This window comes from Ctenopharyngodon idella, chromosome 22 (assembly GCF_019924925.1).
Source record: "Ctenopharyngodon idella isolate HZGC_01 chromosome 22, HZGC01, whole genome shotgun sequence".
NCBI lineage: Eukaryota > Metazoa > Chordata > Actinopteri > Cypriniformes > Xenocyprididae > Ctenopharyngodon > Ctenopharyngodon idella.
Window position 1 is genome coordinate 13,387,501 of NC_067241.1, and position 107,500 is coordinate 13,495,000.

At 35.1% G+C, this 107,500-nt stretch overlaps 2 protein-coding genes and 1 long non-coding RNA gene across 3 annotated transcripts; all 3 read left to right on the plus strand.

Moving 5' to 3' along the window:
- Positions 1-13,767: 13,767 nt before the first annotated feature.
- On the plus strand, positions 13,768-27,576 carry LOC127504953 (uncharacterized). Its single transcript, XR_007927523.1, has 4 exons — positions 13,768-14,370; positions 24,692-24,726; positions 24,885-24,968; positions 26,016-27,576. It is a non-coding gene; the product is annotated as an uncharacterized LOC127504953 (long non-coding RNA).
- A 10,716-nt stretch (positions 27,577-38,292) lies between these two features.
- sall4 (spalt-like transcription factor 4) lies at positions 38,293-45,788 on the plus strand. The gene is made up of 4 exons (XM_051880647.1): positions 38,293-38,481; positions 40,486-42,957; positions 43,049-43,353; positions 43,461-45,788. Exons 1-4 carry the CDS (start codon positions 38,415-38,417, stop codon positions 43,881-43,883), a joined length of 3,267 nt encoding a protein of 1,088 aa, XP_051736607.1. The 5' UTR covers positions 38,293-38,414; the 3' UTR covers positions 43,884-45,788.
- A 695-nt stretch (positions 45,789-46,483) lies between these two features.
- LOC127504830 (probable phospholipid-transporting ATPase IIA) lies at positions 46,484-100,883 on the plus strand. The gene is made up of 28 exons (XM_051879884.1): positions 46,484-46,630; positions 47,627-47,771; positions 50,795-50,908; positions 50,990-51,098; positions 53,722-53,780; positions 56,734-56,785; positions 58,661-58,755; positions 59,409-59,489; positions 59,608-59,683; positions 60,747-60,823; positions 60,913-61,073; positions 61,406-61,548; positions 65,755-65,867; positions 67,337-67,546; positions 71,230-71,391; positions 73,828-73,920; positions 74,038-74,121; positions 78,264-78,434; positions 78,798-78,896; positions 81,522-81,611; positions 81,721-81,865; positions 83,584-83,648; positions 86,040-86,195; positions 88,476-88,540; positions 90,532-90,640; positions 90,742-90,799; positions 92,838-93,041; positions 97,741-100,883. Exons 1-28 carry the CDS (start codon positions 46,563-46,565, stop codon positions 97,875-97,877), a joined length of 3,141 nt encoding a protein of 1,046 aa, XP_051735844.1. The 5' UTR covers positions 46,484-46,562; the 3' UTR covers positions 97,878-100,883.
- Positions 100,884-107,500: the final 6,617 nt, after the last annotated feature.

The following is a 107,500-nucleotide window of genomic DNA, read 5'->3' on the forward strand; positions in this document are numbered from 1 at the left end:
GCCAATTAGTAACTCTGGGATTCAAGCCTCCCACTTCAGGGAATAAGCGAGTGCAGTTTGTAAGCATGGCCTACAGGTTTGTTCTAATGTCACAGTTTAACATTCAGACTTCACAGCTTCTGTTCTTTCCACAGACTCTCTCATGCCTGGACTGTTAGTCAGGATGTAATGAGCACTATAAACCGAGTCTAAACGGCCAGTCAAAGGGTCAGCATCTGAATAGGTAACATCAATTTTATGCCTGAGTTGCTGTGAGTCAGGATATGAAACCTCTAGGCATTGTGAAGCACAGCTTAAGTTAAAAGGGCAAGGCGGAAGTTGACGGAAGATTTGTCATCCGACTTTTTTCTTTTCAAAGTGGGCCTCTTTTTAAAGTTTTAAATTACAGGAGACTCAAGTCATTTTCATTTATTATTCTGTATTATAAATTATTTCTTTAAATGTGTATAACTTAATATGTATATGCTTATATAAAATGTAAATTATTATATATATTTTATATACAAATATTTATATATTAAATGTTTTATATATGTATGCACACCATTTAATATATGATTATTATATCTATCTATATATATATATATATAAAATTGCAATTTATATAATAATCATAAAAAAATAATCATACACACACACACACAGACTCAAGTCATTTTCGTTTATTATTCTGTATTATATTAAATTATTTATTAAATGTGTATTATAAATGTTTTATTATATATATATATATATATATATATATATATATATATATATATATGCTTATATAAAATGTAAATTAGATTTTTTTATATAATTTAATATATAATTATATACAAATATTTATATATTAAATATTTTATAAATACACAACATATAATATAATTTATATATATATATATATATATATATATATATATATATATATATCTTTATATAATTTAATATATATTAGTGCTGTCAAATGATTAATCATGATTAATCACATCCAAAATTAAAGTTTGTTTACATAATATATGTGTATTGTGTATATTTCTTTTGTATATATAAATACACACACAAACATGTATATATCTACAAAATATTTACATGTATATATATATATATATTTACATGTACATAATATATTTTGCTAAATATATACATGCATGTGTGTGTGTATATATACATAATAAATATACACAGTACACACATATTATGGAAACAAACTTTTATTTTGGATGCGATTAATTGCAGTTAATTGTTTGGCAGCACTAATATATATATATACAAATACTTATATATTGCATAGTATATTTCTATATTAAATTTAATGTAGTTTTTTTTAAGATGACAGTTATGATTATTGTGCTATTTATGTATGCATATTTTATTTTATGTTATTTAGTTGTACTTTTATTGTGAAGGATCAGTGTACATTTTAAGCATTTATTTGCCCTGGATTAGAAAATTGACCAAATGACTTTTAGAGAGACTAGCTCAAACGTCAGCCTGTATAATAGTTTCCATATGTAAGGCCTACGCACCTTTAACAAGGTGTTAATTGCACAGTTTGTGAAGGGAAGCATTAGTTATTTCCATCTCGCTTTCTATGTGGTGGGACACATTTTGTGCACAAGTTCACACAGGACCGGGCAGTAATTATACATGGCTCGTATGTGCAGTCAGCTATATCAAGAGAAGCACTGTTTCCCAACGCTTGAATGATGGGCGAATTCAAGTGCTACATTACAGTGTGGTCAGCCATGAAGCACACTCACCACTCCTCACGTCTTAAGTCACTCCAAAAAGAAAAGGTTAACAAGCTAATTTCCTAATTAGAATCCCAGATTAATGAGTTTCGAACTCTTCTACCTGTATTTTAAGAACTTGAGGAAATCACAACAAGTGGGTGATTTGTCGGTCTTGATCTTTCAGCAGTTTTTGGAGGGGGTCTAATCCAGAACAACTGTGCAGCTTTGGCAGGAAGGCAGCATTATGCAGTCGGGGGAGGAAGAGCCCATCTATTGTCCTTGAAATTGTTTAATTATCTCCTCAGCGGGGGTGTGAGCTCAGTCATAAGGCCAGTTTGTGGAGGAATCAGGATCATAAGCTTGACGCCAGTGCCGAGTCAAAGAGCGATTACTGAGAATCAGGAAGTAGGGCACTTTTGCTTTGGGGGCTAAAACTTCAAATTTCACACCTTGATCTTGGAGGTGAAATATTTTACCTTATAATAATATAAGTTGGAAACAAGATCTTTCTGCCTTGCCTTGTTGTGATTTGAAAATAAATTCTAAAGGAATATATATATTTTATATATAAATTTAAATATTATATATAAATATATATAATATATATACTATGTATGGGTCAATGACGTGACGGTTAATTTTTTTAATTTCATTTTAGCATGCATGCATGAAATCCAAAGTATGTAAGGTAGTACAACTAAATCTCTTTTATTGATTCCAAAAGATTTTGAAGTGTCAAAAGGTCATTCGGTTTAACCGTCCAAAGGCCAATACAGCCATTTCATTTGTGATTAAAATATCTTAAAATGTAATAAATGTATTTATTTTTATGTATTTATTCATGATTTTATAACATCATATATTAACATAGTGCAAAATGGTATTAAAATGATGTGTAGAAGTCGTTGCTTTGTTATGAGAAAGAATGTCCGGAAAAATGTATTTCATTGATGTCATTCGGAGTACCAATATAACCAATATAAAGGGGCCATTTTGGATTAAGTCATGCGGTCAATATCATGTGACAGGATGTGACATCATTCAGACACCTGCAAAGGACCACATGGTCATGAAGCAAAGTTACTAACTCTCTCTTAACTCTTTGAAAAATTAATGTTTTCACGTACGCATGTCCCGAAACATCAGGTCATTCGGTACAACCGCTATAAAACATGGAAAATGTTGTAATATTTTAAAAACTTGGAGTAAATATAAAATGTTTGATTGTTCTTTTGCTAGCTAGGTAGATATCAGCCTGTTAGCATTGTTTGAAAATATCGTCATTCGGTATAACCAAAAGTGTCATTCGGTAAAACCGAAATTTGGTTAAACAAATTTTGTCCATCTTGTAATAAATGACAAAAGCAGTTTTAATTGATTATAAAAAACCACATAATCTCATTGTTAACACTTCATAAAACTTCAAAATGTATTATATCTCCATTATATTTTTTGACACTTTTAAAAACCTTATTCGTCAATGACCCATATATATATATATATATATATATACTGGCCTAAGCTTTTTTTATCTATTTAAATATGTTTAATCACTTACAAAAGTGAGGCGATTTTCATTTTTTTCCTGTTATTTGTTTATTGATTCATTTGGCATTTTTTACTTTTTATTGATAGGACAGTGAAGGAGAAAGCGATGGGAGAGGAGAGATAAAACAGTTTCACTATGTGACAGCATGATATATGTGCCAATGAGTCCATGGATCCAAAGTGAGGCAATTTTCTCTAAAAGAACCACTACATAAGGTAACTGTGGTATATTGTTAGACACTCAGAAAGAAAAGCTGCATTATAATGCCGTGGAAGGTCAAACTCACAGCCTGCAGTTACACCAAGCAACCACTAGTAGTGCTGTGACAAAGCAAGAGAAGTTTAATCCACAACACTGACACATGGAGCTCCATGCTGCTCTGTATATATGAGCACATGCTACACCTCATGGACATATGATAGAATCCTACTGAGAAAAAAAATGACATATTATGTTTCATAATACAGCTATAGTTTAACACCATTTTATATGCAATTAAAATATTAAAGAGACATTTTGTTGCAGGTAATGACAACATTAGTCCACATTTACTCAAGAAATGACAAGAAACATTCAAAACATCATCTTTTGTGCTCCACAGAAGACAGTCATACAGGTTTGGGATGACATGAGGGTGAGTAAATGATGACAGAATGTTCATTTCTATATGAATTATGAGGTTATTCAAATTGTTGACTGTAGGATGTGTTCAGGCGATCGGGGCAAATGCAGGGGGGTCTGTCCTCAGAAAGAGTGTCTTCCTCTTCCAGCGTTCACCAGGGCGGGTCGCCAGACCTCCCACCATTCTACACAAATCCTGTGTGTGTGTGTGTGTGTGTGTGTGTGTGTGTGTGTGTGTGTGTGTGTGAGAGAGAGAGAGAGAGAGGTGACGAGATGCCAGACAGTTACAGAGAAACACTGCCTTATCAAACCATCAAGAGGCCAAATATAGAGCCACACAGTTACAAGTGGACACAGTCCAGATATAAACAACTGGTAAACAACTAGCCAAATGCCTAAATATCACCGCTCAAGCTGTTATCCTGTACTTCACCGGGATAGTTTGGAATGGGTAAAGAAACTAGATTAACATGTAAAAGGAATAGTTCACCCAAAATCATGATTTACTCATTAAAATCATTAAAACTGTATGAAATAATTGTTTCTTTCTAGTAAAGACAAAAATGTCTGGGCGTCAAAAGAAAAAAAGAAGCCATAAAGTATGGAGAGAAAAATTACTCAAAATTAAATCATTAAATAAATGTTATTATAAATGTTAATATATTGAAAAATTATATATATATATATATATATATATATATATATATATATATATATATATATATATATATATATCATTTATTTATTTTTATTTATTCATTTTATTACACTATTACACACACACAAATATATATATTATTTATATATATATGATTTTTATATATGACACACACACACACACATATACATGATTTTTTAATTTTATTACACATATCTATATATAATTATTTATTTTATTACAATATTACACACACACACACACACACATACATACATATATAGATATTTATAGATATATATTCTATAATAACCCTAGTAAGAAATGTCTTTAAGACAAATACAGTTTCTATATCCAAGGCTATTATTTTTATTTTTAAATTAAGTTATTTTTATGTTCATTTCTGGTACATTATGTGCAAATATATACTACTTTAGAAGAGAATGACTGGGTTGAACACTTCACAATTGGGCACTAAAATTTATCTTTAAATCAAATTGAAAAACGTCATGCTTTACTAGTAATATGAGTCTAGACAGTCTGATCGCCGCTGTAATAACGTCTAATCATGTGATGTGAAAAGTTAGGCTAACCCATGTGACCACTCTGAAAGATGACTCACAGCCAATGAACATGTCTGCATAGTTTTGCCATAATGCTGACCTTTGGGAACATGAACAGGCCAGTAGAGTTCAATCATTGATCAGCGTCCCTAAATTTTAGAAACTATAACAGAACCCTGCACTTTTTCAGACATGCTTTGATCGAACGATTGTAATTTGATTGTAAAGCATTAGACTAATCTCGTTTGTATTTTGCGGGTGTGTAGATGTCCCCACCCTCCACTGACCCATTAGCTCTCCCAAGTCAAACACACCCAGCCCCCCTCTCGCTCTTTCTTTCATAGGAGGAGGGGTGGTGAGGAGAGATTACAAACCATCTGAATCTCTTTTAACTGAGTGCCCAGAGAGGGATGAGGGCAATTATTCCTGCATGATGCATTCCTTCCCAAAAGAGCATTCCAGCTTTGTGCAACACGTGGAATGCAACTTAAAATGCATCTAAAGCAGATTGCATGTTTCCACGTCCTCAGTTTGGAAACGCAGATATAAACGCTTGTGTAACAGTCAAATGATTTGATTTGAACATTCCAATTAGTTTGCAAGTGTTTGAATCATGCAGTGTTTTCTCTTTTTCTCAATGTTTTCTATTTTAAAATATTTAAAATAATTTATTCCTGTGATCAAAGCTGAATAGTCAGCATACTCCAGTCTTCAGTGCTACATGATTTTTCAGAAATCATTCTAATATGTTGATTTTATATTTATATTATTATATATTCGTCATACAAAAAGTAGTAGCTACAGTGCACAAGTATGAACTACTTTTATGGTAATTTTAGTTTTTTCTTGGATCTTTTAGGAGCTTGGGTGCCGTCATTGAATGGCAAAGAAGGTTTGAAGCAACATGAGGGTGAGTAAATAATGAAATAATTCTTTTTTTTTTGTAATTTTTTGGGTCATTACTTCATAGACGTGGTATCACCAGAGCTGTAGATGGCCAGCTGGACTCGAAACACATGATAAATGATAAAAATCCAGCTGCCGCAGTTTGAGAAACAGAAACCTGCAATTAGAGAAGATTAATAACCACATGCTCTAATGAAGACCCCCACCCACCCCGAGCACACACCCCCCTCAGGCGGGTCTCTGTGAGAAAAACTGTTTGTTTGTTTTCCCTCTCTTGGATCATGTTGATTATGAGAAAATGGTTCTTTAGTTGTAACCGTCACATGGAATTTCCCGCCCATTTTTTAATCAGAATGTTCATTTTGCTTTATTTTAACAAGCCAAAACCTTGGGAATGCTAAATACTCATGGGCATTTGTTTTAATGCTCTAAAGGAAATTTCCATTCTCATAATTTCAGTGAGAAAGCTGGTTTCATAAGAGTCTGTTATTTTTCTTTAAACTAACTTTATCTATCTATCTATCTATCTATGATCTGTTTTATCCATCTTTATTTATTAAATATATAATTTTTTGTATTGTTTTTCTCTTCAGAAATATTTCATTTTATTTTAATTTTTGTTGTCTGCGCAGTTTTCCTCTTCAGAGATATTTCAAAATCCATAATTCTGACTTTATATCACACAATTCTGACTTTATAACTTGCAATTCAGACTTTATATCTCCTAATTCTGACTTTATAACTCGCAATTCAGACTTTATATCTCACAATTCTGACTTTATATCTCGCAATTCTGACTTTATAACTCACAATTCAGACTTTATAACTCGCAGTTCTTACTTTATGTCACGTAATTCTGACTTTATAACTCACAATTCTGACTTTATAAATCGCAATTCAGACTTTATAACTCACAATTCTTACTTTATATCTCGCAATTCAGACTTTATAACTCGCAATTCAGACTTTATATCTCACAATTCTGACTTTATATCACGTAATTCTGACTTTATAACTCGCAATTCTGACTATATAAATCGCAATTCTGACTTTATAAATCGCAATTCAGACTTTATAACTCACAATTCTTACTTTATATCTCGCAATTCAGACTTTATAACTCGCAATTCAGACTTTATATCTCACAATTCTGACTTTATATCACGTAATTCTGACTTTATAACTCACAATTCTTACTTTATATCTCACAATTCTGACTTTATATCACGTAATTCTGACTTTATAACTCGCAATTCTGACTTTATAACTCACAATTCTTACTTTATAAATCGCAATTCAGACTTTATAACTCACAATTCTGACTTTATATCTCGCAATTCAGACTTTATAACTCACAATTCTGACTTTATAACTCGCAATTCTGACTTTATAACTCGCAATTCTGACTTTATATCTCGCAATTCTGACTTTATATCACGCAATTCTGACTTTATAACTCGCAACCCTGACTTTATAACTCACAATTCTGACTTTATCACGCAATTCTGACTTTATATCACACAATTGTGAGATAAAAAGTCGCAATTACCTTTTTTATTTTTTATTTAATGGCAGAAACAAGCTTCCATTGTGTAGTCTGTGTTGTTTTTCTCTTCAGAATTATTTCTGAATATTTCAAAATCCATAACCCAAATCAACTGACTGTCATTCCTTTTTTATTTTATTATTATTATTATAAGTCCAACTCTTAACTTTCTATATCAATCCCACAGTACTCAAAGTATATACTTCATCCAACCTTCAATCTTGCCTAACTTTTCTCTTCTAGTTAACCATAAATCTATCTAGTTTGCGATGCCGCCCACAGTGTGTGTGTTCTCACAGGTAACCCAAGAGCATCATAGTTCACGGTTGATGTTTTGCTATGAGTGCTCTCTTGTATGTATGTGTATAGTTTTGGTCAGTCATGTCTATCCGTGGTGTTAAATGGAGCACATCGTATCCCAGAACCCTCACTGTTCCCCTAGAAACATGACACCCCTGCGAGTATCATTTGCTATTGCCTCTATTGGTTTTAACTGAGGCGTAGAGTCAATCGCTGCCATTCTGAACTGAGTAGCAATAAGCAGCAGAGGTAAATATATCTAATGAGGTGAAGAGACTGCGTTTGTCTCACGGCTCATCCTAATGGACGCATCTGTTTTATATTGTTCTGTGATGACGAGTAGGCCAGGGCTAAACATGTGTTTGTATTTTTTGTGACATGAGGAACAGGAACTTGACTGATAGAGGGATCTCAGGGAAATGTTTATGCTGTGTCTTCTCATAACTAACTTGTTTTTGCTTGGGAACAGAAACTGTAGGACAGCTAGGAAACGTGACCAATACAGAATTCTTATTATATTGAACTGTTCTTTTACAAAAAACTTACTTTGGCATTACAGTGATGGTATTAGATGGACATACAATGATGGTACCAAAATACATACTATACTTTTACTCTGTTTTGTGGGTTTCTTTATTATATAAGAGCTAAACCATCCCGAAACCCATGTCAAAGTAAAAGGTGCCATTTTCCATGAACTCCCAAATGCTGTGGTGAAGTCTTAACAGACTGTTTCCAGTGTCTGCCTTTCATCTGCAGTCATTTTGTAATGACAAGCCCTGGATAGGTCAGGGTTAACCACAGGCACCATCAATGTTCTGTAGATGATAAGAATGCAAACCAAAGTTTACGAGTTTCTAAGCCAGGCCATATTTTTGAAACTGCAGTCGTTCAGAATTAACTTATAGTTCAAGAGATTGAAAACTTTGAGGCTTTACGTTTACAAATATGAATCTTGTAATTTGTTACTTACATTAATACTTGCATTTACATTTACAAATGTTTATTATTTGAGTTGTAAAGTTGAATCACAATTTTTGTGCTGAGACTACAGTTCTAGGTGAAAGAACTTTTTAGTAATTCGTCACCAATGTAATTTTTTTTTTCTACAATTCTGGTAGCAATGTGTTAAATCATATTAGCAAAATGGTAAATCATGCAAGCAATGTGCTAGCAATGTGTTAAATTATACTAGCAATGTAGTAAATCATGCTAGCAATGTGTTAAATCATGCTAGCAAAATGGTAAATCATGCTAGCAATGTGCTAGTTTCGCGTAGCCAAACCTTCAGACTGACGGCAGAAGGTCTGGACTCTATGGCAGCTTTCATTGGCCAAGGACCGCCCAAGAGGACGTTTCACTGACATGTAACATGTAATCTAATAAATTATCCATTCAAGAACGTTGTGCAGGTTTACTGCAGCAATGGAGCCACGAGGGGGTTTGGCGTCACGGCGGAATGCGACACACTTGTCACCCGGACATCCTGTAGAATTCAACCAACCAGATGACGACTTCGAAAATCCTGAAGTGTTTCCAGTTAAGTGTGTCATATGCATCAGACGTTCAGCCAACAGTCCGTGGGCGTGACGTCTGAGGCTGAGACTAGCAACGTGCTAAATCATGCTAGCAAGATGTTAATCATGCTACCATGCTAAATCATGCAAGCAATATGTTCAATCATGCTAGCAACATAATGTGTTAATCAAGCTAACAATGTGCTAAATCATGTTAGCAACTTGCTAAATTCTGTTAAACTATTCTGTTAAACATGTTAAACTATGCTAGCAGAGTGCTAAATCATGCTAGCAAGATGTTAAATCATGGTAGCAATATGCTGGCAACGTGCTCAATCATGTTAGCAACAATGTATTAATCAAGCTAGCAATTGTCTAAATCATGCTAGCAACTTGCTAAATCCTGTTAGCAACATGTTAAACCATGCTAGCAATGTGTTAAATCATGCTAGAAACAAGCTAGCAGTGGGTTCAATCATGTTAACAACATGCTAGCAATGTTGCTAAATCCTGCTAGCAACATGTTTAACCGTGCTAGCAATGTGTTTAATAATGCTAGCAACATGATATATCATGTTAGCAAAATGCTAAATCATGCTAGCAATTTGCTAATTCATGCTAGCAACGTGCTGATCAAGCTAGCAATGTGCTAAATCATGTTAGCCATTTGTTAGTCATGTTAATCATAAGCCATGATGTTAGCTATCTACCTACTAAACTAAAACTTAAACTATTTCAAACTGAAAACCTTTAAACTTTCTGGTCCGGCTTTCTCAAGCCAACTTAAAGTTTGTCTTGACAAACTTTTTTTATCTAGTTATTATTATTATTATATTGAACCCAGAACATTCCTTTAAACTAAATATACCCAAATGTGATTTTTTTTGTGAACTTTTGTGAACACACAAAAGTTATTTTGAAGAGTATTACCAACCAAACAGTTTTGGTGACCTTTGACATTAGCTGTATGGACAAAAACACTGAGACATTTCTCAAATCTCTTTTTTTATGTTTCACATAAGAATGAAAGTCAATCAGGGTTGGAATGGCATGAGGGTGCATTTCATTTTGGAGTGAACTGTCCTAAAAATGTAAAAATGTATTAACCTTCAGTCCTACCAGCAGAGTCTGGTTATCTGAGGACGTTTTATTTGCTGATGCGTGTCTCTTACCAGATCTCCTAGATTAACCAGTCTTAAACTGCAGCTATGCCTGGAATGTGTATAGTCACTGCACTGGTTGGTAAATGACAGCGTATACCTAAACAAATATGTCAAATCATGATCTATTACCTCACATTGTCACATTACTTCATTGACATTTGCATTGTGTTGCAAGGGAACATATCATTAACATTCAGTCTAATGTCTTATTCCTCAGAAGGACACATCAAATCAATGTTTTCGCTGATTATATGTGATATGTTTGTACTAATCTCATTTTCCTCACAGCCACAGATCAATTTTGTTACCGATCTGCCATTTCAAACCAGAGAACTTGAGCCACATCTTTTGTTAACTGTAATGAAATACATGTTTAAAAAGGAGGACGCACATTAATTTTTCATGTGGATTGTGGTTGACAACTTCAGCAAGGTCCACTATAACAACCTTCAAGGGCCTCCTGACCCTGGGAGGGGGTGACCTCTGACCTTATTTGGGCCTCTTTTATGAGGATTTTTTCAAGGCTCTGACCAGATGGCTAAACTATCAAAGGCTTTTTTATGAGAAAAATCTGCAGGCAAGAGTAGAGTAGTATATTTCTCTCATTGTGCGCTCCTGCCTCTGAGATGCCCACTGGAATTTTCAGCGGAAATTGGAACATTGATTGAACATTTGTGCAACATATTAACGTTAAACCTCTTTACACCTTGTTCAGGAAACTGTTTTGGTCTAATATATATTTATATATATATATATATATATATATTTATTTATATATATAATGTATATAATGTATATAAATATAATATAAAATATATTAATTTTATTTTAAAATGTATATATTAGTTATATATTAGTACTTTACATGTTTATTTATATTTTAAACAAATTTTCATTTTTTATATTAATTTATTCTATTTTTTATAATTATATCTGACAATTATATGTAAAATTAATATATATATATATATATATATATATAATTATTAGTGCTGTCAAATCGATTAATCACGATTAAAAAGTTTGTAAATATATATATATATATATATATATATATATATACAGTATACTATGTGTGTATACTATACATACTATATATATATATATATATATATATATATATATTTATATATATAAACTTTTGTTAGATGCAATTATATACATATATATATTCATTTTATATATAATTGTACATATATAATTATTTATATACAGTATATACACAGTATAATATATATATATATATATATATATATACGAACTTATGTTAGATGCAATTAATTGTGATTAATCGATTTGACAGCATTAATAATTATTTATATATATATATATATATTCATTTTATATATAACTGAACATATAAATATATATATAGAATCATAATTTTATCATTACAAAGTCTTATATTTAAAACAAAATATAAAATTAATATATATATATATATAATATTAATAATTATTAGTGCAGTCAAATCGATTAATCACAATTAAAAAAGTTTGTAAATATATACAGTATGTGTATACATACTATATATATATATATATATATGTATGTATTTACATATACAAACTTTTGTTAGATTAATCATGATTAATCGATTTGACAGCACTAATAATTATTTATATATATATATATTAATTTTATATATAATTGTACATATATAATTATTTATATATATTTATATATACACACAAACTTTTATGTTAGACGTGAGTAATTGTGATTAATCGATTTGACAGCACTAATAATTATTAATAATATATATATAATCATTTTATCTTTAGAAAGTCTTATATTTAAAACAAAATATTCTTGTTAGCCACAAGTACGCTCAAATTATTTCTCAAATTTTATTCTTATAAAAACTAATATAAAAATAAAAAAACATACATCATGTGTGTTCTGGAAAAGTTGTGTCTTCACTCTTACACCTGTGTATTGATATATTTTTAAAGGACGGCATTAAAAGATATTAACGCATGTGGAAACGTACATGATAGTCCACAGAAATCCACAGCGAGAGGATAACTGGTGTTTTTAGGAAGGGGAAAGAGTTGTGTGTCCCCGGGTCGCTATAACTTCCTCGCTCCACATCACTCATGAGGCTCTTTTATGAGAGATGAACTATGTGGATGGATTGGGTTTCTGAGGGACCACTAGTTTCGCTCAGGCTCCCTTCACTGTCAGCAAACAGCCTGGCTTCAATAAATATGATAATGTTCAAGAACAGGGCTCAGATTTGATCATTATGGATTTATAAACATCGCAGCTAAACAACAGTAAAGACCCCAAGCTGTAATAAAACAACTAGATTCTGAAAAATGTGATGCTGTGGCATTGCTAGGGTATTCTGGGCATTCTGTGTGTTCTGTGAGGTTGCTAGGGTGTCGTTAAATTATTCTGAGTGGTTGCTAGGGTGTCGCTAGGTTGTTCTGGGTGGTCGCTAGGGTGTTCTGTGCTAAAAAATGGTCGGAAGTATAGTGGAAGTTTGTGAATTGTCAGTAGCCAGTAGTCTCTGGCTTTCATTAATAACACTGCTGCAGATTGGTGGATGGCTCTCTCGTCAGGAAGTAGTGCACTCGGTTAATGACAGCTGCTGTAAACATTACCAGTTGGGCACCCTCACCACCCCTTGTCTCCTCCTTCCCCAGAGCATGCTTCACTTTTTCCATGTAAAAACTTCAGGAAGAAAAACAACACATGTAAGTCTTGAGAGAACATCTAGAGCCGTGTACAGGGCTCATGTTCATTCACTAATGCTCCTGTACAGTGTTCATGTTGTTGATTATTTCAGCCCCATTATTTTTTGTTTGTTTGTTTTGTTTTGTTTTGTTTTTAAAGTGAAAACACATTTATCATATATAATTTATTTAATTTGATATAATTTTTTCTTGCAAAGTGAAGATTACAATAAATTGTCAATAAATAATAAAAGTAGAGATGAAATTAATTACATAAAAATAATAAATAAATTGATTAAATGTTATTTTGTCATATTTTTTCTATGATTCTGATCAGATAATTTGTACTAGGATTACGGTTGGTCTCACTACTGTTTTTAACATTTTTCTTTCCTTTATATATATATATATATATATATATATATATAAATGTTTTTAAAAATGTCATATTTTTTCTATGATTGTGATATGATTTTATACTAGGATTATGGTTGGGTTTAGGTCTCATTACTGTTCTAGCTTGTTTGTTTTCTCTTTTTTGGCTTTTTTAATTAAAATGTAACTTTTAAAAAATGTAAATAATTAATCACATTTTCCTTTCCTTAATGTATTATGATTTCTATAGAAGTGGACATTACACCGAAACATTTAATAACACAAAACCACAATTAATTAATCAACCTGATTTTGTTCAAATATTTAGATGACTTTGTTTTATTTATAAGAGTGGAATTGCAATGGGAGTAAATGCATTTCTAAAATGTTGTTTTGTCTTTGTTCTTCATAGGGTAGTAACCTAAGCTGTCCTGCGCTTGGCGTTTTAATGTGTCCATTCCTGTTCTTGATTGCACTCCGAGGTCACCAGGATCTAAAGTCACTGGAAGCAGTTAAAATAATAGGAGCTGACCACATGTTGGAGGTTATGAGATGCGGCCCCCCGACATACAGAGGAGCCGCTGTTGGGAACACTGCTGTTGTGTCTCGCTGACCTGTTTGTTTAAAACTTATACAAATATTTGTGTAAACTGATTTACAGCAAACATTTGATGCAAGTTATTGCTGATATTTGAATACAAATACACAAAAACCCACATAAACTAAGCTCTTTTTCTTTCCATTTTTTAGATGACTCTGCTTCTTTTCGTGTAATGGTGAGTAAACATGTGCATGTAAATATAAATCAAAATTTTGGTGTGTGTGATTGTGTGTGTGTTGTGGGGAGACTGCACACTTCCTGTTTACCTTTCCTCACTGACACTTTACCTTTCCATCACTAATGCATTTAGACAAATATACACATACTTCCACACAACTTCATTACAGGAGAGAGGGGGAGACGGGGGTTTGGGGGGTTTATTTGAGTTAAGGCCTGGTGCAACTGTTCTGCAAATTGCACCATCTTCCCTATAAATTATAATTTGACACATGTGGTGGCGATTTCCTGTTCATTTATTTCACACATGTGAACATATCAGTCACAATATACACTTGCATGAACTTACAATGAAATAAGTAAGGAATAATTGATGACAGGCTCGGGTGTGCATTATTTTCTGATAATTCAACAGACCGGAGTCAATTATTCTGCTTATACTACGGTTACCACACCTCAAGACATTGTTCAGATGTTGTTTTTCAAGACATTTGTCAGGTTTTTGTGCTTAAAATGCTCTTGTGTAAGACTAATTTCTTACGCATCTCATCTCACGCCTCCATTGCTAATTCCAAAACGTCATTTTAGAGCTAGTAACGGAAGCTTCAGCCATTTATAGCATTAGTTATTAATGCAGTTATTAGAGAGATAGAGAGAGAGAGAGAGATTAAATGTGTGAATTACCCTAGTCTGTGCGTCTCGGCAGCAGAGACTCTACTAATAGCGAAACTGTAAGTTTATCTGCTTCAAGAACAGTGCTGTTATTAACTCACCAGTGAGAAATGTCATGTAGCTTTTAAGTTGCTGAACTATTTTACTGATAAAATCGTCAGAGCAGCGCTGACAACACGTTTCTGTGCGAGTGTGTGTCTGTACTGTGTGTTTGTGCGTTTCAGTGGGAGAGAGAGCAGGAGAAAGATAGGATGTGCTTTCAGGACATAATATGCTGCTGCTGTTGGTTATTATTGCTGCTGCTGCTTCTGGTGTTGGTTATTATTGCTGCTGCTGCTGTTATTGCTGCTGCTGCTGTTAGTTATTATTGCTGCTGCCGCTGCTGTTGGTTATTATTGCTGCTGCTGTTGGTTATTATTGCTGCTGCTGCTGTTATTGCTGCTGCTGTTGGTTATTATTTCTGCTTATGCTGTTGTTATTGCTGCTGCTGCTGTTGGTTATTGCTACTGCTGCTGCTTCTGCTGTTGGTTATCATTGCTGCTGCTGCTGTTGGTTATTGCTGCTGCTGCTTCTGCTGTTCGTTATTATTGCTGCTGCTGCTGTTATTGCTGCTGCTGTTAGTTATTATTGCTGCTGCTGCTTCTGCTGTTGGTTATTATTGCTGCTGCTGTTGGTTATTATTGCTGCTGCTACTGCTGCTGCTGTTTATTATTGTTGCTGCTGATGTTATTGCTGCTGCTGCTGCTGCTGATGTTGGTTAGTGCTGCTGCTGCAGAGCAAGTATGAGACTTGCTACTGCCAATACATACTGAGCTGCTATGAGCAAGTACGACATGCTGCTGAACAATATTGCGTACATGAATTACCTGTAGCAGATCGATACAGGTGGAGCTGGGGAAGGTGGAGGTTTTCTGAAAGCACGCTGCAGCTGCTACAGCAAATGCTAAACAAGTATTTGAAGGGTGAGCAGCAAGCAATTTGGTTACTAATAGAGCATGAACCAATCAGCTGTGCCCTATAGAGAATGATGTTATTGCAAGCAGATTGAGTAAAGAACCTATCAGCCTGTGCCATCTAGAGTTTCATGACAGAACTTTGTATTTAAAACACCAGAACAATGACATAGCAACATATCAAAATCCACCTAGAACATCTTAGCAACAGAATTGTAACATACTAAAAAACACGTAGAACATCATAGCCAAAGCATAGCAATGTCCTAAAAACCACCCAGAACACCTTGGCAATAGCATAGTTACATTCTAAAATAAAAAGAAAACCCTAGAACACCTTAACAACTGCATAGCAACATTCTGGCAACCACCAACAACACCTTAGCATTATGGTAGCAAGTTTTACAGGGGCAAATATCACTTTTTTTTCTGAATATGTATAAATCTAGTTTCATTAGTAATTCCTCTTTTCCCTCAGTAAAAGAAGACTGCATGTCATCCCTCCCGTCTACTGGCAACTGTGAACGGCTGTGCACTGGGAACAATTAAAATTAATGAATAATCAGACCCTTCTGAAACCAACTGGCCAAATCAGCTAACTGTTTTCCATCTCTTTCCAAAAGCAGCGGCCACCAGCCGGGCCGGTCATGACAGTGACCCTCAGCTCTGCGGCAGCGCACATCTGCGGCCCACGAGTGTCTCCAGCTGCCTACGTCTCTATGTGTGGACGCTACACCTGTCCAATCCCAGCATTTCATTTGAGCTTGTTCAAAGGACCGCCTCTAGCGAAAGCGCATCCCAAATGACTTCCGATTAGTCTCTTGGCTTTGAACTACACAGCTGGTTTGTGATAACTTCTTCATCCGTTTGCTAAGTAGCATACAGTGAAGTCAAGGGTCTGAAACGTTGACCATTTAGGGTGTATTCCAAAATGTGTATTTCATTAGTCGCTTCTTCAACTTTTTCCTAACAATCTTTAATGGTGTCAGGAGTCGCAAAACCATCAGGATGGCTTTTCCGTTCTTACACGCAGTTCGCTCGTCTCTTTACGCTAATCTTCTGAATGGCCCATGATTGAACTGTGGGTGTCTGCCAGCTCCTTTCTTTGCTGCTCTTTCTGCTTTCTAATTTTTAGTTACTGTTGAATTCACCAAGCTTCAGAGGACACAAAGGGCTCCTGAACGCAGGCCAGCCCACCCCACAGATGGTCGGGGGATCAGAGCCTGTCAGCACACTCCAACATGCCAGGCACCGGGGTTCAGTCTCCACAGGAGCATAGCGAGTCTGAATGGGAGCATTTCCACTCGCTTCTATAGCCCCCCGCCAGGCATTTGTAAAATGATTTGTGGCAAATTTGTTGGATCAATATGGATGCCCGGAGGTGAGGCTCCTTCTGTGTAGAAGCACCGCTTGGTTCCTTGTGACTAAGCTAAAGCGGATCCGTTTGAAGCGCTGCGGCGGTAAAGACATCTGGAGCTCGGAGGTGATGACACGTTGACCGTGACAGAACTCGCTAAGCCGTCAAAAACCTGCTAAAGAATTGTAATTAGTTGTGATAGGCTTGGGACAGAGCGATTGTATTTGAGATGACTTGCATTTGCTAAGTGAGTTTGTGAACATCTGGAAGCGTGTCGAGGAAGAAAGTATAGGTTAGGCTAGTTGGTAAAGGAACATTCTGGGTTAAATACAACTTAAAAGTGAAGTGTGGCGCCATTTTTTGTCTCCAAATTAATGTTTTGCCCATTCTCTTCTGCCCCAAAAAAATGTACACCTGAAAGAGTGTTCTTACTTACTTACCACCTAATAATAATTCAAAAATATATATATAAATATATATATAGTTATCATTATTATTATAGGATATTATTTATTACATTTAAATATTTAAGTATTTTAATTTTATTTTTGTATTTTTTTTATTTTACTAACCAACTAATAATATATATTATTATAATATTTATATATTATTATAATATTATAATATTTTATATATATATAAAATAGTTACCATTATTATTATTATTATTATTATTATTATTATGGGATAATATTTGTATTATATTTTAATATTTAATTATTTTAATTTCATAATTAGAGTTAATAATAAATAATACATATTTATTAAGACATATATTTCATATTTTAAAATAAAGTATTATTATTATTATAAGATATCATATTTTATTTTTCAGTACAATAACAATATTACAATGCTAATTTGTCTTAATTTCTTATAATTAGACTAATAATATAATAATTATATATAATATATATAATATACTAATAAATAATTAATATTATAAAATACATTTATTTTATAAACATTTTTATTATATTATTATTACGATTTTTAATATAAACTTTATTGTTTGTTGTTGTTTTTGTTGTTGTACACATTCTTTCAAAGCAGTAATAATAATGATGACAATATTTATAATAATGATAATGAAAATAATTATTGTAGGTTATTATATTTTATTTATTATATTTTATTTTACAATAAAATAGTAATATTACAATAGTAATTTGTCAATTTTCATAAATAGTTCACAAAAAATAAATATTATTAGTACACATTATTAGTTGTACTGTAAAATAAAATATTTATATAATGTAAAATAAATATTATATATATATATATATATATATATATATTGCAGTACAGTTCTTCTGATAGCAAATATCAACTACAATATACAGCAATATAGAGAATTAGCAATAATATTAGAGTTGTAAAGTAGAAATGCAAAGCTTGTATTTTTGTGGACCAGCCTAAAAGATGGTCAACCAGCATGCTGCTTCATGTGATTCATGTTTTCCTGAACTTTATTGCACTATTCAATTGAAGTAAAGCAGTATAGAAAAACTTTGAATCTGCATAGTAGCGTAAGAAGCATAAGCAGGTGGCAAATGCACTTTTTGCGGTTGCCTGCTGCTTCACAAGAGTGAACATTCACATCTGATAGAACCTACATCTGATTTCCCCTCCCATTTCATCTTTGTGTATCTCTTTCTCTTAGACTTTTTGTATCTCCCTTTTTTCAGTGTCTCTCTCTTATATAAGCCGTCGTCCAGCTGGATAGCACAAGGACAAAAGCTTCAGTCACTGCTGTTGAATTGACCGTGGCTACAGGTCATTGTTGCAGTGTTTCTCGTCTCATATGGTCACATCAAAAACCTGTTGCTAGAAAAGTCACATTCACATTTCATTTACACATGAAAACCGGCAGATAATGCGTAGACACCTAATCCATTCGAACGCGTTTCCATGCATCACATCGACATCTGCCCGTCAACTGGCTTGCGTCCAAAAAACAATATAGTGTTAGAGGTCTAAAAGCCTTCGATATGATGTTGAGGTCAGTGTGATTGCTTAAACCCTGCTGACCGCTGAAGTGGGTTGGATTTCCTGTGGTACATAAACATCCCCAGTGATACACTAGCAGGTAAACTGAGGTTAGACACACAGCCACAAACCACAGCCACACTGTTTGCATATTGTAATTTTACCCTGTTCACAACCCCCATGGTTGCCTAGTGCTGCTACCATTTATAACTTCGGTTAGGGCTGATGGAGATGCTGCATTAGGCAGAACATCCCAGAGGAACAATTTAGTGCTCAGAGGTTGCTCTTTCATTGATCAGGTGACATAGAGGTCACAGTTATGATCTGTTTAAAGGGGTCCTATTATGCTTTTTTACACTTTCAACTTTCGTTAGTGTGTAATGTTGCTGTTTGGGCATGAAAAAGGCCTGCAAAGTTACTATATCTGCTGTATCAGTGCGCACTGTTTCTAAACTCCCTGAAACGCCTGATTGTAGTCTTGAGTTTTCTTCTGGGAACGAACATGTCACAATATTCCTCATTTAAATAATTCCCGCCCAAGGCATATGCCAAATAAAGGGGCGGAGCCTGATTGAGTTAATTAGTAGTGTGTTGAAACTTCACGGTTATGGTAAGAGGCGGGACATTTCCCAAACCCCAATCACAACACAATGGTCCAACCAACCAATCAGAGCACATTGCACTTTTTGGAAGGAGGGGCTTCAAAGAGACCGGAACTAAACAGAGTGTTACTGACAGACTGGGAAAAGAGGTGCTGCAATAATGGAAAATATGGGAAAAAATAATATGTTTTTTGAAAATTCAAGCATGAAAACCCATTCTAGTAGAGCCCAAAAACAAAATCAAGAGTTTGAAAAAGGACATAATAGGTCCCCTTTAAGTAAAATTATCTCGTTTCTCCTAAAATTCCCAAAATAATATAGAATATAGAGTTATAAAATGTTTAGATAATTTGGTCTTGGATAAATGAAATGTTTGAGTTCATGTTGTAATCTCTGCCTTTGGATTTCAGATTTTGGAGCACAGATTGAGACATTGAGTTCTCTTCTGAAGCTCTACAGGAGACACAAGTGAGTCTTTTAAATAAAACTCCAACATGTTCTAACAAGAAAGTGTAAGTACTTAGTTGCAATTTCAAATTTGTATGATATGATTCATAGGAAAATGTACGATTTGTATTTTTAATAAATAAATAGATAAATAAGCATGAACCTGCACCCCCTAAACCAATTTGGTTCAACAGTTTGCTAAAACATAAAATAATTTCAAATTGTCATAAGACTGTGTTAAAAAGTCAGTTTACTTTCCACTTAATGTCACTGCTGTCAGGGAGAAGCAAATGAGATATTAAAGAGACTTCCTTTTGGGATTTTTTTTTTTTTCGTATGAGACTTTCCTATAGAACGTTATTTGCAGGATATATTTTGCGAATAACTTTTAGGAAAATAAAAAGGACATTTTTGTCCAGATTTATTAAATGCATTAAAATGTAATTCACTTAAAATACACATTTTTATGATGAACACTTTCAAATTCAATGCTAAACTTCTAGAAAGAAACCTCTGCATAATTTTTCATTATTTTAGTATTCATATATATATTTTTTTTTTACGTAAAAAAGCTGTTTTGTTTTAAAATTATTTCATTATGGCGTAACATGCTAGAAGCCATTTTGAAACAGGAAATATATGTGTATATATATATATATATATATATATATATATATACAGTCAAACCAAAAATTATTCAGACATTTTTTATATATTTTTACTAGTGGGTGCAGGACACTATAGTTTGTGACACTATCATTTATGTAAGTGAGGATAGCAAAATAAAGTAAACTGTGACATATTATACCCAAAAATTCTTCATACAGTGGACTACCAGTAAAACTGATAAAAATTTGGGACCAAAAATTATTCAGACACTTTGACCTGACCATGTTTTGCTTAAGTGTTATCTGACATAATTAAGATAAATTTTTTCTGACACAGTTTAACTCTGAGATCTTGTCATATTTTATTACCATTTTTTTTTTAAACTAAAGTGAATAAACTGAATTAATGAATGAAATGTTAAAGGTTTCTGGATACATTTTGGTTTGACTGTGTGTGTGTATATATATATGTATATATATATATATATATGTATGGGGGGGGGGGGGGTTGTAATGTATAATTTGAATGTAAATTTTTGCCTTGATAGTATGTCTGAAAACTTTTTTGAAATAGATTTTTTTTTATTCATCTTTTTCAGTTGTTTTTTCGGTGGTCTCACTGACCTGAATGATACTGATGATATATTTACTAAACAGCCCAAAATATATGAGCCACGGCTGTTTTTTGTAAAACAGAAGTTGGCTGATATCCACAGCAGACTCGTGTGTTCCGCCGTCTGCCGGTTTTCAAAGAGGGTGGCGGCACAAAAAAAAATAATCGGCAGAACATCCCATAATTCTGAATGTGAGGCAACAGATGTTGATGGTGAAGAAAGGGGCTCTCAGGACTCGGGCCTGTAGAGCTGTCCATTGTTCGGCCTCAGAGCCATTTATGTGGTCGCCATGGCAACGCTACGCCACTTTTATCCATTTCCCTTCGCCGGACGCATGCTAATGCGAGATCATAGCTCTTATTGACAAAGATGATAGAAGCTGAACAACAAACAGAACGACGTGGATGAAAGCCAACAGGGCTCCGAGCTTTCATGTACAAGGTGCAAAACAGAGTTTTATTTAGCAGCGCGCAGTTTGTTTGATTATCATTATGAGCATAAAGCGAGCAGAATATTTTATGATGTTCTCGTTCAGGAGAAAGCGATGTTCTAAGTTGTTTACAGCTTATAAAATGTCTCAGCGGTGGCACTTGTTATTGGAATCCAGGAGTGATTTTAGGTAAAATGTCAGAATGACCATGTTGTCCATCATATCCTAGAACAGTCTGCACGTGTCTGGAGGAGGTCAGTGGTTGAGCTTGTAATGGACGCACATTTTCTTTTTATGTGACAAAAAGACTATTGTCCCTGAGACCAAAGCTGTACGTGTCAAAGGCAGTTGTAAAGTGTCCAGCCAGGTGTCGATCTGTCTTTGAGCTGCTGGACAATGGTGGGACTCATTGTCAAGTGCCCTGTGCCGTCTCTCTAGTCCTTCACTCGCAGATTATGTTCATTCACTCGTAGATTTAGTCAATTTTACGTAAGATTTGTAAGAAATGTGGTTTTGGTACTTGAGGTTTCCAATTGTTTGAAATACTGTGAAAAATATTTCTGTCATGACAACTCTCAGAGAGTTTGGTGCTTGGACAGCTATTGCTGCTGCTGCTGTTATTGTTGCTGCTGTTATTGATGCTGCAGTTATTGCTGCTGCTGCTGTTGCTGTTATTGCTGCTGCTGCTGCTGCTGTTATTGCTGCTGCAGTTATTGATGCCGGTGCTGCCTTTATTGCTGCTGCTGTTATTGCTGCTGCTGCTGTTATTGTTGCTGCAGTTATTGCTGCTGCTGCTGCTGCTCCTGTTATTGCTGCTGCAGTTATTACTGCTGCTGTTATTGATGCTGGTGCTGCCTTTATTGCTGCTGCTGTTATTGCTTCTGCTGCAGTTATTGATGCTGGTGCTGCCTTTATTGCTGCTGCTGCTGCTGCTGTTAGTGTTGCTGCAGCTATTGCTGCTGCTGTTGCTGTTATTGCTGCTGCAGTTATTGCTGCTGCTGATGCTGTTATTGCTGCTGCAGTTATTACTGCTGCTGTTATTGATGCTGGTGCTGCCTTTATTGCTGCTGCAGTTATTGCTGCTGCTGCAGTTATTGCTGCTTGCTGATGCTGCAGAGCAAGTACAGAACTTGACACTGCCAGTACACACAACATCCTTTTATGAGCAAGACATGCTGCTGCTGAACAAGCATGCATGAATCACCCCCATAGCAGATCTATTCAAGTGGAGCTGGGGAAGGTGGAGCGTTTCTGAAAGCTGTTGTAAGAAACATTTCTGATCATTATCAATGTTGAAAACAGTTGTGGCGCATAATATTTTTTGTGGAAAAGAAACAGCAATTATTTGAAACAGAAGTCTTTACTGTCATTTTTGATCAATTTAATGCTTCTTTGCTGAATCAAAGTATTAATTTAAAAAGAAGTTGCCAAATACAACTTTTACTTAACATTTGGCACTTGGCAAATGTTAATTATGGTTTCTGCTAACCGGTGAGACATTATACACCCAGTTTGAGGCCATTTGAAGTAATTTCATTGGCCTTCAATATGACTAACAAATTCTAATGTTAAAGAATCTGGATATCCAAACAAGTTTTAGTCCTCAGAAGGGCTGAAGCCAGAACCGTGGAGCTACTGAGGTCAAAATCTCGTTGTGCCCTTGGGCAAGATACGTAATCCTGGGTTACTTCAGACGGACTGTCCCTAAAATTAGTGCACTGCAGTGTACAGTTGAAAAGCTTCAGCTTAAGGGCAAGTAACTTGTAATATCAGCAGAAACAATTAAAGGTTGAGCTCTCTTTAAACTATGTGCATGTTTTCCACCTCTTTGCCAGTGGCATTGCACTGTATTGGTCAAAAAGTCAAATCCACTCTTGCTTTGGCGGAAACTACAGTGTGCTTGAGAATTACATCAGTGCATTTACAGGTTAGCTTTCGTTCTTGTGTTTGTGAGTTCAAACAAAAGAAGTAATGATATATCCATTCTCAAGCAGAGCTTAATGAGAGGCTTGAGCCATCTGTAGAGCCCATGGACAAATGTGTTGATTATTTGTATATTTTAATAAATCAGATTCATCAAAAGTGTTTGCAAGTGTAAATTATTTTGATCAAAAGACTGCACTTCTTGTTGACAATCAGTCTTGTTTGTAATTGATTTTACAGTATATGTATCAACTTCAAAGGCTTCCAGTATGCATGCAAGCAGCTGATAGTAATATAACGTTTTCATAATGATCTGTTTTCTAATTTCTCCTTTTGTTTACAGAAGCATCAAAGAAGCTGCTTTTGATACAGAACGCAGTATTTGAACAATTTCAGAGACACATTGTGTAATTTTTTTATAAAATGCAAGCAAACAACTAAAGCATCATGAAGTTGTTTGAAATGCAACACAATGTTGCTACTTGTATTGACAAATCAAGTCGCCAGCAATGATCAAAATAACACAACCATGCTAAAAACCACACGTAAATGTTTGTCTGCATGCGCAAACGAACACTAAACATGTGTATTCCATCTGGTTGTTGTCTTCTTTTAACCCTAAACTTTTCTGATAGTAGTCAAATCACATGTCAGTGATATGTTTTAAGGTTCACAAACACATTTGCATATTTAACTCATTTTCAAATGTTTTGTGTTCATTTAGGTCAAACAGCAGAGCGTGGAGCCGGCAACACTAAGGTAATGGGTTTGATTCCCAGGGAAAATCCAGCAACACTGGCTTTAGCAGATGTATTGATTCTTGTTCATATTGGTTTAGTCTTATTATTGAACATGTGTCTTTTATAATCTGCTTAATTAATAGTTACACAACAGCTTCTTATAACTCACTTTGACAGCATGCTCTGCCGGTGACATAGATGTCAGGTCATTGTCAGGAAACGGGGCCATTTCTGCACTGCATATCCCATGACATACTACAGGTATTGAACAGAATATTGATAAGTGATCGTTTTTCATTTGAATATATACACAGTTAAGCGAGGCATAAAGACACATTCAATCATATGATATATATATGTGTATATATATATATATGGGTCAATGACATGACGGGTCGTTTTTTGTCCAAAGGCCTTAATAATAATAAAAAAACAAAGATATGACATCCAAAGTATGTAAGGTAGTTCAACTTGATCTCTTTTATTGAATCCAAAAGGTTTTAATTATATTTTGCTACATATAAAAGTATTTTAAAGATTTTGTAGTGTCAAAAGGTCATTCGGTTTAACCGTCCAAAGGCCAATACAGTTGCTCATACGCATGTCCCGAAACATCAGGTCATTCGGTATAACCACTATAAAACATGGAAAATGTTGTAATATTTTAAAAACCGAAATTTTGGTTAAACAGAATAACTTTTTTGGTGACAAATTTTGTCCATCTTGTAATAAATGACAAAAGCAGTGTTAATTGATTATAAAAACCACATAATCTCATTGTTAACACTTAATAAAACTTCAAAATTAATTATATCTCCTTTATGTTTCTTGACACTTTTAAAAACCTTATTCGTCAATGACCAATAATATATATATATGTATACGTGTGTGTAATTAAAAAATAATAATTTTCAAATCAATCAAATATATTTTGCTTAAATTTATTATTGAATTAAAATTAAATTATATTAAATATTATATTATATTATCAAGGATGAAAACGGTCTTTTTCCCATACACACATATATATATATATATATATACACACACACACACATGCACAAACACACATATATATATATATATATATATATACAGGATATAAGATTTTTGCAGTTTGTGTGTTTCAATGGCCTATATAGTATCTCAAGCTGCTTTATCTGTCTCTGTATGCAGTATTCAGTGAAGGTGTGTATGGCCATTAGCATATAAGTTTAGACACAGGGTGCCTCCCACCTGGTAAATGTTTATAGCCGTTCTTGAGATTGCATCTGAGATTTGAAGAATTGACCTCCTGTTGTTTCACAGCATGGCGGTGACGGCAGGACCCTTGTGTATCTCAATCACTTTTTATTCGCCCCCTTCTCCCATATCTATCTCATAACTCCAGACACCAGCACACAGCGGCTGTTTGCTCTGGTCTGTGGAGCAGCGATGAAGAAGCATCACAGATGAGATCACGTATCTCAAAAAGATTCAGTTGAGACTGCTTGCTTGTGAGAAAAGACTCCAGTAATCCTGCGTTTGAAGTATGCAATCAAAAGTAAAAGATCTCAGTATGAAGTCAAATACTTCTCATCAAATTATCTGATAATGCTATTAGCATTCATTTTATAGCTATGTGTGTCAACAATGGTCTCATGTATTTATTTTTTGTTTCTTAAGGAATCGTACTAGAAACTTCTAAGACATACATAAATTAAACATAAATGAGATTCAAGTAGTTTTTATATACTGCAAAATGCTTTGTTTTATGCACTTTCTGTAAAAATGTCTTTTATGTGTATTATACAGTATACATGCATATATTAATTGTCTGGAAATGCGTTATGTTCTTCCAGCGAGTGTTTTCCTTCATTAGGATGGTGTGACAGACAGGCATACAGCTGATGGGGGAGTTTATGGTGAGAAGTGTCCTCGGCAGGGGTCTCCGTTGACTGTGTGGCCCTTTCTCCCCCTCACACTTTTATTGTTTGTTGATGGAAGCAGTTGTCATACTCTGGCAATAACAAAAGCAGGCCCATCACTCTGTTTACCTCTGCACAGGAACCAATGGGCAATTCTCCATTAAATTACAGCCATGTGTGGAATCCAGATGCGTCTCCCCCCTCCATCTCCTCACACACGCATTTAAAAGTTGGTGTGAGATTCAGTAGCTTATTTTGCCTTCCTTCCTTCTTTCTTTTTCTTTCTTTGTGAATTTTCAAGAAACATTTCTTATTATTATTAATGTTGAAAACAGTTGTGCTCCTTAATATTTTTATAGAGACAGTGAGACTTTTTTTTCAGGATTCTTTGATAAATAGAAAGTTCAAAAGAACAGTGTTTATTTAAAATAGAAATCTTTTGTAACATTATAATGTTTACTGTGACTTCTAATCAATTTAATGTGTCCTTGCTAAAAACAAAATATGCATTTCTTAAAAAAAAAAAAAAAACATCTTACTGGCCCCAAACTTTGAATGTTAGGTAATACTGTAAGAGAAAAAATATCAAAAATATGTATTTCTTATATATTAAACTACATTTCTTTCATTTTTTCTATATTTCATGTTAAAAAATCCTTTCACAGTACAAAAATGTTGACTGTATGTGATGTGGTGCAGTATTTTCCTGCTGAAAAACATTCTTTTATCTTCTTCATCCTCACAACAATAAACTTCAGAACACTTTAAATGTAACAGGGTTAGATTTTCAAAAACACATTTTGAAAGAAATGTTTCATTTAAGTATCCATTTGTGTCTCAGATGTTTATTCTAAAATTCTTTAGGAGTATAGACACAAATGAGATGATGCTGACATACAGTATAATCATTTAGAGCTATAAAATTTATATGGATAACAGCTCAGATCATTTAATACACTCTTAAAAATAAAGGGTGTTTTTCAGCAATGTCATAGAACCATTTAATCTGTTCATCTTTCAGTGAACATTCTTAGTGTGGAAAAGAAAATATTAATATTCTAAATAGAATATAGAAAATAAAGAATCTTTTGTGCATTCTAAAGTTTCCATGAATGTAAAGGTTCCTCATGGAACCATCAATGGCAACAAAGAACCTTTATTTTTAAGTGTATTGTTATTTTGAAATAATTCTCAAAAAGTTTCATATTGAGATCTCTGAATTTTGTTCACACTTTTGTATCTTGGTAAAATTTTAATACATTGAGATCTCTTCTGAAACTTCATGTGTGAGATTTTTGGGATATTTTTCCTAATAAGAAAAGCATGGAAACCAAAAGTTGAAAATCTCTATTTGCTCTCCATTTAATCTCATTCCTGAAACAATTTAATTGAGATATTATAATAAATACAGCATGTTTAGAATCACCTCTTTTCTTGTCATTAACTGCACTCAAGCATTACAAACAACAAGCCAAAGTAAACTTGTTTGTGACATGCTGTTGAGTGTAATTTGTCCCCACCCCCACCTCCCCTGTGATCATCTCAGACCAATAAGCAGTTTACTTGTTATCTTAAAAGGGTCGCATCTCTCTGAGGACTTCCTGTGAGACATTCATGTGCATATTGCAGCATTGTCTTAGTGTTATTGCCAGTCATATACACAGCATTTCATTACTCTGGGGAAGTCACTTGTCAATAAAATAAGAAAAAAACATTGTTGCATATAAAAACAATAACCTGTATAATAACTTTTATGTGAGTTTTATATAAAAACAATAACATGTATATAATATCTTGTAATATGTTCCTCTAATCAAAAGCCAGTACAGGCAGATATTGTTAAAGCTTTAAAGTCAAAATGCACTTTTTAGAAATGTCACTGTTGTCCAATATAATATGTAGTTTCTATTTGGGGTCAATTTGACCTCAGCAAAAACACACTGTATAAAGATATAATAAAACAAATCTAATTGGACAATAGGCAGGACTCTGTGACCCCAAACAGAAGTAATATAACATTTTTCATGGAGGACGTTTGATGGATGTTATTAAGTTGAAATATGAGTTCTCATTTCAATATCAGTTCTCATAAGGTCAGGAAAAGTCAGGAGGTATCTTCAATGTCAAGTATGTTTTTGAAGGATTAATGTGCTTTGGGGTCTATATAAATATATATCCGTTTGTGTGCTAAAAAAAATTAGGGGATTTATTTATTTATTGTTGGTCTTGTTATACTTGTATTATCTGTCTATATCTATCTATGTCTGTATCTTTCTATATAAGTGACAATTGCAAATAAGTTCAGGAAGAATCATTTTTACAAGTTATTACATCAATATAAACAAATATTTACTTACCAAATTTGACGATGGTGAAAGGCTGACGAACGTTTTCTGTCTGCTTCTTCGCACTTCACGAGATATCACAATAAATGCTGAGAACATGATATTGATATTGAATTGAGTCAACATATGTTTTTAAGTTGAGGTGGCAAATACTGTCGTTAAGTCAACTTAAAAACTAGTTGATACAGTGAAAACCTAACGTTAAGTTGAATGAACAAATTCAGAAACTTGAAGTTGTGCCAACTTAAAAAATTACATTTTTTTTACTGTGTGATACTTCAATGTCAAGTATGTTTTTGAAGGTTTAATGTGCTTTGGGGTCTAAATACTGTATATATCAGTTTGTGTTCCAAAAAATTAAGAGCTTTATTTATTTATTGTTGGTCTTGTTGTTATACTTGTATTATGTGTCTATCTATCTATGTCTATATCTATCTATATAAGTGAAAATTGCAAATAAGTTCAGGAAGAGTCATAAGGTATCAATCTATCATTTTTACAAGTTATTACATCACTATAAACAAATATTTACTTACCAAATTTGACGATGGTGAAAGGGTTCAATCCATCATGGCCGCAAACATTCGTCTGCTTCTTCGCGTTTCACGAGATCTTGTGCTTTTGAATTACTTGAAATATGAAATCACTTCAAAAAGGAAAATACAGTTAAGTGCAACGTATAGCGCATGTCTTTCATATAGGCTACATAATATTGTAATGACAACATTATAACTGTGTGCTTGGGACATGGCTTTTAATGGCGAGACTTTTGTTTTTGTAATCAGGATCTGAAAAATTATATACAAATTTTGATTTAGATTTATCGGCCAATATATCGGTTATCAGCTTTCAAATATAAAGAATTATCGGTGCATCCCTAATATATATATATATATATATATATATATATATATATAGTGAAGTGCTTTGTTTATCGTTCATTAGGTCTTGTTATAGGCTTGTATGTAAGGTGAAAATTTTAAAAAAATATTGGGGGAAAAATCATTCTGAAGTGTTGAGTATTGGGCATTATAGAACGCTTTATCAATGTTTTCAAGGGAAATTCAAAAGAAAAGGATCTTTTTATTATTTTTTTTAATCTGTGGGATGAGCAATATATCAATCAATAATAATTAAGTAGATGGGTACTGTATGAAAAGCTCGTGCAGAGAAATACATGTTAATTGGCCACCTAAAAGCTATTTTGTAAACATATTCATCTCTCCCTCCACATATGCTTTCATCCATTATGTTATGTCTGCAATTATCTAAACATATAAATATGAGGTTTGAGTCCTTCCTTTCATAATCTCTTGCACAAAGAGAGTTTAGTTACAAAACAGATGAAGATGAATGCCGAATGAAGTCTGAAGTCACAACATAAAGAAACAAGGTTCACTCCTTGATGAAATTGTTTACAGAAACAAAACCCATGTTCTCAGAGAGAGCAACAAATGATCGTACAAGCCATTTATTTAAATCAATCTATTTTCCATTTCTTTATTTGTATGTTTAATCCTTTGAGGAGAGCAGTCGCTGAGCTAAACAAATTATTTTTAGAGTCGAATCATTCCAGTGTGTAGAAACTTGAGCACTTTGCACATTAAGAGTTGCTTAAAGCGCTTGTTTGATTTTGTGATTTTTTTGCCTTATGATTCATTTTAATCTGGCGAAGCGATATGGCCGAGCGTTTTGAGTGATGAGATGTTCCTGTTGGTTTGATGTTGATCACCAGCTGGCACGCCAACCATCAGCTCAAAGACACAGTCTTGCCAACAGCTGCTTTGCCACAGTTGTTTTGGAGGTGCCAAGAGAAACACGCATGCAAAACTGTAATATTTTAAAAGAATTTCTGGTAACACTTTAGGCCTACTTAAAGCCTCTATAGGTAGGCCTATTCATAATGTACATTATAATGCATTTCATAAATAATCGTAAGCAGTCGCATTATAATATTTTAAGATTCCTTGTTACATCTAAAATTGGTTGTTTGTCATGTATTTTAATGCAATATACTGTCTAAAGGTGTGTTCAATGAATGGATAAGTATTTTAATTGTGGATACAACTTATTCATGAGAGGTCCATTACAAGGCATAATTAATGCATTCAAAATACTTTCACAATGCATTATACATAAAGGCTTGCTGACGTTCTTTCTCTCTTTTTGAAAAACATCCAGGTTGATTGTCTTTTCTCAGTGACTTTTTGGTTTTGTTCACTTTCCAGTGTGCCACGATGACAAACAAACATTGAGAGTGGCACGCTGTCGCTGATGTGAGAAATTACTTCAGCATCTGATTGGTCTTTGTCTTTCATGTTTTACGCAGACGCAGGGAACATGTGTTCAATTTACAAGTGTACTTCAAGCGTCACCCTGCTGCTGTCCCGTAGCTATTAGCCCTGATACCATCACAAGACCTTTTATAGAGGCCATCTGAAAAAACATACGATGCTCAGCATCAGAAATATCAAACGGGTGCTTTTTCCATTATGAAAAGGTTTCTCAAGCTATAATAAACTGTAACAAATTGACAGTTTTACAGTATAACTTGACATTACAAATTTCAAGCCCAAGGTCAAAAACTATACAAGCTACTTATTGGAAAGAACCTTTAATAATGAAAGAAGAACCTTTAATGACATTTTAAGATGTTCCCTCTTGACAAATATTAAAAAAGATGAAAGTGATAAAGGCATTAGCTTGCCTTCGAATTCACTTCTCAAAAAAACGATTCCATTATGCCGTTTTTTAAAAAATATTTAATAACTTTAAATATGATGGGTGTATGTATATATATATATATATATCACAGTTCATCACTAAACATAAATAAATAAAAAACTTAAAAATGACTATATGCAAAATTACTAACTACAAAACTGCGTTTTAAACTAATATATATATATATATACACTACCAGTCAAAAGTTTGGAAACATTACTATTTTTAATGTTTTTGAACGAAAGTCTCTTATGCTCATTAAGGCTGCATTTATTTCATAATAAATACAGAAAAAACAATAATATTGTGAAATATTATTACAATTTAAAATTATGGTTTTCTATTTTAATATACTTTAAAATATAATTTATTCCTGTGATCAAAGCTGAATTTTCAGCATCATTACTCCAGTCTTCAGTGTCACATGATTCTTCAGAAATCATTCTAAAATGCTGATTTGATACTCAGTTATTATCAATGTTGGAAACAGTTGTGTTGCTTAATAATTTTTTGGAACCTGTGATACTTTTTTCAAGATTCATTGATGAACAAAAGGTTAAAAAGAACAGCATTTATTCAAAATATAAATCTTTTCCAACAATATAAATCTTTACTATCACTTTTTATCAATTTAACACATCCATGCTGAATAAAAGTATTAATTTCTTTCAAAAAAAAGAAAGAAAAAAAATTACTGACCCCAAACTTTTGAACGGTAGTGTATATTGTTACAAAAGATTTCTATTTTAAATAAATGCTGATATTTTTTAGCTTTTCATTCATCAAAGAATCCTGAAAAAGTATCACAGGTTATAAAATAATATTAAGCAGCACAACTGTTTCCAACATTGATAATAAATCAGCATATTACAATGATTTCTGAAGGATCATGTGACACTGAATACTGGAGTAATGATGCTGACAATTCAGCTTTGCATCACAGAAATAAATTATATTTTAAAGTATATTAAAATAGAAAACCATAATTTTAAATTGTAATAATATTTCACAATATTATTGTTTTTTTCTGTATTTATTATGAAATAAATGCAGCCTTAATGAGCATAATTGACTTCGTTCAAAAACATTAAAAATAATAATGTTTCCAAACTTTCCAGACTGGTAGTGTGTATATATATATAAAATGAATGCTGAAAGGTTAATCTTAGGTAATAAAAAATGAAAATAGAATTACCCAGGTGAAAAAAAAAGTACACTTCTATAATATACTTAAAGTGCTCTATTTTCGCGCACTAATTTTGTACTTAATATACTATATTAAAAGCACATTTTAGTTCATATTTCATGGTGTCTCAAGATTATCTTAAGAAATACTAAAGAAGAATTTTTAGTATATTAAGTACAAAATTAGTGCACGAAAATAGAGCACTTTAAGTACATTATAGAGATGTACTTTTTTTTCACTTCATGATGTGTCATCTTATAGAAGTTGGCTGCATACAAATAAGATCATAACCATTCATCATTCAATCACATTATTGACATTGTGTTTCTGCCAGCTTCATCCCAGAATCATAACCATCAGTCCACCACGTATCATTAATCAATTCAGAGCATCGGTGTGAATCTTCAGACAACACGGGTGAAATTGACGTTTTAAACACTGATGTGCATGGCTTCGTTCATGCAAACTGATGGAGGTTTCTTTGTTTCGTGCATTACCTTAATGTCAGCTTTTTAAATGCAGCTATTGAGCACTATTGCCCAAATGTCCACTGTCAGAGGTTAATTCTTTTCAGAGGAAACATCACCAGATATCCACAAACAAATATCTCATCGCCTCTCTAAACAAAGGACAGGGAGAGGTCGAGGTCAAGACCTGTACACAAGTGTACAACAACATACAACAATAGTGTATGGCAAAAGGACTTCACACTTTTCATTTGGAAAATGTCTATACTACTTAAAATAAAGGTTCCAAAAACGGGGGTTTTTCACAGCGATGTCAGCGAAGTACATTTATTAATAGAAACATTTCTTAATAGAACCATTTTTCTTAGTGTGAAGAACATTTTAACAATCAGAAGAACCTTTTCCACTATAAAGAACCTTCTACGGAAAGGTTTCACGGATGTTAAGTCAACAATATATAACAATCCATGGAATCTTTCCATTCACTATAAATAATTATTTTTATGATTTGTTATCACAACATTTTCTTCTTTTGTCAAATCAACTTAGATAATGTGATTCAGATAACATAATATTTTGAGTTTTTGTTGATTAAACCAATCGCCTTCATTGTATTAACTCAAATTTTTTAATTTAAATGAACTCAAAATTTTGAAGCAAACAACACTTTAAAAACACAGGGTTAGAAACAACCCAAGGGCTGGGTAAACATAGGACAGAACACATTTTACCCAGCTAATGGATTGATTCATTTTTACTATAATACTAGCGTTTTTTGTTTTTACTTCATACATGAATTAATGTTTACGGATTAACTTAAATCCTCTAAATACTCCACACAACCACTGGTTTGCATAATTCCTTTATTTTCGATCATATTTTATAGTATTGCATAATTTATATCGTTTTTAATACATATTGCCTACATTCAAGCTCGTTTAACAAATATTATAAGTAAAAATTAAGCATTTAGAAGTAATTCAAGTGTAATCGACCAGACTATGTTGTCTTGTTTCCACCGTAACGGCGCTGGATCTCGTGCCGGAGATGGCTCGCGTTCGGCGGGGAAGTTCTAACTTTAGACCGCCGCCTGCGTTTCACTCGTAGCTGGAAAATGCTGTGACTGACTCCATAATCGGTCCATAAATAATCAGTGTACAATTCTGAAACACATTCTAAAACATATTTTAACTTCCTAAGTATTTATATTCTGTATCTTTTTGAATAAAATCATAAAATTGTATGCAAGGGATCAGGCGTTTCCATCGCGCGAAAAGACCGACGCAGCACTCGTTTAGGTAACTCACATCGCGCCCCTGTATGCTGCTTTGCATAAAATTAAACGATATACAGAACAATAACGAATTTTTAGATAAAATAAAACGTACACAAACCTGTATTTTACCGAAGACATGCACCAATTTGACGGAGCTGCACTGCTCTCTCCTGAAGAGGTCGCAAATAGCCCGCGATAAATAACTCAACCCCTGGGTTGTTATGTCTGACCCAGGATCTTGGTAACACAAAAACTACCCAAACACTGAGTTATTACGTCTGATCCAGGAGCTGGGTAACACAAAAACTACACAAACACTGGAAAAATAACCACAAAAAAGACCCAAAAGGCTCAACCCAAGACTAGGGTAGAGAAATAAACCCAATATTTTTTAGAGTGCAGGACAGGTAACTTACTTTTTTAAGTTAAACCAAAAATTATTTTTTACAGTGCATTGAAGGTTCTTTATAGTGGAAAAGGTTCTTCTGATTGTTAAAATTTTCTTCACACGAAGAAAAAAAATGGTGCCAATAAAGAACCTTTATTTTTAAGAGTGTTTTCTGTTCGAACTAATATTACTTTCTCTAGCCTACTTCCTTTTGCTAAATACCAACGTTTTTCATGAGTTCTCCAGTCATTTTTGATAAATGTTTAAGTATTTTTGTAGCATTGATGCCATTATGTTTTATAGCTTGCCCTCGCAAAAAGCACTTTCTAACAATAACTAGAAATATGCATGACTTTTTAAGGTTTTATTACTTTCCATAACTTTTTCAGGCATGGAAATTGGAAAAAAGTGTTTCTGAGTGTTGTCACATATAACTCATAACTGCTTGAATTACAGCTAGGCCTACATTAATGCAGTAAAACGCCATTTTTTTGTCTTCAAAACCCCATCATAAGCACCTCAAAAAGAAACAAAAACCCCATCTGTCCATCCTAAGGGGGGTAGAAATATAAGATGAGAGTTTTCTCATTCCCACCGTCCTGGATTTATGACTCAGTTCTTACAAAGTGAGAATTGTTTAGTTTGAACACAACAGGAACACTGAACCCAAACGAAGTTTCTTATTGCCGTCATAAAGCGTCTAGACTGCACACCCCTCCTTTCTGCACCTTCAGTCCGTGCGTGATAGACGTTTGTTTTTACAAAATATATAGAGTCCTCTTTGTGTCCTGATGGACAGACGGTCCGTTTTAAAGGCTTGTCTTTATCTAGAAACAGTGCTGTTGGTGGAATGTCACGGCTGGTTGTAATTAGTAAAACTTGATGTGAAACTCTAATTGAATAATATTGTGTTAGGCCGTTTCTAAACTCTCCAAACCATCAAGGTGTTCCAGTATTTTCAAGACACTGTATTCCTGTAAGATGAGTGAGTCACAGTGCTTGCTTTAACCTCAGCCCTCGGTTGGTTTTAATGGATACAACATTTACATGTCTGGATTGGGAAAATGGATTGAAAATATTCCTTCTTCCTGTTCTCCTAAGTCACTGAGGCCCTCCATTAAGTTTAGAAGCATCAATCTCCTCTGGTGTAAGGCACACAGGGCTGACAGTGAGACGGGGTGGGGGGTGACGGCCTATCTTCTTTTGAGAAAAGCTATAAATTCTTTCACACCCTCAAAGCACTTGCCGTTCTCACATTGCCTTATGAAAAAAGGGGGCGGGAGGGGAGCGGGGGTTTAAAAAATCTCTGTCCATTCTGAGCTGGGAAATTTACAAAACCATAGCTGGCCGTGGCAGAACAGGATGTGCCAATTGGTGCGTGCTTTAACAGCAGTTACTGACACATCTGATGTACTGAGATTATACAGTGAAAAGCAGTGCATAATGCACGTTGTTAGCTCTAAAAGGCTGTGGCTGTATGTGTTAAATAAGATGGAAGCCGGTCCATTTGCATTAAAATCTAAGTGAAAAATTTATAGGCAAATGTATCCAGTGTGTGCAAACAAAGCAAATGACTCCTGTGCTGCCTTATCTAATAAACATCTATGGCATCCATGACACATCCTGACTAAAACCAACAGACCCAAACAAAAGACTGCTGACCAGTGCTTATTTTCATACACAGTGAGTGACATCATTAAAAAAATAATAATGAAGCTTTCAGTACATTGTGTCTTACATTAAAATATTTTGGCCAGTTTGCCTTCATACTTGTTTAAGCAACCCTTACAGATCATAAAAAGCAACTAAAACTGAACTGTTGAACTATTACACAAGCACATATATATATATATATATATACACACACACACACACACACACATATATATGTATATATATATTTTATATATATACATATTATTTAATTATATGAATAGTGATGACAAAATGCATTTTAAACTATATATATATATATATATATATATATATATATATATACAGAGAGAGAGAGAGGGTTTAAAATACAATTTTGTCCAAAGTTTATTTATTTATTTATATAATAAATATATAAATTATTATATAATTATTTATTTATATAAACTATACTCTCTCTCTCTCTCTCTCTATAGTTTAAATGCATTTTTGTCCACAGTTTGTTTATTTATTTATCTAATAAATATATAAATTATTATATAACAATCTCTATATATACTGTATATATACATAGTAATTTTTATTTTTTATATTTAGTTATATGTATAGTGATGACTTGAACTGTGAACAAAAATTTTAAACTATATATATATATATATATGCTTCATTTGGACAACTTTAAAGGCGATTTTCTCAATATTTAAATTTTTTGCACCCTCAGATTCCAGATTTTCAAATAGTTGTATCTTGGCCAAATACATCAATGAAAAGCTTATTTATTCAGCTTTCAGATGATGTATAAATCTCATTTTAAAAAAATTACCCTTATGACTGGTTTTGTGGTTCAGGGTCACATATACATAATCACATATATATAATATATAATATTCACAAAATATATTCTTTCTTAACTAATATACCCATATCCATGTGTTTTGACGTAAGGTAGACAATTGCTTTACATACTGCATTTGAATGAACTAAACAACTGCAGTTTTTTTGCTCATTTCTCCTTCAACATTTGCATATATTTACTTGTCTGCTCTTTATTTCTACATTACACATATCAGTACAGTGATGATCTTTGTGTTTAATGTGACGAGGGGTTAATGTCAGTTGCAATTTCCATATTTAAATCACAGAGTGAAGAGACACGACCAGATTTGTCTTTATGTACACTGTAAATAAATGTTCATGTTGGCTTCATTTAGAAGAGAGGACATCCATCTACATTATAAAGTGTAAAACAACACATCCTATTGGATGTAGTTACATAAGATATTGTAAAAACTGAAAATATAATAATTTTATGATCTAATAATACATATAAACTATATATAATACAAGATAAATATAGATAAAGATGTAAATACATCAAGATCCATATAATACTTGTAGCCTATAAAAAACAGATTGTGATAATAAAATTGTTCTAAAATAATTACAGTTTTTTCTCCCCGCCTGAGCATTTGCTTCCCTCCCTCTCTCTCCCTCTCTCTCTCTCTTTCGCATCTCCTCCCCCTTTCTCTCGACTCTGCATTTCTCATCAATGAAGCCTCATTTGAATAATGCGCGAGCACTTTGGACCGGAGCCAATCAGCTGTCAGAAGAGCATGATAAATCGCAATGCATTATTGATAATAATAATTACTTTGACATGCGCATTTCTACTCGAGGGGCTAATTTCCCCCATCCTGGAGAATTTCTAAAGGAGAGGGACTAAATAGTCTTACTATTCGCCCCTGATGGTTGTAGGTTACCATGTCGCGGCGCAAGCAATCCAAACCACAACATATCAATTCAGACGAGCCCGCTTCGACAGAAAATGGTAAGTTTGAAGCGACAAAAACTAATAGGAACTTTGTTTATATTTTTGTGTTCGTGTACTGTACGAGATATGTTTAATTTCATATCTGAATTATGTAGGCTAATTGGGAGTAAATGGAATCACAAGCCTTTAAATTGACTGGTTTTATGAATTGCTAAATCAACTAAAAAGTTGCTGTATGTATCAAATTCGTTATAAATGTGTTGAAACTTCGGTGAATGTTTATCGTTAACTTCAGTACACGCAGTTTGATTTATTTTTGTTTGGTTTGTTGGTTGATAGTCTAATGTTTACGTATACGAAATCGTTAATATTTATTGACGTTTTGCATTTTACATTCTTCGAGTCAGCGTTTTCTCACTTAGGCTATACTAGTGTTGCGTTTTGATGGTTGTCTTTATTATAGTTTGATTTAAGTTATTTCTTTTTGAGAGAATATGCTATTTGAACTTTGAATGATAAAAATATACCCTATATCTTATGTTTCTGATTCGACTAGTTGTATGACTGGCTGATAAATGTACACGTATATTCTAGGCTATGCTCATGTGTTAATATTTGATGTGGCGTACTGGTATCACTGACCACTGTTAAACAAAGGTGCTCAACAGGTCGGCATGAAATGTGAGTCGCGAACAAGCTTGACCACAAAGCAATAAATCCCCCACAGTTTCTTTTGGTCGCATATGGAGATGTAGATGGGGGGATGGAAATGAAGTTGTGTGCAATGGGGGTGTAAATGTAAACCGCATCTACATGACTTTTATCCACGACACACCGAAATGTGGTTATTCTGAAAGTAAAGATATGTGTTTAAATATAAAGCCCTCGGTCAATCTATTTGTCCTGTTTGTTTAAAGTTGATTTTAATCTCAGCCAGTTGAGTTGTACAATATTGCATTTGGAATTCCCTCTCAGTTAAGGTACAATCAGTATAACACTGAAGGTATCAGTAAAGAGACATTGTATCTCTTGTACATTGATCAGACGCCCTCTTGTGGTTAACACGCAGTTTATCCGTCCAACCCTAAACGCATGGTTTGAAACCTGATTCATTTCAGGCACATTTTGTTTAAATCAAGTCTTTTTAGCGTTTGATTGCACTGCTTTTTAGAAGTTTAACATGCAATCAAGACTACGGCGTTTTTGTCTAGTTTTTGAAAGTGAATACTTTTTTTTTTTTTTTTTTTTTTTTTTTTTTTTTTCTTAAAACAAACTTATGTTGGTTTGCGTCGCTTCAAAAAGAGGTGCTGTTTGTTCTCAGAGCTAGCAGATAAACAATGCATTTTTTTTTTTGTAACTAAAGTTGTTTAGCGAACAATTAACACGTCCAGTTTTGCTGTCAGAATGTTAACAGGTGGTCTTTCCCATTCACAAGAGATGATGAAATTTGCATTTAACAATGGCCCTGTTAAAAGGACCTCCCTAATGGTGCTGCAGCCTAATTTAATTTGCCTTGCATTTTCTGCTATAATAAGAATTACCGACTGGTTCCTTTTAGGCTGTTATCAGCATTTTTTATTCATCATTACGGCTGCCCTTCAGCATTTGTATGTTAATTACTTGAACATCAGTTTAGCATATGCTGTTTTATGAGCTATATGCATATTGTTTGATTGCGAAATGCAAAACTGTTGGAGGAGGGAGAAGTTTTTAAGTGCAAGTTAATCTCTTTATGGTAAATGTTTTCTAGTGGGATATGGATTTCATTTTGTGCATACTGTAAATGCTGCCCTCATCTGGTGGGACTGCATAACTGAGAAGTTGTGTATGTGACGAATTATAAAAGCAACTTGAGTTTATCTAATATGTTTCCTCTTGTTAAATTTTATGTAAATTTAAAATATCCAAAAGTGCCACTTAATTCATGATTTCAGAATATAAATGCTAAGTAGAATTAGACTTCTCTGTAACTAATTAGAAGCCAGTATGTTATATTTGTGTTCCATATTTACAGCAAATTATTAAAAATAAGTCATGTCTTCAACTTTGTCTTTGCTGCAGGGATCTTGCACAGTGGTCAAAGTGAGGAGGATGGCAATGAGGCTAAGAGGCGACGATCAGAGGAGACGAGGGTGTGTGACAAATGTTGCGCTGAGTTCTTCGATGAGGCTGAGTTTCTGGAACATGAGAGGAATTGCACCAAGAGTCAGCAGGTACTGATCATGAAAGATGGCGACGGGAATGAAGTGCCCTCTGAGTTCTCCCAACATTCTCCGGGTGATTTCCTGGGTGATCAGTCTGCCAGTAATTTGCATTCAAAACACAGCACAGAGTCTGAGGAAATGATGGAAGGAGAGCTTATGCTGAACCAGGATGACCCCTCAAATCACGATCAAGATGTGTCTGGCAGTCCAGACATGGGGTACTCGGCATCTTCCAAAATGCAAGACTCTAACGTGACTCTTGAGTCCATGGCTGCTACCAAAGTCGCTGTAACACAACACTCGTCCAATTCATCCAGTCAGAAGTCTCCACCCCCGCAACCACACCAAGACACCCTTCTTGCAATCCCCATGATCTTGGAACAACTGGTCAGTCTCCAGCAGCAGCAACTGCAGCAGATTCAGCTAACTGAGCAGATCCGCATCCAAGTGGCCATGATGGCACCTCAGAGTCTCCACTCGGCAATGGGCGCCGCTGTGGATCCACTGAAAGCACTGGGTGCACATTTATCACAGCAGCTCTCAGCTGCAGCTGCCCTCATTGGCAAACGGACGGGCTCCCAGAACTTGTCCTTGGAAGCCTTGAAACAAGCAAAACTACCTCAATCCGTCACCATCCCCACATCCCTCGCTGGAGGTTTGGGCTCAATGCCCTTAAAAGCCGACATTAAAGGACTCCCTGATTTAGCTAGCCGACTTCCAGCCCTGCTTCCGCAATCTCCTGGGGTTATGGGATTACAGAGTCCCTTTAATACCCTTGCAGCAAGCTTGGATCCCTCTAAAAAGGCAAAAAATAAGGTCCCTGTGATGCCTGAGTCAAAAAATGGCTCTGGCGAACACATGCTCAAACACAAATGCAAGTTCTGTGGGAAGACATTTGGAAATGACAGCGCTCTACAAATCCACTTGCGCTCGCACACTGGCGAAAGGCCCTATAAATGTAACATCTGTGGAAACCGTTTCACAACTAAAGGAAACCTCAAAGTGCATTTCCAGAGGCACAAAGAAAAATACCCACACATTAAGATGAATCCACATCCTGTACCAGAACACCTGGACAATATGCCTACAAACAATGGCATCCCTTATGGCATGTCTTTGCCCCCCATGGAGGAAAATAATTTTGGTGACACCAAACCAGTGCTGGGGCTTCCTTCGGCAGGTCTCCATCCACCAGTGCTCCAAGCATTCAAGCCCTCATTTGATATTCCGGTAGGTGGGGACATCTACTCCCAGAGGCCTTCTTCTTCTGGCAGTGACGGTGCATCCATTACTTCCAGCATGTTCGGTCAGGAGATGGCGGGACTGGATCAGAGCAAAGATTCCTCGGATGCACTGGCTGGATTGCAACACATAAGTGGTAATGGTCTACCTGGTGAAAATGGCTCTGGTACTGCAAAACTTCAGCAAATGGTGGATGGCTTGGAGAAGAGGACAAATGACCCCAATGAATGTGTTATTTGCCACCGAGTGCTAAGCTGCCAAAGTTCCCTCAAAATGCATTACCGCACACACACTGGTGAGCGACCATACAAATGCAAAATCTGTGGCAGGGCTTTCTCCACCAAGGGCAACCTTAAAGCTCATTATGGCGTTCACAGGGCCAACACTCCTCTTAAAATGCAACACTCTTGCCCAATTTGTCATAAGAAGTTCACCAATGCAGTCGTCCTCCAGCAGCATATTCGTATGCACATGGGCGGCCAGATTCCCAACACCCCTCTGCCAGAGAATCAGTTTGAAGGTCCTGAAGCACTGGATGCTAGCATGACCGAGGATAAGAACATTGACTCCACTGGGCATGAAGAGAGTATGGAAGAACAAGACTTTGATTTGGACAATCAGGAGAAGCTGAACAACTCTACAGAGCCCCAGCCTAACACCAAAGAAGATCAGGCTTTCCAAGGTCCACCATCTGTGTTTACAGGCATCGCTGCCCTGGAGAACCACATGAAGAGCCTCACCTCTGCACTGAACCTTCAACGGCAAAGCAGCACTGCTTCAGAGAGCGACAGCGGGCTGAAAGATTCCCCTTCAGGGTCTGGGGAAATGGATTACAAGAATGGCCGTAGTCCGGCTGTGTCAGATTCTGTGTCCTTTCACTCTTCGTCCCCTATAGACGGTCCCTTGAGTAATGGTCAATCAAAATCCCCAGAATACACAAACCCAGACGATGGTGTTAAATCCAGACCAGACTCTGATGCACCTCAAGACTTTAGTGAAAACAATGGAGCACTGGACTTGACATCAAGTTTTGCTCCAAAACCCATCAAAGAGGAGCCAGGCTTGTCCTTCTCCAATGGCGACTATGGTACGTTTTGTTAATTTCAACATGCTTAACCTGGCACTGATGTTTCTTCTTGATGTTTTGCCAAAGTGTTCAATTTGTTCTTCTCTCTTAGGTTCTAGTCAGTTACCGTTCATGAGGGTGCCTCCAAGTCTGGTCAAACTGGAGATGCAGATCCCTCCCGAGACTCCCATGGGTGCCCACAGCCTGTACAGCTCCCAGCTGCCTCAAGGAGCTGCTACTCCTCCTGCTACTTCTAGTGCTCCTCGTCGGTCCACTAAGCAACATCTCTGCAACATGTGTGGGAAAAACTTTTCATCTGCCAGCGCCCTGCAAATCCATGAACGTACACACACGGGCGAGAAGCCTTTCGCTTGCACGATTTGTGGCAGGGCTTTCACAACAAAGGGAAATCTTAAGGTAATGCTGTCTTTGCTTTGACTTCAGGCTTTTTAAGTGAATTGATTGAAAATCGAATGCCCAATGTATTTCGCAGTAAGTCTCATGAACTCTTTTATGTTGTACAGGTGCATGTTGGGACGCACATGTGGAATAATACAGCAAGGCGAGGTCAGCGCCTCTCATTGGATAACCCAATGGCTTTGATGGCAATGGGCGCAGAGTCCAAGATGATCCCAGACATGCTGCCACCCCCAAAGGATTTGATTCCCCCACCAATTAACTTCGACCCATCAATGTGGAACCAGTACGCTGCTGCCTTCACAAATGGGCTGACCATGAAGACCAATGAGATTTCAGTCATCCAAAATGGCGGCATCCCTCTCCCAGGAAGTCTCGCTGGAGGTCCTTTAGTGGGCTCTACTGGGGGAATAACCAAGATGGAGTCCTCTCAGACAGGCATCCCTGGCACAGTTGCAGAAATGGAAAAGAATGGCTCTGAAAGCATAGCAAAGTTTCCACATTTTATGGAGGAGGGTAAAGTGAATTAGAAAGTGAAAGGACTACAGGAAAATGTTCCCAATTGACAGTCTGCATTGTGCTGATTGGCTTATAAGCCTGCTGAAATGTTAGGAACTGGGCTATTTATTAATTCAGTCCTTAGTTGGTACAATCAATTCATGTAAGATTGCTTTTAAGAAGTTGCAAATTTACATACCCTTGTTAAGTGAGCCTATACCCTAAAATGGGCCATGCCTTCCTTTTTGGACCCCTACATGCTAGCGATTACTTCTAATTGAATCTGATCTAACTACTGTAGTGTTGTTGTTGTTTTTTTGTTTTTGTTTTTTTTTTCTCTCTCTAATATATGCGGGTATTTTGTCAGTTTTGTTTCTAGAAGTTGAATGTAAGTCTTACTTGAAATAGCTTTATTCCAGAGCAGTCTCATTAGTGATAGGACACTCTTGAGTTGCATTGGGCTCAGCTCTATGACCCTCAGGAGGATCTCAGCCACAGGTGACCCGAGATCTCGATGTTTTAACAGTTAACATCTTGTTCATCTCTGCTTGACTTCTCATGGTCCTGTTCTTAGTTGCGTTCGATTTAAGTTCATTAGTCACAAAATGACATCCATGGCATAGATGCCATACAGCAAAGGTGTTTGTGGAATATGTGCCTAGAAAAATTGAATTAATTGACCATTCCACACAATCTACTGAATCTGCAGTTTCATTAATGGACATAGTGAGTAGTTATAGTATAGATGTTTGTATTGAAACTGGATTTCACTAAGTTATTATAAATTTTTGACTCTCAATATAGTTTCTATCTGCGCTTAATACCAAAAATTATTTCGCTAAGTGCCTGTCTTGGAGTTTTCTTTTCTTCTCTCCATCGTCTGTACTTTTCCCCCCTCACAAAAGACACCACAGGATTGTAATAAAGGCCTTTTGGATTTCCACTTTTATTCAGACCAAAATGTGCTATATTTTTGCATTTAGCTGTAGCTTTTTCAAGAAGTTATTTTGAAAGTTATTTAATTGGAGAACTGTTTTGCTTTCAGTAGTCCTTATCAAATATTGGATTGAGTCGCTTTCATTTGAGACCTTTGATAGGAGTTCATGAGGCCGGTATAATACTGAAATGCCTAATCATTCCTTGCACTTTATTTTTCCTCATTCTGCTAAGATCTGATATAAACCAAGCTTATGCCATTTATTCTGTGAACTTCTTGTTTCTAGGACTCCTCATTCAGAGATCATTTGCTTGCTTGCTGCCGTTTTAGGATCCACTGAGTTTTAGAATTCTGTAAATTTGCCATTTACCATGCATTTTATACCTATGTGCTAAGCAGGCATGCATATCTTGTCCCAAAAGGAGTCAGCAGTCATTCTTATTCCAGGAAAGTCATGGTTTACTACCCAAATGTGTATTGATTGTTGTGGGGACATGTTTTGAGATCGTAGCCATGCGTTCTTGAGTGAAAGGAATGAACTTTGTGTAGCCACACAGAGTTTCTAAACCATACAAACTTTATGCTGATCAAATTTCTACCTCATTTAGATGTCTGTCCCTTTTTTTTTTTTTTTTTTTTTTTTTTTTTTTTTTTGCATTGTGTTTGGAGTTATGGTTGCATTGTGCCCCCATAACCTGCTGATTTCTGTAATATATTGAATGTATCGCCAGACACTTTGCACAACACTTGTTCAGAATAGACAGACTCCTCCTGTAAATTCTCTTTCTAATATGCATTTACCAAGTTGTGCCTTTTTTCCTAGATGTAAAAAAGGTGGTGTCAGATCTTGGTTAAATGGGGTCATGTCTGTATGATTGTTCAAATGTTGAGTCTGTTTTAGGCTTGTTTACAGTGTAGACTTTTGTAAATGTTTGCTTTTTGTTTGTTCCCCTTCCGTTCTGATATTTTGAGAATAAAACCAAGGATGACTTTTCCAAAATGTTGTTCTGTGTTTAAATCAACATGCAGTCATTACAGTTTCAGATAAAAGACACTTGAGGACACCAAGGTGGAGAATGGAATATGATTGGTACTTGTGCTTGTAATGTAGGAAAATGCCACTGTCATTTCCTCTAAGGACATGTCTGTAAGTATCTTGTTTGCTAATAAGGTAAACTGAATTAAATGGATGTCATGGTATCAGATATTATTTAAATGGACAGTCTCAATAATCTGTTGGTATCATGGTGATTAAATATCATACACTTTGAAACCATATTGAACTTTAATGTGGTACTCATATTATTTCACTTTCAAAACAACTATTGTGATGATGGTACTATTGGCACTTTAAAATATAAAAAGGCAAAATACAGTGGAACTATCATAATAGTAGTACTTTTTGAATGTTTTTGTAAGGGACTATTAAGGTATTTTGAAGAATATCATGGTTTATGGATATTGTACTTCTGTGTTACACTTCTCTAACTTAAATTTTAGTCAAATTTGTCGGTTCATCTAAGCTGAAAACAGATTAGAATAGCATACTACCATACAACTAATATGATGAATCTACAAAAAAAGTATAGAAGCATCCGCACAAACGTATAGCCATAGTTTGAGTAATTTTAAATAAAAAAGAATGCATAATGATAAACAGAAACGCATGAGCCAGCGTGCTAAATTGGACGTTGTCCCATCATGTTGAACGTACAGCCCAACCCATCAGCCTCCGCCCAGCGTGCGGGCGACTGCTGCTCCACTGCGGACAACAATGACGGACAACATTCCGCTGCAGCCCGTCCGACACAAAAAACGACATGACAACAAACGAAGAGACGGGTAAGAGCATGAAACGACTTTAAATGAACGCGAAATCGCGTCGGCTGGAAAATGGAGGCTTGTTTATGGACGATGGATATGAGATAGCATGGTGGCTAACAGCCCAGCAACCATTAACACGCAACATTTAGGTTGATAACGACACTATATCGCACTATATGTCTTTGTTTATTTTGTATATCTTTGAATATTCGCCACGAAGATGTCGTCTAAACGAATTTAGCGTCTTGATATTATTGTATATAGGAGAGACAAGTGCACATCCTTGTTCCGGGACACAGGTGATTTGTTGTCAGTGATGTCACAATATTTCTCCTAAATAAATATTTCTCCTTGTGTATTCGGCAACACATATTTGGCATAATACATTTTAGGCCGCTTGTAAGGATGGTCGACACTAGACACCCAGATCAAGCTCTGTTTGCAATATAATGCTCGGTTATTTATGGCCCTTACAAATAAAATCACCAAAGTAACCGCAGTTTCCGTCAAAATGCCAGTTACGAGTTATTGATATATAACTGTGGGGTCTTTGCACTAAGCAAAAGGCACCATAGTACCAATATGTTGTTTGGACATGTACCATGGTATTCTGTTAAATATACCTAGGAGTACCATGTAAATACATTGCACATAACAGGTCTCTCTCTCTCTCTCTCTCTCTCTCTATATATAAATATATCTCTCTCTATATATATGTCTAATATATAATATTTATAATGTCTGTTTAATGCAAAACTGTCATCTATAAGGAAGTACATAACCCAATATATATGATTCTTGATAAGAGGTTGTTTGATGAAGGTGTTGGTAGGAGGCAGATCGTAAGAGCTAATATTTACTTACGCGGTTTCGTTGCTTGCTTGAAAATATTTCTGTGGCTGAAGTGAAATTCTAGTATCTGTATGTGAAATTTCTGAAGTAATTGTTATACATGTTCATATTAATTGAAGAGCTTTGTGAATAAAGCCACATGTATTGTTGTTGTATATTTAGGTGCTGCCCATGGTCCAGATGCTGCGGAGGGGGAGATTTCCGTCCGCGGACCGTGTGGTTGGGCCATCCGGAAAAGAGAGAGCAGAGATACCCAAGAAATGTCATAAACAACCAGAAATACAATTTCTTCACCTTCCTGCCAGGGGTAAGTGACAAATGCTCAGAGATAAGTTGGTGGTAACCACCAGAGCCATTTAAGAACGTGTTGAGCAATGGTTTAAGTTGCAAAACATGTCCTTTAATTACTCTGGTGGTTAACAGAGTTGCCCGTGACACATTTAAAACATTGAAGCTGATATTGTAGGATTTCCTGTGTTTTCTTCCATAAATTTCCTTTTGAAGAATACCTAAATCCAAGTGATAAACTTTCACAAATCTTGCGGCTTGTCGAGGAGAGGTTATTGCATTTGTGATCAGAGTTTTGAATTGAATCAATGCCACAAAGACTTTCATAAAAGTCTTTAGTTTTGACTTTGACCAGTAAGAAACCATTTAGTCACATCCTAGCAACCACCCAGAACTCCCTAGAAACCTTCACATCAGTGTAGCAATGCCTTGGCCACCACCCAAAACACCCTAGCATCTTGGCGACGAGTTTTGCACCACTTGCTTTTCACTGCAGAAAATGTAAAAACAGGCCTCCAGACTGTGAACAAATGGTTGCATTTTGCTACCCTTTTTCTTGCCGGTGCGACTAAATTTTGTTAGAGTTTGCACTGGTGCGACCATATTGCCCAACTGATAAGAGCTGCCATTTCTGTTGCATATGAGAAACATCAAACGACAAAATAAAACGTACGAAGCGTGGACAGTTTATCAGCTGGGACCAATAGTTTACAGCTCAGAACAGGTTTACATGTGACACTGTTAATACACGGTGCTGGGAGATCCAGTGAGAAAGCGTTTGAATTCGCCACAGTATTAATAACATGGCTGTGAGATCTAGTGAGAAGCGTTCAAATTCAGCACAGAATTCTCTGTTATAAACCATAGATTTCAGATCAAACAGTGCTGATGTGGAAACCAGGAGAAACATTGTTCCATGAATGAACAAGCTATAGAAGGATTTTCAGTTCACAAATCACCAACATTCACTATGGATTTAATGTAGTAACGTTAACTGTAACCATGGTATTGTGGCAGAAATAGTCAAATGTTTTTACATTATTCATTTCAGGGTTCGTACAACATTTTGAGAGTCAAATTCCAGCACTTTTCAGGGACTTTCAAGTAGATTAATTGTAAAAAGATCACAATCTCTATTCAAACACCTATGCGATCTTTCTTTGTTCTGTGTTTGTGCTGTCGCGTTGAGCCAGAGAGAGCAGTTTTGAACCACACAGTTATTTCTGTGTAACAAATATTCAAATTATCACAGAAGTACTGAGATAAAAGTTTATAGTTAGGATATAAACACTGATGTCTACAATAGCAATCAACAATCAAATCAAAATAGAGCAAATCACCTTTTGAAAATAACTTGGCGCTTCAAATAACCGTTGTATACATTGCATCTTATGCCACTAGGTGGTGACAAGTGACTGTTAAAAAAATGTATTGTCATTGAATCATTCATTCAAAAGATTCGTACAAAAACACTGATTCATCCAGTAATTAAACAAGTTATTAATGAGCCATTGAATTCATTCAAAATCTCTCTTTTTTTTTTTAAATAATTCATTCAAATTAATTAATCATTTTTCCAGCAATTAGAGTCCAGCAATTAATATTTTGTCAGAACCTCTAATAAATTATTTTGTTTAGTTGTATATTCAGAATCGTGGTCTCTATTTGAAACCAAAAAAATCATGATTCTCATTTTATTCAGAATCGTGCAGCTCTACTTTCAAGTGCATCACACTTTTTCCAGCACTTCAAAGCTCTAAATATTATCTAATTGAAGAATAAATTAGATAAATACTTTTTTTTTACATTTTCCCTATAAAAATTAGGGTTTTACATGTTACTGTTGTTAATAAAAGTTCATTTTATCTGCATCTCAACTCAAGCTCAGTGCTTTACTGTCAAATGTGCATTTCCAAGAAATAAACATGTAATTTTATGATTAAATTACCTTTATAATTAAAAATCCCCCCCACCCCCAAACGCTACCAGATCAGGTACTGGTGCCACTATCTGTAGAATCTAGTGGCACCACTGCTACTGCTCTCAAATGTAGTAAATCTATTCTGGATCCCTGAAAAATCTGGTTTCCTCATGCCATGCCGAGCAACACCACTTTAAAAACAACCTTGACCAGATTGCTTTATGGAAAAAAATATTTTTGCATTGCAAATGCCTTCTGGTTATTTTGAATGATTTGAAGGACAAATGATAATCAGAGTTCAATTCTGAATATTTTGTAAATGAGCAGAACTCAGAAACGCCATATAGCAAAAAGCAAACAACAAGGCGGTTTAATGTAAACACTTTAAGCTCTGTTTGACGTTGTGAAGACAAATGTCATTCTAGCTGAACAATGGTTGCTACTGTGGACTATATGTGTTTCATAGTTAATGAAAACATGTTGAAGTGAATCTGAAAATGTTTGCACAAAAACCCATAATATTAATAACAAATAAAAATTAATTAATTCTTTTATTCAACAAGGACACATTAAATTGATCAAGAGTGGCAGTAAAGACATTTATAATGTTACACAAGATTTCTATTTCAAATAAAAGCAGCACAGCTGTTTTCAACATTGATAATAATAAATGTTTCTTGAGCAGCAAATCAGCAGAATCATGATCTGAAGGATCATGTGACACTGAAGACTGAAGTAATCATGCTGAAATTTCAGCTTTGATCACAGGAATAAATTATATTTTAGCACTTATTCAAATAGAAAACAGTTATTTTGAATTGTAATATTATTTTACATTACAATATTACTGTTCTTACTGTATTTTTGATCAAATAAATGCTTTGGTGAGCATAAGAGACTACTTTCAAAAACATTTTAATAATATTACCGACCCCAAATTTTAGAACGATAGTGTATGAATCCTCAGTACCATGGTATATTTTGTAGTACAATCACTTTTACCAAGTTTTGTTCAAACTGTGAGCTGTAAAATAATGTCATATCTGGTTTAAAATGAAAAGATGTTTGTATCAGTTCACAATGCTGTTATTTTGCTCATCACCATGTGTTTGTGTTTATAGGTGTTGTTTAACCAGTTCAAATACTTCTTCAACCTGTACTTCCTGCTGCTGGCCTGCTCACAGTTTGTGAATGAGCTCAGATTAGGGGCTCTGTACACATACTGGGTTCCTCTGGTGAGTCAGAATACAGTTTTGTTATGATATATAGGTCTAATACTAATGTTACAAATTAATTTTCCTGCTTTTTTCCCTCAGGGGTTCGTTTTGATTATTACAATCGTGAGGGAAGCCGTTGAGGAGATGCGTTGTTTCTTACGAGACAAAGAGGTCAATTCACAGATCTACAGCAAACTCTCCACAAGAGGTGAGCCATTGTTTCCACTGATAAAGCATTTTTTGTGCCAGCGAGTTTTTATGTAGATTTTTTGGATAGTTTGATTTGATGATATTGAATGAAGCTGATTCCTTATGCATAGATTTGTTAGTAAAATGTGTGTGGTAAATGTTGTGAAGTGGGCAATCAGCTGGAGAGAATTATTTGCTGGTTTTGTACATTCAAGTTTTATTGTTTGGTGTAGATTTGAATGTGAATTGTTGATTCCTTATGCAAGTATTTCTTTTGTAAATGTCTTGCAATAAGCAATGAATTAAAGGTTTTTGTTGTTGCTTGTTGTAGACCTAAATGGCTTTTAGGTGGATTCAGTCTGCATGAATTTGTAACTTAGGTCTAAATGTGCAAATGTTTTACAGTTAGGGTTGTTGCAGTACCAAAATTTCAGTAGTCAGTACCAAATATCAGTAATATTTTGTGGTTCTCAGTACTAGTGTTGTCAAAAATAATGATATTTTTTATGTATCGATACTGAAATGGTTCCTATAGCCTACTCCTTTTCTGCAGGCCTTGGACAATGAAAGCTGCCATGGAGTGTGCGTTGTAAATGAAATACTAAAACATTTGCTCACTTGAAGGAATTGTGCAAATAGCTAAAGGGTTAGTTCACCCAATATATGCTTCGAAGCTTTACAAATCTTTTGTTTCGAATCAGTGGTTCGGAGCGCGTATCAAACTGCCAAAGTCACGTGAATTCAGTAAACGAGGCTTTGTTACATCATAAGTGTTTTGAAATTTCAGTGGTTCACCACTGGGGGGCGTGACTTTGGCAGTTTAATACACGCTCCGAACCACTGATTCGAAACAAAAGATTTGTAAAGCTTCGAAGCTTCATGAAGCAGTGTTTTGAAATCATCCATCACTAGATATTGTTGAATAAAGTCGTTATTTTGTTTGTTTTTTGCACACAAAAAGTATTCTCGTCGCTTCATAACATTAAGGTTGAACCACTGTAGTCACATGAACTGTTTTAAATACGTCTTTAGTAGCTTTCTGGGCACTGAAAATGTTAATTGTTAATTGTTGATGATCGAAAGTCTTACGGGTTTGGAAAAACATGAGGGTGAGTAATCAATGACAGAATTTTCATTTTTGGGTGAACTAACCCTTTAAAGATAGGGATTTTTCTGTTGAAAGTCAATTAGAAGAAGTCATTTGCAAACTTTTCCATATAATTGCTACGTCATTGAAGTTTCTATGAAATGGAAAATACAGCAACAATGTAGTGGCTTTTATTTATTTAGATAAGGCTTGCTAAAGTATGCAGATGCATCAGCCATAAAGCAGACTGCTGTTTGTCTTTAATTTGAAGAAGGGATGTAAATTGTATCATATACTGGGGGATGAAAAGCATCTGACAATAAAAAAGGAAGAGAACCTCCTGTCGTTTCCATCACACACTTTCCTTTGATCTGGCAGGCTCTCTTCTCTCATAAACTCAGTGTATGCACGCTCAGCACTAACGGCCTCCATATAAAGCTCATGGAGCAGAGCTGGGGCATTTGCTAGCTACCTGGGAGGGCTTCTGATTGCCCTGCCCAGACCAACAGGGACGAAAAACATCAAAGTTCATCATATTTAAACTGGCCCTCAACTCGTTTTTTTAATAGACTCACACCATTAAACATGGGTGTGGGATTTACGGTCGCAGGTCACACCTTCCGGAGCAGAACACTAGTTTTTCCTGGTTTCTGGAAGTTAAAAATGTAACCTGTAGGGGTGCGACCTAAGCCATACTTCGGTTTCTTTTAAAAAAGTAGATATATAGGTCTAATTGAAAGATTAATTAATCAAAATTCAAAACCAAAATAAATTGTGTAAAATAAATCTGAAAAAATAAAGCACTGAAACTTAAGTGCAATAAAAGTGTCCTTTCATTTCTAAAAAAAAATGCACATATACATATGTGCTAATGTCTTACATATGCATTGGTAAAGGTCTCCACAGGGGTTAAAGGTCCCTGACCTTTTCCAAACAATTTTAGCTGTGCATTTTCAATGGAATGAGAGATCGTTCTCACAGCACTCTTGTAAAGCCGCATAGGAGGAGGGTATTGTTTAAAAACAAATGGAAATCTCATATGCACTCAGAGCTTTTGAAAAATCTGAATGGGGACTTAAAGAAGGCTTACATATTTGAATCTTCACTGGAGGTTTGCAATGAAATATGCAGATTTACAACCACTGGTGAAACCTCCAATAGTTGAACAGATGGTTTTTTTTTTCTCTTCCTTTTAGATTGATTCCTATTATGCAAGTTTGTGTTGTAAATTAACTGGGGATAACTTTTCTGATGCACAATGTATGAGGGATCAATTGAATTCTCACAGTCATGGAAAACCTGGAAATATCAGGAGATCTTTGAAAGTTTTCTAATTGTGTTTTGCTCTGAAATATGCATATGCATTATAGTTTTCAGGGTTTTTTCAGAGTTTGGGCATTGCTGTTTGCTTATAAATAGTACAATATTGTTTTTAAATGTTTGAAATGTCATTGAAATGTGTTTGTAATACATCATTGTATGCATCAACCACAATTATCACACTTTTTTTTTTTGAAATGCATCAATCTGATTTTCTCTTTATCTCTCTCCGCAGGAACTGTGAAGGTGAAAAGTAGTGGCATCCAGGTTGGAGATCTTATCATTGTTGAAAAGGTTGGTTTGCTAATCAGCTTGGTCATTGTTAGGAATTGAGATCTTTTGACAAATGGCATCTCATACCTCTCAATGCTTTAGCTGTTTACCTTCCCTTGAGATTAGGGCAATTTGACCCCTGAGTGGGGCAGTAAGACATAACAAGCTTTATATGCATATGTAAAATGAAAATAGTGTTCATTTTCAAAAGGAAAATGTAAGGTTTTCTCCCATGTAAAACACAATGGATCTTTTTTTGGTAATAGATCGAAAGATCCAACATAGAACATTTGTATTGTATTTATTTGTTTATTAAACTAGCCAATGGATCAAAAAGGTCTATGATGTATTTAATGCTGAAAAGAGCTGTCAGTCATTTTGAATGACTGAAGCATGTGACCCGAGGCCAGTGGTTGCTTATTAGTAATCCTGCCTAATTCCACTCTGGTATTTAGTGTTGCCTTTTGTTCAACTGTTGCCTTTTTGCCGTGCGGACTGAAGCCTATTGTAAAGGAACTGCTCTGTTGGTTTCCCCCTACAAAGTCTGAGAACATGAAATTTGAGACACGTCTGCAGTCTCCAATTACCCACCAGGCCAATTTTCTTAAAAATGTTGATTTTACACAGAAAGACGACTCACACATGCTGCGCTCAATCTGGTTTTGTTAAAAAAAAAAAAAAAAAAAAAAAGCATTGTTAAAAAAAACATTATTAGTAGTAAAGTTAATGTGTGAATTTAATGAACGATCCAGATCACATTGTTTTTACCCCAAACCTAAGAAAAAAAACTTTGTAATAGAATTTGCCTCTTTTGCATAAAGAAAATGCATTATGGCATTATTTTTCCCCACCAAATTCTCATGAATGTTGCATAGCATCTGAAATTTTTTATTATTTATTATTCTAATTAAGTTACTGTTTCTATTAAAACAGTACTTTTACTAAATATTACATAAAAACTACTTTAATTCAATGACTTATTTAATTCAAAAATATAGTTGTTATAGCACGTGTAAAAAAAAGTATTATGTTTTAATTAGCAAGCCTGTAACCATCTTGATCATAGATGGAAAAGACCATTTACAGCAAATACAGGCAATTAACCATAGAAAACGTATAGTTTTTAAAGCTTTTTTACAGTTATGGAGGTTGAGCCAAAAACCTAGGACTAGTTCGCCAAAGTTGGTTTTTGAAATAATCTCCAATAATTAACGAACGATTCAGTGGACAGCTGCGGTCCTAGAGGCAAAGTTGCTCAGAATGAGGAGTTCTACCATGTGGTACGAATATCGTGGGCATGCGCGAAAAATAGCGTGATAGGCGCCCCCCGGTGGCCGATTTCTTTTGAATTTCTCACAGGCCTCTAGGACCGTGAGTTAAACAGGCCCAGTGAGTTTCATTCCGATCGGCCTCCGTTAACCTTGTCTGATAGCTGCTCTAAATTCATTGGCCGATGGCGGACATGTTTTTTGAGATATGTCAATATCCTCATAGACAGTCATGGTGCCTTGGACAAAGACACTGCATGTCAGTTGGACTAACAGTGAAGTAGTGATAGAAGAGTTGAGGCTGTTATAGCTGTAAAGGGTGGGCCAACTCCATATTAAACCCTACGGATTAAGAATGGGATGTCATTAAAGTTCATGTGCACGTAAAGGCAGGCATCCCAAAACTTTTGGCAATATAGTGTATGTGTGCTGGTTTTGGTGAAAATATCTTGTTCCGTTCACAAGATATAGCCATTTTAGTAAAAGTGGCTCCACCCACTTTAAATGTTTTGGCAGGCCCTTAGGGACCGTGAATTGAAATTTTTCCTTTTTTTTGATAGCTATTGACAGTCAGACTCCAGAGAATCTTGCTGCACTGGTTTGGTTCCGATCGGGTCAAAAACCTTGGACTAGTTTGCGAAAGAGAAAAAAAAATCCAAAATATCCGAAAATGACGAGCAAATCTGGGGCATGCATCTTGTCCATCTTGAGCCAAGGATTCCAACGATAAAAGACACTTGAGCCTACGCCTAACGGTTTGAAGTTATAAGCAATTTCGTACTTTTGACTACTGTAGCGCCCCCGTCAGGCCAATCGGGGCAAGCCTTGGTGAAGTTGTAGATGGTGTGAGTACTACCAGCCCTCAAAATTTTGAAGTCTCTACAACATACGGTTTGGTCTGCCCGATCACTTTTAGGGGAGAATGCTGATCCTTGGAAATTTTAACAATTACAATAGGACCCCCTCTAAAAATCTACAAATTAAACTTAGAATTTTTGCATTACTGCATTGAAAATTGGTGGGAGGATGTGCTTGATTGTCATGAACATAATACAAAAATTAATTTTCTTCAATATATTATATATCAATAGAATATAATATTTCTTTTTTTATTTCTGGAGCGAAATGTCACAGGTTTTGAAGTACTTAAATTATTCTGACTTGATAAATCAATTATGTCAGCAGCCTGGCAAGCGTTGTATTTCACCATAACCTTGCTGTAATATGTTTGATCTTCTAACACTAATCTGTGGAAAATCCAGTTGGGTTTAATATTTAGAGGTTGCATGTGGGTTATGGGTTACATACAAAAAAAGCCTAATTGATTAAAAGCGTAGCCCACGTTTGAGAAACCAGTGTCACGTCCGATGTTTTGAAACATATGCCGAGTTTAATAGCGTTGCGAATTCATCTTCTAATAACTACAAACAGAGCTGGGAGTGAAGCGAGGGTCAGGCCGAGTGGAACTGGCGGTCAGAGCTGCCACAGGGGCACCACCCAATGATTTGCTGCGGGCCGTACTCTTAAAACCAGCCAAATTCTGGTAATTGAGTAGATTAAAGCCAAACAGAACTTATACAACTAAACCAAGGTGACTGCTGCTGACGATATACTTGAGTTTGGGTCTTTACTTTTTATCTTTTACCTTGTTTTTCTCTTTCTCTTCCTCCCCCCAATCCCTATCTCTCCCTCCAAACTCTTTATAGAATCAGCGTGTTCCTGCTGACATGATCTTCCTAAGGACCTCTGAAAGAAATGGTAAACATCTGTCGGTCATTCATCCAAGCTTCCCAAACAAAAGCGCAGGGGAAATGACATGGCCGCGAGGGCAACTACATGTAGATGGAGGGATTAGCCTAAACCTCGGACATTTAATGAGCTACTCTGAAATTGCCCAGAAAGATGGCATGCATTGTGCTTTTTGAAATTCTCTTTAAAACACCGACTGCTTTAGATTAGGGTGACCAGACGTTTCTGTTTCTGGTGACATGTACATGCTTGTTTATAAAGCATATTGATACATACATTGGGTAAATTTGATTTCATCTTTATTTTTAGTTTTAGAAAAAACAGAAGACAGTTATAAAAAATCACAAACAAACTGAACAGAACATTTTATATATTACATTTAATATTTGTACAGTAAAAAAGACCCCATAGTTATTACTTGTCAGTAGGGCTGTCACGATTCCTCGATTAAATTCGAGTACTCGATTTAAAAAAAATCCTTGATTACAATTTACAGTGTATATTATGTATTTTAACATTGTTGTCCTATAAAACCATATGATTATGCTTTTCATACTTTATTGCCTCATTGTTATTAATTATATATGTATTTTAAGTCATTTTAAAAGGCGTAGGTCTTTGCTTAGGTCTATTTTATTACTACAAAAAAGATAACTCGATTAATCGTCAAAATAATCGACAGATTACTCGATTACCAAAATAATCATTAGTGACAGCCCTACCTACCAGTTTCTCTTTAATTTATTTCATTAAGTCCATGCAGTAATTATTTAGATGATCAATTTAATTTGACATAATTGTCGACAGACATTAGTTTCATAAGTGTGCTGTTGACTAAATATAATTTAGAATAGCATGAGAGTATGATGTTCCGTACTTCATCACTGTACTACATTTATCATGATCACAAAATTGGCAACTGTGTCTCTATTATTTCATTCATTTCACATTGATATGTTGAGTTTAAAACTAGGAATATCCCTGGTTGTCCTTTCAGAAATCTGATCACCTTACTGTAGGTCCTGTGTTGGGACAGATGCTATCTTGAATGACATTCTTTTTGTCTTTCAAATTTCACAGCATGCAAAGTAGCTCAGAAAATTGAAGAGATAGACACGGCAAACAAATTTAAAGTGCCATCAGGAGCGAAAAAGGACAGTGTTCATCTGAATAATAAGACTGAGTAAAGTATTAAGATGTAGTCGTATTCTAAATGGTTGCTAAATAGTTTTATATTGTTTATAATGCAAGTTTTTAGTCAACATTTTTTTTTAGGAATTTAGAAAAATTAGTAGATACTAATTGGTCTAAATAGATGAGATAAACATTTTTTGGTCACTGGTTGTGCTGGAATTCCGCCTGGCTAAGATTTCCTTTTTCGGGGGGTGGAAGTTGCCAGTAGTAGTTGATGTGTTATTTTTACGGGAAGGGAAGCATTGTTATCTGCCCTGCAGATGGACACCATTAGGCAATTATTAAGAGTCCAGGGTTGAATGGCAGAGCGACGTATCTTTAAATGAGTGGGGGTGGGTGGCATGTCCTAATGGCAGTACTAGCTTTAGGCTTACTGGAGTGGTTTGCCTGACTAGCAGTTTAATTTTGGAGGCAAATAGATTTCATTTAAGGTGTATGATCTTAGGTACTGCATGCGGTGGGTATTAAATAAGTTATTCAGTAAAACAGAAACATGGTAGGACAGAGTTAGAAATGTTACATCACACTGCCCTCCAGAGTTCACCACAAAGACATTACAATGCAGTGTTCTGTTTTAAAATGTTTCTAGGAACAATGTTTAGGAATATTCAACCAAAAACAGTCTTTTGGTCAGTCCTAAAAGAATTTGATGTATATTTAGACATTTTCCCCCGTTTTTTTGTCATAAAGGCTCCTGTTTTCTGAGGACTGATCAGTTGGATGGAGAAACTGATTGGAAACTGCGCCTCCCTGTGGCCTGTACGCAGAGACTCCCCACTGCTGGTGTGAGTGAAACATCATTTGTTTCAAATAAAAATTACACTATTTTGTTGCAGGGAAACGTATGTTAACCCTTTAAGTGGTATGAGTTCAACATACGATTTGATCTGATCTTCATCTTAGACTAAGATGAAGAATCGTTGATTTGCATAAAGCTGAAAAGGGATACATAAGTATCTCTAAAACCCTTGAAGTTCATCATATTGGTGATGTTCCTTGTATAATTGTGGAAGCTAATCATAGAAGGTTATCATTGAAAAATGAACTATATTATCGGCCAGCGATATATTAAAACCTGTATATACATCCAGATAGCAAATCTCAACTGCCTGATTTTTTTATTTTCTTGCAAAATGTAACTATATTATCACCCAGCTCTTTATATAAAGTTGAATATATAAGTATGTTCAACTTTATCCGCTTACATAAAGTAGAATACACTCATGTAAAGCAATATATAGCAAATTTAATCTGCCTGTGTCGTCGCAAAATTTATATTATTGCACAGCTCCAATCTGCTAAATGTGACTATAAGGCATGAAGATATTAAGATATTATAAATGTTAACATCATGGTTTTCTGTACAGCTGCTTCATTTTGAATGCTATTTCATGTTGTCATGAACCATTTCTTTAAGCTGTTTTATATGTTCCCTCAGGATCTACTGCAGATCAGGTCATTTATTTATGCTGAAGAACCGAACATTGACATCCATAACTTCATCGGTACCTTCACTAGAGTGAGTAGACTTGTCATCGCTCGAGTATAGTGGTGTCAGAGGGGTTGTGTTGTTTGATAACTGGCAAAACCCACATTGCTTATCAAGCTTACTCAGTTTTGTGTTTTCCACCTGACAGGAAGATGGAGACCCTCCAGTCAATGAAAGTCTGAGCATTGAAAACACTCTCTGGGCGAGCACTGTCATTGCTTCTGGTAACCGACAGCAAATCACTTCTAAATTATGTACTAGCATATCAAATAGGGGTGTGCGATATGTATCCGTTTACAGTAATTATTGTTTTAATGATGTGTCAGCTGATAGCAAGTATGTCACTCGCTTTGCAAAAAACTGTAAAACAATTCAATAATAAGTTTACTGTGACGAGCAGGGTGGGGCGAGAGCCGTGAAGGAACGGCAGCTGGCTCGCGCCGTTCCTTCACAGCTCTCGCCCCACCCTGCTCGTCACATTTACATTTTGAATTGCATTTTAGACACAATATTGTGTTTTCTGCTTTTGATTTATTTCCAACTTAAATATTATATTGTTTTCAACACAAATTTCAAATCAGTTTAATGAATGATTCAACTCAATGAATTTAATCATTTAACTTATGAGTAAAATTGGAATATCGCATAAAACATTCACAAATAAAGCACTGTTTCCATCCTGTGTGTTCAAGAGAACAAAATCACCACTTCCTGGGAAATTGGTGCAAAATATCTGTAATAAAAATGGAAGTTGCTACAATCGTAAAGCCACTGTGGCTCTTTTTTTCGTACACCATAAATGACTCAGAGTGTGCAGATGAAACGCAATAAATAACTTAATGAGCACATATGTTTTTAATACACCTATTTAGAATTTATATGCATCTTGGTGTTTCCATACAGCGTTTTTTTTTTTTTGTGCAATGACCCCATATTCGTATAAAAAAAAAGATGGATGGAAACTGTTCCTTAATCAGGTGTTTGAACTAATCATTTGAATGAATGATTCACTGTCAATGCTGTGAACTAACCACCGCACAGTTAGCTGACCATGACAGGCCTAAACCAGCAAAAGCACCAGCACAAAAACACACTCAGCAAATTATTGTCTAATTATCATTATCGACAGAATCCCAGAAAATTTCAAGATATAATATTTCTGTCAATATCGCACACCCCTAATCTCAAAGTGGCCTAATGATTCTCAGCCATCTTATAATGTGCAAAATGGCACCATTCCTTCTTTAAAGCTGAGAAAACAGATAATGTTTTGTTCTCTAATCCAAGGCACAGTGGTTGGGGTGGTGATTTACACCGGTAAAGAGCTGCGGAGTGTAATGAACACCTCCAACCCAAGACATAAGGTAAAGTTAGCAGTATCATAAAGTCAAACTTAGTAAAAGCAAGAAATTTGTGTTGTCACACTCATTCTGTATGTGATGTGCTGTTGCAGATTGGCCTGTTTGACCTGGAAGTGAACTGTCTGACGAAGATCCTGTTTGGCGCTCTGGTGGTGGTGTCACTGGTCATGGTGGCTCTGCAGCACTTCGCTGGTCGCTGGTATCTCCAGATCTTCCGCTTCCTTCTGCTCTTCTCCAACATCGTCCCTATCAGGTAAAAGTGTAATCTCACTGTCTGTAAAATCTAAAGCTGTTTCGTTCAGTTCTAGACATTTTGAAGGTTTTGTAAGCACATTTAGATATGCTTGTAATCATTGTTTTCTCATGTACCGAATGTCTTGTAATGCTTGATTTGATGATTATTAAGCGGTATCAACCAGAAATTTTAATGCATATTGGCATCATATCAACCTGTGCATTAGTCTATGAGCAGTCCTCATTTGGGTGACAGGTTCGAATCAGGTTTCCTTATCCCATTCCTCCATAATCTTCTGTCCTCTCTCCAAAAAGTGGCCATTAAAAGAACTCATTATGCTTTATTTCCAGTTTGCGTGTGAATTTGGACATGGGCAAAATGGTGTTCAGTTGGATGATCAAGAAAGACTCTAAAATCCCCGGGACGGTGGTTCGAGCCAGCACCATACCTGAGCAGCTGGGCCGGATCTCTTATCTGCTTACAGACAAAACTGGTATGATTTCCTTTTCTGCTCAGTGAACTAAAGCCTTGCAGTGCCCTGAGTCATATTACAAAGCCTGAATATCATATATGTAATTACAGTAGGGGTGTGACGAGATCTTGTGCCACAAGATCTCGCGAGATTAAAATGTGACAAGATTTCTCGTCGAGGTGAAAAGCAGTCTCGTGATATTGCCATGACGGTGTGTGAGGGTGAAATTAGGATAGAATATGTCACCACTACGTTTACATTACACCTCCACTGTCAATTTACTTTTTATAGAAATAAAAACCATTTCATTCAGTTGGATAATGATCACTTCAATTCCATCCAGCTAATCCAACACAAGCTGCAGCAGGAATCAGAGTTTACTGATCACATGACGAGTGTAAGTGATGAGATGACTGACAAGACCATGGCGGAGGATTTGTTGCACAACAGACTCTAAGCGTCTGACAAATGTCTTATCTTGTAGAATGTGCACTCAGCACCGCCACTCCCTATTCACGGAGTACACACGATCACGAAAGCGAAAGTAAAACGCGAGCGCGCATTCAAACGCGATTTCAGTACCCCCCATTTTGAAGCGGCTCCCTGATGCATGCAAATATCTCCCAATATGAAAGCTATCTTAGGCTGGGCTGTGTAGTTGTAACCATCTCTTAGCTCTGTATCATGCTTGAAGAAAAATTTGGTCTCTATTTGATAATTTTGATTATGGTTATTGTTTGCACTTAAGTCTAAGAGAAAACTGTGTTATTCATTTTTATTTTAATCCTTTTGTTTCTCTGATCAATTTGTGGAAAGGGGTTCAGTTAGAAGGTCAAAAGTTGTAAATCATGTACAGGTCTGAAGAGACTCATATGAAATCATACAGGAGAGAAGCCAGTCAGTTGAGTTTGTGGAAAAACCTTTTACAGTGCTTGAGTATTGTTGTCTTTTACTGCACATGATAATTCATACTCAGAAAGTAGAGCTGAAATGATATTCATTACAAGATGAATAGTTAAAACATATCAAATGCACCTGCAGACTATTATGAATTTCGTCATTGAGGATTTCTTAAAAATACTGTGTAAAAATCTCGTCTCATTCTCGTGAACTCAATCTCATGTCTCGTTTTGTCTCGTGAGCTACCTGTCTCATCACACCCCTAAATTACAGAGTCGGCATGAAACAGAAGTTGCGATAGTCTTTTCTTCCCTATTGTGATGTATATCAGAGTGAAATGACTACTTGAACAAGAAAAAGGGCAGGGTTTGATTTTGTCCATGGGGAATTTATTGGATGGTTGTGGTTTGCAATTGGTGGATCTCATGTGAGTGACAGGTTGTCCCGCCCTCGCGCCAGTAAACGCATCATCAGAAAAGAGATGTTGCTGCAAGAGGGAGGGGAAGTTATTTTGATTAAAGATTACAAAGGCACATGAATTTAAATAATGATGTGCACGGATAAATCATTTATAATAAATACTGCAATATTCCATAAAAAACAAGAATGATCAATTTTGATGTCATGATGACTTTAATTGAACTGTAAAAGCGTATGTAAAATCTGCATTTTTGGTGACAAAAGCTGACAGATTTCAGTGGGATTTTTGATGCATTTACCTTTATATTGTAGGAAAAATTGTAGGGTGAGATTTTGGTTGGGTTGTATTGGTTAATACTGTTTTTCCCCTCACACATTGAGACGGTGGATGGTTGAGACACATTGAGTTTCGCAGAGGCAAACATTTTCTTCAGAAAGTCAAGTTATCTTTATATAAGGGCAAGTTAATTGTAAGAATGAACATTTTTATGTGACTCGGGAGAAAAGGAAAAAGGAAGTTGTGAGTTTGACAGTTAAATTTATGTTCCTTAATGCAAAGGGCTTTTCCGAATGAACCAAAGCTGAAATGAGACCATTATGCTGGTGTTTGAGAGTTGATAGTGTTGAAGTGTTTTTAAAAGTTTCCCCCAGTAGCTCACAGGTAGCAGAGGCTCTTGCCATGGGGCTTAAACCTGTGTGCTGAGAGCACAGACATGCCACTTATTACGGCCACAAATCAGAGATGACCTGAAGCCTCTCATCCTCACACACTTACCACACAGAGTCAGTGAGCTCTACCCTTCAAATTTATGCTTTTGACCGCCTGTAAAATTACGGCCTCTTTCCCACACGGACACTGATGTAGCTTGACTGAGCCAGTGAATAAAGGGGGTCAGAGGTCATTGTAATGTAAGGGGTAGACCAGTGACGCCTGACTGAAATACTACCGAGAGGGTCTGTTTAAGAGTGGCCAACGCAAGAGGTGTCAGGAAACGAACCTGAGGCTCTTTGTCATTAACAAGCCATTAGTGTTAATATTGTTTGGTTTGAGGTTTTTGGCTACAGGAAGTGCATGTCGATCAGGGAAGGTTGTTAGAGGTTGACGTTTCCTTGCACAAATTTTTCTCTGTTATTGGTTATGTTTGAAATGGAATACTAGTGTACAGCATACTGTATAGTATATACTGTATACTGTCTACTATTTAAAATAAATAGTATACAGTATATATTTTTATAGCCAAAATGTGTTGTGTTGTAATTGTAAAAGATCGGGGCTGGTAACCGAAAGATTGTAAGCATTTGAATTAGTTTTTATTTTTAAGCTGCACAATTCTGGATAAATCAGTTTTTTGTTTAATATAGAGATCATGATTCTCCCATGATTCTGAACAGACAACTAAACAAAATAACATGTAATTTATTGGAGGTTCTGACAAAATGTTAATCGCTGCAGTCTATTTAAAAAAATATTTAATTAATTTGAATTATTTTTTTAAAAATCAGTTTAAATGAATGATTCAATGACTCACTCATAAAGACTTCACTTGTTTTATTACTGGATGAATCATCATTTTTTAACAAATCTCTTGTTGAATCAATGATTCAATGACAAATACATTTTTCAAACAGTCACTTGTCGCCACCTACTGGTGTAACAATGTATTTTGATACAGTATTTGAAGCATCAAGTTACTTTCAAAAGGTAACTTACTCTATTTTAATTGCTATTGTAGACATCGGTGTTTATATCTGAAAGATAAACTTTTATCCCAGTGCATAGGATGATACCTGTGATCATTTAAATTATTGTAACACAGAAAGAACGATTGGTTGAAACAACTGACAACTGCTCTCTCTGGTCAACAGCAATGCTGATCTAAATGTTCGCTGTGATTGTACTTGTCAAAGGTTTAACAGACAGAGCCGAATTTCTGTCATTTAGAAATAAGATTGCATAGGTATTTGAATCTAGAGCGCGATCTTTTAATTGTGCAGCTCCACTATACAGCTTTTATACATTTTTATGTCAGTTTTTGTCTTTTTATTTATTTTAGTACATCAGGTTTAAAGGTGCAGTGTGTAAATTTTAGCGGCATCTAGTGGTGAGGTTGCGAATTGCAACCAACGGCTCAGTCTGCCGCTCACCCCTCCCTATTGAAGCACATAGAGAAGCTACGGTGGCCGACACAGGACAAAGATGTTGTCGTCTGAGACAGCAGAGTAGCCAGTCAAGCAATGAGCAGTTTGTACAGGGCTACTGTAGAAAAATGGCGGCGCAAAATGGCGACTTCTATGTAAGGGGACCTGCGGTGTATGTAGACAGAAAAGGATCATTCTAAGGCAATAAAAACATAACGGTTCATTATGTAAGGTCTTTATTCACCACTGAAAACATAGTTAGGTATATTATTTTGCCTTTCTGTCAGTAGATCCTACAAAATATTACACACTAGACATTTAACTAATTGAAATAATAAAAGTTTTTATAGTTCATTTTATTCCAGTTACCCTGTTGTGACCTTAATCTAGACATTTGATCTCATTTTATTTGATGGGGTTGTGCCTCTAAATTCAACCAGTGTTATTTTAGTGTGATTTATATACTATTATAGTATTTATTAATATTTTGAATAATATTTTACTTTTAAATTTTCAGTTTTTATTTTAATTTTAGTTTGTTTTAATAATTTTGTGCTTTTTTGCTTTAATTTTATTTTTATTTCAGATTTAGTTTCAGTAATTTTAGTATATCAATCTAATATTTATATTATTTTATAAACCGATTCTTAACAACACTGAAAGTTACCAAAAACATCTGCTAAAATGACTATACTTGTAATTAAATAAGCAGATCTGTTTATTTAGGCAGGATGGGTCGCCCTCCTCTAATGTTAATGGTTTTCACAGGGACCCTCACTCAGAACGAGATGGTGTTCAGACGACTCCATCTTGGAACTGTGGCGTACGGGATGGACTCCATGGATGAAGTGCAGAGTCATGTGTTCAGCGCTTACACTCAGGTATTGGCAACATAACAAAATGCAAGTAATTTGTGCAAATGTACAATTCTGCTGTAGATAATAAAAATTAATAAAATAATTATATATATAAAATTAAAAATTTAATGAAATTAATAAAAAAAAAAATGGAGAATAAACATTTTGGAAAATCTAATGGAAAAATAGTGAATTTTAATCACAAATTTAAGACAAAAATAACTATATTGTGATTCCCAGGGAATGCATGAACTAATAAAATGTGTAAAAGCATCTGCCAAATGTATAAATGCATTGTATTAATGACATGGAATGATGATTTTATGATTGTGGTTATACCACCCACCTTTAATATGCAGATCTGCATGCAGCCTGTCACTATATAACTGGCCTGTTTAGAAAAGCCGATCACAAAGCACAATTGTTTAGCTTTTGTCCAGAGAACAGAGCGAAGTCCTTGTAAAATGAGTCCCTTTCACCTCTCACTGATACGTTTAGTCCGTTTGACACCAAAGGTCACTGAGGCAGGAAACCGGGGTTACAAGTACTCCGGCCTCTCAATAGCTTATATACGAACTTACAAACTCTGTCATTAGCTCTCGGAAATGTGCGCTCTATAAATAGTTGCTCAGTGCTAAAGGTAATTGTTCATATATGTAACACATCTGGGAGCATTTATGAGTCCTTTTTCAGGATATTAGCAAGGGTCGGTTTATTAGCAATCAGAGACTTGGACATTTTGATCATTTTGTCAACCCAAAGTGCTCATTTCTGTCATAGAGAATCAAAATAATGAGAATGCCTCTTTATAGGTGCACTACATAACTGTCTTTACAATATAAATCATTTTTAACTATGAAGAAATTAGTAGCTTTTCATTTTGAAAATTCAGTATCACTTCCTTTGTGGAGAAAGCAATCCCAGAATGCATTGCAACAATCTCAAAGAAAAGAAGTGACCCCAAGATATCTAGCTATCAATATTTACTCACATTTCATTCAGTAACTAAAAGTATTAATAAAAATAGTTTAGTGTACTTTAAAATGTATTCCTGTGATTCAAACAAAATTTTCATCATTATTACTCCAGTTTTCAGCGTCACATGATCCTTCAGAAATCATTCTAATATGCTGATTTGCTGCTCAAGAAACATCTATTATTATTATTAATGTTGAAAACAGTTTATTTCCAGAATAAACAAAGTTCAAAAGAACAGAATTTGTTTGAAATAGAATATTTTGTAACATTATAAATGCCTTTACTGTTACTTTTGATCAATTTAGTGCATCCTTGCTGAATAAAAGTATTAATTTATTAAAAAAAAATTACAATTGCCCCAAATTACAAAATGACTTAATGCACCTTTTATTAATGATTTCAGTCACCAAGCAGGATATTTAACTGTTACGTTAAACAAATTAGTAATGATCACCCCTTTGTTGTCATTTTAGATTGAACAAAGTAGACAATCATGTTAAATCTGATCCCCACAGCCCCCTCATGACCTCCAGGCCTCTCGTGCACCGGGCGCCACCAAAGTGAGGAAGACCATCAGCAGTCGAGTGCATGAAGCAGTGAAGGCCATCGCACTGGTGCACAATGTGACGCCGGTATACGAGTCCAACGGTGTGACAGATCAAGCGGAAGCTGAACAGCACTATGAAGACACCTGCAGGGTTTACCAGGCCTCCAGTCCAGACGAGGTACCACAGTCTCATTCATGTTCATACTGGCCGTTAGGCTTAAATAACCCTTATATAAATCAGAAAATATATATATATAATATATATTAAAAATTATATATATATAGATAATTATAAGTAATGTAGCATCTATTTTTTACGTCATAATTTGGCTAGCATTACATTATATGATCACACTCATATTCACGCAGATGCTTTTAAACCATTCAAGTGCCACAAGACAAACAAGAACACGCCGTCTGTGAATGTCGTGTCATGTGACACACACACGACTCGTGTGCACAGAAAGACGCGCACCAGTATCGAGTTCACTTTCACACTTGAACAAACAATAACACACAGAGTTATGCTAAAATGCCCGTTTTGTCGAGTATCCTCATAAGAGCAGTCTTAAATTAGTTAACCTTAAAGAGTTGTGAGAAAATGAGATGCGTGTCAGATCTGCATTATGTTGGCAGCGGCAGCTTTTAAAGTGACAGTAGTCTAATAAACCAGTTGCTGTGATCTCTGTCATTAATGTTAATCAAAGAACAAAGGTAACACAGAAAACTGTAGCTTTAATAAGGATTAATCTAAATTTAATTTATAATTTATGCATTGAAGACTGTAAAGTGTTTGATAACTTTATTCAATTTCTGTATATTTCCTACTTGTTAGACAGTTTTAAGAACTGTTTTAAGTTCACTTAAATTAAGTTATTTTTTAAAGCCTAATAAATGTTGAAATTGATAGCTTTCAGTTATACTGTAATGTTGAGAGACATCAGTACCAGTATTAGTATCAGTGATACTGGCCTTCATTCATAAAAAGATTACATTAAACAAATCTTTAAAATATACTGTCTTTAAGTTATTTCTGCATTTATTTGGGGAGGAACTGTGAAATTATTACAGTATAAAAATATGAAAAACTCCAGTTTTCGATTTGGATGGATCGTGATTAATTACAGAAAAAATGTGCGATTTTTTTTTTTTTTTTTTTTTTAATCGATTGACAGCACTAATATATATATATATATATATATATATATATATATATATATATATATATATATATATATATATATATATATATATATATGAATTTTATGAATTAAAGATCAAAAGGATAAACAATGCAGATTTATTTTTACAGACATCTTTGGGCATATTTACCAAGGGTGCCAATAATTCTTATATATATATATATATATATATATATATATATATATATATATATATATATATATATATATATATAAAATCTCATCAAACTTTTTTTTAGAAAAAACTTTAAGAAAAAAATGTTTGTTTTGTATAAATAATTTAAAAAATGTTTAACGTTAAAAAATGTGACGTTTTTTTCCAGTGATTTAAACAGATCTGTAAAAACATTCTTAATTAAATTGATTTGAACAGCCAGTACTTTCGTCTCATACAGCCTCATTTTCATTTTTGTCAAACTAATCATGCGTCTACTCTGACTAAGCTCTATATCCTCCATGGCTCTCTGATTAAAGAATAATTGCAGTATAACTTGCTGATGTTATCCTTAATTTCACTGTAAATTAATAATTTGTGAGTCAGCACATGTTTCATCCTCCCCTGCACAGGTATTCAATTATTCACAAATGATGAGTCGAGCCTTTGGCATATTCACTTCTGCAGCTGATCGCTTCTGCAGATGTGCTGTCTCATTTTCGATCATTTCTGGGCACCAAAACTAAATCATTTGGGCCAGGAGCGAGTGACGCATGCAGTGATCAATTGACCAATGCTGTGGTTACGTAGGCACCAAACGCATCATTACTGGTTTGGTTTTAACCACTGCATGCCAGCACACTGACTATATGTGCGTTCAAGGAGACGCTGACTAAATGAAGCCCCGACATGACACAACGATCTGGTATTATTTTAGAGACGATTGTTGCTTTATTAGCCATGCTTTTTTTTTTTTTTTTTTTTTTGCTGATGTTAAAGGAAATCTATTTTAATGCAGGCATATACCAAGTTTTTAGATTTTTTATATTTCTGTTCATGTTAGCTTCATACTTTTTTGAAGCAAAAAGTTAATTTAATGACTCTAAAATGTCAAGTTTTTCCTTATTTGAGAACATTTGTATACACTTACTAATCTTTTTTTTTTTTTTTTTTTTAAGGATTTTGCTAACAATACCATTTGATAGTCTGAACTAACCTTTGATTAAAAAGATAAAAGTTTCTGATTTTTTTTTTAAGAGACATTAACAGTCATAAGGGTCTGCTGTTCTCTCTGATGTCATTTCCTGTTTTATGGTTTTCTTGTCTCATGCCAATAACATTCCTGCATTGTTGGCTCTACCACACTGTCTTTTCATTTGGTCAATTAAAGTTTTTAAAATATTAATATTTTAAAACAAAAATATTTTTTGAAGGAAAAAAATTAAGACCTAAATATATTTACTTATTTTTAATTCATAAATTGAAAACGTTGATCATAGTAAAAAATAATAATTCGATTTTAAAATATTAATATTTTAAAACAAAAATAATATTTGAAGAAAAAATTCACCTAAATATTTTTTTACTTAATTTTTTTTTGTTCAAAAATTGAAAATGATCATCACAGAATAAAAATAACCTTTTTAAAAAATATTAATATTTTAAAGCAAAATAATTTTTGAAGAGAAAAAAACTAAATATTTTTGACTTCAGAAATTGAAAATGTTCATCATAAAAGAAAAATAAAACTATATAATTAAAGTTTTTAAAATATTAATATTTTAAAACAAAAATAATTTTTGAAGAAAAAAAAGACTTAAATATTTTTTACTTAACTTTATTTAATTATTTTAATTCAGAGATTGAAAACATCATAGAAAGAAAAGGTTTTTAAAATATTAATATTTTAAAACAAAAATAATTTTTAAATAATAAAAAAAGACCTAAATATATTTTACCTTTTTTTTTTTTTTTTTAATTCAGAAATTGGAAACATTAATCATAGAAGTTTTTCTAAACATTTTATTCATTGTTTCTTTTCAAATGAATAGATCTGGATACACACACACACACACACACACATACACACATACACGCAAAAATAGTTTGAACAAATTCTTCTCAAAACGTTTTAAAGTGGCATCACTTATTCTGTACATTGGATAAGCCTCATTTGTTGGTTTCTAACAGCGAGGGCTGTTTTTCGGCAGCAGTCCGCCCATCTGGATACTGTGAGATATGTTATTAGCAGCTAGTCAGGAGGGCATAAGAAATCGGGTTTTTTGATCTCTCTGTAACCCTTGGTCTGGAAGTTATTGGGCAATAACTTCTGCCTCCCAGAAATACCCCCCTTCAGCATCACACTAATGGATGGCATCTGGTTCGCCTTTATCTTCACATGTTCCCAGAAGAGAACATGCTTATAATTGGTGGCCCATTGCATACTTGCATTTTCTCCGCCACACGTCCAAAAACAGTTGCAGGAAACGAGTCGAGATGTTAAACGAAATGGTTCTGTGTTTGATTTTGAGTTCGTTTTTGTTTAAGAAAACAGCATGTGACACGTTTAAGTAATTTGCTTACAATGTAGACAAGAAGTCTGACTGAAACTGTGCAAATTGCTTCCTGTTTGTTTATGACATTTGTTTATGAAACTCAGAAGTTTGCAAATGTGGAAGTGTTTATTTTATTGTTTTCTCTTTCAATCTGTTTCTCTTGTACTAGGTGTCTCTGGTTCAGTGGACGGAGAGTGTTGGACTGACGCTGGTCGGCAGAGATCAGTCTTCTATGCAGCTGAGGACACCTAGTGGACAAATTCTGAACTTCACCATCCTGCAGATTTTCCCCTTTACCTACGAGAGCAAACGTATGGGCATCATTGTGCGAGTGAGTACTGGATCATCTTGACACAGAAACACAGGTGTCCCTAAACTCCCTTAACTTGTAAAATGACCAAAAAGTGTGAGATCCTGTAAAAATCTGCAAGAATAAAATAAGTGAAATAAGTGTATGTATTAAATTAGAAAAATGCTAAATATAAGCATTTTCACTACTTTTTGAAACTGCATTTTTGTAATTATTTTATGTATTTTGTAATGTTTATGGTTTTGAATTTTTTTTATTTTTTTATTACAAGCCGGTTGACCTCATATTAATTGAGAGATTACGCATTCACGCCACAGGACAATTAATGATTAATTATGTTGGACAAATAAATTTGTTAACATTCGTTAATGCATCAGACTTCCAATGGAAAAAAAACTTTTACAACATGTATTAATCTTGGGTAATGTTCATTTCTACATATACTAATGCATTTTAGCAGTTAATTAATATTAGTTAATGCATCATGAACAAACATAAATTAACAATGATTAATATTAAATTTATATATTAATTTTAAAATAAAATATTAATTACAATTTATTATGAATTTAAATGGAACATTTTAATAAAATTAATCATAAACTAAATTAATTTGAAAACAAATTAATAATAAATAGGGCTGTCAAATGAATAATCTTGATTAATCGCATCCAAAATACTTTGTGTACTATGTATAATTATTATGTATATTTAAATACACACACATACATGTATACATTGAAGAAATATTTGCATGTATATACTGTATGCATATTTATGTAATTTTTATTATATATAAAAATAAATATTCTTAAATATATATATTCCTGTGGGAAGGGTGACCTCTGACCCAACAAATGACATAGGCCAGGTAAGCTTAGATGAGAATTGATGAAACAAAATGGCGGTCGCGAATTAGAAGTCTAAAATGAGAAGTTTTAAAGAAAAATGACGGAGGATTTCGATATAAGAGAGATTCATTCAGCCAGAACTCGACTCTCTCGTGAATGCATGTATGGCCATTTTCCAGAAGATTATAGTTTATAGAGTTTTAAATATGGATATTTTTCTTACAAAAAAACATCATTTCGGTTCAGAAGGCATTTATTAACCCATTGGAGTCGTATGGATTACTTTTATGATGGATGGATGCATTTTTTGCCTTCAAAATTAGGAGCACCATCCACTCCCATTATAAAGCTTGGAAGAGCCAGGATATTTTTAAATATAACTCTAATTGTGTTCATCTGAAAGAAGATAGTTATATACAACTAGGATGGCTAGAGGGTGAGTAAATCATGGGATAATTTTCATTTTTAGGTGAACTGACTGAGTTTACAATCTTATCAGATTTTTAAAATGTGAGACCAAAAACATGACGATAAAAAACTATAGATTTAACAGTTTTATTAAATGTGAGTGAAGTGCTGTGATGTGACCAAGACAGCAGACCACACACTAACAGACTCCATTCACAAACAACCAGAGTCCCGCCTGTGAACATGGGAAATCTTGCAAAATCTCTCATGGTCAAAAGTGACTTTAGAGTAATGGTGATAATAGTGTTTGGACCGCTTTTTACAGAAAATTTGCAAAGAAAAAAAGTTATTCTTCCATCAGCTCGCTTTCTGATTGTGTATCGTTTTGTTCCTCTGATAATCTACAGAGCGTGTGCGCATTCGTCCTCGGGGTTTCCCTCACACAACAGGATTTCTGATAGTAAATATTCAACATGTTTGATATTTATGATTTGAGATCGGTGCGGCCCCAGTGTTATTCCAAGCGGATTCAATCACGTTTAACAAACCTCACACCACAGGAAAATCTGATGAGATAATCTATAGAACCATCAAGATGATCAGGACTTTACCTAGGATGGTTGGAAGGGGAGAATTGGGCCCAAAATCGTCCCGATTGTCTTGTATTGTGTGGGTGATTTTAGAAACCGCATAGCAAAGCCCTGGCAACCATTCATTTGAACAAGAACCACTCACATTTGCTCCAGAAAATGTGAAAATCTACTTTGTATTGTACCCTTTTAAACAATGTGATTATTGAAGATCAGCCCAAACATTATATGACTAGACTGGCTGTTATCTGAGAAAGTTGTGACCCTGCCCTGGGCTTGATGACTAACTCTCCCCGAACAAACTCGCAGCTATTGTTGTTGGCCTGGACTGAAGCCTGTATCAGCATTTCAGGAAATCAGCAACTGAACCTGGTTTCCTCTGCAGAATCCTTTTAAAACACCTTCAAGGACGATCAAGGAAAGCCAAAATTAATCTCCCATAATGCTTGGAAAAAACAGCACAGACTGTCTCGCTTACCTGTGATCTTTTCCTGTTTCGTTTGGTACATTGAGTGTCATCCTGATTACTAGTGCTGTCATATTTCCTCAGTGTCTAATCTATACATAAATGATTTATTAACAAAACATATTCTGCTCATGTTTGTTAGGATGAATCCACCGGAGAGATCACGTTTTACATGAAGGGTGCTGATGTAGTGATGGCCGGCATTGTTCAGTACAACGACTGGCTCGAGGAGGAGGTAATTGCACGTTTTTTTAAACAGATAAGCACATGCAAAATTATATTAGATTGACGTAATGCCAAGAAGCTTCATGACTTGAATGTTGGAAATTTGTTTTTTTTCCCTCTTTATCAGTGCGGGAATATGGCAAGGGAAGGTTTAAGGGTGCTTGTGGTGGCCAAAAAATCCCTAACGGAAGAACAATATCAAGATTTTGAGGTGAGTTTCCAATGCTTAGTCATTAGAAAGTCCGCTATGGAATAAAATACAGGGAATGATTGGTATTTTGTTTATACTAAAGAAAAATAGATTGGTGTTTTAATATGAAGAATTTAAGGACTTGTCCAAAAAAAACATGGAAAGAAAATGATGTGGTAGTTATTATTAAGTGTGCAAAAATGTTTAATGTTTTTGAAAGACATCTCTTATGTTCATCATGGCTGCATTTATTTGATTAAAAATTCAGTAAAAACAGTAATATTGTGAAATATTATTACAATTTAAAATAACTGTTTTCTGTTTTAAGATGTTTTAAAATGTAAATTATTCCTGTGATGCAAAGCTGAATTTTCAGCATCATTACTCCAGTCTTCAGTGTCACATGACCCTTCAGAAATCATTCTAATGTGCTGATTTGCTGATCAAGAAACAATAATTTTCTTTGATGAATTGAAAAAAAACACACAAAAAAAAAACATTTATTTGAAATAGAATTTTTTTTACATTGTAAATGTAGCTGTAATAATAATATAATGTATAAAATAAATATAAAAATAATAAATAATTATATAATTAATTATGAACTATAAAAAAATTATAAGAAGTATTAAAAAAAAAAAAAGAAAAGAAAGAAAATATAGGCAAATTTGCTCTGGGCAGTAGATCTGATTTACACTTTGTGTAACACAATCGCTGTATTTCACAGACGGTTACAGTCACCAGGAGGTTACTGCTGGCTGACGGCCATTTGACTCTCAAATGACAATTAATTTGACTCAACCTATAACAGAATAGTTCACCTTTTTAGAGCTTTCAGTCATTTCAAATTTTAATCAAATTATTTACATTCATGGCTGACTTTCTCTGATAAAGACAGGGTGTGAGATTCATTGCAATTATTTTTAGCACTTTTTGTAATCAACAGCACTAAATTAACAGCTTAATTTTCCTCGAATTTCTTTTCCATCAGTGATTTAAGGAGGTAAGGCAGTGGCCAAAAGTGATGTCCAGAGGGGTTATTTGTTTTTAATGACCCTACAAGTTTGATTAAACCATCAAAATGTGAGGAAGATATTTTATGTTTTTTTAAATATTTTAAATATGAGGAAAGAACAAAACACTAAACTTGGTTTAAAGTATTTATCTGACAAAATTATTTGGCAAAAAAAGGCAAACTACAGCTACAGGTTTTATGTTACTACGCAAAACATGAAAAAACATACATTGACTACAATATAATCAGTTTTTAATATTTCATTGGTTCTCTCTTGTTTTTGCATGTGTTCATAATTTCTTTGTATGACAGTCTAGCCAAAAATTATGTCTGCGCAATTTGGCATGATTCATTGCGTTATGAACAGATAAAACAATTGACTCTAAGCACGACTATGTAATATGCTTACAAAATCTGTAACACATTTTTAATAATATTTAAATAAAGGGTTGAAGATGTCAATTTTCCTAGGACAGACATCACTTTTGGCCACTACTGTAGATACTGAGAAACACAATTTCTGTTATTTTTTAAAGACATAGACCAGTGATTTATTAACTACTGGGTTGTGACCTAAAAATGAGTCACAGGTCTGTGTGAGGGTCATGGACAGCATGAAAAACAATGCTAAATGCAAATGTTATAACCATATTATGGTGCATCATTAAGACTGCAATATAAATAGGCTTATCAACCTTTAAAAGGGAGGAGAAAAGACACTTTTGTTCTTGATCATCAGGCCGTGCATCCAGTTGAGCTGAAATAAAAATATTTTGGTGCAGTTTCATATTACTGTTGCTTGGTAATATGACTATGCCAATAAAATATTTGGGCAACGTGTCAATTTTGCTTTTCAGCCTGTATCATATGGATAATTTAGCATTTTTTGTGCAAATGTTAAAATTAAAAAGGTCCATGTTTGATTTTAAAGACACATTTGTTGTGTTTGAACTCTTGTAAAGTGTTCAATGTAAAACAGGGTCCTGAGAACCGCTGGTATAGACAGTGACCTTTGGATGTTTATAACTACAATATCCAGGTGCTGATCTATATTTAGCTGGATTAAAGGGTTTCCTAGCAACCATCCATCGTCAACAGTAATTGTCAAAAAGAAATGTAACATGTTTTCCACAGGGAACACCCCCAAAACGAAAGTTACCCCGCCCACATGCACAGAGAAAGAGTTGTTTCTTCTCACAGGCCCACGTTCCCACTCTCAGAGCTGAAGTGTGTAATTGTGTGTGAGCGGGTGGGCGGCAGTGACTCACCGAGTGTGTGAGTCACTGAGTGAGAGTGTGTTCCTGTGTGACTCGCACACACATTGTTTGGTCTTTATCTCACTGCGATTGTGGGCCGTGCCCTCAAAACTGCGCTCTGGCTTCGCTCAACAGAGTGGCACATCGTTTTGAGGGGTCAATGCAAGGGTGTGTGACTTTGACAGTGATTATTTGACTGCCGATGCCTCTGGTTTGGAGTATCAGAGGTCTGAACTTTCTCATTTGGCGTGTCTGATATGTTTCCTTTGATTTCAAGAAAAAATGCTTAGAGATCAGAGTTAGGTGAATTTTAGCTAATGACCATAACAGATATACGCCGCGTTCCAAATTATTATGCAAGTGACATATCAGTAAGATTTCAGTAGAATAAACATTCAGATTTTAGTTTTTCCAAGAAAATTTTATTTATCCATGTCTTTTTAGATAACTGCTATCAATCTCAGACAAAATAATTTGCCAGGTCTGTGGAAACCCTACTTAGAGGTTGTTCCACATTATTAAGCAAGTCACAGTTCTCATGCAATATGGGGAGGAAGAAAGATCTTTCCGAAGATGAAAAGCATGAAATGGTGCAATGTTGTGCAAAAGGCATGAAAACAACTAATATTGTGTGAAACTGAATGGAGATTATCAAATTATCATAAGATTTGTGAGTGATTTAGAGCACAGCAGAACTCGGTCAGAACAAATAAACAAACAAACATTTTCTTAGAAAAACTAAAATCTGAGTGTTTATTATACTGAAATCTTACTGATATGTCACTTGCATAATAACTTGGAATGCGGTGTAGAGCAGATATAAATGTGAAAAACATCAACAAATGTCAGCTAATTAATTTTGCCTAGTGTGCTGTCATATCTATTAATCGTGATTAATTGCATCTAACATAGAAGTTTGTAAATATAGAGTGTGTGTGTGTATATACACACACATACATACACACATATATTTACAAACTTTTACGTTAGATGCAATTAATCATGATTAATCGATTTGATAGGCGATTAATTGCATCTAACGTAAAAGTTTGTAAATATAGAAAATATGTATATGTGAGTGTGTGTGTGTGTATACAGTATCTCACCGAAGTGAGTACACCCCTCACATTTTTGTAAATAATTTATTATATCTTTTCATGTGACACCACTGAAGAAATGACACTTTGCTACAATGTAAAATATATGTATGAGTGTGTCTACATATATATATATATATATATATATATATACATATACATGCATACATACACAAACACATATTTACAAACTTTTGTTAGATGCAATTAATCACGATTAATCTATTTGACAGGCAAGTTTGTAAATATAGAATGTGTGTGTGTGTGTGTGTGTGTATATATATATATATTGCGATTAACCGATTTGACAGTACTAATTTTGTCAAAAGATAATGATAATTTTTATAATTTGTATTGTTTGTTAATATAATTCCTTCCCTTAAAAGAGGAAATGCATCCATTAAATCTAAATTAAATATATATGCATTATTTTTCAAAAAAAACAACAACAAAAAAACAATTATATTCGGAAATTTGTCTCAAAATATAATCATTAACTCCAAAAAACATCAGATTATTTATTATAATTATTGAGTGCATTTATTGCTTGCTGAAGGAAACAGTGGTCTGTGTGCAACGTAATGGACTGCTACAGTGATCGATTATGATTGCTGGTTTTGTCAAAATGTACAAGGATCATGGCAATAAATAAAAAAAAAATTATATTGAATTATTAATATTCAAGATGTTATTGTTGCTGGATAGTTACAAGTAAACAAGCCCCTAAACATCATGTCAAATATAAAATAAATGTGTGTTACTTATATTGTATCTAACATGACACGTGTGCCGCAGGCTCGCTACGTCCAGGCCAAGTTGAGTGTGCACGATCGCTCGCTGAAGGTCGCCACAGTGATCGAGAGTCTGGAGATGGAGATGGAGCTATTGTGTCTCACTGGAGTGGAGGACCAACTACAGGCCGATGTCAGACCCACTCTGGAGATACTGCGCAACGCTGGCATAAAAGTCAGTGCCTGCACGCACAAACATGCACAGACAATGAGATTTCACTGTGGGCTGGGCTATGTAGCACAATGCGCCAAAAATAGAACCATTCATCAAAATGTCTTGACATGCATTGCTCTTGGCGGCTGCAACTGGTTTGGACAAAAACTCAAATTAACATGAAAGAGATGTGATTTATCATTTCATGCTTGGTCTGGAACACGAAAATGACTCAAATACACTTTATAGTTGCATTTCTATAGCCTTGTCACATGTAGAATTTCACTGTACGATTCTAAAATGGGTTGTTTGTTGACGTGTTAACACAAGCGCTTAGGTACATCAATGTCAGGCCTAATTTAACGAAACCTGTTCTTTGTCCAGGTTTGGATGTTGACCGGGGACAAATTAGAGACTGCAACCTGCACAGCCAAGAACGCCCATCTAGTGACCCGCAATCAGGACATCCACGTGTTCAGGAGTGTAAGTCCTCTGCAGACTACTTATTTCAACCATTATTTTTAAATAGGTCACTTCTATAATGATTTATTCCCCACCTCAGGTTAAGCAATAAGGTCCTTGCACCAGAAAATATATCTTATTCTCACCCTGACCTATATAAACAGGCTTTAGACCCTCAAACAAACTCTAATCGGCTAACTTCTGTGCAGGAGAAATGAGCAACGCTTATTTAAGGGTTGCAAATCTTTCATTATGTAATAGTAGATATTTTAATGGTGCCTGAATCTTTCTGGAGACACTTGAAAGCATGAAAAAGACTTTTATTTTTAAGATAGTGAAATGTAAGTGGTTTGGGACTGTGCTTGTTATTCTTTATGTTTTGGGATGTAATTTCGGTAGAAAAAAATCTGGAAATGAGAGACCATGAGCAAAGAATGCTGCCCGGTATTGTAAACCACCTTGACCAAAACAAAGACGCAGTCGGTCAAATGTATATTACTATGGAAGCTTGTTTCCGCCACTGAATAAAAATCAAAAAAGGTTATTGTGACTTTTTATCTCACAATTGTACATTTTTTTTTTTCTCGCAATTGCGAGTTTACATCTCGCAATTCTGACTTTACAACTCGGAATTCTGACTTTATATCACGCAATTCTGAGAAAAAAGTCAGAATTTTGAGATAAAAAGTCACAATTATCCTTTATTTTTTTAAATTAATTTTTGTATTAATTTCTTAAAAAAAAAAAAAAAAAAAATCTTAATGACCCCAAACTTTTGTAGTAGTGTGCATGTAAGCTCATAAACAATCCTGTCTCCCAAATGTCTCCAGCACAAATGGGGTCCAAAGCTTGAGTGAGTTTAGTAGCGTTCAGAGAACTAAACAGGGAAAGTAGCATCCTGTGCCCTCTCTATGTGAAACATGACTCTATGAGCTGTTGTGGAGTTCCCATGTGGCGTGCTGCCACAGAAAGATAGGCTGCTCTGAGGAAGGTTGAATCTTCCCTGCAGCAGAAGTTCCTGGAAACAGAAGACAATGGCTGGCACAACATGAAAACAGCACCCCATTCCCTCTGGATCGAAGCGGCATCTGGATTGGCTTCCTCCTGGACACAAATGGCATCCAGATTGATGTCTGGTGTGTTTGAAATTGATAGATGAATTGCTTTGGTGCGAACATACACCAATTAGAAAACATCCCCTGTTGGCAAGGAGCTTTGTGTACAAAATTGTTTGTGGTTCATGTTTTGAGATAACTATAAGGGAATAGTTCACCTGAAAATAATATACTCACCTTCATGTCATTTCAAACCTGTGTGATGTTTCTCAAATGGAAAAGAGCAGCCTGAACATTCTTACTAACATCTCCTTAAGTAGTTCACAACCGAAAGAAAGACATACAAGTTTGAAAAATGACATGACGGTGAGTTTGTTTATTCCTTTAAACTTTCAATCTGACATCTTAAAGGATTAGTTCACTGCAGAATTAAAATTTCCTGATAATTTATTTATTCACCTCCATGTCATCCAAGATGTTTATGTCTTTCTTTCTTCAGTCGAAAAGAAATAAGGTTTTTTAGGAAAACATTCCAGGATTTTTCTCCATATAGTGGACTTCAACAGGGACCAACGGGTTGAAGGTCCAAATTGCAGTTTCAGTGCAGCTTCAAAAGGCTCTACACGATCCCAGACGAGAAATAAGGGTCTTATCTAGTGAAACAATCTGTCATTTTCTAAGAAAAAATAAACATTTGTATACTTTTTAAACCACAAATGCTCATCTTGCACTGCTCTGAGATGCGCCACGCATTACGTAATCATGTTAGAAAGGTCATGCGTGTTGTAGGCGGAAGTACCAAGCAAGTGTTTACAAAGCGAACGTGCAAAGACTAAGTCAATCAGCCTTTACAAAAAAAGGTAAAACAACAATGTCGGACGATTTTGAAGTTGGAGGACTTTTTCACCCTACCGCGGTACTTCTGCCTACGTCACGCATGACTTTTCCAACGTGATTCCGTGATGCGTGGCACATCGCAGAGCAGTGCAAGATGAGCATTTGTGGTTAAGAAGTATATAAATTTTTATTTCTTTTAGAAAATGACAGATCGTTTCACTAGATAAGACTCTTATTCCTCGTCTGGGATCGTGTAGAGCCCTTTGAAGCTGCACTGAAACTGACATTTGGACTTTCAACCTGTTGAACCCCAGTGAAGTCCACTATATGGAGAAAAATCCTGGAATGTTTTCCTCAAAAACCTTCATTTCTTTTCGACTGAGAAAGACATAAACATCTTGGATGACATGGGGATGAATAAATTATCAGGAAATTTTAATTCTGAAGTGAACTAATCCTTAAAGAAAGCCATATCTGCCCAAAGCCATCTGTAAATACAAAAACATCAGTTACTAATGATGAACTTCCTGTGTGAAACTTGCAGACAGCAGGCAATGTAAACCTCACAGTTTGGACGGTTGAGCAGATAGCTAGTTGTATCTGGCACGGTCTGCTATGCAACTGACAGCTGAAGTTAATATCTCAGTCAGGTGATCTTGCTGCGGTTCACCGCTGAGATCATTATCCGAGTGGCTGATTGTGTGTTTGTATGTGAAAAAACACTCCTGATGGTGAGCTTTCTGATGGGTTGCAGGTAACCACTCGAAGCGAAGCTCACCTTGAGCTCAACGCCTTCAGGAGGAAACACGACTGTGCGCTGGTGATATCAGGAGACTCTCTGGAGGTAATGTGAGCCCACATGTACACGTTACATTTGAACGAAACCCTAATGCTGTTGCAAACTTTGCTAGAGACATGGCCTGTTCTCAGTCCTGTTGTTGTTGTTGTTGTAGGTCTGTCTGAAGTATTACGAGTATGAGTTTATGGAGTTGGCGTGCCAGTGTCCAGCTGTCGTGTGCTGCCGCTGCGCTCCCACACAGAAAGCTCAGATTGTACGTCTGCTGCAGGAACGCACCGGCAAGCTCACCTGTGCCGTGGGTGAGTATGCAGAAGCCATTGGCCCTGTGCACTTCCTTTGACACTAAATCACTTAAATATACAGTGATGCAGTGATGACAAGTTAGCATCACCCTAATTCCCTCGACAAAAACCCAATAGGATTTTTCCCTTCACTTTTGGATTATTGCAGAAAATAAGCTCTGTGACCGACAAAAGTTTATGATTCTCACACATTTTGTTCATCAAAACAGTCGGCAGAAGGAAAAAGCTAAACGTAGGCTATAAACGAAATACTCCACGGTCACATGACTTCAGTATCACCACTGTTAATCTTCTGGCAACTCTTTCAGTCATTATTTAAGTGCATTTTACTGAAAGTTTGAGTTAGAATAGTTTGCGAGAGCGCGATTATAAACAGTGAGGCTATAAAAGTGGACTAGTGCATAGTAGGGCTGCACGATAAATTGCAATTAAAGGATTAGTTCACTTCAGAATTAAAATTTTTTGATAATTTACTCACCCCCATGTCATCCAAGATGTTTATATCTTTCTTTCTTCAGTCAGAAAGAAATTAAGGTTTTTGAGGAAAACATTCCAGTATTTTTCTCCATATGGTGGACTTATTGAAGTATAAATATAATTTATTATCATGAAAATACCTGAGAAGGCTTGAAGAACTCAGATAAACCAAATATTGTCGTACTCGTGTGTTTATTAGTCATGTTTAATCAATCAAAGCGTCTTCTGTTTATTCAGCTACAGCGATAGTATGATGCCCATAGGGATTTCCTGGAATGACATGCGTTATCGTACTTCTGCGGGGCATATTTGGAGTTTTTGTATGAGAGCGCCCTCTGGCTTTCAGATGGAGCAGCATTTGCTACTGATCACAGAGCCGTGCTTAACTGAGAAGCTGCGCATAAAATCACAGCCTTTTCCAAATCGTGTGCGGTTTAATTTCGATTACTCGTGCAGCCCTAGTGCGTAGATGAGTTTACCTATTCGACTGATTATATTTAGTGTCCCAGACAACCTCTGTATCCCTTTTACAAGATAAGTTAAAGCTTTGAAAAAAACACAAGAATGTATTACTGATGTATTTTATGTCGCAGATTAAAAAATGTAAAAAATATCTTGAGCTTGTGTTCACCACAGACCTTATTTCATGCATTTAACCAAAAACCCATTAAAAAAAAAAAAACATTGACTTCAGGTCAGTTGATCTGGAAATGCTAAAATGCAACTCATTTCAAGGTTTTGCCTACCAAAACAAGTCAGATGACAGCACTTTTTTATTTGATCATATATGTATTTTTACTTGCTATCATGAATAAACACAGACTTAATTAAATAAATTAATATAAATTCAGAAATATTATTTATCTTTATTAATAAATATAATAGGGATGACCAGATATAGACATTTGAAGCTATAATTTAGAAAATGAAATGCTTAAAATGAAATCACATATTAAAACATTGTAATGCACAGTAGAAATCTAGATAGCTAGCTAAGATAACTGTTTTGTACTGTTTAGTGCTTTAAATATCATCCAATTCAGACCATTGCTGATATCTGAAAAAAAGCTAAGCATTAATATTAGCCAATACCATCATCAATATAGAATTTTCCATTCCATGTTTAATCTTGACATGATGTGACGTAACATCAGTTTTATTGCCCTTTCATAAGGTCTCGATCTGGGTCACAGCACCAGCTGTCATTGGCTCATCTCTCACTGTTTTCTCTTTCTCAGGGGATGGAGGAAATGATGTCAGCATGATCCAGGAAGCAGACTGTGGCGTGGGAGTGGAGGGAAAAGTAAGAGCTACCAGTTCCCTGAGCAGCAGTCCTGCCACACACACTGTCGCTGCTTCCGGAGTCTTCCCTCCATCTGCGCTCAAACACAGGCTCTTTTACATGCATTAGACAGATTCTCACATTTCTTGTATTACACACAGAAAGCATGAAAAATGACTCCAAACATTTATAAGCAATAACTTCCCATGCCTAAAATCAAAATTCACCCTATTTATTTTCTAAATAGAAGTTCTTGGTCTTAATATAATTTTAAAGAATACAATGTCTGTTTTTATATATATTTTTAATAGTGCTGTCAAAATTAACGCATTCAATTAATTTTTTCAGTTTAATGCTTTAAAAATATTTAACGCAATTAACTCAGCATCTGTTTTTCTCCATCATCCTTTAGCTTGCATTACATTATATGATCACGCTCTTATTCATGCAAATGCTTTTAAACCATTCAAGCGCAACATGACACAAAAGAGAAGGCAGTGTGGTACTGTTCTCTTTTGCGTTCGAATGGACAAAAACACAAAATTATGCCAAAATGCCCATTTTGTCAAGTATCCTCGTAAGCACATAAATAAAGTTTTAAATGAACACAAAGAGTTAAAATAGGATGCAGATCCGTGTCATGTGCGGCAGGTCTTAAAGTGACAGCAGCCTAATAAACCTGCTACAGTCTGCCATTAATGTTAAAAGAAAATCACTTACTGCTCTTAACTAAATAACTTTTGTAGCTTTAATAAAAATTAATCTATATTTTAATTTAAATTATGCAGTGAATACTGTGAAGTGTTTGATAACTGCTTTGATTCTGGATATTTCCTACCTGTTAGGTCAAATATTTAAATATACTGTCTTTATGTTGTTTCTATATTAATTTGGAGATTAATTGTGAAATTATTACAATATAAAAATATATTAAAAACTCTAACTCTTTCTCAGTCCCTGACACAACTTTAATTGGTAATCATTTATATAAATTTTATTTCATTTAAGCAGTAAGGCATTTGAGGCCATATTGAGTGTATTAGCATAAAAACTGTAAAAAACTAGTTAATTATTGTGAAATATAAGGATTCAAAATTATTTCTTTATATTTTATTTACTTAAGCAGTAAGGCATTTGAGACCATGCTATTTTGTTTATTAGCATCCAACCACCAAGTCATTTAATGCTTTCAGCTAGTTTTTCTTTCCTATTCATCTAGATTCTTATTTTATTTTTATTATTTTTTTTTATTTTATATTAAAGGGGACCTATATTGCCCCTTTTCAATGTAATATATTTTCTGGTGTCCCCAGAATGTGTCTCTGAAGTTTCAGTTCAAAATACCCCACAGATCATTTATTATAGCTTGTCAAATTTGCCCCTTTTCGGGTGTGAGCAAAAACACGTTGTTTTTGTGTGTGTCCCTTTAAATGCAAATGAGCTGCTGCTCCCCGCCCATTTTCCAGAAGAGGGCAGAGCTTTAACAGCTCATGCTTCGGTTGCTCAACAACAACAAAGCTGGAGAATCTCATGCAGCCAAAATGACAATTGTCAGTAACTCTTCCTCTTCTCTAAAGCAGCCCAACATGGCCTCGCCCCCTTTGTTGCGTGTTCCTGAGGGCAGGGTTTATGTCAGTTTTGGGGTTTGTGATGTCACTAACCCAGGAAGAAGCTCGTTGTAGTCCCTACCAGCCGTTTGTTGTACTCCTTAAAAAGCGATTTCTGTAAAAGAAAATTTCTCCCTTTGCATTGAACTTTGAGCGTCGTAACTTTGCAGATGTTGTTTATGCTCAAACAGCAACATTACACACTAACTAAAGTTAAAAAAGTGAAATCATAATCAAGGACCCCTTTAATAGTTTGGTTAGGGATATAATAGTTTTTCATATACCTAGTTGTATAGACCAATCAGGACTATTCATATTAATATGTATACATTATAGATGTTAAATACTTTACAAATGGCAACGTTTTCAAAATTGACACTACAGTTTAGTTCAGGATAGTCTGATTTAAGGAATGCCTTCCTGAAGTGGATGGCCAATTTAGAAACACGTTTTAGACGTCAGACATTTTATGAGTCTAAATGTACCTAAAATACTACAAAGCCAAGGTTGACCCACTTGTGGTGTGCCAAGCGAGCTTTCCGGGTCATCAAAATGAGACGTTATGGGAAAGTTAATTGATATTGAGTCATTCATGACTAACACAACTTAAGCCTTGATTGACTTGACGTGGTTACGTGGGACGTGCTTTTATTCCATTTTTGCTTCACCCAGTCACTCTTAAACTGCCCAGTGATCCGAAGATGCTTAATATAGCCTGGCTTAATCTAGAAAAAATTCTTGTGCATGGTCCAAAAAAGTGTGTGTAAGCGCTCTGACCTGTTTGTTTATTTATCTGTGTGTGCAGGAAGGGAAGCAGGCGTCTCTGGCTGCAGACTTCTCCATCACTCAGTTTAAGCACTTGGGCAGACTGCTCATGGTCCACGGCAGAAACAGCTACAAACGGTCCGCTGCACTCAGCCAGTTTGTCATCCACCGGAGTCTCTGCATCAGCACCATGCAGGTAGTGTCTGAGTGCGTCTGCTCGAGTAATTATCCACCACGAGCCCATGAATCACAGTAGCTGCAAATAAACAGTGTAGTGTTGAAGGTTTCATGTCTTAAAAAAGAACAACATGTACCACAACAAAGAACAACTGTACCATACATATATATATATATATATATATATATATATATATATATATTTATATGTGTGTGTGTGTGTGTGTATGTAGATATATATATATATATATATATATATAAATTGCTCCCTACTCATTCATTTACTGTTTTGGTGTCTGTGAATAATGTAAATATTGATTACAGTTTTTATAACACTAACAAAAAAAGAACCTAAAACTACCATGGTAATATATTTTTTTTTAACATACTATTACCATGGTTATTTTATACATGTACCATAGCATTAGTATGATTTTAGGACACAATACCAATGCATTATCATAGTTTTTTTGGGCATGCACCATGATTTCTTTAAATAATTTCATGGTAATAATTACTTTGGATGAGAAATCACAGTAATACTGTAGTTGTTTGGATATGGTCCATAGTAATGCTTATGTATTACATATAATATTTATTTATATTATTATAATTATACATATTTTTAGATATAATACCATGGTAAAACCATATTTTTTTCATGTGTATAATGGTAATTAAAAAACATGTTTTTTTTAAATATGATACTGTCTTAAATATTTTCAATATAAAGGAAAAACAAAATACTAAACCTGGTTACAGTATTTATCTGACAAAATTATTTGGCAAAAACGGCAAACTACAGCTATATGGTTTATTTTACTATGAAAAAAAAAATGTACACATTGACTACAACATAATTCGTTATTAATAGGGGTGTGACGAGATCTCGCTGAGGTGAAAAGCTGTCTCACAATATTGCCATGATGGAGTGTGAGGGTAAACAGAAATAAAAACCATTAAATTCAGTTGAATACCTCACTTCAATTCCATCCAGCTCATCCAACACAAGCTGCAGCAGGAATCAGAGTTTACTGATCACATGACGAGAGTAAGTGGCGAGATGACTGACAAGACCATGGCGTATGATTCATTGCACAACAGAGCTTAAGCGTCTGACAGATGTCTTATTTTGTAGAATGTGTGCTCAGCACCGCCGCTTCCTATTCACACAGTACACGTGATTGCAAAATTCGAAAGCGAAAGTAAAACGCGAGCGCGCATTCAAACGCGATTTCAATACCCCGCATTTTGAAAGCGGCTCCCTGATGCATGCAAATATCTCCCAATATGAAAGCTATCTTAGGCTGGGCTGTGTAGTTGTAACCATCTCTCAGCTCTGGATCATGCTTGAAGAAAAATTTGGTCTCTATTTGCACTTTGAATATTGAGAGAGTACTTTGATTATGGTTGCACTTATTGTTTGCATTTAAGACTAAGAGAAAACTGTTAGTCATTTTTATTTATACAGTTTTTATTTCTATGATCAATTTGCGGAAAGGAGTTCAGTTAGGAGGTCAAAAGTTGTAGAAGCTCATGATTTATGTACAGTTCTAAGGTCTGAAGAGACTCATATGAAATCATACAGGAAAGAAGCCAGTCAGTTGAATTTGTGGCAGAACGTTTTACAGTGCTTGAGTATTGTTGCCTTTTACTGCATATGATAATTCATACTCAGAAAGTAGAACTGAAATGACATTCATTACAATATGATTAACCTGCAGACTATTTTTCTAGTCATGTATTTCATCATTGAGGATTTCTTAATAATACTGTGTAAAAATCTTGTCTTGTTCTTGTGAACTCAATCTTGTGTCTCATCTTGTCTTGTGAGCTAAATGTCTCGTCACACCCCTAGTTATTAATATTTTGTTAATATTTTTCTCTTTTTTTTTTTTTTTGCCTGTGCTCATAATTTCTTTGTATGACAGCCTGACCAAAAAAATGTCTACACAATTTGGCATGTTTCATAAAACAATTGTCTCCAAGCACAACTAGGTAATATGCTTACAAAATCTGTAACAAATTTGTGATAATATTTAAATAAAGGGTGAAGATGTCAATTTTCCTAGGCCGGACATCACTTGCCACTACCGTACAATGAAAAAATATCTTTGCATATGAACATGGTCATCATTCCGTACCATGGTGTATATGGTGTACCACTGTATTGCCATCTAATACTGTACTTTTGAACCACTGCAGTACTTTTCTGCATGAAAATTGACAGGACCGATGCCTTTAGGTGCCTGCTGTCTTACTTTTCTGCTGATGTTCTTCTTCCCATGTGTCTTCACAGGCCGTGTTCTCCTCTGTGTTCTACTTTGCATCTGTTCCGCTTTATCAAGGCTTCCTCATTATTGGGTGAGTGTGCGAGTGATGATGACTCATTTGCACTCGGTGAAATCTCACTGGCATTTCAGCCATGTGTTTCAGACAGCTCTGACATTACAGCTCTGAGGGTTTTGTTCCATCAAGAGTCACGGCCACTGAGCCAGAAGAAGAGTGCCAAAGCTGATGTCCATCAAAAGAGTCTTTGTGAAGTCTGAAATGAACAAGGGGTTAAAGCGGACAGGCTCTTCTTCTAATTCAGCGAAAATGAGTTCAGGACAGTGACAGAATAAAGCTGAAATTTCACCTACACTAGTACAGCTGTGAATCTAAATCACTTTGACTTTCTCTGCATGTGAAATATATGTTGGTGATTCTGTGGGAACTTGTACAAATTAGCAAAATTGTACTACATTTGGTGCATTTTACTTTTATTAACAGATACATGTCAGAGCTTGATGTTTTCAATTATTGCCTCACAGAATTTCCCTGGCCTGGTGAAGTTATGAAAAATATAAATATATACTGTAAAATACACATTTTTCTAGTTATGCTTTGCTATGAAATATTTAATTGGCTAGAAATGGTATTTTTGTGAGTGCGAACGTTATAAAATGATTTTTAAAATCCTTGTCCAGTGATGATGAATAACTGGAAAATCATTGTCACTGTTGCCAAGACTGCGGTTTTGGGCTGCTTTAACACTGTTGCCACGGATTGTTTTTAATGACCGCGGGTTGAAGCGACCCCAAATAACAATGATATTTAGCCCCTGGAATGCAAATTTTACCAGGGGAACCCCACCAAAAACATGGATTTTAACCCCCAGAACACAATATTTACTGGGGGACCCCCCCCCAAAACGTGATTGGGCTAGTTTTGAGTGGCAATTTAGGTGGGTTTTGTTGTGAAAACCTGGCAACCCTGATCATTGGTCTGATGGTTTGGCAAGAGCAGCCGCAGAAATCAAAAAATGTTTCAAAAAAGCATAAAAAATAACATGAAAATATACTCTAAAAAGTATAGTATGCATTTTTTATGAAAAATAATAAATGTTAAGCCCTATTTGGACGGGACTAGTTTCCCCAGAGGACGTTAAAGAAATTTGTGTTTCAATAGCGTGCTTTGTGATTGTAATCCCGTCCAAATTTTCATGTCTGTTTTTCTCACACATCCTGAGTAAATTACCTTCTGTTTTTCGGCAAACTCTGAATGCTAATGTCTGTGATCGCTAGTGTCGTATTATACTAACGCGTTTTATACTAATGTGTTTTTTGACCTACCTGAGCTACCATTTGCGTACAAATCTTTTGCATGCTTTTATTTCAATTCAATATAGATGGTATTCGATGAAAAATTAAATTATAAAATTAATAAATAGAGCCAAATTGCAGAAACTGCAAAGACTGCCCATTTTAATATCAGTCAGGTAAGGATAAGACACTTAGATTTTTCTAGATTTTCTAGAAACAGCCACTTCTATAAACTCATGTCAAGTATACTTAATTAGAGTTTTTATAATAAATTAGAATTATATCTAAATAAATAAATAATTAAAAGACAAATCCCATTCGAATAGAGCTTTAATGGAAAATTTTCTATATATTTTTAAAATGTAACTATCGTCTTGTATAACTACCACTCATGTTTGGGGTCAGTATGATTTTAAATAAGAAATTAATACTTCAGCAAGGCCACATTTCCATTTCAAATAAATGCTGTTCTTCTGAACTTTCTATTCATCAAAGTGAAGCAGCACAACTGTTTTCAACATTGATAATATTTAGAAATGTTTCTTGAGCATCAAATCAGCATATTAGAATGATTTCTTAAGGATCATGTGACACTAAAGACTGGAGTAATGATGCTGAAACTTCAGCTTTGAAATAGGAAATATTATTTTAAACTGTATTATAAAATTGTATTTCAATTGTATAAAAAAATTGTGTTTCACAATATTACTGTTTTTACTGTATTTTTGATCAAATAAATGCAACTTTTACATTTTTCTGTGCCGATAACAGCTACTCCACTATCTACACCATGTTCCCTGTTTTCTCCCTGGTTTTGGATAAAGATGTCAAGTCTGAGGTGGCCATGTTATATCCCGAACTTTACAAGGATCTTCTAAAGGTATCTTTGACCCTATCATTCTCAAATGAATAACCTAAGACTATTTAGTTAATGAATCTTTTGTGTGTTTTTAAAATATTAATAACTGTAATTGTTTTCAGGGGCGGCCTCTCTCCTTCAAAACGTTCTTAATATGGGTCTTGATCAGTATCTACCAAGGTAAGCGAATAATCTGGTTATTTTACCATATGGTGCAATGCATGAACTATGCAACAACCTTCACTCAACAAAGTAGTTGTGTTGTAAATTGAGTAGACCATTTATGTCTCCCACTGACTGAAGCGTAACTGTGTTTGTAACGTCCATTCAGAGGCTTGTTAAGAAAGCAGCAGCACAGTGTGGTGAATGTTGTTTCATCCAAACAAAACCCACACACGTGTTTTTGCTCGCCCGCACTGAATAGTTTATTTGTGTCTGTGGCTACAATAGCTGAATAACACTGGGAGGTTTTCCACGATTGCCTTTTGAGCCGCGCTAGCAGCCTCCACCCTGCTGTCTTTGTGTGTAAATCTTTCAGCATCACACTTTGTCATTCCATTCGTTTATAAGGTGATTCTGTTTGCTTAGACTGTGCTGGGTATTTCCTCACTTCTTTGAGAGCTTGTTTTTAAAAGAGATGTCCTATAGCCCTCATTATTCATTTGGATGAGTTGTTTCCATTCAGATTCTCCCATCTATAGCATGTTTACATTTGTGCTTTAAATAGAGCTTCCAAAGTTGAGTCGTCTTGAATTTCATGTATGTATCAATCACGTTTTTCAGTCCCAGTGGTGTTTGAGGTTGAGCTCAAAGTTCACAATAACACTTCAGGACAGGAAGCGCTCAAAAAAAGCTAAATCCGTGGAAGTGTTCTTCCTCTTCCTGAGATCGCCGATAGGGCAATCTCAGGGAATTGCTACGGCCTCATAAAGTGAATCCTCAGTTCTGAGAGAAATGGTTTCTTTTTATCTTGACCTCTGTCATATATTTGTAGCTAAAAATGAATACACAAAAGTTCTTTATTTAACTTGAAAGAATGAACTTTCCAATCTTTTATTCCAAAAATAACCTTCACCCATAAATCAGAGTAACACTTTGTTATGATATATATGTCACATGATCCTTCAGAAATCATTCTAATTCACTGATATATACATATATGCTTTCACTAGGGGCCTTTTACTGAGCGAATAATTGATACATACACTCACCGGCCACTTTATTAGGTCACCTGTTCAACTGCTCATTAACACAAAGATCTAATCAGCCAATCACATGACAGCAGCTCAGTGCTTTTAGGCATTTAGACATGGTCAAGACGATCTGCTGAAGTTCAAACTGACCATCAGAATGGGGAAGAAAGGTGATTTAAGTGACTTTGAATGTGAGATGGTTGTAGGCTGGGATAAGTATTTCAGAAACTGCTGATCTACTGGAATTTTAACACTCAACCATCTCTAGGGTTTACAGAGAATGGTCCGAAAAAGAGAAAATATCCAGAGAGCGGCAGTTCTGTTGGAGAAGATGCCTTGTTGATGTCAGAGGTCAGAGGAGAATGGTCAGGTTTGAGTTGTTAGAAAGGCAGCAGTAACTCAAATAAGCACTCGATACAACCGAGGTCTGCAGAAGAGCATCTCTGAACATGTCAAACCTTGAAGCAGATTATCTACAGCAGCAGAAGACACACCGGTGCCATTCCTGTCAGCTGAGAACAGGAAACTGAGGCTACAATTCACACGGGCTCAACAAAACTAGACAATAGAAGATTGAAAAAACGTTGCCTGGTCTGATGAGTCTTGATTTTTGCTGCGACATTCAGATGGTCGGGTCAGAATTTGGTGTGAACAACATGAATGCATGGATCCATCCTGTCTTGTATCAGCGGTTCAGGCTTCTGCTGGTGGTGTAATGGTGTGAAGGATATTTTCTTGACACACTTTGAGCTTCTTAGTACCAATTGAGCATCATTTAAACACTACAGCCTACCTGAGTATTGTTGCTGACCATGGAAACCAAACTGGTTTCTATGCCATTAAGAATTAAGGCTGTTCTGAAGGCAAAATGGGGTCCAACCCAATATTAACAAGGTGTACCTAAAAAAAAAAAAAAAAAGGTGGCTGATTAGTGTATATATAAAAGCACACTCCTAGTGTGCATAGAAGTCTCTTCAGCATCTTCAGATGCTGGTGGTAATAGAGATGTGCTGTGTTCTCTGCAGGTAGCATCATCATGTACGGGGCTCTGCTCCTGTTCGAGTCAGAGTTTGTGCACATCGTGGCGATCTCCTTCACGTCTCTGATCCTGACGGAGCTGCTGATGGTGGCGCTGACCGTGCAGACCTGGCACTGGCTGATGATCGTAGCCGAGCTCCTCAGTCTGGCCTGCTACATCGCATCCCTCGTCTTCTTACACGAGTTTATCGGTGAGTATGCATTAATAAACACATGGGTCCCAAATAACATGCATATTATTTATTTATTTAATTTCTTTATTGAACAACATTAGAAAAGTTACATTAATTTATAAGTTAAAGTTTATATATATAATATAATATATACAGTCAAACCAAAATGTATTCAGACACCTTGAACATTTCATTCATTAATACAGTTTATTCACTTTAGTTAAAAAAAAATGGTAATAAAATATGACAAGATCTCAGAGTTAAACTGTGTCAGAAAAAAATAATCTTAATTATGTCAGATAACACTTAAGCAAAACATGGTCAGGTCAAAGTGTCTGAATAATTTTTGAGTATAATATGTCAGAGTTTACTTTATTTTGCTATCCTCACTTACATAAATGAACTATAGTGTCCTGCACACACTAGTAAAAAATATCAAAAATATTGAAAATGTCTGAATAATTTTTGGTTTGACTGTGTTTGTGTATATATATATATATAAAAAAAAATTAAATAAATACTATAAATTAAATAAATAAAAAAAATTAAATTTTTATATATATATATATATATAATTTCATTTTTTTAATTTATTTAATTTATAGTATTTAATTAATTTTTTTAAGACAAGACACTATAGGCAAAGAGATTTTGGCCTATTTGGCTTTTTATAATGTGTTTTTCCGACTAGTGGAAAGAAAAACATCCAAAATACACTTTTAAATATTTATTTTATTGCACTTTATCTATTTGCATCTATAGATTTTAATTACAATACATATCTTTAAAGGGCATTTTCTCAAAATGAGCCAGAAATCTCCACTTCAGAAGCACTTCATACACCAAACTTTCCAGTTTTATTCCTATCTATATTCTGAAGGTTTTACAGAAGGGTGTGTTCATATATCATTCACCTGCTTTTATAAATTTTATTCCTAAAAACATGGTGAAATTTTTTTTCTCTGGCTGTTGACAGTATTTTCTGGTAAAAAGAGATATCCAAAATCTTCTCAGTAAAGACATTTGCCACTAATATATTATCAATGCCTTATTCTGCATGACCATATTCTACATCCTTAATCCTACCCAGTACCTAAACTTAACAACTATCTTACTAACTATTCATAAGCTGTAATTAGGAGTTTATTGAGGCAAAAGTCATGGTTAATAGTTAGTTAATATTTAGAATTAGACCCTAAACTAAAATGTGACTGATATATTTATTACCCTAATCACTTGGGGTTGTCTTACCTTAATCACTTTTTTGCATTTAACACATTACTTGACAAACAGTTTTGCGTTGTTCTTGTTCTTGTCATTTTAGTGGTATTATATGTTTCATCTATGCTTTCTGGTCAAGGTTTTGCTACTGCTTTATATCCTATTATCGTCATGAAATCCTGTTGTTATTGAACGATCTTGAGGTCATAATTTCAGGCATATCCAGGTAAAGAATGTGGCCACATTCCACAAAACCAATAGAGAGAGTTAAATCTGACTCTATAAAATGTGGCCATCTGCCTCAGTCAGCATTCCAGGGCCGCTGTGGCCCGTTCTCATGTACGCTGTGTGTGTACGACACCGGGCAGCCCGAGCGCGGCCCACAGCGCTATACAGAGCCCACTGCGGAGGGAAATACCACAAGCCTGCTCTCATTTCCTGCTGCGTTGATGCTACCCTGGCCAAGGTCTTTGTGTTTATCAAAGTGCTTCTCAATTTGAAGAGTTGCACACTTTCTTTAAAAAGAAAAGCAATTGAGGATTCACATATATATGTTATATTAAAGGCACACATGCCAGTAGCTCAGCTGTATTCACAATACTTATTGCTCATGCTCTCAATATATACTCACGGCCAAGTTTTTTTTCATTCTTTGCTTAGAAGTCAAAAGAAGCTGGAATTGCCTTTGCAGTGTTATACTGTTAATGAACATCCCAATGCCGCCCACGCTACTGAGAGTGACATTTAGATAAATATGTAAATGTGTGCTGTGCTCTTTACTCTCAATAACAAAATAACAAAAACACAACAAAAACAACAGCAGTTAAGAAAGCATCTGATCTTGGCGATGTGGATATTAGGGTTGGGACAGTACATAGATTCTCGATTCGCGATACAAAGAATCTGGAGCGATTCTGATATTTTCCGAATGTAACGCTTATCGTCAAGCATCGTCTTGATTTTTGGCAGTAGAACTGTTTTTTACAACAGCACTAATCTGCTTATTAAAACTCAAAGTGGAATCAAAAATGACACCAAGATTTTTTGACAGAGTCGCAAACATTTGAAGAGAGTAAACCAAGCTGATTGACTATAACAGAGGTCATAGCTGATGGTGCAACGATAATAATTTCAGTTTTATCGCTGTTTAGCTGTAAGAAGTTCATGTCCATCCCGCATTTTGTCACGCAGACAGGCAAGCAGGCTAGACAGAACAATTATTATTTTTGACAGGAAGATAGAGCTGAGTGTCATTGGCATAAAAGTGGTATGATAAGTTGTGTTTCTGAATAATATGACCTAATGAAGCATAAAAAAGCAAAAAGAAGAGGACCTAGAATTGAACCCTGGGGTACACCATAAGGGATTGGAGCAGAGGATGAAAAACAATTCCCTATTTTAACAGAAAACTTTCTCCCTTAGGAAGGATATCATGATCTACAGTGTCAAATGCTGCACTTAAATCAAGCAAGACTAAAATACAGCCAGAGCCCGCATCCAGAGTGAGCAAAATATCGTTAAAATAAACAAAACTATTCCCACGAGACCCTGTGTAGACATCCTTGTGGCTTAGTTTTTATAGCGATATAAAAAATAAAAATAGCGTTAAAATTATAGTAGTTGTTTATTTAAATTGCTTAACATTTTTCTAGTTTTATTGGTAGTATTTAGTGTAAATTTATCTGCTCAATTGTTTGACAACAGTAAAATTATTTTATTTTTTTCCTGCTAAATAAAAAAAATTTTGTCCTTGAAGTTTATTTTTGTGACAGCACTTTTTATAAAATAATATATTTAAAAATGTAAGCATTTGTAATTTTTTTTTTTTTTTTTTTTTTTACATTTAATTTTTTTTATTATTTTTCAATTAAAAAATATACACAAGATTATTAAAAAAAAATCTTATCCGGCCGAAAATAAACAGATTAATCAAAAGGTTTGAGGACAATGTAAGTAATCATTTAGTTAGATATCTTTCTCAAAAATAACTTGGATCTCATTGCTAATGCATCCAAGACCTTCAACATAACCGTTTCCCTTTTGCCCACCAACGTCACATTGAGAATTCGTCATTGGATCTCGGTGCATATCCTGGCAGAGAAGATGATGGATCCATGATGGCGGAGATGACTTGTGTCCATCTCAGGGCTCACGTTCACAGCGCACGAACAAGTGTCCTTTCAGTTGTGTTGATGAGGCGTTCCGACACTGCAACGCTCCGAGTGCCGTCCAACTCCACTGGTGTGTGGCACCTGACCACATTAAACAAAGACTGGTCAGCGACTGCCTCACAGTGTGACGCTAGTTTCCAGCAATCGCACAAAACATTTTGGCCAACTTACATTTCAGCTTTTGATCTGTGCCTCTCCTTCTACTGACCTGACTGTGGTCTGAGAGCATTTCACAAGCGCTGTTTTGGTGTCGTTCCCTACATTTCTGGGAATAAAGGTTTAAAAAAGAGCCAAATGATTATTCAGCAGGAATTGTAAGTTTTGTGTATGAGAATAGAACAAAAGCCTTGATGGGAAAGACTTTTACGTGAGAGTGTGACACGAACATGAAACAGACCAGACTTTTGGATCTTGAGGGGACTGACAGCGTTATCTACATCACAGATTTATGTTTTATTAATTATTTAGTCTGCTCACACCCGTCTGATGCGGATTGAAATGGCAACCATTGGCAAAATCTGTCAGATACAATCTGATTGGTTGGTCACAATGAAACTTCCTGGGTTTTAAAGGTTTTTAAGGCTTAGTTTAATAAAAAGTTCTGCATTGAGCATTTCCGAGAAAGTACCAGATTTCCCACGGTCATGGAAAACCTAGAAATATTAAAGTCCCCCTGCAATCAATAATTTTATCCCTTAAAACTCGTCTTTGATAAACAAAATGACACATTTAAAAGTTTTTTCCTGTGAAAATAATTTCTTCATGCCTTAAAATAGCTTTATATGCCTGAAATACTTGATCTTAAAAATATCTGTAAATATAAAAAATCTTAAATAATTGCACAGCAGTCAGTCCAAATAAAAAAGGGTGAAAATATATATAAACTTTGTAATCTTTTAAACGCAGTGTCTGCATAAATTTTTGAGGTAAACTTTAAAATAAGAAATAGTCAGTTGTGAGATATAAAAACACTGTCTCAAGCAAAAAGAGTCTTGAGTATCTTTCAAAGATTTGATACCGCTATCCTGGCAAACTTTTCCAGATTTTTTTCAAATCTTCTTAACATGACTTTGTTTCCTGTTAGATGGATCAAAACATTCTCACTAACTTCTGGAAATATCGTAAAGTCAGCCAATCAGATTAGACCTTGCCAGATGAAGAAACTCTTTGCCAGTTTTGTGTGCAGTATGAATCAGAGTTCGTGAACAGACTATAGATGGGCCGTCTGAGACTGAGTCCAGCATGAGCAGATGTTCGACCGTATCCAAATATATTAACAGTATTTAACAAATACATAACTATATTTTTATTTGTGTCCCTCACAGATGTGTATTTCATCGCCACCCTGTCTTTTGTGTGGAAGGTGACAGCCATCACTTTGGTCAGCTGCCTGCCGCTCTACATCCTCAAATACCTGAGACGACGCTTCTCGCCTCCGAGTTACTCCAAACTGACCTCTTGAACCCTTTACTGCCTCACTCGCCTCAGTCCAGCTTGCTCTCTAACCGCTAACTCGGCTCAAACAAACCTAAAAGTGCTGGAACGTCAGGTTTGATTCACTCCTTCATTCACCCTGATATTAAAATAAGTCTGATTTTTCACATTTTTGGTCAGCGAGCCAGTTTAGCAGTCCGGTTAGCCCTGAGCAGGTGCTCATACAGTACCTACGAGAATGGACGCTTGTGTGACGCAGTCCAGACGCCATTCCCTCTGAATCATGTAATTTCTCTACCGTTTAAGTTTCAGTGAATCACTCTCCCTGAGGAAGACTAAACACACTGGTTAGCTTTGGGAATCATCCATGAGACAACAGGGAAGTTTTTCCATGAGATTTAATAATCTATTGCTATTATGCGTCTCCATTGCATTTGTATTCTCGTGTGACAAGGGAAAATTTGCACAAAGGGGAAAAGGGAAATTGGAGTTAACTTATTTTAGGGTGTTTTTGGTACCTTTTTATTTCTTTTCCAAAACTACTGAATTTATGTGACTTGAAAGGACTTGATCAGGTTGAAAACAGAAAGTATGTGTTGTGTATGACCACCACCCCTCCCCCCAAAAAACAAAAAAACACTAATATTTGTAACACTTTACAGTAAGGTTCCATTAATAAATGTTTATGCATTAACTGATGTACACATTACAGTATTTATTAATCTTTGTTTATTAACGTCAATCAAAACACAACTGCTCATTGATAGTTCATGTTAGCTCATGTCTGTTAAATAATTTAAAGAGATACATCTTTTGTTTTTTATGAAAGCTTGTTTCCGCCAGGGAATTAAAAATAAAAAGGTAATTGCGACTTTTTATCTCGTAATTCAGACTTTAAACTCACAATTGCAAGTTTATATCTCACAATTCTGAGAAAAGTCTGAATTGCGAGGTATAAACTCGCATTTGTGACTTTTTCTCTATAAATTCGCAATTACGAAATTTGCAGTACTTTTTTTGTAATTTTGACTCGTCTTTATCTTGTAATTCGGACTTTATAACTTTTAACTTTATAACAGTTGTGAGTTTGTCTGAAATGCAAGATACAAAGTCTCAATTCTGAGAAATAAAGTCTAAAGTCTACCTCGCAGTTCTGCCGCAATTGTTAGTTTGTCTCTCACTTCTGACTTTTTCTCAGAATTGTGAGATAATTTCGCAATTGCGAGAAATAAACTTGCAATACTATTTTTTTGCAGTTGTGACTTTCTCAAAATTGTGAGATAAATTGCATTTGCATGTTAAGAAATTTTATCTCACAGTTCGGACTTTAAAACTCACAATTGCAAGTTTATATCTCACAATTTTGAGGAAAAAGTCTGAATTGCGAGATATAAAGTCGCAATTTTGAGACAAAGTCAGAACTGCAAATTTATACCTTGCAATTCTGACTTTGTCTCAAAATTGTGAGATGTAAATTCGCAATTGTGAGATAAAAACATGCAATACAAATTTTTTGCTATTGTGACTTTTTCTCAAATTGAGAAATTGTAATTGCGTGTTATGAAATTTTATCTTGCAATTCAGACTTTATAACTCGCAATTGTGAGTTTATGTCTCACAATTCTGAGAAATAAAGTCAGAATTGCGAGGTATAAACTCGCACTTGACTTTTTTTCTCACAATTGCAAGTTTGTCTCAGTACTATTTTTTTTTTTTTTTGGAATTACGACTATTATTCAAAATTGTGAGATAAATTGCAATTGCAAGTTATAAAGTCTTTTTATCTCGCAATTCAGACTTTATAACTCGCAATTGTGAGTTTATGTCTCCCAAGTCTGACTTTTTCCTCAGAATTGTCATATAAATTCGCAGTTGCGATACTGTTTTTCTTGTAATTGACTATTTTGTAATTAACTATTCCTCAAAATTGTGGGATAAATTACAGTTGCGAGTTAAGTCTTTTCTTCATAACTCACAATTCTGAGAAAAGATATAAAGTTGCAATTCTTAGTAGTCGCACTTCTGAGAAATAAAGTCAGACCAGAATTGCGAGTTATGAAGTCCGAATTGCAAGAAAAAAATTAATCTTACAATTTTGAGAAATAGTTGCAATCGCAAAATCTCACAAACTTAACTGATGTTAACAAATGGAACCTGACTGTGAAGTGTTACCATATACACAGTATATGTGTGATTGTTGGAAAGGATGTTCAGATCAGATGATTCTCGTGCTAGTTTGAGTGTGAAAATCAGCACTGAATTTATTAACTAGGTTAACTGGAAGTGATGCAGCTGTTTTATTAGCATACTAACCAACCATTGCTAGTCACCACTGCTTGAAAGGCATGGATGGTACGGTGCCATAAATAACAATGCTATTTTAGCATCCACCCTGTCCACAGTAGTGTTTGTCCACTCTTGTGGTGACCTCTGACGCTAGACATGCTCACTTTGTACCCCAACCTCCCCCGTCTGACCATTATGACCTGTACTGACTACTCTCAATAACTGGTTTACAGAGCCAAATCCCATGATGCATCAATCAGCACTAAACGCTGTAATCTTCTCCTCGAGGTGTCCTTAAAACCCAACGTTTGTCTCTGTAAATGATCCTGAATGCGATGTGCACTTAGCATTGATCACTATGTTGGTGTCTGTGTTTTAGTAACTGTGCCATATCATCTCTTTCACCTTCAGACACATTATTGTTAAATTGACAGACTCTCATCATATTCGACTTCTCTTGCATGGATCAGAGTTTGTACAGATTGTGATGTGGACCTAGACTTAGAACGAATGCCATGATCTTCACCTGACTTTTGTGTTGACTGTTTTTTATGTTTATATGAAAGTACTTTTTTGTCTGTTAATGTAACCTGCTGAATTGTAAATAACAAAATGGCTTTTATTTATTTATTTTTTCTCTTATTTGTGTTGGAATTTGCACTCTAATACTTGCAGAACAAAAAAGGGACAAGTGTGTCTCAGGATAAAAGGTGTTGAAAATAAAAATAAAAAATCTTTTCTTAACTAATTCTCTGCTTGTTTCTTAATACAATATAATTTCTACATATATTTTATGTAATATCTTATTTCCAATAATGATTATATATATATATATATATATATATATATATATATATATATATACACTACCGTTCAAAAGTTTGGGGTTGGTAAGTGTTTTTAAAAAGTCTCTAATGCTCACCAAAGCTGCATTTATTTGATCAAAAATACAGTAAAACTGTAATATTGTGAAATATTATTACAGTTTAAAATATAATTTATTCCTGTGATCAAAGCTGAATTTTCAGCATCATTACTTTCAGTATCGTTAACATTTCTGATTATTGTCAATGTTGAACACAGTCGTGCTGCTTAATATTTTTGTGGAAACTGATATTTTTATTCAGGATTCTTTGAACAGAAAGTTCAGAAGAACACCATTTATTTGAAATATATTTTTTGTAACATTATAAATGTCTTTACTTTTAAACAATTTAATGCGTCCTTGCTGAGTGAAAGTATTAATATACGGATATCTGAATTGGAATAATAATTTTAATAATATGTGAAACAGAACTACATTATGTAACACTGAATGTTTCAAACATTATTTATACACAATATAATTGTACATACAACATATATACTGAAATAGTACAAAAAACAGCCATTGTATTTTATATCAATTTATCATGTTTCACCAGAAGGGGGAGTCTCAAAAATGAATCCAGACTGCATTAACTGCATGCAGGGCTGATGGTAAGGCTGCAAAAAACATAAATGCATACAAGTACATGATTACATTAACAGATATTTGACAAAAAAATAATGCTTACATATAAATTGAAGATGAACCCTCAATAAAAGTTTCAACTTTCTTTGTGCTTTTGGCCCAAATTTTAATCTTAGCTTAATGTGTTTCTCCTTGATTCTCCTTCAACATCTTACATCCATAATGTTGTTCTGATGAAATGAGCACTTTTGGTAAAGCCCGTATAAAGCGTATCATTACTCCTCTCTCATGTGGTGCATACTGCGGTGTGCCAGACGCTGCAGTGCACGTGACATAGAGCTCAGCCAGATTGGCTTTATTATCAGACACCACACAGCAGCGATGGGTCGCCTGTGTGTCCATGCCACATCAGTCCCAGAGGAAGAGCTGGCGTGAGAAAGAAGACGAGCATGTAAGCAAGGACACATGCAGATAATGGGACTATATATATATATGAGAGTGAAGTTATGTTGGAGGGATAATCTCACAAAGAAATGTTATATTCAAGCCATCGATCTATCGGTCTATATGAAACTCTAGATGGCGCAGACTGATGGGTCTTTAACAACCTGCTGACAATTACATTGTTAAATACACAGCACAAGCTGATTCGTTCCTGTTGAATCTGCAGCCAATGAACTTGCTGCTCAACATTTGAACAGTTGTGAACACTGACAACAGTTGGTCAGTGTTTGCTGTAGCAGTTTGCAGCACGCTTTCAAAGTTCCTCTGAAACCCTCCACCTTCTCCAGCTCCACCTGTATAGATCTGTTACGGGTAATTCATGTACTCAATATTGTACAGCAGCAGTATGTCTTGCTTGCTCACAGCAGTGTGTTGTGAATGTATTGGCAGTAGCAAATCCCGTACTTGCTCTGCAGCAGCAGCAATAACCAACTGCAGCAGCAATAACAGCAGCAGCAATATCAGCAGCAGCAATAATAACAGCAGCAACGATAACCAACCACAGCAGCAATAGCAGCAGCAGCAATAACCAACTGCAGCAGCAATAACAGCAGCAGTAATAACAGCAGCAGCAATATCAGCAGCAGCAATAATAACAGCAGCAACGATAACCAACCACAGCAGCAATAGCAGTAGCAGCAATAACCAACTGCAGCAGCTATAACTGCAGCAGCAGCAGCAATAGCAGCAGCAATAATAACCAACAACAGCAGCAATAACAGCAGCAGCAGCAATAACCAACCGCAGCAGCAATAAGCTGCAGTAGCAATAACAGCAGCAGCAATAACCGACAGCAGCAATAAGAGCAACAGCAGCAATAAGCTACAGTAGCAATAACAGCGGCAGCAGATCTATTCAAGACCTAAAACATTAGCATTGTCATTTCCATTACCATGCTTCACTCATTCGATTTATTATTGTTATTATTTATTTGTTTTTTACATCACAATGCAAAAAAAAAAAAAAAAAAACTGAAACAGGCTTCATTTTTACTATATATATATATATATATATATGCATAGCATTGTTCTGATGAAACACCACTGGCCACACAGATCCAGACTTGTCCTGTTATACTCCATTGTGTACATCTAACAGAGGATTTAGATGATGATAAATCACTTAAAGAGACGTGTGTTGAGGCGGCTCTCACACCCCAGCAGAGCTATTTATACACACACAACAGGCTGGAATGTTTGATTTGCTTTTAAAAGCTTCACCTCTGCTGACAGAGATTGTCTTAAGAGTTTTCACTTGTGCTTGTGATCATAACCACACCTCGAGGTACAATAATAATAATAAACTGACTCATTGTGTGAATACATACTTTAAATGGCTATCTACCAAACAATAAATAATACAACCCGAATTCTGGAAATGTTGGGACGTTTTTTTAAATTTGAATAAAATGAAAACTAAAAGACTTTCAAATCACATGAGCCAATATTTTATTCACAATAGAACATAGATAACATAACAAATGTTTAAACAGAAATTTTATGCACAAATGAGCTCATTTCAAATTTGATGCCTGATACAGCTCTCAAAATAGTTGGCACGGGGGCAACAAATGGCTGAAAATGCAAGAAATAGATTCAGCTGGGAGAACATCTAGAAACTAATTAAGTTAATTGATATCAGGTCTGTAACATGATTAGCTATAAAAGGGATGTCTTAGAGAGGCAGAGTCTCTCAGAAGTAAGGATGGGCAGAGCTGTGAAAGAGTGTGTAAAAAGATTGTGGAATACTTTAAAAACAATGTTCCTCAACGTCAGATTGCAACGGCTTTGCAAATCTCATCATCTACAGTGCATAACATCATCAAAAGATTCAGAGAAACTGGAGAAATCTCTGTGTGTAAGGGACAAGGATGCCCGTGGTCCTCAGACGACACTGCATCACTCATCGGCATGATTGTGTCAATGACATTACTAAATGGGCCCAGGAATACTTCCAGAAAAACTGTCGGTAAACACAATCCACCGTGCCATCTGCAGATGCCAACTAAAGCTCTATCATGCAAAAAGGAAGCCATATGTGAACATGGTCCAGAAGCGCCGTAGTGTCCTGTGGGTCAAGGCTCATTTAAAATGGACTGTTTCAAAGTGGAAAAGTGTTCTATGGTCAGAGGAGTCCAAATTTGACATTTTTGTTGGAAATCACGGACGCCGTGTCCTCCGGGCTAAAGAGGAGAGAGACCTTCCAGCGTGTTATCAGCTTTCAGTTCAAAAGCCAGCATCTCTGATGGTATGGGGGTGCATAAGTGCATAAGGTATGGGCAGCTTGCATGTTTTGGAAGGCACTATGAATGCTGAAAGGTATATAAAGATTTCCAGACGACGTCTATTTCAGGGAAGGCCTTGTGCATTTCAGCAGGACAATGCAAAACCACATACTGCAGCTATTACAACAGCATGGCTTCGTCGTAGAAGAGTCCGGGTGCTGAATTGGCCTGCCTGCAGTCCAGATCTTTCACCTATAGAGAAAAATACGTCAAAGACGACCACAAACTCTTCAGCAGCTTGAAACCTATATCAGACAAGAATGGGACCAAATTCCAACACCAAAACTCCAGAAACTCATAACCTCGATGCCCAGACATCTTCAAACTGTTTTGAAAAGAAGAGGAGAAGCTACACCATGGTAAACATGCCCCTGTCCCAACTATTTTGAGACCTGTAGCAGGCACCAAATTAGAAATGAGCTCATTTTGTGCATAAAATTGTAAAATTTCTCAGTTTAAACATTTGTGTTATCTATGTTTTATTGTGAATAAAATATTGGCTCATGTGATTTGAAAGTCTTTTAGTTTTCATTTTATTCAAATTTAAAAAAGGTCCCAACATTTCTGGAATTCGGTCTGTAATAATTATGTATATTTTATAATTATAATACACTTTTATATACACTTTTTGTCATTGAGATGACTTGGAAAAAGTGTCCCAATCAACCTGAATTCACCCTATATATACAGTATATATATATATATATATATATGTTGTAAGACATTAAAATATTTGATTGTGTTGCTTTGTCTCTAACATTGTTTAAGGGGTCATCATGTTTGACAGATATCAGTGTCTCATTAAAGCTCACTCACCACTCCTCTCAGTTACCAGGGAGACAAATCCCAATCCTGAGAGCCAAATTGTTGTTTGTTAATCTGGAATGGGAGATGGAGACAGATTTAAGTTTTGCTGCTCCAGCTGGAAAGAGGATGAGGTGTGAGAGGATGATTCTCCATTCAGTGTGTGTGAAATGTTGCTCAGAGCCACGTGGAATAAAAAACAGCTAATTATAGAAACTCCCAGCAAACAGCAGGTTATCACCATCTTTACGTAATATAAATAAATCATCCTAGTAATGCATTTACCAGGAGATATTTTTCTTTAGTCAAACATGAAGCATGTCAATTTAAATTAAATTAAATGTTAATAATAATAATAATAAATGGTCAGCTGAATTTGTAATGGCATACTAACATAATACTATATATAGATATGTCAGAAATAGGGATGCTAGTATGTTATTCTGAGTGACCCTGCATGAGGTGACAGGGCAAAATGGGGAAAATGACAAGTTAATAGAAAATTTTGGAACTGATCAAGCACATGGCCTGAAGATTTTCCCTTTTCCGAAACATGCCAAAAGTTCTCCATGGGATGTGATATAATGTCCCATTTCCATTTGAAATCTGATTGCTTTAATACAAATGTTGCTATTGGAAAAGTAAAATGTTGTGCTGCTGTAACCCAGACGCCACAGCGCCGCTTAACGGTGATGGAAACTCTTCTGTGAACCTGGAAAAAGTGTGTCTTTTTAGCAAAAGATGGAACTGCAAATCCTGTCGTCTGGAAAGATGCGTTGTGCCGTATTCATTTACTCATTCAAGATTCGGGTTGCATAAGAGTGCTGTAACAGTGAAGGAATGTACATCTGCTAGACGTCGCTCTCTCTAACGTTTCAAACGACATTCATCTTCCTCTACACCTCCAGTGCTCAATTTAAAGTATCTGAAGCTCACTCTTTCCTATGTACAGCACGTCACCGATGGCACTGATGAGCCTTTAGGCATTTCAGTGTAAAGAAAAAGCTCTCCATATATGATTTATGCCAGATCTATAGATATAAAAATGATCTAATTCAATCAAGAAGTGACATACAGTGAATTGATAATGAATTGATAATGAAGGCCTGTGTCTAGCCGTTTTCCAGAGGTCGCTGTAGGATAGAGTCAGTGAGAGCAGCGCTTCATTCATTCGAATGTTTAAACAAGTCAGTGTATCATATCGCAGAATTTTCCGGGATAAACTTTACAACAGAGTTTAGCCAAACAGGCCCGCTTCATGGTCTCACTCGTCAGCCCCGTGCAGTTTATTTTGGCATCCTTCGCCATCCCAGAATGCAGCAGCTTTTTCATCTGGGCACTGGGAGAAGCTGTTAATGTGTTACATTAGATTTTCTTGAAACATTTACTGCCTAGGTTTACTGAATTACACTTATTTGATGTAAACTGGTACTGGAGCTTCAGTAAGCTGTAATCATACGTGATTTAAGGGTAAAATGGAGTTGCTGGTTCCTAAACACACTGAATTGGTTGGGGGAAGTAAAACTCTCATTATCTGATAATGTTCCCTTTTAAACCTGATTGGTGTATATTAAAATCCTTATGATAAATAAACCGTATTTTAAAAATGAAAAACATTAGCTTTTCAGAAACTTTTCACTGCTGTCCAAGTTAAGCATGTCAAATAAACTTTGAAACCTTTGGAAGAATTTAAAAAGTAGTCCAATATTTGGGATTAGACGGGACAAAATTCATAAACAAACCATGCCACATTTTCCATGGAAAATTTTCTGGGTGTATAACTGTCTTATTTCAACCATAACCTTAATCCTGGTCGTTACTGTTTTAAATATATTATGCCATTTTATATACATATATATATATATATATATATATATATATATATATATATATATTAAGTAATAATAATATTATAGTAATATTATAATATAGTTAAATAATAATAAATATAATATATTACATTTTTTACATTTTAAGAGATATAAATTAAATAAATAAAAATAAATAAAAATAAAATATATAAATTAAAATACTTTTTAAAAATAAAATTACATAAACTATATATATATATATATATATATATATATATATATATATATATATAATATATTAAATTTTTTACATTTTAAGAGATATAAATTAAATAAATAAAAATAAATAAAAATAAAATATATAAATTAAAATACTTTTTAAAAATAAAATTACATAAACTATATATATATATATATATATATATATATATATATATAAATTATCTCTATAACAATAATAATATAGCCATTTAAATAATAATAATAATAATAATAATAATAATATATAT

What these genes read in the sequence shown, in the direction of transcription:
- sall4 (XM_051880647.1), top strand. Translation starts at nt 38,415, where the DNA reads ATGTCGCGGCGCAAGCAATCCAAACCACAACATATCAATTCAGACGAG. An exon ending in GCCCGCTTCGACAGAAAATG is followed by an intron (nt 38,482 to 40,485) that starts GTAAGTTTGAAG and finishes TCTTTGCTGCAG; the next exon opens with GGATCTTGCACAGTGGTCAA. An exon ending in CTTCTCCAATGGCGACTATG is followed by an intron (nt 42,958 to 43,048) that starts GTACGTTTTGTT and finishes CTTCTCTCTTAG; the next exon opens with GTTCTAGTCAGTTACCGTTC.
- LOC127504830 (XM_051879884.1), top strand. Translation starts at nt 46,563, where the DNA reads ATGACGGACAACATTCCGCTGCAGCCCGTCCGACACAAAAAACGACAT. An exon ending in AAGGACCTCTGAAAGAAATG is followed by an intron (nt 56,786 to 58,660) that starts GTAAACATCTGT and finishes TTTGTCATAAAG; the next exon opens with GCTCCTGTTTTCTGAGGACT. An exon ending in AGGCCTCCAGTCCAGACGAG is followed by an intron (nt 67,547 to 71,229) that starts GTACCACAGTCT and finishes CTCTTGTACTAG; the next exon opens with GTGTCTCTGGTTCAGTGGAC.